The following is a 137,056-nucleotide window of genomic DNA, read 5'->3' as shown; positions in this document are numbered from 1 at the left end:
AACACCCCTGCTGGTCTCCACAGGCCCAGTGCCACTCCTCTGGCCAGGGCTGGGGCCTCTAACAAATGGAGTGATCTCTCCTCCCTTTGGACCTCACCTGGTTCCAGGCTGGACCAGCTCCTTGCCTCGGGGTGGGGTTGGTAGGTTGCAGCAGCCGGACTGAGTGTCAGGCTCCCATGATGGCAAGCCCTGGGCACGCCCCAGGCCACCACAACCTTTGCAGGCGGTGCTGGGGATGGGAGACAGGCCCGTTTCATGCTGCAGAGGCGGCTCCAAGGGAGCTGGGGGAATGACCAAGCTCTCTCCTCTCCCAGAACTCAGTGATGAGTCTCTGGTCCCCCTCTCCCCAGACCTCACAGACCTGCCTGCCAGTTCGCACCCTGCTGGGCGCTGCCCCTCATGGACACTGCCACCAAGGCTTCCAATCGGGGTTGGCCAGTGGCAGGTGCCAGCAGGGCACCGGTAGTGGGGCAGAGACAAAGCCGGGGCATCCCCCTCACCCCGCGGTTAGTCGGAGCCTTCTCTCAGGCACCCCCAGGCCCACAGCAGAGCTCTCACTGGCTGCGGAAAACCATGCCTCTCTCCCCGTTTCAGGTTAAGGGGTGAGGGGTCCCCACGGTTGGCAGCCTGGCGCTGCCCTGTCTCCGTCAGTTCCCTAAGGATCTCGCAGCTTCGGTGGGCGCATTTCAGACCCTGTGCAGTGGGCCCGCTCTTCCTGGCCGTGGAGTCTCCCCCTGAGCCAGGAGAAATCGGGTCCTCCCTTTTCTCCTCGGTTACAACAAGCTCGGCTGGCCTCCAGGTCTCTGCACTTCCAGTCTCCTCGCTTGTTTAAAAATCATTTCCTCATTAATAAAATAAACACATTTTATTATATTCAGCAGCGAGTGACTGAACAAACACTAGCTGACAGTGTTGCTCTTGCTGCTGTTGTGTTAAAACCGCATAAAATCCCCAGGTGCTGGCATGCAAGCAGGTGCCGTCTTGACTGCAAGGGTGTGACTTTAACTCTTTAAAGAGGACGCATCGCCCTGGCTGATATCGCCTGCGACTGACATACTGGACACATTTCTGGAGTCAATCTTGTCTTATGGGTGCCTACTGTTTTCAAAAGAAGCGTTCAATTTTGGAGGTTTCTTCATTCTAAGCTGAAATACATTCCGAGATCATGAAAGGGAGAAGAATAAGTAGGCGGCGTTCAGTACGTCAGTGGCTTTTCATCACAATGACATTGTAAGACAGTGGGTGGGTGTTTGGCTAGCGATGGGCCGGCAGCTTAGGGTCTCGGCATCCCAGATTCCCATGTTGGTGGAGCGCCTGCGTTTGAGCCCCACTCCACATCCTAAGCTAGGCTGTTGCTGGGGGCACCCTGGAAGGCAGCAGGTGGCGGGAGGCCCGGACTGAACAGACGTTTGGGGAGGGAACCAGCAGACAGGAGCTGCTGTCTGTTATCTGCCTCCCACCCTCACCCTGTGCCTCCCACAGCAGTCAGCAATTTCTAAGTCTGACCTTGCTTCCTAGTTTAAGGTCCAGCTCACTCCCTAAACTGGAGTGTGGCAAAGGCTCTCAGATGCCCCTAGCTGGGTCCCCAGGGCAGCATCTCTCGGCAGAGAAGGAAGAGGCCCCTGTACAACAGCCTGAACAGCACAGGTTATTTCTCCCACATACAGCAGCGTCGGCGGGAGGCCCAGGCTGGCATTGTGGGTGACGGTGTTCCCCAGCCCCTGGGGACTCCCCTGTCTCCATCCTCGGGCATCAAGACACAACCTAACACACCTCTTAACCAGACCCACATGGCTCCCAGGTCCAGCCTGCCCCAGACCGTCAACCCGTCAGCTACAGCCTCTGTGCGCTTTTCCAAAGCACAGAGCAAATGAAGAAAACCCCTCGTGGGTGTGACCCAGGGCCCTGGCACCCACGTTCCTGCCCGTGTCCTCATTACCGGGCTGTGCCTGACACCTGTCCATTTCACCCTCGTGGGTCACAGCGTCTTCCTCCCTAACGTGGAGACAGCCGCAGCTCGGCCCCTGGGGTTGCTGCCAGAATTCTCGGCGCATAAGGCGTTCAGAACAGGCGCTCTCTAATGAACAGCCGACCTTATTATCTCTCGATTCTCTCAGCCTCCCCAGGAGGCCCGGGCCAGTCCTCACCTCATTTCAGGTGCAGAGGCAGAGCCCAGAGAATGGAAGCAAGTTGCCAGGCAGCTGCACTGGCAGCCGGCCAAGCCCGGGGTTTAGCGCAGGCCTGAAACTCAACAGCTTCATGATAAAATTAGGATTAGGCTGCGAGACGCAAATGCCACCACGCAATCAAGTGACAGGCACGTGGAAGGCACTTTCAATGCCTGTGCCCCAGGGCCACCGTGTCACACCCACGCCTCCACGGGCCACCAGGGAGCCCAGCTGCCCTGCGCCTGGCAGCCCCTCCGGTCAGCTGCCTCTGCGTGGTCGGCGGGGACAGCTGGGCGCACAAGAGAGGCCCATTGTCTCGGTCCTGTGGTGCTGTATTGTTGGGGCCTCCTCCCCGGGCCCAGCCCCATGGACACCCCCAGCTGCCCCTGGGGCTCGGTGGGGAAGACTCCCGGCTGCACCGTGCGTGGACTGCACCACTGGGCCCGGAGACCGAGGCTTGGAGTGCCTGTCTCCTGTCGGGGTTGCACCCGGCACTCGGTCTCAGTTCCCTGGGAACCACGCTCGCCACTTTTTACTAGCGGAAACGACGGGCCAGGGAGCGCGGACGCTAACCCAGGGTCACACAGCGCGCCCAAGGCACGGAGTGCCGGCAAACCAAAGGTGCCCGGTGCTCAGGCTTACCGTGCTGGGCGGAGCTCGGGAAATAGGCGGCGCGGACGGGGCCGGGCCCGCGGAGGCCACGCCCCCGGGGCGGAGCGGCGCCGCACGTTCTGCTCCTCCGTGACGCGCCTCGGTGAGAGCCCGAGCGGCCCTCCCCCCGGGGGCGTGGCTTTCCGAGCCAGGCGGGATTCCACTGGGCCGTCGTCAGAGGCAGGCGGGACTGCGCTTGACGCGCGTTGGGGGCGTGGCCTTTTTTCTGCCGGCGCGCTTCCTACGGGATTCCATCGTTCTGTGACGCAGCGCGGCCGCGGAAGGGGCGGACCCGAATCTCCAGAGTCCCGCCCCCAATGGTGGGGGCCGAGGCCGGGGGCGTGTCCTGGGCGGGGCCCCGCCCCGCCCGGTCGCGGAGCGGCGGCCAGCGCAGGGAGGGCCTGGCCCCGGGATGTGAGTGCGGCGGAGCTGGGGGCGCGGGGTGGGCGCCGAGCCAAGCCCTGGAGGTTCCCAGGGGTCCCCATGGGCCTGGGCGCCAGTGCGCGGGCAGCCGGGGGAGACCGGCAGGTGCGGGCCAGGTATGGCGGGCGAAGGGACGCTTCGGCCCGGTGCTCGCAGGCCGGCGGGTGCTCCGGGCCAGTCCCGCGCCTCTTGTCACGGACGAGGGGCGGGTGACGTGCGCAGTTCTGACGGCCGCTCTGCCAGCTCTGCGACGCCCCCGCCGGGCCACAGCTGGAGCGGTTAACGGCCGCGGCGTGGCGGCTGCGGGTCTGCGATGCGGACGTCAGCCGCGCCGGGGTTCCCGACGCGAGCGCCCGCCCCCGCCTCCGTCCCGACTCGCGGATTCTGGGCGCGTTTTCCCCGTGTCTGAGGCCCAGGGCCGCACAGTTGTTAGGTAGTAGCTGTGGTGTAGACGGCAGGTGCACCTGCCCTGCGACCTTGGACACCTCCGGGGTCAGAGCAGAGCGCCCAGCCGGGGGCCCGGCCAGGGCTGCGTCCACTGGGGGCGCAGCCGCCACACTGAAGAGGTCCCGTCTGTGTGTCTGTCCTTGTGCACCCCGAAGGCCACACTCAACCCAGCTGTACCAGCATGTGCCAGAGTCGCGCTGGCCCATCGTGTACTCGCCTCGCTACAACATCACCTTCATGGGCCTGGAGAAGCTGCACCCCTTTGACGCCGGCAAATGGGGCAAAGTGATCAATTTCCTGAAAGGTATGGAGAGCCCCTGTGGGAGCCCAGGTCTCCCTCCTCCCACCTCTCTTCCTCCCTGCGTGTAACATCTCCAGCCTCCAGACCCCCTCCTCCCAGCACAGCTGTCTAGGCCTCAGACGCCCACTCCTCAGTGCCCTGGACCCAAGTCCTGCCCCTGCCCCCCAGGGGCCCAGTGGCAGGGGAGGGATGAGTGGACTCAGGGCCGCTGCAGTTTACCCATTGTCCATCCTCTGAAGTTCAAAGAGCTGAGGAGGTGGAGCGCCTTTGTTCCAGCTCTGTTGGTTACAGACAGGGGAAGCTGGGGCCCAGTAAGGTTGGACAGCTGCCCGCAGCACACGGCTGCCAAGTGGCAGGGGGGCACCCAGAGCTGAGCTCCAGGCTCCCCACCTGGGCGGGAGCTCTGGGGAGCGCATCGCGCTGTGTGAGACTTGTGACCTGCCGTCTGCCGTCTGCCGTAGCCGGGACACTCAGGCATCGCAGCAGCTCGTGCAGGAATGTTCTCCGTGCTCTGTCACTGAGGGAGGTGGAATGTTCTCTGGCGTAGGGAGAAGCAGTGGCTGTTTAAGATGCTTCCCTGCGCCGGCGCCGTGGCTCAATAGGCTAATCCTCTGCCTAGCGGCGCCAGCACACCAGGTTCTAGTCCTGGTTGCCCCTCTTCCAGTCCAGCTCTCTGCTGTGGCCCGGGAGTGCAGTGGAGGATGGCCCAAGTGCTTGGGCCCTGCATCCCATGGGAGACCAGGAGAAGCACCTGGCTCCTGCCATCGGAACAGCGCAGTGCGCCGGCCGCAGCGCGCCTACCGCGGCAGCCATTGGAGGGTGAACCAACGGCAAAAGGAAGACCTTTCTCTCTGTCTCTCTGTCACTGTCCACTCTGCCTGTCAAAAAAAAAAAAAAAGATGTTTCCCCCACCTCTGATCCCACCATGGCCCAAGTTTCACTTTGGAGCTGGCCAGTCAATCACGCCCAAGCCCACCTCCCCTCTTAACAGACAGATCTAGAACAAGCCTTGGGTTCTGCATTTTCCAAAAAACTGAGGCTCAAATTCGAGGTGAAGGGTGCTGCTCGTTTCCAGTGTGTTTGGTGCTGGTTTTTCTTGGGCAGCAATGACCAGAGCGGGTCTTCAAGACGAGGGGCAAGAGAGAGGTGCATGGCCATGGGATGGTGAGAGCCCTGGCCAGCGGGGCGGGGCCAGCCTGCCTCTCGTCCCGCAGGCTCTTGCCTTCCTGAATGTGGTCCTCTGCTCAGTCCAGCCGATCTGGCCAGAGCCACTCTCCCCACGGCCCCTTCCTGGGCTTCTGTACCAGTGCCTCGCTCCACGCAGGGGCTCCTGCCTGCTTCAACCCACAGCAGCAGTTGGCCTGAGTCCGCCCCGCCTCTCCCACCGAGGATGATGATGGAAGGGAGGCGGGGCCACAGGCGGAAGGGACTCAGCTGGTGTCCCGAGAAAGGAGCTAGCCCTCGGCCCCGAGGGCAGTGGAGGACGTGGACTGTCAGGGAGAGCGGGGCCTGCTGGAGTGGTATCTGACAGTATGTGCGACTAGCTTCCACCAGTGTTGGTTTCTGCGTGTGACTCAGAGGGACAGTCCCCTGGCTTCTCATTTCCCTGGAACCCACAGCACCGTGGTCCTGTGCCCTTGGGCCCTTGCTGCTCTCAGCCTCAGCTGCTTCCCCCCAGATGGAGGGAATCTTGTCTGAGTGTGCAATGGCTGAGGCAAGAATACAGTGTTTCCCAAGCATCAGTCACGGCGACCTTGCCACCTGGGCCTTTATTTACTGCTGATCTTTAATTTTAATAAAATCCCAAATCTGTTTTTTTAAAGAGGTAGCAATCTTCTTCTTCTTCTTTTTTTTTTTTTAAGATTTATTTATTTATTTGAAAGGCAGAGGCAGAGAGAGAAAGAGAGAGAGAGGTCTTCCATCTGCTGGTTCACTCCCCAAATTAGCCAGAGCTGGGCTGATCCAAAGCCAGGAGCCAGGAGCTTCTTCTGGGTCTCCCATATGGGTGCAGGGGCCCAAGGACTTGGGCCATCTTCTGCTGCTTTCCCAGGCACATTAGCAGGGAGTTGGATCAGACGTAAAGTAGCCGGGACTTGAATCGGTGTCCACATGGGACCTGGCACTGCAGGCAGGGGCTTTACCCAATAGGCCACAGTGCCGGCCCCCCAGATTGGTTTTAAAAGGAAACATCATATCGTCTAAGTGGGAAAAGACCCTTTCACTTGGCCTAAATAGAAGGTCATAGCAAAGAAGAAATGCAATGAAAACCAGCAGTGTGACTCCGTTCCCCCTGGTCACGGTTGCCTGCGGGCCCTGGGTCCCAGTGCTGCTCTCTTTGGGGTGCAGAGAGAGGGGCAAGAGTCGGGCAGGTGGCAGGTGTGACAGAGAGGCGCCTTCAGAAGGGGGCGGGGGAGGTGCCGAGAAGACTCCCCTGGACCGTGGTGCCGCTGCCTCTGAGAGTTGTCCCGGCGCACCTGAGCTCGCCTCACTGCTGCCAGTGACCGGGAACGCGAGGGTCCCTGTGTGCAGGGTGTTGAGTGCCCGCTCCTCCTGTGCTGGGGGGGGGGGGGAGTGGAGGGGGGGGGAGTGGAGGGCGGGGGTGGCCTTGGCCTTGAGCTCCGTGGGGAAGCAGGTGCTGGCCCTTGTGCTTACAGAGGAGAAGCTGCTGACCGACAGCATGCTGGTGGAGGCGCGGGAGGCCTCGGAGGAGGACCTGCTGGTGGTGCACACGAGGCGCTATCTCAACGAGCTGAAGGTACGGGAGGGAGGGCCTGGCCGCGCAGGGGCACGGTGTCTGTGGGCCCCGAGAGAGGGAGAGGGAGATCCTAAAGAGGTGAGTTCCAGGGAAGGATGAGGTGCCCCACGGGCGATGAGCCCCCTGTCGGCAGCGGGTACAAAAGCAGGGATGTCACAGGGGCTTTGGGCTTCTGCGTGAGTGGTTTTTGATCCTTGCTCTGGACAGGCCTCGGAGACTCCTGCTGAGACCCCTTGTCCCCAATCCCACCAGAACTCTTCTGCTTTGGCCCAGGGCCCAACAAGGAGGCAGAGCAAGTGGGCGGCGGGCAGGTGCTGTGGTGGGGGCGGGGTGCAGGGAAACACAGAAGTCTTGCCCCTTCTCAGGGAGTGCGGGCAGCCGTGGCTGCGCTCCACGTGGGCCCAGTATGGCCATGTCCTGAGGTTTCACAGAGAAGGCAGAGAGCCAGACTACGGAGTGGCATTTCCTGGTTTCTTAATGTGCCGGCTCCGTGTAAGATTTTCAAGTCCCCCCTGCAGACAGAACGAGGCCCACTGGCTGCCTGCACGCTCTTTCCAGAGGTGGCTGCAAACTTCTGGGGAGGGGGCACTTTGTCCTGTTTGTGGGAGGGGGCTGGGGCTGGGGGGTGTTGGAATCTGCCAGGCCGTCCCAGTGGGAGTGGGTCCACTTCCTCGCTGGGCCCCCCCATAGGCTCACTCACAACCCCAAGGGAAGCCAGAGGTCACCAGGCCCCTGAGCTCCGTGCACAGAGAAGCCAAGGCTCAAGGTCACCGGGGAAGTGGGTCAGGCCTGGGGGAGTCTTCCAGGTTCCCGGTCATGGCGGCTACCCTCCTCCTCCCCGCACCGCCCGCCCCGGCCTCAGCTGTGAGAATTCCATGCGGAGCTTCGAGGAGCATGGCTCCTGAGATTACCAGGCAGAGGCTGGACCGTGGCTCCCAGGAGAGAAAGTTGTGTGAGGCCTTGGCAGAAGCCCAGTGCTGGCCTGTGCTGGTTTGCTAGGGCCCAGGCATGCGTGGTCACAGTCCACAGCCAGGATGAGCGGCTGGCCAGAGTCCGGGGGGTGGGGGGGTGGGGCAATGGGCAGGGAGGAAACAGAAGGAAGTGGAGCCCGGAGAAGGCTGGGGGTGGGGGCGGGGCTCCAGGGCCCCACCCATCTGAGGTGCTTTCTGGAGAAGTGTTCCGGCAGGTGCGTGCCTGGCCTTAATAGCCTACTGTGTGAATGTGATCCATAGCAATAGTTTTGAAAAAAAGTACTAACAGGCAAAGCTCCAGGCAGAAAACGGAGGTCCAGGGTAGGAGGAGAATGTCGGTGAGTCAGCTGAAAGGGTTCATCCGGATGGCGACCCAGCTGCCCATTTGGCTTGGAGCTCCCTGGCAGCCAGAGCGAAAGGAGAAACTTGCACGTTGCCTTTTCCGCCACCAAGATGAAGGGGTCTGTGAACGCGTGTGAGCGCACAGGGAGACTCCGATGGGGGCTCCCTGCTCCCACAGGCCTGCATTTGAGTTGTGGAAGGTGGACAGTGCGTTCCAGGGGGCGCCCAGGGCGGCCAGGCGCAGGGGAATTAGCAAGTAGCTGGGTAGAAGTGGCGCATTCGGAAAAGAGCGGTGGGTGACGCTGTGAGGGCGCCTGCTCCAGGTGCTCACCCCCGGCAGGGGCTGGCAGGCCGTGGACAGTGGGTTTGTCCAGGGCAGAGGCCGGTGGCGTGGTGCTGTTCCTATCACGCCCACGCACACAGCTGGCATCTGGGCTGCAGCTCTCAGTCCCTCCCTCACACCGACGATGAGGGTGGGTTTCCTGGGGCTGCTGCGTGACCTGCACCCCTACCCCACCCCCACCCCCACCCCTGTCCTGGGGTTCATGCCTGGCCCTGCACGGGTGTGGCCTCCACGCCTGACTAGCAGGCCATGGAAGAAGCCCTAGCTGCACGTTTGCAGGGTGTTGCCAGGGCAGGGAAAGAGAGTTGAACACCTGCTGTGTGGGGCCCAAGAGTGAGTGCTCCGCACTGGCCAGAGACAGCCTGCCCCGGGGCGCGCCTGATGTCCTGCCCCTGTGCCAGCAGTCCAAGCCCTGTGCTCAGTCCACGTGCTACGAGGACAGGGTGGGACAACAGACCAAACCCCTTTCCTGCTGTCCACACTGGCGTAACCAGTACATAGAGGCCCAGGGGACTCGAAGGGGCTGAGGACCACGAGCACAGGAAGGGGCAGGGAAAGGGGGTGACAGAGCTGGCGGGGGTGGGGCAGATGGCAGTCTGAAATCCGAGTCCAGAAGGGGTGCCCTGGCGTGTGATCAGAGGTGATGTGGAAGGGGTGAGGGAGCGGGTGGCGTGGCTCTGGGGGAATGATGGTCCAAGCAGCAGGAGCAGCGAGTGCAAAGGCCCTGAGGCAGATGCATTTCCCAGGTGTTCCAGTGATAGAGGGAGGGAGGCTTCCCCGCTGCACCTGGGTGGTAGAAACCCCTCCCCCGAGAGTCTCTGGGGAGAATCAGATCCTGGGGTCCCTGACTCTCCTTCTCTGAGAGCCCCTCTCTCCTTTTCTTCTTTTATATTGTGTTACAGTTTACATAACATAAAACTAGCTGTTGGCTGCTTGAAAGTGTACAGTTCAGTGGTGTTCAGTCTGTTCACGACTGGTGCACCTGCTGCCTCTGGGCAGTGCCGGGACACTCCCTGCACCCTGGAAGGAAGCCCCGTTCCCAGGAAAGTCGCCCCCCAGCCTCCCCTGCCCCGCTCTGGGCATCACACAGCTCCCACCCCTAGGGATGCGCCTCCTCTGGGCGCTTCCTGTAAATGCAGTTGAATCTTCAAGATCCCTGGTGTCCAGCGGGTGTCGGCGCCTCATTCCTGCTCACGGCTGCACGGGGTCCCCTAGACGGAGTCTCCCGCGTTGTTTGCACCTGAATTGGTTCTGGGTGCCTGCGCTGTACGTGTGAGCGTGCATTTGTCTGCTTCCCTGTTTGCGCTTCTTGGTGACGTAGTTGGCCCTGTGCATGGGTGAGCCCTGCGGCATTTCAGCCAGCCGTGGGCTGAAAGTATGTGAGAAGCCACGAGGCTGTCCTGAGCATGCGTAGGCTTCCCTCCCCCGCCCCGTCACTCTCCCCTGGACAGTACAATAGAGCTACTGTCTCCCTAGCACTGGCCGTGCGTTAGGAAGCGCAGGCCATCTAGAGAGGCCTTAAAGTACGCAGGAGGATGTGCCTGGGAACTGCAGATCTTACATTTTATAGAGAGGACGTGAGCACCCCAGAGCTCTTGGACTAGGGTCGAACACACCTGCAGGTTTCCATGTCCAAGGCCACGCTCTACGATTGGAGGAACAGGCTGTACGCGGCTCTACACAGCCCGCGGCAGAGCCACAGAGGTGGTCCTGCCTGGCTCCCATGCGGCCCGTGCCCAGTGCCCCTGCCCACGAGAGGGGTTATCAGAGGGCCTCACCTGCCGGGCAGGTCCCATCTACAGACGGGGCAGTGCCGCCGCAGCCTGCTGCACGGCCCAGATAAAGTGTCCCCTGCCCAGCAGAGCCCTGCCCGGTGGCCGCTGGAAGCACCCTGTAGCAGCTGTTGCTGGTTTCTGTGGGTCACTGCTGGTGATCATCAGTGAGTGTCCGGATGTCGCCCGTGCCTCAGCCACGCCCATCGCCTCCCTGGGCCACACAGTCCGCCCTGGCCACATCCCCCACACTGTCGTCCTCCCCGGCCCGCGGTGGAGGTGGGTTTTCCTAGAACTGGTAGTTCCCACCTGCCCTGTCCAGGCGGATGGTGCGCAACCACCTGTGGCTTTTGAGCACTCGAAACGCAGCCCGTGGGACCGAAGAAGAGAATTCTAATTTTTAAAAATCATTGTTAGTTTAAAATTACATGAGGGAGTCTTCAAAAATGGATGAAAATGCATGTCATGAAAAGATGACGCATAGCTTTCTAAAGTTTCTGCACCAAAATAAACTTTGAAAAAAGATGTATTTGTTTGAAGGGCAGAGAGAGAGAGAGTGGGGGGGGGGGTCTTCCATCCACTGGTTCACTTCCCAGATGGCCGCAGTGGCCAGGGCTGGGCCAGGCTGAAGCCAGGAGCCAGGAGCCCCAGCTGGGTCTCCCACATGGGTGCAAGGGCCCAAGCACTCGGGCCATTCTCTGCTGCTTTCCCAGGCGCCTTAGCAGGGAGCTGGATCAGAAATGGAGCAGCTGGGACTTGAACCAGCGCTCTGATACAGGTGCCTGCATTGCAAGTGGTGGCTTAACCTACTATGCCACAGCACCGGCCCCTAGACTTACTTTCTCTTTCCTTTTCCACGAACTTTTTGAAGTGGACAGCACGGAAGGGTGGGGCTGGAGGAAGGCCCCAGTGCCTCCTCTTCCTCGTCCCCAGAAGCTGGGCCTGGCTGGCTGGTTGGCTGACTCCTGGTGCACTTGAGGGGGCCTTCCTGCCTGGCCCTGGGACCAGTGAAAGTCGCTAGCTGCGTCCCACGTGACCACAGCCCCGCAGAGCCAGGGGCCGGCCGAGGCCTGGGGTGGGAAAGTCTGGAAACAGCGTTGGGAAGGGGGCGGAGTTACAGGGCTTTTAGCGCGTGTGCCCGTGCTGTGCGTTCCGCTGAGCTGGACCGCTGGGGCCTCGGTGCCTGGGGACGCCAGCCGAGGGATGGGGCAGAGACTGAACGGCTTTCTTCCATGGCTCATTTGCTCATTCATTTGTTCATGGAAAACAGCCGTCCCATGGCTCCGGCGGCTCGCACGTGCCCGGAGCTGATGGCCTGGGCAGGGGCCTCTCCACCTGCGAGTCTGGCCCCACCACACACACCCATGTGGGCGTGTGGGAGCCCCGTGGGTGCCTGGCCTTTCAGAACCTAGCGGGGGGGGGGGTTTCCCTCGGGATCTGTGCACCCACTCCTCCAACCCCACCCCCCGCAGCCTGTGGCCTGGGAGGGTGGTCACACAGGCAGCCTGGTGTCCGGCACACACCTAGGACCCCTGCCATAGGTCGTGTCCCGCCTTCGTGTGCAGCCCGTGAGGGCCTCGCAGCCCATTTCCGCCTTCGCACCTGTGGTTGGCCTCCCCCTCCCCGCCTCCATCTCTGCTGGCTCCTTCCGCTGTTGAACTGGCTCGGCCGGCTTCCAGCAAAGCTGCTCTCCTGTGGATGGAGGCAGCGCCACCCTTCCTGGTCCTACCTCACAGCTGCCTGAGCCTCCGAGCCTCCCTCCACCTGACCCTTCCAGAAACCCTCTCTCACTCGGCCCCATGAGCACCTCCCCGCCTCCAGGCAGCCCTCCGCGATCACCCTGGGCTCTGCGTGTGGGCCCTGCCCTGCTGTGCCCACTGCCTGTCTGCCTCCCCAGCCTCTCCTGAACTCTGGCTTTCCTCCCACTCTGGCTGCAGCCTCAGCCTGGCTGCGCAGGGCACACAAGGCCCCTGAGAGCAAAGCCCGGCACCTGCCCTGCCCTGGCCTTCCGGCTGGGGTGGCGCCGTCACCTCACAGGCTGACCTGGGCCTCATCTGGGCCCCTCCCACCTGCTGCCCGTCAGTACCTCCGCTCTCATCGCCCAGAGCTTCAGCATCTGTCTCCTGCTTCCACCCCGGGACTGATGCTTCTCTTCTGGTCGGCTCTCCACGCTGCAGCTGGAGCACTTGGGCCGGCTCCACCTGTGGCTCCCTACTGCCCGGGCACAGTGTGCGCCTGTGCTGCCGCTGGCTCTGTGTGATGAACTCACCCCACCCATCCTGGCTGCTCTGACTTCTCTTGGTCACCGACTCTGTCTCCGCCAGCCGTTGCCTTTTTACCTCGACTCCTTGTCTGGGCGCCTCCTGCAGGCATCACCTCTTCCAGGAAGACACACACACACACACAGACTCGCAGATGCACACCGGCGTGCACCCCCGCCCCCGGCTCTCCTTCACAGTGCCGTCCTGCTGGTGGCCTGGGCGTTTCCCTAGGGAGCTCGGCTCACGGGGCCCACTCTGCCCCGTCCTGGTGCTCATGCCTTCTGTGTGCCCTGGATCCTCGCCTTTGTTGCCTGCTGGAGGGCGGGCCCTTTGCAGGGAGTTCTGCTTCCCAGTGGCGCAGGAGAGGAGGGGGACTGAAAATCCTCCCTGCCCAGGGCCTGCATTCCCCCTGGCCGGCGCCGCCACAGCTTCAGGGCCAGGCCTGCACAGCTGGGACTCTCAGCCCTATGCAGTTCTTGTTCTGGACACCAGAGGGCAGCACAGAGCTGCGGCGCCCTGAGGTCTCTGGGTAGACCTTGCTGTAGGCTGCGTGCCAACTGCTCTCTGCTGACCCTGAGGTTGGGAGGGGCCTGGAGGGTTGCCGATGGCGCCGCATTTCTCTCTCTCTGTCTCTGTTTCTGTCTCTCTGTCTCTCTGTCTCAGCTATATCTTTGGAGTGAGATAGAGCAAGAGATAAATATTTTTTTAAAGTTTTTTTTTAAACAGTTACAGGAGAGAAAGAGAAAGAGAGAGGTCTTCCATCTGCTGGTTCACTTCCCAAGTGGCCACAACAACTGGGGCTGCAGGAGCCAGGAGCTTCATCCGGGTCTCCCACGCGGGTGCAGGAGCCCAAGCACTAGGGCCATCTTTCATAGCTTTCCTAGGTGTATCAGCAGGGAGCGAGATAGCAAGTGGAGCAGCCGGGACTGGAACCGGCGTCCATATGGGATGGCATCTTTACCTGCCCCACCGTGGCAGTGGCCCCCCACTCTGGTCCGTGAGTGCGGGGCCTCGGCCCTCGGGGTGGGGGCGGCCTGACGTCCAGGGCCGTGGTCTCTCTCTGCAGTGGTCCTTCGCTGTCGCCACCATCACCGAAATCCCCCCTCTCATCTTCCTCCCCAACTTCCTGGTGCAGAGGAAGGTGCTCAGGCCGCTCCGGACCCAGACGGGAGGAACCATAATGGTAGGTGGGGAGGGGGCGGCTCGCCGGGGCCACGACTGGGGACGGTGTTGGCTCCTCCGGCCTCCTTTGTCCTGGCATGCCTGCCTCCAGAAGCCTTTTGTTAGAATTCGTTTGGAGCCGGGCACTGGCTGGCACGCAACACACGCCTCCACCCTGCCACAAACAGGACGAGCTCACCCTGTGGCTGGAAAACCCAGCCCCTGAGTTCAAGGGCGGGTAGTGGCAAAAGCCAACCCTCCCCGCAGCCAGCTTGGGTTTCCCGCCCACGTGCCTTGCCGGGAGCAGCGCTGCACCTGTTGCTCTGAGACTTCCGGTCCAGCCCAGGCTTGCTGCCTGCAGATCCTTCCCCCTTTCCTGTTTCGCTTTGCAAAGTTGCGCATTATTTCGTTATTTTTTTAGTTGAATGGATGTCACTGCCACCCCCAAACTGTGAGTCCCCCGCGCTTCCAGGAGCAGAGAACTGTCCCCCTGAGAGCCACCTGGGAATCACAGCTCTCGGGGCGGGGCTGGGCAGGAGGGTGATCGAGACTGAACTCCGATTCCTTCCACTTCTTCTGGTTCCCTGCAAGGGCTTTTTCTCGGTGCATCTCCTACGCCAGCCAGTCTGACACTTGCTCCCTGGCCCGACTGGGTTTGCTGGCAGGCTGGGGGCGTCTCCTGTGCCCCCAGCTCAGAGCCGGCAGGCGGCTGAGTATGGGATGGGTGAGGAGGAGTGTGGTGAGTGAGTGGGGACTTGGCTGGCTGTGCCCTCACCTCTGCCCATCCCCGCAGGCGGGTAAGCTGGCCGTGGAGCGAGGCTGGGCCATCAACATCGGTGAGTCCCCCGGCTTGGGGCAGGGAGGCAGGGCTGGAGGACCCTGGGGAGCCCCCTGAGCCTCGCTGTGGAGCGGTCTGCAGCCTCCTGGGGCCCAGAGGGTTGCCCAGTGCCCCCATCTGATGTGGCTCTTAAAGTGTTGCACACTTGGCACACTTCCTGCGGTGGGGAGCACCTGAACTCTAGCAGCTCACCGGAAACCTGCCCACCTCGGGGGCCCCACAGCGGGCAGGGGCTTACTCCCCAACAAGGCTGCCCACGGAGGACTGCACACCTCCGTCTTTCTTGTCCTTGTCCCCGTCCACCATGGAGACTCAGCCCAGGCAGCACAGCCTCTGCGCTTCGGCCTCCTTTTTGAGCGGGCTGTCATGGTCATCAGGCCCATTTCATCGAGGAGGGAGTGGCCGGCTCAGAGTGGATCTGCCATCCCTGCCATCCCTGCCCTCTGCAACCTTTAGCTGTGAGCTCTGCAAGGCCGGGGCTGGCTCGCCTGCACGCCGCCCTGCCAGGTGGGCAGGTGTAGCCATGCTGTTAGGATAAGCCCTGTACGCATCGAGGAGGCTCCTGCCCCAGGGGCTGGTGGGGGTGGAGAGCCTGGGGCCTTACCCAGTCTGCCTGGGAATGCTGGTTCAGCCATCACCTAGCCGTGTGACCTGGGAATGCTGACGGGCCTGCCTGCGCCTCAGTCTCTTCATCTGTAAATGGGGATGATGTTGAGCATTGCCTCCCAGGGCTGTAGGAGCTCAGCACCCGGCCAGGAGTTCAGTGGGGGCCGCTTGCCCCTCAGTGAGGGGCAGGGCCTTTGCTTCACCCTGGCTTCTGGAACCATGCTGGGCTCAGCTTCAGGGGCCTCCCAGGAGTAGCCAAGGAAAGGGACTCTGGGCACTGATGCCGGGAGTTAGGGCTGGGGGCTGGGGAACCCTGGTCTCCAGGGCCCTGCCCGCTGCACGGGCAGCTGTGACCAGCAGAGGGCGCCCTGGGCCTTCCCAGGTCTCTGTAGCCACACCGCTTTACAGGCCCCGAGTTTGAGCTGGGCTGGGGGCTGGCTTGCTGGGGACTCCGCCTGAGGTGTCGAGCTCCGGGCCGGGTGACTGACGGCAAAGCTGCCTCCCGACCTGGGGTGGCGACACCCTGGTCCCTCAGGGCTCGTTGAAGCCTAAGGGGATGCCTGGGGGGGATGAGGGGCTGGGGCCTGGCTCCAAGCGACCCCGCTGTCCTCCCTCCCGCAGGGGGTGGCTTCCACCACTGCTCCAGTGACCGGGGTGGAGGCTTCTGCGCCTATGCAGACATCACGCTGGCCATCAAGGTGCGTCCATGGCCCCCAGATCTCCCACCCCCTCACATCGGCTGTGTTCACCCCACATTCTAGAGCAGGGAACCAAGGCTCGGAGCAGGGCGGGGGCTGGCACCAGCTCTGACCCTTTCTCTCCTTCACTGTTGCTCAGAAGGGTTGCTTGTGGCCAGCGGGAGCAACGGCAGCCTCCACAGCGCCAGGAGGGCGCAGGGTGCAAAGCAACAGAAGTCACTTCTGGGAGGGAGGGCCTGGCTGCACAGGGTCGGGGGAGGCGATGATTGCGGCTGTGGCGTGCACACAAGCTTCTCTCGAGCCCTACATCCCCCTTTGGCTGTGTCCTGATGCTCCACAGGCGTGTGTGCCCTCAGCTGCACCCTCACTGTGAGACCGTGCAGGGCCAGCCCCTCTGGCCTGTCCAGGCCCTCACGTGTCCTTCCTCCCCGGCAGTTCCTGTTTGACAGAGTGGAGGGCATCTCCAGGGCCACCATCATTGACCTTGATGCCCACCAGGTGAGCGTCCGGCGGGGCGGGGCTGGCCCGGGCCCCAGGACCTCTCCCCATGTCCCCAGTGGCCTCTGTGTGCCACACCCCCCTGCACCGTGGGGCTCCCCTCCCTATAGGGGTCTCCCCGAGCCAGGCCTGTGCCTCCCCCACCCCCATCACGCCAGGCTCACAACTCCCCTGTGTCTCCAGCTGTAGACTTGTCCCCGTGCCCCTCTCAGCCCGGCCAGGGAGGTGGGTCCTCCCTCCCTCCTCCCACTTGCCCTTCCCGCAACCCCCTCCTGCCACTCGGCAGATGGCTGATCCTAAAACCCAGTCTGACAGTTCCACCCTCATGCCCCAGCCTTTGCCGTGGCTCCCCGTGGCTCCCCCGGTCAGTCTGAGGCGCAGCCAATGAGCGCTCACCATTCCAGGTTTCTCAGGGCCCCCGAGGCCACTGCCCACAGCTGGGCTCCCGGGACTGGTGGCTGTGATCAGAGGTGTGCGGAGGCCCCGCCCCACGGCTGTGTGGCCTCTTGCTAGTGGGGGTCCTGCTCCGGGTCCTGCTCTGGGTCCCACAGCACGGCCCCTCATGGGGGTCCCGGCCCCAACCCCGGTCCCACCTCACCCCGCCTGACACCTGCCGCACTCATGGACAAGGAAACGGGGCCGGGCCTTGCTCAGGGTCGTGGGGCCAAGTTTGAGGGTGAACCCAGGCCCCTGCGCCTCCACAGCTGGCACATGGGGCGTTTGCTGGGGGTGGGCTGGGGTAGTCCTGGCCTTCCCGGGGAGGTGGATGTGCGTGGCCGTGAGCAGCTCCTGTGTCCTCTCCACAGGGCAACGGCCACGAGCGAGACTTCATGGAGGACAAGCGTGTATACATCATGGACGTCTACAACCGCCACATCTACCCTGGGGACCGCTTTGCCAAGCGTGAGCCTCCTGTGCTTCCTGCCCCCCCGCCCCCCAGCCGTGCCCTCAAGCTGGGCCCAGCAGAGGCTTCCCCGCGTGCCCCACATCCCTCCAGGTGGAGGTGTTCCCATTTTACAGAGGATGAAACTGAGGCCCCGCCCCATGGCCACGCGTGTGGGTCCTTGTAGGAGGGGCAATCACGTAGAAATCGAATCTTTTCCCAGGCGTGCGCCCCTAGGGTAGAAAACAGGAAGGGACTTTGAAAGCAAGGCGGTAAATAGGACATGCGGAGTAAGGCGGCAGACAGAAGTTCAGCTGGCACGTGGTTAAAACCCACGCCCGTGGGCGGGACTTAAGCAGCCAAAGCAGAGCCGGGCTCAGCGGTTGGAAGGCGGGGACGCTGGGGCGGGAGGGGCCGGTGGCTGTGCGGTGGGTTAGGGACCGGCAGCGCAACGCGTCTGGGCGACTGTGGGGCCCCCAGGGGTCTCCACAGCCCGGCGCCAGCCCCCCCTTCCCCTCGGGCTCCCTTTCTGGGCTTCTCCGCGGCTCTTTGCAGCTGGGTCTTGGGTGGAAGGGTAGGCCTGGCTGGCGGCGTTGCCAAGGCCCCCGACAGGAGCTCCCTGTCGCCCCCTAGAGGCCATCAGGCGCAAGGTGGAGCTGGAGTGGGGCACAGAGGACGAGGAGTACCTGGGGAAGGTGGAGCAGCACGTGGAGAAGGCCCTGCGGGAGTACCTGCCCGACGTCGTGGTTTACAACGCCGGCACCGACGTCCTGGAGGGGGACCGCCTCGGGGGGCTGGCCATCAGCCCAGGGGTACGTGCTGGCCCGGGAGGCAGGGAGGAGGGGCCCTCCGAGGGGCCGGAGGCCGGAGCAGTGCAGAGCCGGGCTAAATCCGCAGCGGGACTCCCTGACAGCACGCGGCCTCCCCATCCCCACGCAGGGCATCGTGAAGCGAGACGAACTTGTGTTCCGGATGGTCCGCGGCCACCAGGTGCCCATCCTCATGGTGACCTCGGGCGGCTACCAGAAGCGCACGGCCCGGATCATCGCCGACTCCATCCTGAACCTGTACAACCTGGGGCTCATCGGGCCCCCGTCCCGCGACGTCTCCGCCCAGAGCTCAGACTCGCCGCTGCTGCCCCCCGTAGTGCCCTGACCCCTGCTCCCCCTCCAGCGGCTCGGGCCCACCTCCTGCGCCACTCCACTTCTGCTTTGTGTTGCCTAACCTGGGGGGTGCTGGGGGCCACTGCCAGTGAGCTCGGAAGAGCAGGTGAGGCAGGGACCATCCCTCGCTGGGCCACCTGAGGGGCCTTGCGCTGGCAGCCCTGGGGTCTCCCTGCCTCCCCGGGCATGGTGGAAGACAGAGCCCAGGCCCCAGCCTCTGGAAGGGTCCCCAGGGGGTCCTGGGTGTGGCTCGGCTTGGGGAGGCTGGCAGAGGGACTCATTAGTCCCTGTGAGCTGCCGGCGGAGCCCTGGGTCGGGCTGTCCTGGGTTTTGGAGGTGTGGCTCCCCCTCCTCCCTCTGGCCTCTTTCGTCCCTGGTGCCGGGGAGCCCTGGATGCTGTCGGAGCCAGGCCTCTGGCCTCTGATCACCGCCAAGGGTGGCTGTGAGCCTTAGAGAAGGGCTGCGAGGTGGGGGGCTTCTCCCATCTGGGATCCCCCTCAATAAAAGCAAGGTCTGGACCTGCTTTCCCGGAGCCCCTCTGTGGCCTGGGGCCCCCCAGCTCCCTCCTTGGGCAGTGGTCTCGCCGGCCCAGAGAAGGGCAGGTTTGGGGGCAGAGCTCCCAGCTCCAGCCATGGGTCGGGGCAGGAGCGACTCAGCAGGTGGAGATCAGGGGCAGGTAGCCAAGCTAGGTCCCTGCCCCAGCTCAGGGCCTCCTGGCGGGAGAGAGCAGAGGCACTGGAGAACAGGTGCCTGGCTGTAGCCTCCACTTGCCTCACCCAGGTACTCGGAGCCCATTTCTCTCCCTGTCCAGGGATGCCAAGGTGGGCCTGCCTTGCAGAGAGCTAGCCACGGAGCAGGGAGGAAAAGTGGCCCAGCAGAGATGGCCCCGGCCCCGCCCAGCCCCACCTATGCGGTTTCTTCCTGTCCGGGGGGGGGGGGTGCCCCACGGTCTCCCCCACTCTCCTCCTGCTGGGGGGCAGGGGTTCTGGGATCACCACAGGTCACAAGTGCTGCACTCGGACCAGACACCCAGGCACTAGCAATACACTTGCCCTTGGTCTCCGATCACCTGAGATCATCCCCACCGAGGCCTTGGCCTTGGGGTCCGCGACAGACGGGTTTGTCACTGCGGCTTCTGTTCCCCAGAATCATAAAGGCTCTGAAGGGACTTGCTGCTGTGTGTTCTTGAGTCCCTGCCACCCCCATGGGAGCGGTCACGGTCACCAGCAAATAGGAGCCCACCACCATCAACCCCTGGGGCCCAAGAGCAGCCCAAAGCACAAACATCCACGTTGGAGGTGGAGCCCGCCCCAGAGGGCAGGGGCATTGGGGACAAGTGACGTGGTCTCTGGAGCCTCCCTCTGCTCATCCCTCCTGGTGGGTCGCATTCCTGAGCTGGAGTGGAGCCTGGAGCAGGTGTGGGGGAGGTGGCTTGGGCAGCAGCTCAGAGCCCAGCACTAAGCAACCGCTGTGTGGGTGCAGCCACCTCCCAGGAGACTGGGAAAAGACTGGTGTCCCCAGGCAGCTGTGTTTCCAGGTGGGGCCGGCAGGGGACTACTCCTACCCCCCCATCAGCTAGGGCCCTGGTGGGCAACAGAGGCAGAGGCAGGAATGGGGGACCCCCTCTACCGCTTTGAGTACAAACAAAGGCGCTGCTGGCCGGGCCCCTCCCAGCGAAGGGGACTCCCGGGCAGCTCTGCCTCCGCTGCCCCTCAGCCACATGTTTGGGGATTAGGGCCAGGAACTCCTCTAGGGGACCCCGCCCTTGAGTTGGTTTCATTCAGCGCAGCCAGCACTGGCTGGGGACACCTGCTCCAGGCTCTGGGCCACCACGGGGAGGCTCCATGCCACCCTGGGAGTGAGGTGGTCATGTGATTCTTAGGGAGCTGGCAGGCTGCAGCGGTGGCCTCTGGGCTCCCGCCCTCTCCTGCAGGATTCAGGGTCCTGCCCCTCCCCCCACTAGCTGGGTGCCGTCACAGCTCCAGGCCTTAGTTTACCCACCTGGAGAATGGGGATAATGACACCTGCCCCATAGGTGTCCTGAAACTTCAGTGGGCTAATATTTATCAAGCACTTAAGGCACAGAGAAGGCAATCAAGCCAGCCACCGTGGCCTCTGAACAGGTGAGGAAGCAGAGGGGTGAAGGGCATGCCCAAGGCCACACAGCAGGCAACAGAACCCAGTCCCGGTGCCTCCTGCCCTAGACCCCAGTCCCCAGCCTCTGGCCTCCGTCCTTCCAGGGAGTGGAGGGAGGGAGGGCGATGGCAGCCTGCACACTGAGCGTCCCCAGAGCCCCCACCCCCGCATGCCTTGTTCATCCTGAAGGCCTCCCTGGGCAAGACCTGGAGCCCCATCGTACAGATCGGCAAGCTGAGGCTCAGAGGGATCCATAGGCACTCACTGAAGACCGCAAGTGAGAGTGGTGGGCATTTCTCTCTAAATTCCCTTGTCTTCACCAAGGCTGAACCACCGCGGGTAGGCTGAGCAGAACTATGAGCTCTGCAGGGGCCTAGCTTCAAATCCTGCCTCTGCCACAGGCCTGTGTGACCCCAGGCAGGAGCACCCCCTTTCTGGGCCTCCTCAACTTCTTCCTCTGGAGGACTTGTGAGATGGGAGAGAGGCTGGCATGCGGCAGGTGCACAGTGCACATGACCCTGGCCTTGGCTGTCCTTGTCTCTTCTACTCGGAAACAGGGCAGATCCCTAGTTCCCGGGGTGGGGTGGGGGGCTGCAGGGTGGGGCTTGCTAGGGAAATCCCCCAGACTGAGCCTTGCTCTGGCTCCTGGCACTCACTAAGCTGAGGCCTGAGCCCCGTGCCCGTAACCCCCTGGTTCCGAGGGGTTGGCTACTGGCCTAGGAGTCCCCTGGATCCACTCAGCTGAACCTTGGCGGCCCAGCAGGGCCTGGCGTCTGGGGTGCGGGGTCCTCCAGGGAAGGGCTGGATGGGGCGTGGGCTCAGGACAGCTGTTTCCCCCAGGGAGCACAGCCTTGGGAGAGGAACAGTCAGGTCTGCGTGTGCGTGTGTGTGTGTGTGTGTGTGTGTGAATCTAGGCTCCCGGGGACTGTGCACAAAAGACTTCACAGCTTTGTGCCTCAGTTTCTCCTCTGCAGATGGGGCGGAGTTAAGGAAGCCAGGGAGTTGACCGGCTGGAACTGCCCAGAGCCCACGGGCCCTGAGATGCTGACCCCCTCTGGGAAGCAGGCTAGTGGGACAGGTGTGTGTGCATGTGGGGTCGTGCCTGCTCCGGGCACCAGGCCGGAGCCACTGTGTGTCTTCTTCATATGAAGACTGGGCAATGGGAGGGGCTCCCTGAGGGTCTCCCAGGTGGCATGGCAGGACCCTGGGCCCCTCCCAGACCTGCTCTAGCTGGCCGAACGCACCTGACACCCAGAGGGTTTAGCCCAGGGGTTGACGCCTGCTTCCCATGGAGAGTCCGTCTAAGCCTCAGACCGGTCTCAGGACCCTGGGGAAGGGGTCATGTGCGAGGGGCTCCTGCAGGGACACAGGGCTGGGCAGGCCCCAGCCGGAGGCGCACTCCCTCCTCGGACCCCCCAGCGGTGCACTCAGCCCACGGTTGTCTTGGTAACCGATACCCAGGCGCAGACACAGTTCCCTGGGCGTGTGTCTGGAAGGCTATTTTGTCTAATGCGCCAAAGGCCTTTGGAGAGCCCTGCAGCCCATCTGGCCCTGGTTACGCCACAACGCTTGGATGTTAGTTTTGATGTCGGCTCGCAGACAACGGAGAACTTTTATTTCTCCTTTCGGAGCTCGGGAATGTGCTCCAACACCCGGCGCTGCTAGCACACGCCCCTCGGGTTCACTGGGTCTGGATCACATGTCGTGCCGTGGTCCCTGCAAAGGGGAGTCTCCCCCAGCCCCACACAGCCTGGCCCTCCTCCGGAGAGGGCTGGCGGGGCAGGGCAGTTTGGCTGGGAGGGGCCGCTGGCTCTGGGATGTGCCCTGTGCTTTCTCGCCTGTGTCTTGAGGACAGGAGCTCCTAAGTGGAACACAGCGTGGCACGTGGTTGAGGAGAGTGGGTTTCCCAAGTGGCTCTAGGAATTTGCTCTCTCCCTGGAGCCAAGCGCCCGCAGCCTGCTCTGTAATCTGTGGCATAGCAGGTAAAGCCACCACCTTTAAAGCCAGTGTCCCATATGGGTGCCAGTTCAAGTCCCAGCTGCTCCACTTCCAATCCAGCTCTCTGCTATGGCCTGGAGAAGCAGTGGAAGATGGCCCAAGTGCTTGGGCCTCTTCACCCACATGGGAGACCAGGAAGAGACTCCTGGCTCCTGACTTCAGTATGGCCCAGCCCTGGCCGTGATAACCATCCAGGGAGTGAACCAGCGGATGGAAGACCATTCTCTCTCTCTCTCTCTCTCTCTCTCTCTGTAACTATGCCTTTCAAATTAAAAAAAAAAATCTTAGAAAACAAAGTCAGTGCTTGTGGGGTAGGTGCAGTGCACATAGGGTGGGTGTGTGGCACAGCTGGTTACATGGCCACTCGGGACACTCACATCCCATCTCCGAGCGCCGGTTTGCGTCCCAGCGACTCTGAGCCTCCATCTTCCTGCTGTTGTGCATGGGAGGCAGTGAACTGTGGCCCAGGCACTCGAGTTCCCGCCGCCCAGGTATCGTCCTGAGGAAGTGGAGCCGGCCTCTAAGCTGCACGCATTCACATTGCAAGCCAGCAGCCAGGCCAGGTCAAAGCCCTGACCTTAATCTCTGAGTCCCTGGGGCCCTCTCCCTCCCCCCCATCCCCCCCCAACTCCCTCCCCCACCCCAGCTTGGCCGGGGCTCTGCATCACTTCCTCTCCTGGTGGCAAATCCCCTTGTCACCAAGCTCAGCTCACAGCACTCGGTCGCCCAGAAGTTGTATCAGGCGGGTTTTTCACTGGTCTGAGGAAGTCCCAGATGCTTCTAGAGGTAATAGCTCAGCAGTGGCAGTGGGAGTGGGAGTGGGAGTGGGAGTGGGAGAGGAGGCAGAGCCCCGCTGCAAGCGGACCCAAGAACAAGAGCAGCGAGAACGTATAGGTTTACAGGAGCAGCCCGAGTGTATCTGTGGCTCTCATTATTATTTTTTTAAATGTTTTAAAAATTTTTTTGAAAGGCAGAGTTAGAGAAAAAGGGAGAGACAGAGAAAGAGGTCTTCCATCTGCTGGTTCACTCCCCAGATGTCTGCAACAGTTAGGGCTAGGCCAGGCCGAAGCCAGGAGCTTCTTCTGGGTTTCCCACGTGGGTGCAGGGGCCCAAGCACTTGGGCCATCCTCCGATGCTTTCCCAGGCCATAGCAGGAAGCTAGATTAGAAGTGGAGCAGCCAGCACCCATATGGGATGCCAAAGCTGCAGATGATAGCTGGTTCCTATGGCTTTCCTTATAAAGCCACCGTGGGGCAGCCGGCCACAGACTCACCCTAACCACCTACTCCTACTCCAACCTCGTCGCTTCCCCAAGGCAATGCTTCAATACGGATCACATAAAATGCTGGGATCCAAACCTTTGCCACAGACTCTGGAGAACATCCAACATCAAAACTAACATCCAAGCCACAGCACAGCCTGGGCCCTGACCTCCAGGTGAGCTCGGCTCCTTGAGCAGCCCCCATTGCCACGATGCCATCCTCCCTGGGTTGCCCAGCCATGGCCTCGAACCTGCAGAACTGCGGCTTCACGGCAGCCAGAGACACGGGCTAACATGGGGACCATTTGTGTGCACGTGCTGTGGATTGTGGCAGTATGGGGCATCCCCCAGACTCACCCAGCAGCCTTGTGTTCATGACACAGAGAGAGGAGAAACTGAATCCAGCCGGGGCGAGCCCTTTGGGGTCTGCAACAGGATTGAGTCACGGGGGCTTCCTAAGGACAGAGATGGACAGACAGGTGCAAGCCCACCCTGCGCCCTCCAGGAGGCTCTGCCCGCAAGACCTTCTCCAGGGGACCAATCAGCGGGGCTTGGCTGCCATCCTGAACCTCCCGAACTGAGAGCCAAAGCAAACCTCTCTTCTTTATAAAGGTAGCGGCCTCAGGCATGTTGTCACAGGGACAGAAAGTTGAGCAACACGAGGGTGTTCTGGGAAGTCTGTGGAACGGTGGAATTTCAAACGTGAGTTCACCTGGATGCAGACTTCTTTTGGTGATACATGGCAAATGCACGTTATGAGAAACCTGTGCATGGATTTCAGAGAAGCTCGCAGCAAAATAAATTCGTGTCGGCAAGTCCACTTCTCCACGGACGTCACGGAGTGTGCTCGTGCTGGGCCGACCCCCTCTCCTGCCTCCCCGACCTCTGAGCCAGCGAGGTCCTGGCTCCGCTGTGCTGTGGTTTAAAAAGGGCTCAGCTCGGCGGCTTTTTTTTTTTTTTTTTTGAACACAGAAAAGACATTGTGTAGACTTCGTTTCCTTTTAAAATAGTTAAATTATAGGCCGGCGCTGCAGCTCAATAGGCTTAATCCTCCGCCTGCGGCGCCGGCACCCCGGGTTCTAGTCCCAGTCAGGGGGCGCCGGATTCTGTCCCGGTTGCCCCTCTTCCAGTTTGGCTCTCTGCTGTGGCCCAGGAGTGCAGTGGAGGATGGCCCAAGTGCTTGGGCCCTGCACCTGCATGGGAGACCAGGAGAAGCACCTGGCTCTTGGCTTCGGATCAGCGTGGTGGGCCGGCTGCAGCGGCCATTGGGGGGTGAATCAACGGAAAAGGAAGACCTTTCTCTCTGTCTCTCTCTCTCTCTCTCTCTCACTGTCCACTCTGCCTGTCCAAAAAAAAAAAAAAAAGTTAAATTATAACTGTGCTGCTGCTTACAAAGAAAGACACAAATTCTCCGGAGAGTTGGCATACTGTGTGGCTCAAGCTAGAGACATAAGGGATCATTGTAAGGGCAGGGATGGTGTCAGGTGAGCTCCAGCCCCCGGCCGTCCCCAGTGCAGGAGGGAGGTGGCACCACCGTCAGGACAAGCAAAGACCCCACCCTGCCCTGCCCAGAAGTTTCTAGAAAAAGTTTGGAGTAAGGCTATGAGGAGACAGTCCAGGCCAGGGCCTGGGCCTTTTCCAGCTAAGTGACCCTCGATGTGTGACTGCCCCTCAGAGCCTCAGTTATTGCGTCTCTAATATGGGAACGCTGAAGTTAGGCGGGTGCAGAAGCAACCTGGCGTGTAGTAGGTGCTCAATAAGGAGTGGCTGGTGCGGGGGTGGTGAGCGGGGGCTCTGCCTCTGGGCCCCTCCTTGAGCACTTGCAGCAGCTCACTCTGCCCCTTGGAAACTCTTCTCCCATCTGTCCCATGGAGACTCTTGGGGCACTAAGGGGGCAGGGACTGGGCCTGTACCCCCACCCCCCACACTGTCCCCAGAACAGGGCCTGTTGGCACTCAGCAGGTGCTTTGTGAATATCCCATCACACGAATGCAGGAAGCAGGCCAGGCCAGGTTAGAGGGCCCCAGTGTCCCCTCTAAACCCATGGGGACCCCATCCAGCTCCTGAGCACCCCCGCCCCACTGCACGTTTCGCAGTCGGGCTGCCTGGCACGGGGAAGGAGCTCCCAGGCTGCCCTGGCCGACCGGGGCCAAAACCACAATTGATTTTCCACCTGGAGCTTCCAAGGAGCAGCTGCGGCAGTCAGACTGGGGTCAGGGGCGAGGCCAGCGGGCGTGGGAGGGGCTAGCTCCAGCCTCTTCCTCCATGGGGGCCCAGCGCTCAGATGACTGGACATTGTGGCTCAGGGGGGCTCTGGGTGACCGATTCAACCTCCCTGGTCTCAACATCTTCATCAGTAGAACAGGCCGAGTGCTACCTCTGGGGGTCACTGCGGGAATAGAACAGGCAGCCCAGGTAGGGCACCAACGGTCAAGGCTGGTTTTCAGGAAACGCTGCCGACACGAGGGTCACGGTGGTCCCCAATAAATGCTGTCTTGGCCTCCATGCTGTCTCACCCTGGATACCTGCAGCTGTACCGCTCAGCTTGGCCACTGCCCGCCTCTGAGCCCCCCGCACCCGTGTCACCCTACCTGAAACCCCACCCAGAGGCCAACAGGAAGGACAGGTGGGGACAGGTGCATCACCCTCCCTCCCGTCTTCCAGCCCTAGAGGTCCCCCAGAGGCAGGGCTTGGGCCCCCTGGCCTCCTGGGAGACCACCCGGTTGCATCAGACGCAGACACGGTGACCCGTGGGCCCCGGGGTACTGCAACGCCCCGTTTCCAACGGCCCAGGCGGAAAACAAGCAGGGATGAGGCCAGCCTCGGTCACCCGATGCGGCTGGAGAGATGTCAGGCCCAGCTAGCCGAGGTGAGGTCAGGCCAGGCTCCCCTGGGCCCCGCCGAGGGAACAAGCTGTCCCGACACTCTGGCTGCTGGCCTTGGCCCTTGTGTGGGACAGAGAGCATCTGCCCCAGCCCCGGCAGCCCCACCCTCCCCTCAGTCTCCATAGCCCCCAGGCCTGGGATGGCCCTGGCTGACCAAGGTCATGTGCTGGGGGCCCCGGGGTCACCCTGGCCCTCTGTGGGCCTCCCTCCTTTATCTGCACAAGTGGAGGCAGCTACTGCTCAGGTACTCAGGTCCCAGGGTCATTGCAAATCCAGGGCCCACCTGTGGATGGAAGGGAAGCTGCTGCCTGATCGTGTGAGGCCCAAGCAGGGAGACCGGTCCTGGGTTCCAATCCTGCCTGTGCCATTGCCTGGCTGGGTGACCTTGGGTAAGTCCCTCCTCTTCTCTGCTTCTCCATCCACCATCAGCACAGAGCAGTAGTGGTGAAACCAGGCTGTCACACCAGTGCCTGTGCCTCTGGCTTCCTCCACTCGTCCTCTGCCCGGAGGCCCCGAGGAAACAGACACAGGCAGCATTTGCTGCGAGTCCTCGGAAACCTCCAGGCCGGCCCTCGGCACCTCTGCCGAGTGATGCCAGGCCAGCATACACTCTGCCCTGTGGACTGCAGCCCAGAGGCTGGGGAGGAGACAGGCAGCGTGCAGGCCCGGCCAGGGCTCTGCCAAGGCCTCTCTGGCACCACCTGCAGGGGTCAGTGCCAGGCCCAGAGTAAACAGGGCTCCTGCGCCCCGGGGCCTGGCTGTGGAGGCCTGGGGAAGCCGGCGGTTGTGAAGGAGCGAGCAGTTTCCCGAAGGATGCTTGGCGCAGTCAGCTCCGGCGGCCCCTGGTGGTGGCTGCATTTACGAGCAGTGCGTGTGCCGGGGAGGCTGGGGCAGAGGGGATGTGACCAGGGCGTCCATCCAGGTTGGCAGTCGGAGGCTGGAGCCAGGGAGCTGTGCCAGGCACCCGGGCCTGAGGCCGAGGCTGTAGGGGCCAGAGCTCCATCCGAGGAGGCTGACCCGGGTCATGAGTCATCCACGGGGCTGGTCCTGCCCCTCCCGAGGCCAGCCCTGGAGAGGCAGTCTCCCGGTGGGGAAGCTGGTCACAGTGCCTCAGCTGGCCTTGTCTCTGGTGACTTCAAGCCTCCCGGCATAGCCAGAGCTCCCATCAAGGACAGTGCAGGGGGCTCTTGGGTGCCAGCCCAGGAAGGCTTCCTGGAGGAAGAGACATTTGAGCTAAGCCTTGAAGAGATGATAATAATGCATCCCTGTTGGGAGAAGGGCATTCTAGACAGAAGGAGGAGCATGTGTGCAAAAGTCAAAGGCGTGGTACTGTGTGGAATCAGCAGGTGTGCGGTGCTGGGGCCGGGGGCCTGAGGACAGGGCGGGGCACCTTGGTTTTCTGAGGCCTTCTCCCTACTTTTTCTTGCCTTTTGCTCCTCCAGGCCTCAAGCCCCTGCCTCTGATGGGTAACAGAAAGGGCGTGGGCTTGGGTCAGGCTCCCGGGCCCCGCCCTGCGGCCCTGGGCTGTCCCTTCTGCTCTCTGCACTTGAGCCTGCCCCGCCCACGGCTGCTGGGAGGGAAGTGACAGCTGACGCTTGGCTAACATCTCTCAGGGTCTGGCACGGAGTCGGGGTTCAGACGGGGAAAAACAAAAATCAGACATCAAAACTGCGCGTTTCTTCGCCCCCTCCACTTCCCCTTGGAGCTTCCGTCCCCAGGAAACTGCACCCCAGGGCCAGGGATGAGCAAGGCCCCAGGGCCTCTCTGTGCGATCCCAAGAGAAACCAGCTTCCTGTCTCAGCCTCCGTGGCCTCATCTGTAACATGGGCATTGCCGGGACAGAACCGGAGAGCACCGTCCCGTCCTCTCTGCCCCTCCTTTCAGCTGTGACAGGGCGGCTCACAGGGGAGCGGGGAGGAGGTCCCAGCCACCCCCTTGCCGTGTGGTCCCGAACAAGTGCGCAGCTCCTGGGCCCACTGTCCCCAACCCTCGCTCACTCCAGGCGCTTCCTGGCACTGCTCACCGGAGCCAGAGGATCCCAAGGAGGGCGGGTGAGCAGAGGGAGGGCAGTGGGGCCAGGGCCGCTGCCTCTGGCAGAGACGGCCTCTCTGGCGCCTTGGGAAGGCATCCATCCAGAGATAACACTGCTTGGTCCGAGGCCGGCATCCTCTGGCAGCGTGCTCAGCACCATGTGGGCAGTTGCCCAGCTGGACAAGCACCCTAGCAGGGCTGGGTGCCAGCACCCCTTCAGGACAGCCCACGGGACGTGGGGCTCTCGGGCCGGAAGCCCCATCGTCTGGGGGCGCAGCCAGGGAGCTGCTGGGCCACGGCCGACCAGTCCCAGGCTGGGCACTGTGCAGGCCTTGTGCGGGCACAGGTGGCAGGGCGAGGAGGGGCACTGTGCCATGCCCTCCATTTGCGCTGGAAACGTTGCATCATAAGATCGTATCCGGAGACCGGCGCTGTGGTGCATTAGATAAAGCTGCTGCCTGCGGGCCGGCATCCTATATGGGTACCCGTTCGACTCCTGGCTGTTCCACTTCCTATCCAGCTCTCTGCTATGGCCTGGGAAAGCAGTGGAAGATGGCCCAAGTCCTTGGGCCCCTGCATCCATGTGGGAGTCCCAGAAGAAGCTCCTGGCTCCTGGCTTTGGATGGGAGCATCTCTGGCCGTTGAGGCCATCTGGGGAGTGAACCAACGGATGGAAGACCTCTCTCTGTCTCCCTGCCTCTCCTTCTCTATCTGTGTAACTATGACTTTAAAGGAAATAAATAAATCTTAAAAAAAAAATGTATCAGACGATTCAAGAACCCCAAGGCATTGCTGCTGCGGCATGAAACCTCCCGCCCGGGGGCTGCAGTTCCTGGCTATTTGATTGACAGCTGTCGCGAAGAAGTCATCTGCCCACCTGGGCATCGACATGGCTTGCAGGATCCAGGAAGTGGAGCAGCCCCGACACCCATCGTCTGCAGAGTGCACGGGCAGGTGTGCCACGTCTTGCAGCGCCGTAGTGCTCAGGGGTGGAGGGAAGCGGGGACACAGGCTGCTGAGCCTCCCAGGACCGGGCGGAGCTATGGGTCTTGTTGACCGCTGGGTCCCGGGACCTGGAGCAAGCCCGTGCAAATGAATGCTCTATTTCCTGGAGGGGCAGACACGTGCACTGACACCCACGGGGGAATCAGCTGGAAGCACACGCATGCCAGACCCCTTGCCCAGGCACTCTCGGAGCAGGTGTGAGATGTGGGGCTCTACAGGGCGGACTCTATGCCACACTCAGGTTCTCCGGGTATGGGCTGCAGTCTCCTGGCCATGGCAAGTCTCTCTCAGACAATTTGCAACTTCAAAGCTAGTGCCACGGCGAGCCCACTTGAGTCTTCACCCTTCCTCTCCTTGCTGTTTGCAGGGCACCAGAGCTGTCACTGGAGACTTCATTGCCAGGCACTGGCGACATGTCCTTGATAAATCCTGAAAATTAGGAGTTGTGTTGCTCCCGACCCTTGAACCACTCTCTTGAGTATTCCACGCACGTAAATCGTGCCTGAGTAGGATGGGCGTCCCAGGGAAAACACCTGTGTCGTTCAAGTCGCCAGCTCAACTAGCGAGGTGCGCCTCCTCGGCCTTGGTATTCACACACAGCAGCGAGGAAGGGAGGGAGGCATAGGATCCTGCAGTCACGTCCGTGCCGGCAAGGACACCGGCTTGGACACACTTGATGGCAGCTGTGTCGCACTCACCAGGAACACGATGGGGATTGCTGTCAGTGACTGAATTCCAGAGTTCAAGTGGAAATTTGACTGTTGCAAAGCTGGTATCAGCTCCGAGAGTCACTGTGTCACGGCTTTTCCGATGAGATCAGCAGTGGTGTCACACGTGTGGCGTTCAGTTATTGAATACTGAAATGTGTGTTACGGCCGGCGCCATGGCTTAACAGGCTAATCCTCCGCCTTGTGGCGCTGGCACACCGGGTTCTAGTCCCGGTCGGGGCACCGGATTCTATCCCGGTTGCCCCTCTTCCAGTTCGGCTCTCTGCTGTGGCCTGGGAAGGCAGTGGAGGATGGCCCAAGTCCTTGGGCCCTGCACCCGCATGGGAAACCAGGAGAAGCACCTGGCTCCTGGCTTCGGATCAGCGAGATGCGCCGGCCGTGGCGGCCATTGGAGGGTGAACTAACGACAAAAAGGAAGACCTTTCTCTCTGTCTCTCTCTCTCACTGTCCACTCTGCCTGTCAAAAAAAAAAAAAAAAAAAAAAAAAAAGAAATGTGTGTTACAATGTTCCCAAGTTGTATTTATGCAATGCATGCAAAGAAATTTTTAAAAATACAAAAATAAATGAAGTGTATCAACATTTGGAAGATCGGTGAACAAATATTCTCCACATGACCAGTGCATGTTGTCACGCAATCTTGCGTGCGTAGGTGAGCCAGTAAAGAACAGGACACCTAACTGTGAAGGAGAAGTTCATTCATATCTTTGCAGATGCCACCTAGCAACTGAAGTTTAAGAAATTAACCACTGGAGCCGCCGCTGTTGTGTAGCAGGTTAAGCCTCTGCCTTCGTTATTGGTATCCCATATGGGCACCAGTTCTAGTCCCAGCTGCTCCTCTTCCGATCCAACTCTCTGCTATGGCCTGGGGAAGCAGTAGAAGATGGCCCAAGTCCTTGGGCCCCTGCACCCACGTGGGAGACCCAGAAGAAGCTCCTGGCTCCTGGCTTCAGATCAGCACAGCTCCAGCTGTTGCAGCCATTTGAGGAGTGAACCAGTAGACGGAAGACCTCTCTCTCTGCCTCTCTCTCTCTAACTCTGCCTCTCAAATAAATAAATAAACCTTAAAAAAATAAATTAACCACTTGTTGGGGAGACGGTTGGCAGTGAAGCCACCTTGGGATGCCGGCATCACCTCTCAGAGGCCTGAGTTCGAGTCCTGATGCTGCTCTGCGGTCCAGCTTCCTGCTTATGCGGCTTGAGTACTTGGGTCCCCGCCCATGTGGGAGACATGGGTTGACTTCCCAATGTGGGAAATGAGGCAAGGAATAGAACTTCTCTGTCTCTGTCTTCTCTTAATTAATTAATTAATTAAGAAGGCAGAGAAGGATTGTTGGGTTTCAGTGTGATAGCAAAGGAAAACCTGAAAAGATTCCTAAAATGCTCCTCTTTTTTTTTTTTAATTTATTTGACAGATAGAGTTAGACAGTGAGAGAGAGAGACAGAGAGAATGGTCTTTCTTCTGTTGGTTCACCCCCCAAGTGGCCGCTATGGCCGGCGCTGCACTGATCTGAAGCCAGGAGCCAGGTGCCTCTCCTGGTCTCCCACGTGGGTGCAGGGCCCAAGCACTTGGGCCATCCTCCACTGCCCTCCTGGGCCACAGCAGAGAGCTGGCCTGGAAGAGGAGCAACCAGGACAGGATCCAGCGCCCCTACCGGGACTAGAACCCGGTGTGCCGGTGCCGCAGGTGGAGGATTAGCCTAGTGAGCCGCAGCACCGGCGGTCCCTTTTCTTTTTAAAAAAGATTTATTTATTTGAAAGTCAGAGTTACAGAGAGAGAAAGGAAGAGATCTTTCACTGGTTCACTTCCTAGATGGCCACGACAGCCGGGGCTGGGCCAGCTGAAGCCAGGAGCTTCTTCCAGGTCTCCTACATGGTGGCAGGAGCCCAGGCACTTGCACCATCCTCCACTGCCTTTCCAAGGTCATTGGCAGGGAGCTGGATCAGAAGTGGAGCAGCCAGGACGAAAATTGGCGTCCATACGGGATGTTGGGATACTGGCACTGCAGACGCCAGCTTAACCCGTTGCACTGCAGTGCCGGCCCCTCTCTCCCCTTCTCTACCTAGCTGTGTGCGGCCAGATTCCCTGTACACAAGTCAACGAAGACCACAGGTCTTTACAGAGCGACAAAGCGGTGGCGAGGAAAACCCAGCTGTTTCCAATTACGCCTGACACTAAAGAGATCTTCAAAGACGGAAAACAAAACCACTCTCCTCCCTGATTTTTTTTTTTTTTTTGTGGTTTTGAGAAAAAAGGAGCTGTTGTTTGTGAAAATGTGTTATCTATGTGATCACGTCATGTCTAATATTTTAAAAAATAAGCTGGTAAATATGCAGCACTTTAGTTTCTAGCACGGTAACTATCGGAATTTTAACCCCAGGGAGCAACGCTCAGTGAGGTTATCAACAGTGGGGGAGGCAGGCTGGCCGATGAAATACAAATGCATCCAGTGCAGTATTCGGGTGTACTTACACTGAGAACCGCCGGAGGGCGCTGTGGTGCGGTGGATTAACCGGCGGCTGTGATGCTGGCATCCACATTCGCTGGTGCTGGTTTGAGACCTCTGTGCTCCACTTTTTATTATTATTATTATTATTATTATTATTATTATTTTAATAGCAGGCAGAGTGGATAGTGAAACAGAGAGAGAGACAGAAAGAAAGGTCTTCCTTTTTGCCGTTGGTTCACCCTCCAATGGCTGCTGCGGCCGGCGCATCTCGCTGATCCGAAGCCAGGAGCCAGGTGCTTCTCCTGGTCTCCCATGGGGTGCAGGGCCCAAGGACTTGGGCCATCCTCCACTGCACTCCCGGGCCACAGCAGAGAGCTGGGCAGGAAAAGGGGCAATCGGGACAGAATCCAGCACCCCAACCGGGACTAGAACCCGGTGTGCCGGCGCCGCAAGGCAGAGGATTAGCCTGTTAAGCCATGGCGCCGGCCCCGTGCTCCACTTTTGATCCAGCTCCCTGCTAATGAACCGTGGGAAGGCAGCGGAGGACAGCCAGAGCACCTGTGTCCCTACTACCCATATGGGAGACCCAGATGGAGCTCCTGGCTCTTGGCTTCAGCCTCGCTCAGACCTGGCTGTTGTAGCCATTTGGCGAGTGAACCAGTGACTGCAAGAGCTCTCTCTTTCTCTCTCTCCTCTCCCCCCCGCCTCCCCCAGCATTTTGTATGTTTATCTATGTACCAAATCTGGCAATCTAGGGGAGAGACCCTGAGAGCAAAATATCTGAGAGGGACACATTTGTCTATGCTATCAGCTTGGGAGGAAAAACCGATCAAGGAGGAGTTAAAGGGCAAGGGGTGTGCTCCTTTGTTCTGCGCCCCCAGAGCCACGGTGGTGTCAGAGGGAGCCACGCTGCACAGGGGGGCTTGTGAGGCCCCTGGCGTCTGCAGTGGGCCTGAGGTATTGGAGAGATGGCAAGGACCACGCTAACATCTGTCTGGCATCTCCAGGTTTAGCAGGGGACTCCCAGAGGGATGGGCAGAAACCCAGAGGGCGGCAGTAGGTGCGTGGCAGCAGCAGCCACCCCTGAACTTGACCCCAAAGCCCCGCCGCTCTCTTCTCAGCTGCGGGAGGGACAAAGGCAGCCTGGCGCGGGCCTGGTAGGGTAGATGCTCAACAGGAAGCTTTCCTCCTCCTCCCTCCAGCGGGTGGCAGGGCAGAGAGCCGCAGAACAAAAGCCTTTTGTGGAGCCTTAGCTGCTGGGACACAGCTCTGGGAGGCTCCCAGCCACCGGGTCCCACTGGGTAAACACGGCGGAGCTAGAGAAGGCCTCCCCCTCCCCAGCTCCCTCCTGGGGCTGATCTGGTCTGGGGGACCAGGGCCGTGGGACAAAGTCTCCAGCCACAGCCGCTGTGTGGCCATCCAAGGGCTAGGCCTGGGGTGGCAGGAGGGTCCCTTCCTCCCCCGTGATGGGATGGCAGGGCTGTGGCAGTCTGAGGGTGGCAGGTGGCAAGGGTCAGTCCCCGAGGGGCTCACAGGCTGTACATGATTTTTGTCTGGGCTGGACCCCCAAGCCAGACCGCTTTATAGTAACACCATGCTTCCTAGAACACAGAAAAGGGGTCAAGGATACACTACCTCTCCCCCAGCCAAGCCAGCACCGTGGTCAAGTTTTGGTGACACATATGCACGCCTTGCGTTGGCGTCTTCTGAGGACGTACGCTTTTATAAGTGTTTAACTGGAGAACACCCAGTTACGTGGGAGGCACCTGACGAATGCGTATTCAACTATAGGCTTACGATAGAGGGGACAGAATGCTTAGAAAGTTCATGGACAGTAGGCAGTCAGCCCAGCAGCTAGGATCCCTGTGTCCCACAGTGGAAGGTCTGGGTTCGAGTCCCAGCTCCGGCTCCTGACTCCAGCTTCCTGGTAATGAAGACCCTGGGAGGCAGCGGTGATGGGAGCAGTCACCACATTTCTCTCTGAGCAAGCGGCCCCCAGGCACAGTCAAGTTTTCTTTTCTTTTTCAAGATTTATTTTTATTTGTTGAAAGGCAGAGTTAGAGAGAGAGAGAGAGAGAGAGACTGAGAGAGAGAGAGAGAGAGGGAGAGAGAGAGACTGACTTATCTTCCAATCGCAATGGTCAGGGCTGTGCTAGGCCAAAGCCAGGAGCCTGGAGCTTCTTCCTGGTCTCCCACGTGGGTGCAGGGGCCTAAGCACTTGACCCACCCCTTGCTGCTTTCCTGGGAGCGTCAGCAGGGAGCTGGATCAGAAGAGGAGACGCCAGATGTCGCACCTGCGCCCAGATGGCATGCTGGTGTCACAGGTGATAGCTTAACTTGGTATGCCACAGCACCAGCCCCCACAGTCAAGTTTTCACTCAGTCTGTTGTGTAGCCCAAGAGCCCTGGGTTCAAATCCTGGCAAAGCTGCTTCCTGACCTCTCTGCCTTAATATCCTTGGCAGGAGGAGGGGGCGCTTTTGCCGTCCCCAGCTGCTCCTAGGGGGCCAGGGAGGGAGGGAGCCTGAGCCTAGGGCACAGACGTCTGCAGAGAGCTGCAGACAACAGCAGACCCAGGCCCCGCGTCTCAATGACCCAGGCCAAGCCAGAGCCCTTGACTTTGCAAGCCAGAAAAACAAGCTCTTGAACTGTCCTGAATTTTAAAATATTCCGGGCAAGTAAAATGCGCCGAGGCCCGGATCTGGGTTGCTGCGAAGGTCACAAGGCCGTGTGTTAGCACAACGTCCCCTTCCTGTCCCCTCTGGGCTCGGCCAGCCCACTCAGCCACGCTCCTTGTCCCTAGAACAAGCCTTGGACTTTGGCTGCCACTCTCTCGCCCTGATCCCAGCCTGAGCCAGGCGGCCAGGGGCCAGCAGTCCTCCGGTTGGAGGCTGTGTCTCTGCCTGCCCCAAGGGACTGCAAGCAGTGACCGGAGCCTCGTTTCACCCTCCCGCGTTCACGGCGGCATCCCTCCCCACAGCCAGACAGCGGGGGCAGCCCAGGTCCCCCAGGTGAGCACCGATGGCTAAAGGGGCAAACAATAGAGCCTTACTCAGCCTTGAAAGGAAGGGAAGCCTGGCCCACGCGCCCACACGCATCGGCCTTGGGCACTCGGCGCTAATGGAACAAGCCCGTCACAAAGGCCACACGTGGTGAACGCCTCACCTGGGCGAGGGCCCCGGCGCAGTTAGATTCCCAGAGATGCAGAGGAGGGGGTGGCTGCCAGGCACTGGGGGAGGGGAGCTGGCGTTTGCATCTGGAAGTGGAGAAAGTTCTGGAGATGGATGTGGTGAGCCGAGCTGCATCCTTGCCAATGGCTGGCCTGGTTCGGGTGAGGTTAGGAACTTGCTCCCTGCTGACATGACTGCGTGGCTTTGGCCTTCTCTTTGCTGCTGGGAGGGGACAAACAGCTCGCCCTCTCAGGGCCAAGGCCAGCTCAGCACAAGCCAGTGACTCCTCCGAGGGGGCTGGGTTTGGTGCGTTCCTGTTTGTATAGTTTTCATCCGGGTCTCTGGTGACGCTGGTCGGCCCTTTGCTCAATCACTCCCCCTGGCCCAGGTGCGCTCACCAGCTCAGCCATCCAAGCTGGTCCGGGCTGGGCCGGGAGGCAGAGCACGCTGGGCCCTGGGCGAGCACGAGTTGGGGGGCTTTGAGGGAGGGAGAGTTGATGAGGCTCTTGGACACAGGCGATGTCCCTGAGGGGGTGGAGACTCCCACACATCTGGTTGGGCCGCCCTGGTTACATGGGCAGGGAGATGCCACAGCCTACAGCCCCGGCTCTGCTGACCACGCTGCTCCCCACCTTTGTATCCGGGAGGTCGCAGACCCTCAGCTATGAAGAGCCTGGTTCAGGCCACTGTCACCTGCCACCCCCTCCCCCCTTCAAGGGTTAGGATCAACCTGTGGTGCTGGGGACAGGGAGGGGAGGGGTGAGCTATCTTTCCTGGGGCAGGACGGCAGGGCCGAGGCAAGCTCACGCCGTGGGCTCCCTCTGTCTCTGCTGCCTGCCCTGCCCCACCTGCCTGCGAGGGGACACCTGCGAATTTCCCAAAAGCAGAGGGACCTGACTGGTGCGTTTGACTGCACTGAGACTGACCCCACCAGCTCAGTTGCTGTGCCCACAGGACCCCCCGCTGTGGCAGTGCCACCCCCTGGGGTCAGGTGTCCCTCCAGGGTGGGCAGCCCCCAAGGTAACCCAGGCCAAGCCCACGAGGCGACCACTCTTTCTTGCTCTGCTCTCCCCCCTGCGCAGACAGGGCCAGGGCTGCTGGGGTCTGAGTTGGGCTCTCAGCTGAGGGGTGCCCCTCCCCCTCCTTGCCGGCCCATTCCGTCTTCTGGACTTGGCTCGGGGGCTTTTCTCTGACCTTTGTTAGTGGGGGGAGGGGAGCGCAGACTCTTGGCCCATAAGCAAGGGTCCCAGCCCAGGAGGCACGCCAGCCCCCTCTTGCCCCCTACGATGATGTATCTAGCTGGTGCCGTGGGGCGAGGAGTAGTTCTCGGGGTGACCAGGGTTGCGGGCTGGGTGTGGCTCCCCATGCTTCTGGCTGTCTTTAGCATGTAGACTTTGGGACGCTTCTTTGTCCTAAGCTACGGGTCTTGGCCACAGATTCCTGCAGAAGAAACCATAGGAGCCAGGGGCTCCGATGAGGCCTATGACTTGCCCGTGGCCTCGGACACAGCCTGATGGCTATGGTCAGCATAGGACTGGCCCAGCCCGGCCTCCTGATCCCTCAGTCATTCCGCCTGTGCCAGCGTTCAGGGACCACAAGGGAGGGTAAGGATGTGGGAGAGGTCGCTGAGCTGGAGGGAGGGGTCCCAGAGGGCATAGAGAGGGTGTGGGACAGAGTAAGGGGGATGGCAGCAAAGGGGGCGTGCATGAGGTCCCCACCCAGGGCGCACCTCGTGGGAGCCAGCAGGGGGCCAGGGTGCAAGGGAGGGGTCCCCTGAGTCTCGTTGCCCAAGGGCTGCCCTCGGAGGTGTTAACTCCACACAAGCACAGGTGCCAGGTGAGCTCTTGCACCAGGGGTGTAGCTGAGACCCCGGCTGTGTGGGCCTGGGCTGGCCACTGGCTGGAGGGTGCCGGCAGGGGGGTTGTCTGCATTCTACTGCTTGCACCTTGCTTTGGAGGCAGACAATGAAAACAGACCTGGGAAGAGCATTCTGCAGCCCGGCTTTCACCATCGCCCTCACCTGTATCACAAACCCCATCCCCTCGGATCAGCACCACTGAAGCTCAGATCAAGGGACAGGATGCCACCAGCGCCCAGCCCCCGGCCCCCTTGTGCCTCCTTGCAAGCTCAGCACGGAGGGTGCCCACTCCTGACATCTAGTAGCATGGATGAGCTCTCAGAGGCGTTCACATCCGAGAGTGATGGCGAGCGACATCCGCGCCAGTGCCCGGTGGCTGCGGATATATTTCACTACCACAGACGGATCCACGGTGGGTACCGATCCATCACCCCCTGCCCGTGGGAGCTGGGGGGTTCCAAGTGGGGCAGCCCCTGGGCATCCTGGCGGCCACACGGAGATGTCTGGGGCGCCGCACACGCCGGCTGTCCTGTGACACTCCTGCCAGCCCCACAGCTGGCCCCAGGCCCTTTGCTTTCGGGATCCTCTCTCCCGTCGCCATCCTAGCCTTGAGGCTGCCGCGGCTCCACTTCCGCGGTTTGTTCTCTTCTCCCGCCTAGGCGAGCCGCAGAGGGGACCGCGGAGGCGCACAGAGGGAAGTCCCTTGACTCCTGTCCCTCAGCTGGTGGGCGGCAGGGCGGGGCCTTGAGCCAGGAGTCTCTCCAGGACGCCTGCTGCTGGCGGGGCGGCAGAGGGAGCTGCGGGGGTGCTGGGCAGACTCCGGATGTGAATCCCGGAGTGAAGCTGTGCTCCCCGGGGCCGTGTCTAGCGGGCAGGATAATGGCAGCAGCCCATGCCTGGTCTCTGACTCGCCCAGGGAAGCCACAGCCCCCAGTCTTCACAAGGGAAAGCTGGGGGCTGGGTGGGGCGCACCGTGGGCCGGAGCAGTGCAGTTGGGCTGCCCCTGTATGGCCCCTGCCCCGGAGACCTCCAAGCCTCCCTTTCTTCTCATCTGTAAAATGGGCCGGGGGGCAATGCCTGCGGGGAGGGCTGGTGTGAGCTCTGCAGGAGGCCGGAGAGGGCAATGCTGGGACTAAGCGAGGCCCTGGTGCCGGTTGGGCCCCGGGGGTGGGATGGGGAAGGGAAGCTGCCCTGGGAGGCACGTGGAATTCTGGGCGGGGGCCCAGACGCTGAGAGGGGCGCTGGGATGCTGCCCGCCACCCGCCTGCTCCTCCCCCACGTTGGCATCTGGTTTTGTTCAGCTGCAGCCAAGAGGCGGGGGGGAGACTCTGCCAAAGAGCTGGGGAACAAGGCCCCTTTTGTCTGGTCTGGGGTCTGCTGTTCCCTGGGCCTGGAACTGGGGGTCAGAGCTCAGGCCGGCCATGGCGGGGCACTCCCTGGGATGGGAAAGGGGCCCAGGGTGCTCTCTGATAGCTGAGGTGAGGCGGAGAGGACGCGAGACTTGGCAGGGAGCTCGAATGCCACCAGCAGAGCCAGGACGAGACCCCAGCTGCCTGCCTCCTCCACCCTGACGCCGGTCCCCGGGGGTCCTGGTGCTCTCCCTGGGGGGCCGAGTCCCTGTGGCCACTCTGACATCTCCACACTTCTCCCTCCTGCCTGCTCTTCCACGGACAGTCTTGGAGAGCTGGCTGCGTGTTGCCTGGCTCCCACAACCAGGAATACACACAAGAGCAAAACACCCACGCTCTGGCCCTTGGAAATTTGCTGCCCAGTGACACAGCCGGACGAGCCCACTGGCATTTAAGGCTCAGAAACGGTGCCAAGAGCCAGGCCTGTGGTTAGACCATCTGGGAGGTGGAAGTAGGCAGAAGCCAGGAGGGCTGCGTGGAGGAAGTGATGTTGTTGCTGAATCGGAAGGCTGAGAGAGAGGCAGCAAGGCAAGGGTGTGGGCCCCCGGGGGAGGGGAGGGGCTCCTGGCGGCTGGCACCACACCGGCAGGAGCTGGAGCTTGTAGATAGCAGGGTGTGGGCACGTGGAGGAAGCCCTGCAGGGGAGGGAAGAATGTGCGAGGAAAGAGGCAGGAAACAGCTCCTATCGAGAATGGAGTGGCAGGCGGGAGCCAAACCACCGCAGGGCCTTACCGGCCAGGCTGCTGGGCGGCGGCTTTCCTCTGAGGCCCACGGCGAGCCCCACGGCCAGACTGGGCTTGAGCAGCCAGCGGCTGCAAAAATGCAAACAATGTTTTCAGAAGCAAAGGACGTGAGCAGAAACTTCCCCGCAGAGGCCGTGCCGACGGCTGTCACACAGATGGCGGGATGCTGGAGCGTCATCGTGACAGGGGCCATGCAAATTGGAGGCACCCGAGACACCACTTCACACCTGCTCCACGGGCAAGTGCTGGCGAGTGTCGTGCCTCGGAGGTGGGGCGCTGGGCAACAGCCAGTGGGGTGCACGTGGGGCTGAATGCCCCGAACCGCCCATCTGGCGTGAGCTGGTCAGCCTTCCTCATGACCCAGCACTTGCTCTCCTGGCTACCCGACCTTGTGTCACAGAGACATGGGCACAGAGACAGCCGTGGTGATGTTATCTGGAGCAAGTGAAAAGAGCCCCAGGGAACAAGCCGAATGCCCAGAGACACAAGACTGCTTCGCTGGGTGGGAGCTGGTTCCGGGGAGTACTGGATAGCCCAGAGAGGAAAGCCAGCTGTGGGCACTAAGGGGCCGGCGTCGCCTGTCATCAACGCCCTGAGAAGCACTTGCGGTGTGAGTCTCTTCATACCAAGTTCAACGACTTGGCCCCGGGAGCCCCTGGACCCCTGTCGCGCTGTCTCCTGCCGGCTAACATTTTTGCAATGGGTGTAACCTGCTTATTGTGTTATTAGTCACCGACCGCAGACAACTTTTTTCCCATCAGATGCAGGATGCTTCCACTGTGGAGCGCCTGGCTTCTGGTACCCGGCCTAGTGTGAGCCAATGACTGAGAGAGCGAGGAATCCCTGGGCTCTGATTGGTTGGATTAGCTGGAGCAGTGGAAGGGGGAGACCTTCTACAACTGACAGCCAATCACCGATGAGCTTGCCGAAGCACCCTGTGCCTGCTGGGGATTGTCAGAGAACATAGTTAAGTGAGTATTTGACAGTGTCTGAGTTTAATGTAGAAGGATTGACCTCAAACCCAAGGTTGCCAGTTCACCCGCCCTACAGAGACCATTCATGGATCCTCCTCCCCTCCCTGTCCCCCTGCCCCCCCATCTGGCAACAGTCCAGTTTCTGCATAGAGCCTCCTCCCATCCCCCTCGTTTGGGGGTGAGAACATAACTCGGGCTGAACCAATCAGCACAGTCCACCCCTCTTCTGCCTGAAGTGATTGGCTCAGGCCCTGCCCCCTGACTTGAGGCCATCCAACTGGAGACAGCCTGAAGACCCATAGCCCATGGCTCTGATTCGCTGGACTTGAGGGTGTGGGCGGAGACTGCTGGACCATTTTGGTCACCAGCAGAGATGGCCCTGGTGGAAAATGGAGCAGAGGGGAGCGAGCCTGAGGGAGAAGGCGAGAGAAGCTCTCGCCCGGGTCCTGCAGTGTTTAAAGCCCACCCATCCACTTTCTTAGGACGGAAGTCTGCGTCTCCCTTCGTGGCTTCAGTCTGTTGGAGACAAAGATGTGGTAACTTGCAGTGGAAAGTGCAGGGGGCGCCTTTTCCCAGCTCCACAGCGATACCCCCTGATCTGGGAATGAGGGTGAGAGACGGGGGAGGATGTGCCATCCCTGCCCCCACCCCCCGGCTCTCCACACCAGCTTAGGGGGTGTAAAATCTCCCTCCTCCGCATGTCTCCAAGCCTACAGCTTCCCCAGGACCCCACGCCGTCCTAACACCACCGCCTCTCCCCAGAATTCTCCAATCGGCTTCCTCCTGTGGTTGCGCTGCTCTCAGAATCAACACCACGCTTCCGTGACAGTCTGGCCCCGCCACGGGCTCTCCTCCCACAGCCCTTCCTTGAGAGGGTGCCTCAGTTTCCTTCTCTCTTCCCGGAGTCCAACTCCACTTGCTGTGAGCCCCTCCTGTGCACCAAGCCCTGCTGTTAACTATGCAGCAGGAGATGAGGCTGTAGCTGCGCTGAGTGAGCCATATCCCACAGCGGGGAGATCTGGATCCAGCTGCCCTCCCACCCCAGTGCCTCTTCCTGTGTGTGCAAAGTGGTTGGATGGCTGTCTGTCTCCCCCTGCCCTCTGGGATGTGCAGGGCCCATACCTAGTGAGCGCTTATTGAGCACTTACTGCATGCAAGCTGCTTTCTGCGTGCTTTCTACGCACTGGCTTGCTTGGCCCTGAGGACGGCACTGGATAGGAAGTTCTTACGTAGCTGGAGACACGAGGCTGTTTCTGGGGGAGTGGATGGGTATGGACCTAAGACACCCGGAGGCCGGGGCTGGCTAGGCCCACCTCCATGGGGACTTCTCCGCTTCCAGGGGCCGCAGCCAGCATGGGCCAGAGGGTGTGGGTATCCCCTCGCCTAGTACCTTGTCACAGTCATGCTGGGGAGAGCAGAAAGAAGACGTGGCTGGAGCAGGGCTGCGAGGAGATGGGCGCAGAGGCCCAGGCCAGAGAGGCAGGCCCGCCGTGGGGTCCCAAGCTGTGCAGCATGGGCCAAGCGGCTCTGTGTGCTCAGCTGGGAGGCTAAAGGCACCTGCGTGTGGTTAATGCACGTTAGTGGTCATCCCAGCCACCTCTGAGCCTCATTTTCGTCACGTGTGAAGGGGAGACACAGCGGGGCTGAGAGGGGTACAGGGAGGGTGCTTGGGTCCCGGCCTGACTATCTGTGCAGTGCAGCCATGGGCTCGGCGGCCTCGCCTGCCATGGCCTTCGCCAAGTGAGCAGTAGCCGTGCTGGGACGACTGGGGGCAGCAGCAGGAGATGGATCAGGAGGGAGGTCTTGGAATGCGGGGCAGCTGCAAAGAGCCCCAGGGAGGCCTTGGCAACTTTTCCTCCAGGGACGGGAGTGCTCCTGGTTTTGGCGGGGGGAGGGTGCCCCTGCATGGGTGGCCACAGAGATCTGTTGCTGGCTAGGAGAGGCTCTCAGTGGGTGGCCTCAGCTCCAACCCCAGGGTGGGTGTAGAGGTGTGGCCAGTGACCTATGCAGCCCCAAGTGGGGAATCTGAGTGATGCCCTCTCGGGGTCCCTATAATCACCATTTCACTGTTCTCACCGTGTTCAGGGGTGGTCAGGTGCAGCCCTGTCATTTGCCTGTCAGGTAGATGGATGCCATCTGCAATCTCAGGGATCCAGGGTTGTTATGGAAACAGACCTGTGCTTTCCCTCCTGACAGTCCTAAAGACGGAAGCTTCTGGAAATTACTGGGAACGTATGAGAGGACCAGCCAGATCAGCTGTGTGGGATGGGGCAGCCAGGGGGCCTTCTGGGTAGGGCCTGGGAAAGGCAGTGAGTGGGGCCAGTGCTGTGGCATAGCATATGGGCACCGGTTCGAGTCCCGGCTGCTCCACTTCCAATCCAGCTCTCTGCTGGTGTGCCTGGGAAAGCAGCAGAGAAAGATCCTGGTCTTTGGGCCCCTAAACCCACATGGGGGACTGGAAGGAAGCCTCTGGCTCCTGGCTATGGATCGGCCCAGCTCCAGCCGTTTCGGCCATCTGGGGAGTGAACTAGCGGATTGAAGACCTCTCTCTCTCTGCCTCTGCATCTCTGTAACTCCGCCTTTCAAGTAAAAGAATGCATCTTTAAAAACAAAAAGGCATTGAGTTATGAAGCAGTGGCTGGCTGCATGGTGGATGGATGGACACATGGATGTATGGATAAAACAACTGTTTCATTTAGAATGGAGGAAGACTTTGGCCGGCGCCGTGGCTCAACAGGCTAATCCTCCGCCTTGCGGCGCCGGCACACCGGGTTCTAGTCCCGGTCGGGGCACCGATCCTGTCCCGGTTGCCCCTCTTCCAGGCCAGCTCTCTGCTGTGGCCCGGGAGTGCAGTGGAGGATGGCCCAAGTCCTTGGGCCCTGCACCCCATGGGAGACCGGGAGAAGCACCTGGCTCCTGCCATCGGAACAGCGCGGTGCGCCGGCCGCAGCGCGCCTACCGCGGCGGCCATTGGAGGGTGAACCAACGGCAAAAGGAAGACCTTTCTCTCTGTCTCTCTCTCACTGTCCACTCTGCCTGTCAAAAAAAAAAAAAAAAAAAAAAGAATGGAGGAAGACTTTCTTTTTTAAAATTTTTTATTTTTTTATTTTTGACAGGCAGAGTGGACAGTGAGAGAGAGACAGAGAGAAAGGTCTTCCTTTTGCCGTTGGTTCACCCTCCAATGGCCGCCGCGGTAGGCGCGCTGCGGCCGGCGCACCGTGCTGATCCCATGGCAGGAGCCAGGTGCTTCTCCTGGTCTCCCATGGGGTGCAGGGCCCAAGCACTTGGGCCATCCTCCACTGCACTCCCGGGCCACAGCAGAGAGCTGGCCTGGAAGAGGGGCAACCGGGACAGGATCGGTGCCCCGACTGGGACTAGAACCCGGTGTGCCGGCGCTGCAAGGCGGAGGATTAGCCTAGTGAGCCACGGCGCCGGCCGAGGAAGACTTTCTAAGCACAACTTCAAAACCAGAGACCAGCACCGAAACATGCTGGTAAGGCTGCCTCCATCACCATCCAACAGCTCCATAGGTGGAAAAGTTCTCCTCCAGGGATCTGTAGCATGTGCGTGGCAGACAGAGAGCCAGCACTGCTGCCACGCAGAGAGACCCCCAAGCACGGGGTGAGCACCCCAACCGTGAAAATGAATGGGGGCTGAGTGAGGTCTTCCAGGTCATGGAAAACGCGTGCTTATGAGAAACTGTGTGGTTTCACCATGTTTGTACCCAAAGAAACTGATGTTTTAATTACATTTTCCCACAAGCTTTTTGAAATACCCTTGTGGTATGGTTTGTATAATTGTCTGGCTGTACCCTAAAAGCCTATATAGGAGGACTTGGTCCCCAAAGTCTTATGCCAGTGGTGAATAGATGAATGCTAATGGTTGATGGTTGAAGGGAGGAGAGTTGATCTAGTTCTGGCCTCCAGGAGGAGGGCCCAGTGGGCGGGGTCTTTGCATTGGGTGTGTTCCCCAGAGGATTGGATGCCGGAGCTGGGTGTGGCCCAGCTTCTCCCTCTGCTGCCTGCCTGCCCTCGCATCCCTCCACCCACATCCGACTGTGGACTGTGAACCTCCAAAACTGTGAACCAAAGTAAGCCTTCTTCCTTCCACCATCGTTTTAGGGATCAGACATAGGCCAAGCACCTGCGGTTCTCAGAATAAATTCAAATGGCCGCCAGCTTCCTCCGTGAGGCCTCGCCTGCCCCTCACGGACCGACTGAAAGCCAGGGAGACGGATGAAAGCCAGCGGGGTGAGTCTGCGAGGAACAGGCCTCCTCAGTTACCTGTGGGAGGACACGTGGACACCTTTCTGGGGGACCTTTGGCAACAGGTACCAAAAGTGTCTAAAAACCCACACGCAACTTCTCGGAGGTGGGCATGTGCCCCAAAATAGAGACTCAGGGTGCTTCTTCGAATCACTTTTTATAATAAAAAAAATTTGGTGATGATCATGGAGGAAGAGATCGTAAACTGTGCTTCCAAGATGGTGGAATAAGATGTGGGTTGTTGATGCAGAAAAATGGCCACAGCGCATCACGTGGGAAAGTGGAGCAGGAGGAAGGGTTCCTTGCAAGGTGACTGGGGATAGTCGTGCCGACATACGTTGAGACACACGTGCGTGCACACGCTCACACGTATGTGTAAGACATGGGGTTGGAAGAGACTCTCTTGGAAGACAGACTGGCTGGTGTTGAAGGCTGTTATTTCTTTTAATGGTGGAAAAAGCACGCTATTATAAGTAGGCAGCGGGACTCGGCGTAGAGGAGCCCAGTTTTGTTGGCAACATCCGGAGCGTGGTGCTCAGGAGCCAGCTGAACACCGCCTGCCTCTCTCCTTCGGGCCTGCTCGGGCTGTGTGCCTCTGCCGTGTGCGTGTCCCAGAGCCTCTCTGCAGCCTGCCGGGTCCCGAGCTGGTATCGTCTTCCGTTCTCTGCACAGCGGCTCTGGGGTTCTGGGAGGTGAGCACGGTGCCAAGATCACGCTTGTCCCCGCTCGGGGGCGCTCTTCTGAGGGGGCTGAGCTGCCTCTGGAGCCGCAGTGTCTAGAGCCGCCAGCAGGTGGCTGCAGACGCCTCTCCCCGCTGCCTTCTCTGCCTTCAGGGCCCTTGCTCCGGTTTGGGCTTTGGAAGGTACCATCTTGGTGCACCTTAAGTGCTTTATTTGTGTCTTCTAACTCATCTCTCGAAGTCAGAGCCAGTCCTTTCCATTTCACAGGTGGGAAAACCAAGGCTCAGAACGGGCAACAGACTCGCCAGGACCAGGCCTGCCCCTGGGTGGCCTCTTTTGGGTCCCTTGGGTTTTTACTGTGTGGCCTTAGGCAAGTCCCTTCCCTCTCCGGACTGCGTCCATGGAGAGGCGGCTCTGAGATCCTACTGCAGAACCTCCCAGCTCATAGAGGGAGGTCCCAGCCTCTGAGCTCAGCACTCCTGCCCCTGCCAGGAGAGCTGGCCCGAACAGCCAGGCTGGGCCAAGTCCCGTCCAGGGTGACCAGAACCTCTGAGAAGTGCCAGAAGTTTCATCACGGCAGGCAGAAGGCCGGCCGGAGTGAGTCACAAGTGAGCTGGCCCCGGGAGGTAGGGGCTGGCCATTCCCAGAGGGGAGGCGGCAGGCTGGGCAGTTTTCCTGGAATAAGCAGGGAGCTTGGGAAATTGTGGAGAAACCCAGAGTACAAGAGCAACTGGGCTGGCTCCCTCCGCTCCTGGTCACCCTGGCTAGGGGTCCCGTGCTCTCATACCCCTGGTGATGGGGAGCCCACTGTCTCCCTGCAGTATTCACAGGCAAAAGGGTGCTGGCTCTGGAGTTGAGCTGCTCTGGGCGGGAGCCCTAGCTTTGCCACAAGCCTCAGTTTATTCGCCTGTAAAATGGGGTAATAACATCTAGCACCTCCGGGACTGCTGAGAGCATTGGGTGAAGCCCTTCATGGGAAGCACCTTTCGTGTGGTTCACCGGATAGGAGTGTATTTTTCATCCCGAACATTGTCCCCTGGTTCGAGGCCAACCACCCGGAGAGAGCCTGGACTTTGTAAAGTATGAGCCCCAAAATACAGGTGCTGAACTTGGTAGGTACCGCGGCCTCAGTGACACCAATTCTGATAGCCTCGGGTCTCGGGTAAAAGAATTTTAGTGCAAGAAACTCCGGCTGCAGTGGGTTGAAGCTTCAAAGCACATTTATTGCCCAAGCAGCTGCAGCACACAGGGGTGTGGTGGTTACAGGCTGAGCCGTGGTCAGATGCTCTGATGTTCTGCGCTCAGAATTCTCCCCTCCCATCCAAGCTGCTCCCCGCAGCAAGTGGTCCCCTGGCTTCAGGCTCCCCGCCAGGGCTGAGCGACTTGACTGCAGTGGCCCCTCGCCTGCTGAGCCTCCGCCAGGGCTGGGGGCGGCGGGGTGGGGGGAGGGGAGCTACTCCAGTGGCCACCCCAGGGCCAGGTGCCCACCCAGGAATGGAGGCTGGGCTCCATCTGAGTGAGAAGGGACTGGCAGCTGGAGCTGTGGACGGGGCTGGACTGCAGGCTCTGAGCTGTCGTGGGACACGGAGCTCGCTCAGTGGAGCACTTGTGCCTGCTGTTGGAGTGGGGGGGGTGGCTTGTGAGGCAGAGGTTAGGCCCCCGGCCCCCTGGTGACGGGAGGTGGCTGCTCCTCCTCCTCTCCCCAGCAGGAAGCGACAGGCAGGGGAGGGCTCGCTCATTCCTTTAGGGTGGCGCTGGGCGTTGGGCACATCCCTTCTGCTCCCACCTACTGGGCCATAGTCAGGGTCCTCGCTGGGGGCCGGGGAGCTGGCAAGGTGGCCTTTAGCCAGTCAGCCCCATGTCTGGTACAGTTCCCACTGCTGTGATCCACCCGGCTTCTCCCTGGCTGCAATGCGGTCTGGGATGTGAGGGCGGGGTGGAGGCCTGGGAGGCAGCTGGGGTCCAGACCAGGGAGGGCCTGAACTTGGCCTCCAGGATGGACCATGTGACCCGCTGCCCATGCTCCATTCATGCCCCCTGCCAGCAGCAGTGGCCCTAGGCCTCCCTTGGGCCTGCAGTATGGAGACTGGTGGTGCAGCCCAGTCCAGGGACAAGGACAAAGGGAAGGGACTTGCTGAAGCCTTGGGGCTTGGGGCACGGCATGTAGGGTGTCCCGGGCAATGGTCTGGAAGGGCCTGGGGGAGGCCCCAGCGGCTCCTGATGAGGCATCCCTTTGTTCTCATGCACTCCTCACCCCCCCCCCCCCACCAAAGCTCAAAGACAGAGGCCAGAGCGAGGCCCCCAAACTGTGTTTTTGAAGTTTGGCAGCCCGGCCCCGTCTCTGGCGCCTGGGGTCTGATTATTCTGGAACCGGGTTGTCACACTTGGTGTTCAAACAAGGGACGCTCCAGGTGGTTCTAGCTCCCTGGGAGGTTCCGGAAGCCCCACTGTGCAGTGTGGGTCTGGAGTCTGGCTGCCATGGGGCTTGCTGGGAGACAGGACAGCAGGCGGTGCCAGCCCCTGGGCAAGGTGGCCTGTGTCTGAAAGCCACTGGCTGTCCCCTCTGTTGTTCTTGGGCCCATGGGATTCCCCGCTGGTTGTCTTGGTGCCTAGCTGTTGACTTTGCCCGTCTGCTTTGCAGCCAGGGACAGGTGTTGGAAGGGTTTCAAGAGAGATGACGGAGTGGGCCCAGCCCAGAAACCCACTGTTGGGGCAGGGGGCGACACACCAGCCTCGAGAGGTGACAGCAGCAGTTCGGTGGGGAGCCCCAGCGCCCTCCACTACAGCACTCATGTGGTTGCCCTGTAAGTTTGATTCCTGGAGACCCTGCCATCATTAGTCCCTTTCCCTCTCCAAGTAGCTCAAGGTGGCTGAGTTTGTTTGCAACTAGCGATGGCACATGGTGAATGTAAAACTTATCACTGGCTGGGCGCTGCTGCCGCCCCGGGCATCTTAACTTCAAGGCAACCCTAGGAGACAGGTGCGACTTTGTAGACAGGGCCACCGAGGCCACGGGTCAAAGCCACCTGCTGAATGTCACGTGCTGGGGACACTCAGACCCAGGCTCCTAAGCCTGTGTGCTTGGGTGGGGTCGTTATGATTGTTACTTTCATTTTGCCCACGGTGCCAGGACTGAGGCCGGGAGAAGAGCAGTGGCCTTCCCAAGGCTCCCCAGGGAGGCCGCAGCCCCGCGAGGCCCAGCAGGCCTTCTCTTCCTGTCTACCGGCCTGGTGGGGCAGGTGAGCCCGCGCTGCAAGCCCTGGCGCCTTGGTGCCCGAGGAGCTGGCGAGATGGTTGCTGATACACACAGCACCGCTGCCCACTGTGGCCATTCTTCCCTGGCCTTATCAGCCTGGAACTTCCTCCAACTGTGTCTGGGCCAGGGCCTGGGCCCGAAATTCCTGGTGGGTGATGCGCGCTCTGTGTGCGATAACAGCTTTGGCGGCGCTCCAGGGGGGAACTGCCGGCCGCCTTGGCTGCACCTCCGGCTCAGATAACGGTGGGGCGGGAGACACGTCTCCTCCGTATCTTGGGCTGTGGGCTGCAGGGTGAGCTTGAATCTCGGCTCACTGCCCCTGGCCCGGGAAGCAGCCTGGGTGGAGAATAGGCACTTGCGGGCATCTGGCACCTGCCAGGACCCCAGGCCACCTCCCTCAGACAGAAGGAAGGATTCAGTCCGTTCTCACTCCTCAGACACACCGAGCGCTCCCTTTGGGTCAGGCTTCATTCAGAGGACTTTTACGTTTGAATTCATTTGATCTTGCCAACCTGAGACCCTGATCTCATTATGCACGTTTTACGGTGGAGGAAATAAGGCCCAGAGAGGGACAGTGACTTGCTTGGGGTCACACAGCTGGTGCATGTGCCAGGCTCTCCTCCCCAGAGTCCGCTGTCAGTGAATTAAAAAGAGCCTGGGCTGGTGACCAGCACTCTAAGGAGAGGGCAGGGGAGTAGCAGGGAGGATAGGGAGGGGCCGCCTCTGCTGGGGTCTCACGGAGAGGCTTCCTGGGGTGCGGCCATTCCAGCCACATCTCAAGGCAGGGAGACAGAGAAGAGAGGAGATGCAGAGACCGAGAGACAGAGTGAGACAGAGACCGATTGACGTTAAAGCAGAGATGAAGGGGCTGACGTAGCGGCGCACTGGGTTCAGCTGCTGCTTGCGACACTGGCATCCCATATTGGGGCGCCAGTTCGAGTCCCAAGTGCTCCACTTCTGGTGCGGTTTCCTACTAGTGCACTCGGGAAGGCAGCAGATGATGGCCCGAGTGCTTGGGCTCCTCCACCCACGTAGGAGACGCAGGTGGAGTTTCAGGCTCCTGGCTTCAGCTTGGCTCAGATCTGGGTGTTGTGGCATTCTGGGGAGTAAATCAGCAGATGGAAGATCTCTCTTTCTCTCTTGCTCTGCCTTTCAAATAAACAGATAACTCTTAAAAAAGAGTATTGGAGAACATTATTTAAAAAAAAATTGAGATGGAAAGGCAGGGTGAGGGGAGAAAGAGAGACACCTTGAGAGAGAAGGAGAGAGAGAGGCAGGCATGGGTCATCTGAGACGTCAAAGGCTAGCGAGGTTGAGTGACAGACAGAAATCTGGAGTGACCAACGCTAAGAGAGCATCATGGACATTGTAAATCCCACTGCATCACACCCTTCCAGATGGTTAAAGCTCTGAATGTTATGCTATGTGGGTTTTACGAGAGAGGGGGAGAGAGAGAGAGAGAGAGAGAGAGAGAGAGAGAGAGAGAGAGAGAGAAGAAGCAGAGAGACAGACGGGCATGGAAAGCGGAATTCTGGGAACTTTCTGAGCCTGGCTGCACTTTGGGACACTAAGTGGGTACTGGGAAAGGACTGGGCCTGCTACTTCCTGGGCTGGAGTCCAGGCTGCAGCCTGGGGGGCTCTGGGTCAGCCCTCTGGAATTCAGGCTGCAGCCCGGGGGCTCTGGGACAGCCCTCTGGAGTCCAGGCTGCAGCCCGGGGGCTCTGGGTCAGCCCCCTGGAGTCCAGGCTGCAGCCCAAGGGCTCTGGGTCAGCCCCCTGGAGTCCAGGCTGCAGCCCAGGGGCTCTGGGTCAGCCCCCCTGCCACCTGGCTGCTCTCCCCTGGCACTGCCTGGAGTTTGCTTGTGTGGGTTTTGGGGGTAGGGTTTGGAGCCCTGGACTAGGAGGGAGGACCTGGGAGGTAGCTCCGTTTCTTAGGGGCCTCTCACCATACTCAGGCTGGGGGGGGTCTGCAGATGGTGGCAGCAGGGGGGTGGGGGTGGGGGTGCTGACAGCCGATGGTGGGGGCCAGGCCCCGTGATCAGCTTCTGAGTCTACAGCTTGCAGAGTGCTCAGGGCCTGTTGGTGCTGTGCTGGCCGCAGGACTGGGCTCCGGGCGTCTGCCCATCAATGGGTTAACCCATCCCAGAGAGGAAGGCTGGCCTCAGAGAGAGGTCCCGGGCCAGGCGGATGCCACACGGGGCCATAGGCAGCAGAGCTGGGCGGAGAAAAGGCCGAGCCTAGGCTGCCCCAAAGCTGGGTCCTAGGACCATCTACCCAAGGCATGGCAGTGAACGGGTCTGGAGGCAGCCGGGGTGGGGGCCGCTGGGGCTGAGCCTCCAGCTGGCCCAAGGCTTCTAGGTCCATCTTCCGGGTGGGGACACTGAGGCTCAGGCCGGCTGAGGGCCAGATCCGGGCCTCCGAGCGCAGCGCGCCTGCGGGCAGGGGCTGCGGGGAGGAGCCGTGGAGCACCGGGGCTCAGCAGAGAACTCGGGGCGCTGCCTGGGGGTCCCAGGTGCAGGGAGGGAGCAGCGCGCGCGCGCGGGGTCCCCTCCCAGGCAGGCGGGCGAGACCCCGCCCCGGAGGCGGAGGCAGGGGAGGGGGCCCGGGCGGCTCGTCCCGCCCCCGCGCCTGCGCCCCGCCCCGCCCCGCGCCGCACACAGCCGAGGGGCGCCAGCACTCTCGACGCGCCGACGGCGGGGTGAGCGCACGGACGGACGGGCGGACGGACGGCGGGCACGGCTCCCCGCGGTGAGTGCGCGCGGGCCCCTCGCGCGGGGACTCCACCTCCCCGGCCTGCGCGGCTCAGGCGCGGGGCCTCTCGGATGCCCGACGGCTCCGCGGGCTGCGCACGCCACCCGCAGGGCCGCCAGCCGGCCCGCGCCTCACGCTTGGCGTCAGAGCGCGGCGAATGGGCCCCCATTGTACAGATGTACGCACTGAGGCCAGGGCGGGATGGGGGCCCCGGGGTTAGTGGCGACGCTGCTCGGCCTTGGTCGGCAGGTCTCGCTGAGGCACCCTCCCCCGGAGCCGGAATGGCGGGCTCCGGCGTCAGACGCCGCTCCTGGCCCCCTCCCCCCAGGCACACCGACCCTTGGAAGTTCCTGAACAGTGAGTTGGCGCGGCCATGCCCCTCACCCCATCCGCAGCCTGCAGTCCAGCCCCAGGCAGCTTCCCCCCCGTATCTTCCACAGGCTGGGGGCTCCCCATCCTTGTCCCTGTCTGCACGCGCAGGCTGCGTGTGCACGTGCCGGGCACACGGGTGTCGCTCAAACGCGCCTGCTGCACCAGCAGGCAGCGCTGTCTAATGCATGTGCAGCGTACACGCCTGTGCACGAGGGTATGTGTCCCACGCGTGTCCATCACGTGTGCCACACAAGACTCTCACATACTCCAAGTGGCAGGCTCCAGGTGCCTCCCACACACGCCCACCGCCACACCTGGGAAGAGCTCCCCAGGGGACAGAGCCCTCACCACCCTGGTGCAGTGAGAGCCCAGCCCTGGGTGACAGAGGCAGCCAGTGAGGGGACCTGGTGGTGGGGTTTGGGAGGCTTAGCTTGCCGGGGGTGGGGGGGTGGGGGGGTGGTCCTGACTCCTCCCCAGCCACTGTGCTTCCCCCCCACCCTGGCCCAGTCTCCTAGGTAGGGGTGCTCCCTCTCTGCTTTGCCATCACAGGTCTTGCCCCAACTCAGCCTTGTGGGAGCCTCTGGGGTTTTCTGGGATGGACTGGGTCAGCACGTGTCCCGTGGCAGGCCGGAGAAGAAGGGAAGGAGGGCACTGTGGGGGTTCCTGGTGGCCAGGGCCCCCGAGGAAGGGTGCGGGGTTGGGGACCCTGCCAGAGGGAGCCCCAGTGAGTCTGGTGGTAGCCAGGGAAGTGGTTCCTCGCCCTGACACCGAGTGGGATCCCGGTGTGTTTGCAGCTGAACTGTTGGGGGCTCTGAGTGTCACTTTCCCCATGTGCAAAGTGGGCTTGAGATCCCCCCCAGGAGGGAGGGGTAGCTGGGGGGCCCTTGCCCTCGGGTGCTCCCTTGATCTCTTGCATCCAGCGCTGTGCCACGGGGAGGGGTGGGCTGGGATGAAGTCAGAGAATCTTACCCGGAGGCACAAAGCTGCCAGCCCCGGCTGCGGCCGGCCCTGCGTGTTTGGTTTGGCTCTCACTGTGTTATTATTATTTTTAAAAATTTAATTAGCTGCCAGCATTTACAAATTGGCGGGTTTCGCGTTCAAGTCTGGATTTCCGTCTTTTCTGGAAGAGTCACTGGGTCTGGCGGTGCAGGGTCTGTTGGGGCATCCGCTGGGTGGTGCTGTCTGCCTGCCGCCCCTGGGGATGGGGCGGGACAGCTGTGCGGCCGCAGTCCCCGCTTGGCCCTCTTGCTCTTTCTGGACTCCTGCCTGGCCCTGCATGCTGGGCCCGGTGCTGGCCGTGGCTGCCGCTGATTTTGCAGTGTCGTGCGGTTCACAGGCAGTACCGACAGCCGTGCTGTCGGGAGCCTCACGCCAGTGGTTGGGGCGGCGAGGGCTGTCCAGGGCTGGACCCCGGGCCACTCTGCCAGGCCGTGCGGGCGGTGGCCTGGGGTCCGCGTGGGGAGGCGGCAGGGACTCGTGCCAGGCATGCCTGAGCTCTGCTTTCCTTCCACATCCTGTTCTGCTCACCCTGTGACAGCTGGGGAAAGGTGCGAGAGCAGGAAGTCAGCCCAGGCCTCTGGGACCCTGCCCCGCGAGGGCCCACTTGTCCCTGCTGCCGTGGCACATGTCCTGGGCCTGGGTCACACCCGACACACAGTAGGTGCTTAATAGCTGCTGCTGGCAGAACTGAGGTAACTCGGTACAGAGCCAGTGTGGAGGGACGTTGAGGGCCCGCGGTGAGGACAGCGAGGCTCGCTGGGTGTGTCGCGTGCGTTTTCTGCCGCACCGGCTGTGGTGCTGCGTGGCGTTTAGGGGCCATGGGGCACATGCATGCGGTCTCCCTGGACCCTGTGTTGGCCTTGACCTGGAGGTGGCTGCTTCCGGGTGCTGCCCCGGTGCCGGTGACCTGCTCTGTGGTTTGCCGGCTGTGAGTGGCGGAGTTCTACTTGTCCTGGGGTGTGTGGCGTGACTGGGGAGCAGGCCTGCGCACAGGACGTAGGTCGCCCAGTGGTGGCCAGCCCTGACCTCTTCCTGGTGCCTCCTGCAGGGGGCAGTGCTAGCCGCTCTGCTTGCTTTCCGGCAGGGGACGGAGCCGCGTGGCCTGGGCCTGGGCTGCCGTGGGCTGCGCGCCCCTGGGCCTGCACCTCCCTCTCTAGCCTCAGCTTTCTGTGATGCTGTGCCTCTCGTGGCTTCCCGGTGCCTGAGGTCCTGCTGTGGAATTTGGCGGGGAGCAGCGGGTCCAGTGTGCCTCGCTGGCTTCCTGAACGCCAAGGGCCTTTCCCAGCGTGGGACAGGATCACCGGGCACGTGCTCTGTGAGAGACTCCTGGTGGCTCTGCTGGGCTGCAGTGGGGAGCGGGGGGAGTCGCTTGCCTGTCCTGGACCAGCCACGGTGCAGGTGGGTAGCTCGTGGAGTCCCACACGGATGCCGTGTTTGCTCCCACGCGGGTTCTGTTCTGTGAGTGAGGGAGACAACGGATAATGGAGGGCTGATGCTACAGGAGAGAGAGGGTGGGCCGGGCGGCTGCGGCCCTCGGGCCGGGCAGGCCCCTTTGAAGAGCAGATTTCTGAGCTGAGCTGGGAGTGGTCCGGGGCCACAGCTAGTGCAGAGGACCTGGGCGGGGCCCCACTTGGCATGGGTGAGGGACAGGCGAGCAAGGGAGGGGACGAGCAGGGCTGGAGGCAGAGAGGGTGGGGCAGGGAGTTTAAAATTTACTGAGAAGCTTAGAGCCAGGGAGCGAGGAGATCCAATTTCCGTTTCCAGACACCCCTGCTCGCTGCAGGAGCAGGAGGCTCTGTGGCTCTGGGAGAGGATGTTGGGAGATGCCAAAAAGCGTGACAAAGACGCCGTGCTGGGGGACCCCCGGGCAGGTGGGCGTGGGGCGCAGGGCCACGCCTGCTGGTTACAGGACCCGGAGGAAGCTCCCCACAGACAGAGGGGCATTGCGGGGGGTTGCGCAAGCTATGCGCCCCCGTGTGAAATAAGAACACGAACTCACCTTGGCTCGCAGGCGCACGGAGTAAGCTGAGCGCGAGCAGCAGGAGCTGGTTTCTTTGGTCACCTGGCAGCGGGCCGAGGGGCCAAGAGGGCCGGAGACCTGCCGCTGTGCGTCTTGCTGCGTGTCCCGGGTCTTGAACCCTGCCACTCTGGGCTGTGTTCAGAACACCGAGTGAAGCCGTTGGTGGGTGGGTGGGTGTTCACGTGCGAGGCTGCCGTGGCAGTCTTCAGGGTGAGTCTTTGAAGTCGCTGTGTGACCCCCGCTGTGGGGCGAGCCGGCGTGCCGTGTGGAACCTTCCCCTGTGATGGTCACGGGCTCCACACAGCCTGGCTAATGGACAGGTGCAGGCTCCCTCCCCCGTTTCCTGCGGGTGTTCTTCCTCCGGGGGATTTGACTGCAACCTCTCCCTGGGTGTCCTTGCTCTGCCCCACTGCCCCCAGCTTGGAGACAGGGCCAGGCCAGGAGCAGCCAGACGCAGGGGAGGCCCCACCTGGGCGTCCTGTGGGGCTCACAGCCCAGCCCTGCCGCTCCTTGGGGACCCTCAGTTTCCGTCCTGTAGAATGGGTGTGTGCAGCTCTCAGGGCTGTTGGAAGCGGGAGATGAGGGTGTTCGTTCCTTCACGCGGCAGGTGTCTATCGCGTACCTCTGGGGGTACAGCAGTGACTGAGAAGTCACCCCCTTGGCCCCCAGAGCGCACTCCTGGTAGGAGACACAGAGAGACATCCGTGCACACGGTGGGGGTTCTGGGCTGGCCATGAGCAGGAGGAAGGAAGGGGAGGCTGAGCCGGGACAGGGACTGGGGCTGAGGCTGTTTTTGGTGGAACACCTGTGGACGTAGGGACTCGGCCTTGGGCGTGGCAGGGGAAGGACCATTGGGACAGAAGGCTCAGCAGGGGCAGCTGTGACAGCGAGCAGCTGGAGGCCAGGACCCACCAGGAGCGAGGCTGGGAGGCGGAGCGTGGGACAAGGGGCTGTCCGAGGACCCCGGCCCTGGGAGGGGGAGAGCTGGTGGAGATCTTCAGAAGCCGCCCTGGCTGCTGAGGGGCGGGGGGAGGGTGGCCGCAGGCGCCCCGGCCGCTGCTGCAGTGGGTGTTTGCATGGTGGGGGTGGTCGTGCTGCAGGCAGCAAGGTCAGGTTCTGGTTTGTTTTAACGGATCTGTTTATCTGAAAGGCGGAGAGACTGAGAGAGAAGGAGACATGGTGGACGGTGGGTTCACTCCCCAAAGGACTGCCGCAGTCAGGGCTGAAGCCAGCAGCCTGGCGCTCCACCCTGGTTTCCTGCATGGGTGCAGGGCCCAAGCACTTGGGTGTCTTCTGCTGCTCTCCCGGGCGCATCAGCAGGGAGCTGGCTGGGAAGCTGAGCAGCCAGGGCTGCAGCCTGTGCTCCAGTCGGGGATGTGGGTGTTCCAGGCTGCAGCTCCACCCCTGCCTGCGTTTCTTGGTGGATTGGAAGTGGAGGGAGAGAAAGCAAGGTAGGGGGGGTGGGGTGGCCACGTGTCGTGGCGCTGACACCTCATGTCATTTCTGGCCCCCGCAGCCCTCCACAATCCCTTTCCTCCTCCCCAGAGGCTGGGGACGAGTGGCTGCGGGCAGCTCCGCCTCTCCAGGCTCATCTGTCCCCTGGTAAACCCGTTAGATCGGCTGATCTGACCCTGGCAGGGGCAGATTCGGGCACTGCAGGCGGGGTGAGGATGGGGGTAGGGGATCTGTGGCTTCATTCTGGAGAGCAGGGAGCCTGGGCTTGGTGTTTTGTGGGAGCAGCCAGGAGTTGGGGTTCCTGGGTTGGCAGCACCCTGACCTTCTGTGCCAGGAAGCGTGCCCAGGGCCTTCCTTTACCACAAAGCCTGCAGTAGCCTCTGGTGTGGACCCAGGAGCTGTCCTGAGGGCCCGCGGTGTCTCCATAGGCACTTCTGCCTGTGCTGTGGTTGAGACATCCAGCTAAGCCTGGTGTAGCCAGGGAGGGCTTCCTGGCAGAGGTGATGCTGGCTCTGTGATGGGGGCAGGGGGGAGCCTGACTGGACTTGGTAGGAGGCCTGTAGGAGAGGTGAGAGGTGACACTGGGCGGTGGACAGGACCCTGAAGACGGAGGACGCCCATCCTGGCCTAGGTGCAGCCCAGGTGTGGGCGAGGGGCAAGGAGCAGGTGGCAGGGCAGGGAACGGGAGGGCCGGAGAAGTGCCTGCCTGCAGTCTGCCAGCGAGCGAGGGCTGAGAGCTGAGCTGGGGCCAGCCCCAGCCACCTCCAGGGCCTGCCCCAGCTGGGACTTGCCCGTGCCACCATTCACCTCCTCCGGGCGCGTCCTTCCCCGGGCCCCTTGGGGGGTCAAGCCGTGCGTCACGTTGTACCATTGTCCTTAGTGTTAGTGGAATTTGGAAACGTTGCAAAAATGCCTCTCTGTTCTCATATATGGAGATTGTTGGGAAGAAAGGGCCGCCTTGGGAAAGGTTATTTCCTTCCTCAGGGTGGGGAGCAGGCTGTTGTGAGAGGGGCTGTATCGTTGGCAGACGCAGCGTCCTGCCCGGGGCTCCGTGCTGGCAAGGAAGTGGCTGGGTCGGGGGAGGCGGGAACCTCAGCCAGGCTGAGCCGGACGGTGGCCAGCAAGCACCTGGGTGCTACAGCCGCTCCATGCCTGTGCCTGAGGTCATCTCATCAGGCCTCAGTTTCCCCATCTGTGAATCAGATCGGCCCTCCTGGTTCTGCTGGCCTCAGTGCCCAGGGATGGCCACGCAGCTTCTGCGGCGTGGTAAGGCCATCCAGGTGTGGGAGGCACCCACCGGGCACATGGAGCAGAGCCACGGGACCCTGGAGAGCAGGGGTTTTAGCTTCTGCACAATGGGCCCGGGTGGCGTGCAGCCTGAGGATGGAGGGTGAGCAGGCAGCACAGCTGGTTCTGTGAACGGGTGTCCCTTTCTCTTCTCGCTCCCCTACCATCTGATCCTGAGACACCACCATCTTGGGGCTGTGGTCGCCAGTGCTGGGGTTTCATAAGCCCCCCGGAATTCTTCCCTCCTCAGCCCGAGTCCTCAGCCCTGTCCTTGGGCTCTGGTGAGCTGGCTTCTAGGCCATCCAGAAAGTTCTGTTCTTAGAGTCTGCAGCAGAGAACTCGGGGGACCTGGGAGCAACTGCCAGCCCCTGGGGGCGTGGCCTGTGCCTGAGCGGTGGGGGTGGAGGGTGTGAGCCTGGGGCCCTGCAGCCTGGAGGGGAGGCTGTGCTGGGCCTCCCCAGGATGGGGCCTCCAGGATGGGGGTCTGGACGGTGCTGACCCCTCAGAGGCACAGCCTCGGCGCTCTCATTGGCTTGTGACTCCCTCCACCCCAACTTGACAAACACATAGAGAGACAGAGACACAGACACAGAAAGATACACACACAGTCACACACATATAGAAACACTCAGACACAGACACAGAGACAGAGACACAGGTACACAGACACGTAGACACAGAGATTTAGACACACACATACAGAGACACACACAGGGGTACATGCAAACACAGACGCACACACACACAGGCAAACACAGAGACACACATGGAGATGCAGACACACACAGACGTGGAGACACACAGATAGACACACACACAGTCACGGGGATACAGTGACACACAGACACACACAGATGCACAGGGAGACAGATACACAGACATGGAGACACACAGATACAGACACACACAGAGACACAGGGATACAGAGACATACAGACACAGATACACATGGAGACACAGACACACAGAGATACACAGATACACACACAGATACACATGGAGACACAGACACACACACTCATGGAGACACACAGATACAGACACACACACAGACACAGGGATACAGAGACATACAGACACAGATACACATGGAGACACAGACACACAGAGATACACAGATACACACACACAGATACACATGGAGACGCAGACACACAAAGACATGGAGACACACAGATACAGACACACACAGACATGAAGACACACAGATACAGACACACACACAGTCATGGGGATACAGTGACACACAGACACACACAGATACACATGGAGACGCAGACACACATAGAGATACACAGATACAGAGATACACAGACACACACACAGATACACATGGAGACACAGACACACACACAGACATGGAGACACACAGATACAGACACACACACAGACATGGAGACACACACACAGACATGGAGACACACAGACACACACACAGACACAGGGATACAGAGATGCACAGACACACACACAGATGCACAGGGAGACAGATACACAGACATGGAGACACACAGATACAGACACACACACAGACACAAGGATACAGAGACACACAGACACACACAGATGCACAGGGAGACAGACACACAGACATGGAGACACACACAGATACAGAGACACACACTGGAGACCCCTGTCGTCACTGCGTGTCCTAGTCCATGACCCTGGTCACTGCGGGAGAGATGGGGGCTGCCCTCGGGATGGGTGGGGAGCCGGCATCTCGGGGTGTTCCCTGTGTGTCACTCCACGCCCGTGTCTTGACCTGCATCCCTCCTGGCGAGGAAATCGTGGGTGTGGGCTTCCTCCTCCTTTGATGGCCTCACCATCACGTTTCGGGCCGTGTCCCTCCTAGCTCTGCCTTAACCTTACACTTCATATATTTAAAAAGTCCTTCCTCTGTTTCGGGTACGCCTACTTGGAAAGGAAACCTTTGATCACGACTGCGGATAGGAGTCGGGTTGCTTGCCCGAGACGCACATTGCTCTTGAAGACTAAGGCCCCGGAGCAAGGCGGGACCTGCTGTCCCCGCCGCATCCCTCCCCGGGCGTGCGAGCCCTGCTCTGTCTGTGCTCGCAGGGCTGCTGGCCGGCTCTGCAGGGCTGCGTGGAGATGCCCACTGGTGTTCCCGTGAGTCAGATGAACTTGGAGAGGGAGATCACTGCTCACTGCAGGAGCGCCGCTGTGCCTGGAGCCCGGCCTCGAGGTCAGACGGACATCGCGTACCTGGTCACCTCGGTCCTGGCTGTTTCCTGGGGTCTCCTGGGGTGCGCAGGAGTGCCTCCAGCAGGGATGTGTCCTCTCCCAGGCCGAGCCCCTGAGCCAGGCAGGTGCTGGAGCTTTGGCGTGGGTCTGTGAGCTGGGTGATGTGGTTGTCCCTAGCACTTACCTTGGTGGGGAGGGAGACCTGTCACGGCTGTCCAGCGGCCCAGGGATACTGAGGGTTGGAGACGAGGGTGGAGACCAGGTGCTTTTAGCAAGTTGAGGGGCGGGGCTCCCTGAGGATCTGGCATCAGAAGCCAGCACATTTGTTTTGTGTCCCATAGGGGATGGGATATTGAGCTGGATTTTCAGGGATGCATAGGAGTTTGCTAAGGGAAGAGGAAAGATGTGCAGGCTGCGGAGCTGGGAGAGGTGTCAGCACAGGCACAGCCATGCAGTTTTTATATCGAGCATTTAATGAGTGTTTGCTGTTTGCGAGGCACGGTGCTAGGATCTGGACGTGGTCTCTGCGTGCAGCAGAGGCCCTGTTTGCAGATGGAAGCCCAGGGGTCACGTGTTTCGAGCAGGGATTGAGTGCGGGTGGGTTGCAGCCTCACCTGGGGGAGTACAGGGCATGGTCGCGCTCACTCCCCCCCCCCCTTTTATGTTGCTGTCTCGGGGCGGGGGGAGCTTCCTGGGCCTGACGGTCCCACTACAGCCTGGCCAGCCCCAGCCGTGTGCTGCACACCAGCTGCCCGCCTGGAAGCCCTGAGAAATTCCACATGAATCGGGGCGCCGGCACAGCCACGGCCCCAGGGAGTCGAGGGGAGGCCGGGCCGCCCGCTCCCCTGCTGGCTCCTCCTCCCAGAGGCTGCGGCGGCAGCCCAGGGGCCCCGTGCACTGTGGGCCAGCGCCGCCTGTGTGTCTCCAGCTCTGTCTGTCTGTCTGTCTGCTGGGCTTCTGGTGCGGCCTCTGTGTCTCTCTTACTGTCTTCTGTCTGTCCTTGTCGGTGTCAGACTCTGTGTCTCTGTCTCCGTCTGTCCTTGTCTGTCTGTCCCTGGGCCCGCATCCCTCAGCCTTCCAGGCTAAAAGGAAGACACAGGGCGCTCCTGGATAGAGGGTGGCCATGCACCTGTCGCACGGCGTAAGGCTCCCTGCCGAGCCAGCGGCCTGCCAGGTGGCCTGCCTGAGTCCTCCTGGGGCGTGTAACTCAGCACGTGCCCTGGGCCAGCCCTGGTCATCAGCTCCTCTGTCTCCACTCACCCACTCACCAGCCCACCCACACTCACCATCCACCCGTCCAAAAATCCATCCACCCCTCTGCCTACCCACCCCTGCATCCCCACCTACAAGCTCATCACCCACCTGCCTACCCGTCCATCTGTCCATCCATCCACCTGTCCACCCATCAGTTCGTCCGTCCATCCTTCCATCCACCTGCACTCATCATGCATCCGTCCACCAGTCCATCCACCTGTCGTCCGTCCATTCACCCCTGTATCCCCCACTGACCTACGTTATCCACCCACCCACCCACCGGAGCGACAGAAGCATCCTGGGTGTGCAGTGGGAGCCAGCCCCTGGGATTCAGGCTGAGCTGGAGCCTTAGAAGGTCACGGTCCCTTGTGGAGACAGAAAAGCAGGAGATGTGTCAGCGTCAGATGCTGGCCCCCGGGGTGGGGAAGCAGCCTGTGGCCTGGCCTCCAATGAGCACCTGCTCTGGGGAGAGGAGAAGGCAGGTCCCCTGAGACCAGCCTTCCAGCATGCTGCCTGGGCAGGCACCGAGTGTGGGGACAGCAGAGCTGTGGACTGGACCCTGGGGCCAGCTCAGAGAGCAGAGTCACGTGGAGCAGGCTGGTGGGCTCTGACGGAGGTGGGCGCAGGAAGTGGCTGGGAGCAGGGAGCGAGTGCTTGAAGGGCAGAGGGCGCAAGAGGTAGCAGGGCAGAGGCAGGAGGGGGGTTTGGTGGGGTGTTGCGAGCAGTCACGCACTACTGGGGCTGGAGAGAAGGTGGGGACCACGGGAGGGAGCAGGCACGCGGTAGGTGCAGGCGGCCCTGCACCCCTGTGTGCAGCACAGACTCCCACATGGCTCATGGGAGGGAATCCTGGTCTTTAGGCTTCTCTTTTGTATTTGAAGAAGAGAGGAAAAAGAAAGCAGGAGAGCGTGATTGTGCCCAGAGAGCACGTGACAGCCTGGTCCAGGCCCCTCAAGGGGGACTCAGGAGAGCGGGCGGCCTTTGCTCAGTGGCTTGGTGGAGGTGGACCGTGTCCCGGAGCCCTGCACTTCTGCGGGGGCCAAGCCAGGCTGCCACCTTCCAGGAGGGTGAGAATCGGTGGGGAGGGGTTCCCCACTGGCCGGCTGTGGCACCCTAGCCCCACCTGGGTGGGAGGGTTGGGGTGGTGGTAAGAACCCGGCTGAGGACTTCGGAATGGATAGTCTTCCATTCTGGCAGGAACTGGCATGGGGAGGGCCCAAGAGGGAGGTGCGGCGGGGAAGCTCCCGGGGCTGGGCCTGAATCCCACTCTCAGCGGTATTCACTCTACCCAGGGGTCCAGGAGTGAGTTCCGGGAGACCCCCCACAGCACGGTTTTATCGTGTGCAGACTCTTGGTTACAGGTGACAGGAAACCCGGCTCAAGTTAGGTTCAGCCGCAGAGTCCAGCTTTGTCGTCAGCTTCAGGTGTGGCTGCCTCCAGGTGCTCATCACCACCCCTGATTCTCTTCCTTCCATTTCTTGGCCTTCATGTTATTTATGTATTTATTTTTTGGGCCATCTCCAGCTGCAGTGTCCATCTGAGGATAGGAGGGCCTCAAGGCCCTGACGTTCAGTCTCCTTGTTTGCCATCGTGGGGAACAGAGGCCGTGCACCCGGGATCTCAAAGGAGTGGGGTTTTGTGGGCTCCAGCTGGCCTGGCGGCCGTCCCCGAGTCAAGCATGGCTGCGAGGGGCGTGGAGGCGCTGACTGGAGTGGGGAATGCAGGCCGCGGACTCTTGTGTGCAGAGTGGGTGACTGTGACCCGGGAGGCGGGCAACCGCCTACCTCGCCCGGAGCTGGGCTGCCGGTCTCTGTATTTTGGTGGTGGTGGGGATGAAATGTTTGTTGCTTTCCTCCGATCCACAAAAGAGTGTCCAGGGCGGGGAGGGAAGGCTCCAGGCTTCAGAGCAGGCGGGGAGGGGGCATTAGGCAGAGCCATAGGTAGGGTGTGGGGCAGCTGATGGGATCGGGAGGTGGGGGCATGCGGGGCCAGGTGAGGAGGGGGGAGCGTGGTGGGAGGGTTTCCTCTTGCCGGAGGGGTGACTCGCGGGAAGGAAAATACCAGCTCCCTCCAGTGCCAAGAGCAACATTTTCTTTTCCTAGAGGTTGATTGAGAGGCACGGACATTAATCTTTGTAATTTCTCACCTGCTGATGTGGGTAATGAGATCAGCGGGCACAGAGTTGGGGTCAGCGCTCGCCCGAGAGGAGAGGAGCTTCCTGTTCTTGACTTTTTCAGGGGATGAGGGGTTATTTTCCCATGAGCGTGCCCCACTGAAGGAAGGCCACGGGGCTCCCCACACCCTGAGTCTCACCTGGGGCTGCTCCTTGGTCCCCACCTTGAACCCAGGACCTGCTCGGGCCCGATGCTGCCCTTCTTCTCCATGGGGATCTCAGCGACCCACCTGTGCCTGCAGCCTGGCCCGCCCCGGCCTGTGCCAGCAGCCCTGCCCTCGCTGGCTTTGGCAGCGCGAGTCGTCCGCCCACAGGGGATGTAGGGTTTGGGGGCCGCACCTGGTCTATCGCACGCCCTCCTCACCGGCTTCCGTTCACCTATGGATTCCTGCAGTCAGCCCTTGTTGCTTCTCTGTGAAACGTCTCTTCTATGGTGGAAAAGCACCGGTGCAAAAACGTCCCTACACGTGCACGTGCAGAGGCAGACCCCGCCCTGGGACCCCCGCTACCCTGCTGGTGCCCCCCACCAGGCCCCTCGCCCCAGGGCTCCGGCCCTGCTCCTGTCCTGGGCCCCTCAGCCTCGGCCTGGGCATCCTGCTTCTGCCCGGAGTGATGCTTTCTAGCTCGAGGGGCTGGAGCCTGACTTCCCGAGAGGGCATCTGTGGGAATTCCCAGCATGCTCTGGTCCCGCCGCGGCCCCTGGAACCACACTGGTGGAGCAGCGCCTGTGGAATGTACCTGCGGTTTCCCAGGGTTCCCTGGGCCCCTGGGCTCTCTCCTTCCGGGATGTTCTCCCGCTCCCCAGCCAGCGCGCTGCTCGCTGCTCACTGCCCCGCCATCCCTGTCTGCCTCGCACCCTGCATGGCCACCGCCACCTGCCGGGCTAGCTCAGGTCCTCGCACGTCTGGGTGCCCTGCCTGGGATGCCATTCCCCTGGCATGTGTTTAACCGCCTCCTAGGCCTGCCCTGACCACCTCTGCCAAGGGGTGTCCCGCCCATCTCTGTCGCAGCACCCGCCCTGCCCGTCCCTTCCGCCACGGGGGAGGGCTTTGGTTGGTCTTGTTAGGTGGAGATCCCAGCCCCTGTAAGGGCCTGGCAGGCTGCTGGTGCTGAAGGACCCTGGCTGTCCTGTGTGGCTCAGACAGACCTGGGTTCAAATCCTGCTGCCACCTTTTACTGGCGATGTGAGGTTGGCTGGGCCTCAGTTTCCCCTGTAGGGCATTGGTTGGGTAAAGTAAACATCGCTGGAAGCTCGCAGTCCAGGGTTTGACGCGGTGTCGGTGTGAGGAAGTGATAGTCAGACACAAGCCTGCATGGCTCAGACCCCTGCTCGTGCTGGTGCCAAGAGCACGTTTATTTTTCCTGGTGAACTAGATGACTTCCTCTTATCAGGCGAGGAGCACCGGGTCACCCTCTAATTTCCCTTTTGGCGTCGGCTGCCGGGGAAGCTTACTACTGAGGGGTGGCTCAGGAGCAACCCTCACTTCCTGACTTCCTGTCAGCTCTTCAGTGCCGCTCTTCCTTCCCCCTCCTCTCTCTGAGTTTGATGTTCACTTTTGAAATGGAGAGAGAGAGAGAGAGAGAGAGAGAGACAGAGTCGGAGAGACAGATGGAGAGAGATCTTCCATCCACTGGTTCACTCCCCAGGTCCAGCCATCCAGGGCCAAGGGCCAGGCCAGGCTGAAGCCAGGAGCCAGGAAGTCAGCCCGGGTCTCCCATGTGGGTAGCAGGGATCCACATAATTGAGCCATCACTGGCTGTACATTAGCAGGAAGTGGAATCAGAAGCAGCGTAGCCAGAATTCGAACCAGGCACTCTGACAAGGGATATGGGTGTGTTTGGTAAGTTAAACCCAACACGCAACCCCCACCCCGCCTCTAGCCCCTGGTAGCCACCATTCCACTTCTTGTCTCTATGGATTAGATTATTCTGGGTATCACTTGTAAGTGGCAGGTAGAGTTACAGGCAGTTAGAGTTACAGACAGTGAGAGGGCGAGACAGAGAGAGAGGTCTTCCATCAGTGGTTCACTCCCCAAACGGCGGCAACGGCTAGAGCTGCGCCAATCCGAAGCCAGGAGCCAGGAGCTTCCTCCAGGTCTCCCACACGGGTACAGGGGCCTAAGGACTTGGGCCATCTTCTACTGCTTTTCCAGGCCATCAGCAGAGAGCTGGATCAGAAGAGGAGCAGCCGGGACTAGAACCGGTGCCCATATGGGATGCTGGTGCCGCAGGTGGAGGATTAACCTCCTGTGCCACAGCGCTGGCCCCTGACATTCGCCCCTTTGTGCCTGGCTGATTTTACTTAGCTTGGTGTCCTTGAGGCTCATCATCTGTAGCATGTGTCAGGGGTCCCTGCCTGGCCCAGGTTGATGACATTTCCTGGAGTGGAGGGGTCACATCTTATTTGGCCACCTGTGCGCCGATGTCCATCTGTGTGCCTTCCCCTTTGTTGTGAACGTGGGTGCCTGAATCCGGCTTGTATGTGGCTTTGTTCCCTTTCAGAGCCTTGGGTGGTCCCAGGCCGGGTGATAAATGAAAGGTAGCGTTTCAGACGGTCTCTAGGGCCAAGGCGTTGTGCCTGCTCTTGCCTGGGTCTGTGCCTGTGAGTCTGTGTGGTCCCCTCAGTGCCCCGTCCAGTTCCCTCTCACCTGGAGCTCCACATGTCTCACAGCTGCTGTAGGTGTGCACTGCCAATGACTCACACCTGGGGCTTCTCCGACTCTGCCCCAGGCTGCAGGTGTGCGCCCCGTGCTGTCTGGAGGTGGCCCACCTGGTCCTTGGCCACTGTCTGACTAAGGAGCCTGGGGGTGGGCTGCGTCCTGGGTTGGCCCTCCGCCTGCAGGGCCCCTGGGGGCCAGACCGAGGCTGGACTGAAGCCAAGAGCCCGGCTTTCCCCAGCTCGGCCCTTCCTCTGCTTGCTGCCTTTCCCCCTGCTCCTAGGAGCCCCTGTACCTCAATAAACCACCTGTACCCCAGCCCTGTGGCAGGCTCTGCTCCTGGGGAGGCCTGTCAGAGGTGTCGTGAACTTGCCTACAAGGGGACATTGGCAGGTTCATGGGAAAATGGGATTAAAAAGTAAGTTTATTTCAGTGCCATGAACTTTGTGAAGGCTCATCTTTGCGTGGATGTGGTCTCAGATAAAATTGTCTTTTGTTCCCTTTTTTGCGATTTGAGAGGCAGAGAGAGAGAAAGACAGAGACAGACAGACAGAGCTTCTATCTGTTAGTTCATTTCTCAAATGCTGGCAGCGGCTGGGGCTGGGCTGGGCCAAAGCTAGGAGCCAAGAACGCAATCCAAGTCTCCCATGCAGGTGGCAGGAAACAGTCGCTGGAGCCACCCCTGTTGCCTCCCCGGGCCTGTATGAGCAGGAAGCAGGAGACAGGGGCTGGAGCCAGGAATCACAGCCAGCCGCTCCGCCATGGGATGCAGGCATCTGAGCTGGCATCGTACCCGCTCAGCCTCATGTTCTCTTTCCATGAACTTGATCGAGTACTCTAGAGTCCTCCTGCCATGGTGGGTCTTGCTAAGTCGGGGTGTTGGGTTGAGTTCTGATGTGGTGGCGTCCCGAGGCTGCAAGGGGTCTCCTGGGAAGGGGGTGGGCGTCCCCAGGGTGTGCCACGGGCAGACACGGCAGGCGCTAACCTGGGACACCAGGCTAGGGTGGGGGAGCTGTACCTTCCCCCTCAACCGGGCCTCTGTCCCCTGGGTATGCATGAGGGATGCACCGCTGACGGACGGAGTATGGAGCTGCGTGGAACACGCGTCCTGGGTGTGGGTGGGCTTGGTGGCTGCCCCCTGGCTGGGCCCGGCAGACCAGGTGGAAGCGACTCCTTGAGGCATGGCTGGCAGGTCTGCGAGTCTCTTGTGTGTCTTGTGTGTTCATTTCCTTGCTGGCATTCCCAGCTGTTTGCAAGTCCTAGTGTTTGGCGGCAGCTGCCAGTTGTTTAAAAGACTGAACCCCTGTAAGTCTTTGGAACGTTCGGAGGCCAGCCCAGCGTCAGCCTGAGGCTTCCTTCTCGTATCAGCTTGCCTGGTCAGGATGCCCAGTGCAGCCGGGGTTCCAGGTACGCCACCAATAGGTGTGTCCCAGACCCCCGCGTCTTGTGACAGCGCGTGGGCTCGCGTCCTGGCCCGGCATTCGCTTCCAGCTTCCTGCTAACGCACACGCTGAGAGGCAGCAGGCATCCACTCGAGTAGCTGGGCGGCTGTCACACAGCTGGGAGACCTGAACGGAGCTCTGGGCGACTGGCTCAGCCTGACAAGGCCCCGGCCGTTGCGGCCATTTGGGGAATAAACCAGTCGATGGAAGATCTCTGTCTGTCTGTCCTAAAAATAAATTTTGGAAAATTATTGAAAAATCACAAGGTCACCCTGTAGCTCATAGATATGTCCAGCTGTTATTTGTCAATATACAATAATAACAGCTCCCAGGGAGGAGCCAGGCTACTGGGCCTGAAGGGGCAGGAGCAGGAGCACACCCCCCACTGTGCTCACATCCGCACGGCTGCTCCAGATGTGGCGTGTGTGTGTGTGGGGAGGGGGGGGGGCAGGGGAGGGCAGTGGTCTCAGCTCCACCAGGGAAGCCTTCCTCCAAGTCTTGGAAAGAGAGAGCAAGCTCTTGTACCTGGAGAGACCGAAGCGGGCCTGGGGACGCTTGTGCAGGCCAGAAGTGGGGCGCTGGCTTTGCATCCCTGGGTCGCAGATTCATACGGGCCCCTCTGGGGGCTCCAGCTGCATTTTCCCATGGCCCCTGTGGCAGGTACCTCCTGCATGTCCTCTTCTGCAGACAACAGCCCCCCCCCCCCATCACCTGGGCGGAAAACAGGAAGGGGGCCTGCCCCGTGGGCTGGGGGAGCCGCAGCAGCCTGGACCCATACACTAAGCACTGACGGCAGTGACCGGCTTGAGGGCGGGAGCGCGAGCTGCTGGGCTGCAGCGCACTGCGCCGAGTGAGACCCCTGCTCCTCCAGGGAGGGACCGGAACCAGGAAAACGCAGAGTCAAGCACCCCAGGTCCCCCTGTTGCACCCCTTGGAAAGGAGGCTGTCTGGGGCTAATGTTCGGGTCAGGTTAAGCCAGCGGCATCGGCGTCAGTCCCAGCTGCTCTGCTTCCCATCCAGCTCCCCGCTAAGGCGCCTGGGAAAGCAGTGGAGGATGGGCCAAGTGTTTGAGCCCCTGCATCCACGTGGGAGACCCAGAGGAAGCTCCTGGCTTTGGCCCGGCCCGGCCCTGGCCATTGTGGCTGTTTGGGGAGTGAACCAGCAGATGAGGACCTCCCTCTCCTTCTCTCTCTCCCTCACTCCTCCCTCTCTGTAACTCTGCCTTTCAAATAAATCTCAAAAAGGAAGGCAGTACGGACAGCAGGCAGGCGGACGTCTGAGTGACAGGAGGACGTGGTGGGACAAGCTCAGGGTCACCGAATCACTGCCCCCGGGATCAGGCCGTGCACGGGGTTCCAGGTGGGCGGCCTACGGCAGCTGGCTCTGCGTCATGTCTTCCTTTTGGCAGACGCTTCTGAAAAATGTCTCTTTTTTTAAGCTTGACACACCCAGCACTTAAAGTACTGGAGATGTCACTTCATTGTCCCTTTTTAATGACAGTTTAGCAAGGTCACTGCCAGCATTAGTCGGGTGGTTGAGTGCGTGCAGGTGTGGACGTGGGTCTGGGGGAGACTGTGTGTATGTGTATGGGGGGGCTGTGCACAGAGGACTGTGGGACATCATGTGAGATGCCAAGCACCCGCTCACTGGACGCGGGCTCCTGTGAGTGACAGAGTCAGGATACAGTGGTGTGTCTGTGGGTACCAGGGCCCCGCCCAGAGGGCCTGTGTCAGGAGACAGATGGGGCATCTGGTGGCCTTGAGGGAGCAAACATGAGGCTGTGTTGGTGACCACAGCACCCCGCCTTGGGCACCTGAGCGACTGCACTCCCCGTCTGGATCTTGCCCAGGTGTGCAGAGCCTGTGTGTGTGGTAGCGTGTGTGCGAGGCAGAGTGCTCGTGTGAGTGCAGGTGGCTGGGCCTGGGTCCCGTGGGCGTGCCTGGCACTGACGCACCTCTTCTCTCGTTCCCAGGACCTCGCAGGACCATGGCGCTGCTCTGGGAGCCCGCAGGAGCCTGGTTGGCTCTGGCCCTGACGCTGGCCCTGGGCCCAGGCCGAGGCGGGGCGGTCCCGTGGCAGGACTGCACGGGGGTCGAGTGCCCACCGCTGGAGAACTGCATCCAGGAGGCGCTGGAGCCGGGCGCCTGCTGTGCCACGTGTGTACAGCAGGGCTGTGCCTGCGAGGGCTACCAGTACTACGACTGTGTGCAGGGCGGCTTCGTGGACGGCCGGGTACCCGCCGGCCGGTCCTACTTCGTGGACTTCGGCAGCACTGAGTGCTCCTGCCCGCCGGGGGGTGGCAAAATCAGCTGCCAGTTCATGCTGTGCCCTGAGCTGCCGCCCAACTGCATCGAGGCTGTGGTGGCGGCTGACAGCTGCCCGCAGTGCGGCCAGGTGGGCTGCGTGCACGCGGGCCGCAAGTACACCGCCGGCCACACCGTGCACTTGCCGCCCTGCGGGGCCTGCCACTGCCCGGATGCTGGCGGTGAGCTCATCTGCTACCAGCTCCCGGGTTGCCAGGGCAATGTGTCCGATGCGGAGGAGGGTGACCCCGAGCGGCACTATGAAGACCCCTACAGCTACGATCAGGAGGTGGCTGAGGCAGAAGCAGCAGTGGCCCTGGGCAGTGAGGTCCAGGCAGGGCCAGGGGGCCCCCCGGCTGCTCTGGGAGGCGGGAGTCAACCGCTGTCCACCATGCAGGCCCCGCCTTGGCCAGCTGCCCTCCCCAGGCCCACAGCAGCCGCTGCCCTGGGGCCCCCGGCCCCTGTGCAGGCCAAAGCCAGGAGAGTGACAGAGGACAGCAAGGAAGACGAGGAGGAACTGGCCGTCACGGAGGAGCAGCCGGCGGCAGGTGGTCCCCAGGAACTGGATGCGCTGCCCACCATGGCCCCAGCAGAACCCCGTCTCCCGGGCCAGGAGGAGGCGGCAGAAGCCAGGGCGGGGCCTGAAGAGAACCTCATCCCGGAGGCTGAGGCCACCCCGCGCAGCGCCAGGCCCCAGGGTGCCGCGACCCTGCCCGCGTCCGGCACGGCCGAACGCGTCCCCTCACAGGCCGAGCCCAGCTCTCCCGGGGACCCAGTGCAGCCCAGCAGCCACCCTGTGCCGTCCACGACACCAGCTGGTGCAGCCCAGGTGCCTCCCACCCAGGAGGTGCGCAGGCCCGTGCAGGGTCTGCCCCGTTCCCGGGCCGTGGAGGACACAGACCCCAACTCCGTGCACTCTGTCCCAAGAGGCGGCCCTGAAGGTAAGCCTTGTCCCCTGGCTCGGTCACCAGGGCTGCAGACCCGGGCTGGGGGCCAGCAGGGGAGGCTCCTGTGGTGGGAGGGCAGGGTGCTCTTCCTCGGAGCTCGCGAGGTTGCAGACCTGGTGCCTCCAGGCAGACGGAGATGCATTCCCTCCCGAGAGCCTCGTGCCAGCTCTGCCACTTCCTGCAGCCAGAGATCTGTTAACACACCCGTCAGTCCTTGCCAGCCGCCACTCAGCACCCTCCTGTGGCTGCCAGCTCCCAGCAGAGGCCCGAGACCACCTGGTGGCCGTGGGCCCTGCACAGCCTGTCCTGTGACTTCCTGCAGCGCTCCTCCTGCCGCGCACCCGCTCCTTCCTGCCCAGGGCTTTTGCACTTGCTTAGGTGCCCCTATGGCTCATTCTTCCCCTCCACTCAGCTCTCTGCTCAAGCCACCTCCCCGTGGTCCCTAAATCCCACCCCTTTTTCTCTGCTGCTTTAGTTTCTCTTAGCTGTACGTGACCGTGTAGTACGTAGTCGCCGTGTCCTCGTCACCGTCCTCTCCAGTGGGAATCCGTGCTGTGCAGGCAGTGACTCCGCCTGGCAGTCTTGGCTGAGTCCGAGGGCATCGTGCAAGGCCTGCACACAGAACCCTGTGCACACTGGCTGACTCTGCGCGCTCTCTGCTCTCCAGAACACTGCATATTGGGTGACTCAGTGCGGTCTCTTACGCACCCCCCCCACCATTGTCCCTTCTGCCCCTCATTTCCTGTCTTCCTCTGAGCACCCCACACCATCTCCTCTGTGTTCCAAGTGTTCGGTCACACTGCTCGGTGCACCTCCTCCGGGAGCTCCACCCTGAATCCTTTGTGTCTTGTCACAGTCGCCCCCCCCCACCCGTTTTCTTCCTGCCTCCCCTCTGGAGGTGCCCTGGGGCCCGGAGCTGACCCCACACAGCCTGGAGCCTGCGTCTTGTCCGGTACCACGTCACTTAGCCTGCTGACCTTTGTCAGGTGTCCAGGGACGGGCTAGTGGGTCTGCACCCGGTCCTCAGGCCAGGGGCCATGAGAGGGGCTATCTGGGAAGGCTTCCTGGAAGTGAGGCCTTCCACGTTGTGCCCGGCTTCCCATCCTGCTGCCTGTGGCTTAGTGGCCCGGGCAGCTCCCGTAACCAGGCCCGGCTCCCACAGCACTTGCTGGGCGTGGCCTGTGTGTGCATCCTGTAGACGTGCAATGAGGGTGAACCCTGGGGGCTGGGTGGCTCCCTCAGACCCGCAGGCCCCACCCGCTGCCCACTTCGCCCAGCAGCCCAGGGTCTGAGGGGCGTGACCGCTGGCTTGGGGGCACGTGGCGAGAGGCGGCTGCCCCGCCCCTCCTGCCCTGTGTAATGAGAAGCACGTGTGCAGGGGTGGGGGCGGGGGGCTGCAGCCTGGCTGGGGAGCGCGTGCCTGCTGGTGGTTTCCAAAACAGGCGCAGCCCCTACCCTCGCCCCCGCCCCTTGCTGCCAGAGGCCACGCTGGGGTTCGGGGCCTTGGAATCCTGGGGAACTGCTTTGTTCTTGGGGACTCTGGTCTCTCATTTTCTCTGCTCTGGGCTTTCTCAGATTTCGGGGTGTGGCTTTGGGGGAAGGCTGCTGGGGGCTGGTGCCACCCCTCTCCCCATCAAGTGCCTCCTGACTCACCCCATCCAAGGGCTGTCCTGTCCAGGGTACGGCACAGGCAAAGGCTCAGAGACCCGAATTCACAGGGCGCGGCCAGACAGTTGTAGCTTTTGGTGTGCTGAGAATGGAGGGTAGGGGTGGGCTCAAAGGGGGACCCTGAGTAGGGTCTGGCTAGGTAAATACCCACTGCTCAGAGGCTGCCGTCACCTACCACTGCATGGGCTCTGGGCTCATGACTCACGCGCCTGGGGCCGTTACTGTTTTGTGCCTCAGTTTCTCCATCTGTCAACAGCAGGAAGTTGCTGCTCCCTGGGGCTGTGGTGGGGATTCCGTGAGCCCCTCTGTGTCGGATGCTGGGCCTGAGCCGGGCGCTTGCTCGGTGGTGCCGAGGGTCAGTGGTGACTGTCCCCGTGCCCTGCAGCCTGACGTTGTCTTCTTCACCAGTTCGCAAGGGGCCCGTCTGTGCCCGTGAACGTGGCGGCACGGCGCTGCCCTGCTGGGGTCTGCGGGGAGAGGGGCACTAACCGGGGGATGCACGCAGGGATCTGGGCCCTCATGGCCGAGGGCTGGTGAGCGAGGTGTTAGGGTGAAGGGTTGCATGTCCCGGAGGAAGTGGGATTTGGGCCCTGAGCCACTTGGCTGCTGTTCTTGGGGGAGGCCTGGGGAGACCCTAGTGATGCAGGGGCCTTTGGTGGGGAGAAACCGGAGAGGCCACTTTGCCCAGCTCAGCCCCTGTATCCTGCCGAGACACAGGCGATGGGCCTGGAGATGCCCCCCTCCCCACCCCCGGCCCCACGGTGCTGTGACAACCTGGAGCCTGGACCAGGAGGATTGCAGCGCCATCGCCCCGGTCTCGGCCGAGGCGGGGGTCCTGTCTTGGAGCCGGAGCTGTGCCAGGGATCCAGGCTGCCTCGGCTGGCCCTCCCTGCCTCTGAGCACGTCCAGATGTGGCCTAATGGAAGCCACATGCCCAGCTCCCTGGGCGGGGGGGAGGGGGCTGGGCGTCTGTTGTGGCTCAGGGGCTCTGCAGGGGCGGCTTTTCCCCTGGGCTGGCGCTGGAGCGGAGGGGACGCTGGGGCGGGGCGGCTCCTGGGGGCTCGGGGGTTCCTGGAGAAGCTGGAGGCAGGTCCTGACCAGGAGGAGGCCCCGCCACAACCCCTGTGGGCCCCAGGAATGCGTGGAGGAAAGGGCCCCATGCTCGGGACGTCACGTGGCAGACCCCATGGGGCAGGGGTCTCTGACGCCGAGGCGTTCAGCTAATGGGGGAGCTCATTAAAACTGAATGTCCCTTGCCAATCCCGCACTTGTGACTCGCGCTGGGCGCTGCTGTAAGTGTGCTTCCGTCTGAACAAAGCCCCCAGTGGCCAGTGTGTGCCTGGCTGGGGCAGATGATGGGCGAACTGGAGCAAAACCCTGCCCAGACCCCGCCCTGGGGGACTGGGAGCTTGGTGGGACAGGTAAGCCGGTCGGTCGTTGCACAGGCGTGAACTGCCTAGCTATGGACTGAGAAGTGCACGATCCCTAGGGATCAGGGAGGGCTTCCTGGAGGAGGTGATGTGGAGCTACAGTGTGAAGGATGAGACAGTGGGTGGGAGTGGTGAGAAGAGGGTGCTGCAGGCCAGGGCACTGGCAGGTACAAAGGTCCTGCAGCCAGAGGGGATTGGATTGGACTGAAAGGAGGGGTGTAGGGGCAGGGCCCAGACCCAGGGTGATGATATGAGCCTTTGTGCTAGGGGCAGTGGGGAGCCAGTGAAAGTCCCAGGCAGGGGGTGGCACAACGTGGTTTGTTCTGGAGGTGCAAGAGCAGGGCCCTGCCCCCTCACCGGTGGTCCCAGGAGCCAGCACTAGAGACAGGGGCCCTCAAGGCTCTGTCTCCAGGGAGCAGCAGTGAGTGACAGACGCAGACCCGCCCTGCTTCCCAGAAGCCTCCTGGCCACCGTCCTCTCTGGTCTGGGCCACCTCGTGAGAGGGTCCTAGGAGTCCTCCAGGCCAGCCCAGGATCCTGGACACCTGTGGGCTGTGTTACAGCATCGCCTTGGGCAGGTGCTCCAGGCCGCTGGAGTGAGCCAGGGAGGGCTCCCTGGGGGGCTTCACCCCCAGCCCGCGGGGCCTGCGGAGGGGCCGTCTGCCTGCCGGGACAGAGCGTCTGTGGGCGGTCGCCACCTCTGCGCATCTCTGGGCGGGTCAGGTGGCTCTGAGGACACTGCTGACCCTCGCTGGCCCAGGGCTTCCCTTGCGTGGATGCTGCCAGCCGTTGATTGACAGGAGCCAGGGAAGGCGGTTGTGTCTGTTCAGAGTCTGCGTCGCTTTTCCCTGAGTCACCGCCTGGCAGCCACTTCCCAGGCGCGGTGCGGGCTTGCGGGCGCCGGGGACGAGTAGCTCCCACACTGGTCCATAGCAGGGCCTTGAGCATCCCTGGACGTGGGCTCCTGCGGAGGGCAGGGCTGCTGTGAATACAGGGGACAGCCGTGTGACCTGGGCCTGCAGTGCCACCCCGTGCCTCCCGGGGGACACGGCGTGGTCGGAGCGCAGGGGCTGCGGTGAGCACTGCTGGGTGCCGCCCACCCAGGCCGGGGCAGGCCTCGCGCTGGGAGGCGTGGGTTGTGCCACAGGCGCTGGGAGGTGGGGCGGCCTCCCGAGGAGTGCCCCCGGGGCTGGCATTGGGTGAGGGGTGGGCAGATGTGGCCACCCCGGGAGCTCGGAGCTGCCCTCAGGCTGATGGGCGCGGTGTGCCTGCAGCCTGGGTCAGCGCCCCTGGGTTTCACCGCTGGCCTGGCTCCGCTTGGCAGCCAGGCACAGGTCCTGGAACCCCGAGGGAGGCTTGAGTTGTGCAAACATCAAACCCTCGTTTAGGAAAGCTCCATCATGCCAAAAAGAAACCTCGTGCCTCTGTGGCAGCCGTCTACTGCCCCCTCCTCTCCAGCAGCCGGGAATCTGCTGAGTCTGGACTGAGTCTGCACTGGGGGGCCCGGCTGCTCCTGGGACAGCCGGGAGCCGCACCGGGGGCCCCTGTACGTGACTGCCTTCTCTCATCCCGCGTGGCTTTCTCCAGGCTCGGCCGTGCCGCGGTGTGTGTCTGCACTCGGTGACACCCTTCCCGTGGCTGTGTACTATTTCTGTGTGCCCGCGCCATGCCCTTCAATCTACGCGTCCGCAGCTGGACGCTGGGTTGGAGCTCCTCTGAGTGACATTGGCATCACGTGCACTTTGTGCTATGGACGGTGGGACCCCCGTTTTCAGTTCCGGAGCGGAATCGTGGGGTGCTGTGGGGACTCAGTGTAGCTGTCAGCTGACCTGCCACGCTGCCCTGCAGGTGCGACACGGTTGGGCTAAGTCCCTGCCAGCCGTGCACGTGGGCTCCGCCGCCTCCACTTCCCGGCCAGCACCCGTATCACGGCCCCGCCCGTGGGGGTGAGTAGGGGCTCATTGTGGTTTTGGTGCGCGTTTCCCTGACAGCTGACCCCGCCAAGCATGTTTTTGGGAGATCACTTTAGAAAATTCTAGAAAACACAACATCCAGCATGTGTTCCCATCCAAGTGGTGACGCCATCACAGTGTCACATAGTCCCGGAGAACTGGGAGGAAGCCAGGGTCTCCGTGTCTCTGCGAGCATCGTTTAGACCTCGTGGGCTCCTCAGAGGGTCTCGGGGACCTGCTAGGGCAGGAGCACGCCTGAGGGCCGCCGGCCGCCACCGCTGCAGGCGCGCACCTAGGTGCACCCTGTTCTGTTCTGGGATTTTGTCGGTTACCTGTCACGACGTGCATCAGGCCTGTTGTCCTGCCCACTTCCTGTTGCTCGTAACACAGGAGCAGGTTCTAGGTTGGAGGTGTGTTTCGGTTCAGGGTTCTTGCTGCAGAGTCCCAGGTGCTGCAGGGCCGCCTTCATGCGCTGCTCCTGTGTGGGGTCGTGGGCTCATGGTTTGCGTGCAGCACCCGCCCACCCACCGGCACCTCCTCCAGGCTGGACCCAGCTTGCATAGCCTCCGAGTGCTCTGTCCGGCAGCATCTGGGCTTCCAGGGAGGCTTCTGGCTGGCTGGGGTCAGCGCCACCCAGGCTGGGCTCTGCTGGGCCCTCCTCCCCCTGGTTGGCCCCCAGGGCTCCATGATGGGAAGCCGGGCTCAGCCCAGTCCTCTGAGGTTGCAGTCTTAACCTCTGCTGCCCCCGCTGTGTGACCTCAGGCGAGTGACTCGCCCTCTCTGAGCCTCTATCTCTGCCTCTGTGTGGTGGGGGTGGGGGGCGGCCCTCTCAGACTTGCTGAGAGAGCAGGTGAGGGCGACAGATGGCTGCCCCGGGCTGAGTCCCCTTCCTTCCCCTGCTCCGGGGATGGGGCGGGGAGTGGACTTGGATCGTTTGTTTAGGTGAACAGATCGGCATCTTGGTTGGCCAGAAGCTGTCCCCTCTGTGGAATGAGCCAAGGGCCAGGCCTGCTGGGGCTGGGTGGGGGTGTTCAGCTGCTCACTTCCTGCCCCCCACCCACATGTTCGTCATCCAGCTGCCTCCAGATGTGCAGCCCAGCGCTCCTTGCTGCCTGTTCCCGCCCCCGGCTGCACTGAGTCGGCACAGCCTGGCCGTGAGGCCCACACCCTAGAAACAAGCCCAGGGCCCACTCGGCCACCGAGGCTGCAGGCCGGCCCTGCCTGTCCATCACCTGTGTGAGGTTAGCTGGTGTGTGTGGAGAGCGTGCTTGTCCTGGGCGTGCACCAGCCCACTAAGCTTCATCACACCCCGGGGAGGGTGCGTGCTGTGCTGTCATTATGTCCATTTAACAGATGAGGCTGCCGAGGCCCGGCCAAGTTAAGCGCATTGTCCAAGCACCCCGAAGCCGATGAAGCAGAGGTTTGCAAACCACTGCCTGGGCCCTTTGCTGCAGGCATCTCCCAGGCCCTGCCTGCCGCCTCCCTGAGTTTGCCCCGCTGCCCTGTGCAGGCAGATGCGTCCCTGTTGCACAGACCGAGGCTCCGGGACTCTTCTGATTGCTGGCCCTTGAAGGTCAGAGCAGGGCCTGGGACCAACAGGTCCTGCACCTGTCCCTACCCCAGGCCTCCTGCCTGCAGTGTGGGGGCGGCTGGGCAGGCTCTGGCCCCAGGGAGCAGGAGGGGTCGGAGTGCCCTGCTTGCCTCCAGCTCCAGCCCCTTTGAGGGCAGCACACTCCAACCAGGCTCTGCTGGCAACCAGAGAGGCCACGCCTCCTGGCTGGGGATGCACACGGCCAGGGGAGTGAATGTGACTGAGTACACGGCCTGGGCCGCTGGAAGCGGTGGGAGCCGGAGGCCGGTGCCTGAAACCCAGGGGCAGCTGCTGCCCAGCCCAGGTGCCACGGACGCCCCGCGTGGCCCACGGCTTCAGGTCTTCTAACAGGAGCCTGGAACATGGGGAAGCCCATGCTTAGCAACTATTGGCAATTCATTCAAATATTTTAAAGCACCAGTGAAGTGTGTTGTGCCTTTACACCACACCCTGGGCTCACAGATTGGCGACTCCTGCCTCTGGGGATGCGATCAGTAACCCCACAGAGGCCTGGGACTGGGAGAGGAGCTCAGAGGCTTGGTGCACTCAGAGATGGGGCCCAGAAGCCCTGATGCTCAGGCTGGCACTCTCCACGCTGACCTCCTGTTTTGGCTAGGGTGGTGTCTCGAAGGGCTCCGTGCACTGGGACGGGCACAGTGTGGTGCGTGGGCCAGCGGTGTCTGAGCCTGGGGAAAGCTTGGTGAAGTGTGGGGAGGTGTGGCAGGTACATCCTGAGACGGCAACCTCAGGCCTGGGGCGGGACCCTGGCAGCTCTCACACTGGAGATGTCAGAGCGAGCTGCTTGTGCCACATCAGCCCTGGGAGAATGAGCCTGGGGTTCAGGGCACGGGCCAGGGCCAGTGGTGGAAACCGATCAGAGGTCCACTATGTGGCTGCCCCTTCCTCACCAAGCTGGCAACTTCCCGTTTGCAAGGGAAAGGTGTTGGGAGTTTGGTTTGGGAAGAATGTGCTGCGACCGCAGCCCGAGCCCCCAGAATCACCCCCGAGACCCCTCGCTGGTGTGGTCCTGGCCTTTGGGTCTGGACAGGGGTCTGAGTCAACACCTCCCTGGCCAGCGCACTCACCTGGCACTTTATAGGACGCTGTGCTGGTCAGTGCGGGTGCCCACTTCCTGTCTGCCCAAGAGGAGAAAGCTCTTTTTTCCATGTGCCATCTGAAGTCCCCTCGCGTTAAGGCTGTCTGCAGGCAGGATGAATTAGGAATTGCGTTACACCAGAAAAAGTAATGAATAGAATTAAGTCATTCATAAGATTCATCTGTAAATAGCTCTTCCACTCTCTCAAGATCCGGGGTCCAGCAGGCTTCCGTGTGAGCAGGACCGCAGGCGGCAGGGAGCAGTGGCTCCGAGTAACGCGGGAGAGAGCGTTCGTAGTCCTCCTGGGAGAGGGAGTCTGGCTGCCCTGCGCGGCTGCCCGCACGGCTGGCCGGCCCTGTGCAATCCTTTGAGGTGGGGCCCAGCTCACAATTTCTGACCTCCTCCTAGTCGCGACTTCTAGAACTTCCTGTTTGGTGTACTGTGTGGCCAGGAAGACAGGTGCCTTAGAGCAGCTCCGTGAGTCTGTGCTCGCAACACCAAGCTGTCTACCCCAACACCAGGCGCTCACCACCAAGATAGAAGGCATTCCCAGCTCTCCAGAATGTGCTTGGTGCCTCTTCCCAGATTTTTTTTTAAAGGTTTATTTATTTATTTGAGAGGCCAAGTTACAGACATAGAGAGGGAGAGACAGAAAGAGAGAGACAGAGAGGTCTTCCATCCTCTGGTTCATTCACCAAATGGCTGCAATGGCCAGAGCTGCACCAATCCAAAGCCAGGAGCCAGGAGCCTCTTCCGGTTTCCCACATGGGTGCAGGGGCCCAAGCACTTGGGCCAACATCCACTGCTTTCCCAGGACATCAGCAGAGGGCTGGATTGGAAGAGAAGCAGCTGGGACTTGAACCTGTGTCCCTATGGGGTGCCGGCGCCGCAGGTGGAGGTTTAGCTGGCTGTCCCACAGCTCCGGCCCCTCTTGGCCTGTTCTGGAGGTTGTCTTGGGTCACGGGGACCGTACATCCTGATCTTGCTTGTGCTTGGCTTCTGTAGCACAGGATAAGCGCTGGGGACTCAGCCTGTCGACTTGTGCCTGTGGTCCATCCAGAACCGTCGCTCTGTTTTTTATTCCATTGACAGAAGCAGTCATGGTTCGCTCCACTCTTCTGGAGTTGACGGACATCCGGTGGTTCTGGGGCGTGATGCGTGCAGTGGCTGTGAGCGGTGTTCATGTCTGTGGGGACAGGATCACCGTAAGGTGGGGGTGGGCATTGTGGTGCAGTGGGTTGAGCTACTGCCTGTGACACCCGCATCCCCGGCTGCTCCACTTCCGATCCAGCTCCCTGCTAATGCGCCGGGGCAGTCTTCAGAGGATGGCCAGAGTGCCTGGGCCCCTGCACCCACGTGGGAGACCTGGATAAAGCTCCTGGCTCCTACCTTTGCTACGGCCCAGCCCGGACTCTTTCTCCATCTGTTACTCTGCCTTTCAGGTAAGTAAATAAACTTTTTTTTTTTTTTTAACAGGCGGCGGTGTTGGCTGATGCCCGCTCATGGTTTTCCAGAGCACGTGGCCAGGTCAGCTGCCCCCCGCTGTCCTCGCCAGCGCTGGCTGTCGCCCTCTGGGCTTGTGGTTTTGTGTGCTGCGTGGGTCCCGGTGTCTTGAGATGGCTTGCACTCCTGTTCCCTCCGCAGCTGTCATGGTGGGCAGCTTTAGATCTCTATGGGCTGTCTTGTTGCTGTCTGCCTGGGTCTGAAGTGCCTTTCTTTGTCCTGATTGGTCCCTTACACGTCTTGTCCCACCCCATGACCTGCCCCTTCCGCTCCCTAGTTTTCTGTGTCGAGGGGCGTGGGTTCTGTCCCTGGGATGCTCCTTGCTTTTGTGTCCTGAGCAATCTGTGACTTAAAGACCCTGTGCCCTGTCACATCCTAGATGTCTCATTGTCTCGGCATTTCACATTCAGGTCCCCCCGGGATCTGTTTCTGCCTGCGATGCAGGCACTGGTGGTCCACTCAGGCGTTCGGTGGCCGACCCAGCGCGGGGGCCCGGGAGCGCTCCCTGCCCATCTGTGGCCCCTCACTGGCTGTCTCAGGGACACGCTGAGCGCCTCTGCCTGGCTCTGCTCTGTCCCACCGCCTCCTGTCTTCACATCAGTGCCACTCTCTTGCTTCCTGCAGCCCTAGAGGGATTCTGAAGATCTGCTAATGGGAGTTCGCCAGCTTTCTTCTTTCCCCAAGTTTATTTTGTCTACCCCAAGTCTTTTGCATTTCCAAATAAATCTATAATCAGCTTGCTAATTTCCTTTCCTTTTTTTTTTTTAAATTTTAAAATGTTTATTTTTTCTTATTTGAAGGGCCAGGATATGGGGTGGGGGGAGGGATATTTTTCATATCTTTCCATTGGTTCACACTCACAATGCCAAGACTGGACCAGGCTGAAATGAGGAGCCTGGAACGCCATCTGGTCTCCCATGTGGGTGGCAGGGACCCAAGTCCTTGAGCCCTCACTGCTGCCTTCCAGTGCATCAGCAGGGAGCTGGAATGGGGAGTGGAGCTCCAGCACGGGACCACTGCACCAGACGCCTTCCCCCAGCCCATCAGTTTCTATTCTTAAAAAGCTGCTAGCAGGGCTAGCCTCGTGGGGTGGCAGGGAAAGCCGCCGCTGGTTCATGTCCCAGCAGCTCTACTGATCCAGCTCCGTGTCGGTGGCCTCGGGAAACAGCAGAAGGCAAGCACGTGGGTCCCTGCATGTGCTTGGAAGACCTGGCGTAAACTGGCTTTTTCACGCAATCTGGGGAGTGAACCAGCAGATGGAAGACCTCTTTCTCTGTCTCTCCCTCTCTCTCTGTATAACTCCTGCAAATGAAGAAAGAAATCTTTAAAAAAAAAAATACCTGTGGGGATTTTGATTGTTGGTGCGTAGAATCCAGAGCTCAGTTGTGAGGGCACTGACAGGTGAACAGCACTGTTTTGATCTCAATGTGATCCATTCCTCCGCTTATTTACGTCGCTCTTGTTTATTTCCTAAAAAGATGTATTTATTTATCTTGAAAGGCAGTTACAGAGAGAAGAGAGAGAGAAATCTCCCATCTACTTGTTCATTTCCCAAATGGCTGCAGCAGCCAGGCCGAAGCCAGGAGCCAGGACCTTCATCCCGGTCTCCCACGAGGGTGGCAGGGTACTAAATACTCGGGTCATCTTCTGCTGCTTTCCCAGGGACGGTATCAGGGAGCTGGATCGGAAGTGGAGCAGCCAGGACTCGAACCTGCGCCCCTATGGGATGTCGGTGTCACAGGCAGCGGCTTAACCCATTACACCACAGTGCTGGCTCGGGCTCTCTTCTCTCACAGCATTGTTTTGTGGTTTTTCTGTAGAGTTTTAGACGTCTTTACTTAGGTCCATTCCTAACTAGCTGATGGTTTATACTGTTGTCAATTGTGTTGCTCTTAACCTTTTGAGGGCCACGATTTGTGGCAAGTGTTAGTTACTTTTTCCATCCCCATATTTGGGTCATGATCCTGTGGACTCTGCTGACGCGGGCCCGGCGTGGCTGATGTCTGTGGTCGGCCAGTGGCCAGCCTGGCATCTGGCTGGTCTAATAGGGCCTCTGCTGGGGTGGTGGTCTCTCGTCCATGGGCCCAACTCATTCACATGGCGCGTGGCAGGGCTCCACGAGAGAGGGCAGATGCTCTGTGGCCTCTCCAGGTTGTATGTGTACCACGTCGTGATGTCCACAGTAGCAAGGTGGGAGAACAGACGCCCCCTCTCCAAGAATGGGGCAGGGTGGGGAGGGGCTGCACAGAATTCTGACCATTCTGCGGATGTCACTGATGGAATAGAAGAATTCAAATTGAATTCAGCAGCTGCTGGGCCGTGTTGGATTCTCCTTAAAGTCCTGCCGATGTTAAGGGTCCATGGGTTAGAATCAGCCTGCACGCTCACCGTGGGATCCAGAACACGAGTCAGCGTCTTCGGGCCTTGGGGCCAGGCAGAGCAGCCTTCTGATCTTGGTTCCGAGCCGAACTCACCTTCCAGAACAAGATCATTCTCCCTGACATCAGACTTGTCGGGAGCATCACTCAGAAGTCCCAGGGAGGGCTGGCTGGTGTGGCCCTTCCCCTCTCGCCATCCCCCCCCCCCCCACTACGCAAGCAGCCCCAGCTTCAAAGCAGCTCCCCCAGGACCTGTGCTGTGGCACACGAGGTTACGTAAAGCCGTGCGATGCCGGCTCCAGTCCCGGCTGCTCCACTTCCCATCCAGCTCTCTGCTCCTGTGCCCGGGGACCTGGGCCCCTGCCACCCATGTGGGAGACCCAGGTGGAGTTCCAGGCTCCTGGTCTTGGCCTGGCCCAGCCCTGGCTGTTGTAGCAGTTTGGGGAGTGACCCAGCGGATGGAAGATCTTTGTCTCTCCCTCTCTGTCACTCTGCCTTTCAGATCAATTGGTCACTCAATCATTTTCTGAAGCAACTCTGCCCCCACCTCTCATCATTGCCAAGTTCTTGGTGTCCAGGTTCCTCTGGTGCTGAACTGGGCTGCACTGGACCGGGGAGGTGGGGCTGGGGAGTCTCTTGTGACATCTGTAGATCTTAAGTGAACGTCTTTGTGTTTCTATTTGGTGGCTTCTTTTTGGTGTTTGGAGCTGTGCTGTTTTCCCCCTGAGACCGCCACAAACATGTTTGGAGACCCTTGGGAAAGTCTTGGGCCCCGGGTGGGTGTGTGACAGGCTGGAGACGGCCGTTAGCCACGCCCCGTAGGTGTTCAGATGCTGTGGTTGGAGGCCTCTGCTGCCCAGGGCTCCACCCTGTGGTGTGCTCAGAACCTTTGCTCACCGCTCCTGGGTGCAGCAGCAGCCCTGCCACCCAGAGGCCCCTGGGGTGAGGGCCGCCTCACAAATGACCATGGCCACCCCATAGCCTTGGGCGTGGCTCTCTGCTCCTCTGGGCCCGGGTTCTGCTGGCTGGGGTGGTGGCTCTGCAGGGTCTTTGGGAGGAGCGGTCCACAGCTGGGCCAGGAAACAGCTGGGCAGCTCCATCTGGCAGAGCTGGGTGGGCAGGTTTGGCTCCAGGCGGCCTTCGTGGAGGAGGCAGGGGGGCCCAGAGCTTGGCCCCCGACTCCCAGCCCCGTGCAGATGGAGTGATGGCTGAGAGCCCGTGCTGAGGGTGGGCCTGGCCAGGATGGCTGTGACCTCCCCTGACCTCCATCCTGCCTTCCTCTCTCCTCATTTCATTCCTTCAAGCTCTGCCCAAGAGCTGCTGGCTGGAGCCACAGCCTGAGTTCGGATCCCGTGGCTGCCCTCTGCTTGGGTGTGTGGTCTGGGGCAAGCTGTGTCTCCTTTCTCAGCTATGGAATGGGCGTGGGGTACAGTCAGGGCCCCGCAGGAGCATCCCTGCTGCTCCCCGGGCTGGGCTGCAGTGGACGGCAGGTGCAGTGGGCGAGGTGGCAGCTGTGTATGGGGTGCAGGCTGTCCATGCCCTGCCCAAGAGCATGGTGTTTGGGGGGTGCCAGCAGGAGCTGTGGGCACGTGGGAGCAGGTGAGGGAGTGTGGGTGCAGCTGCCCGGCCAGTGTGGTCCAGGACGCATCTCTCAGGCCAGATTCACGGGGTACAGGCGGAGCCCTCTGCCCAGCGGCTCCTGTTGGCTTTAGCCTTGCCCTGCCCATTTCTGTGGTCTCGGGCACTGGAAGACAGAGATAAGCTTGCGAACCCTTTTTGCTTGTCCACTTTGCAGACCTCATAAAAAGACTCAAGGCACCGAGGGTGGTCAGGAAAGACCTTCCCAGGGCCCACAAGGGTAGCCCCTGCCCCCACCCACAGAGCAGCCAGGCTGCTGAGAGCATGGGGCGGCCCGGTCCGCCCTGCGCTGTTTGCACAGGCCCCGCAAACATCCTGTCCACACAGGTGGCCCCCGTACCCCCCCGCCAGGTGAAGACCTTTCTCTGCAGCATTTCCCAAGCCAGAATTCCTGAGGGCTTTAAAGGCGGGGAGAGGGACCTGTCCAGAGGGGTCATGACCTCTGCACTGGGTTGTTCTGGGCACCCATTGTGCTTGCGATCAAAGGAAGTGCAGGAAGTGTGAGTCCCCACAATCTCAATCCTTTTCTCACAGAAGTTTCTGGAACGTGTGGGACCTGGCTAGGATCACAATCAAATGCCGCATAGTAGATAGCGACACATCCGTTTCTTTCCTCTCCGGGCTGGGGTCTCCCCAGGACCGCCCCTGCTCTTGCCAGCCAGTGTCTTGGGCTTCTTTCAAAAAGACTCCCTGTAAAACGGCAAATGGTGGCATAGTCAGCTTTGACTCTTTTTTTTTTTTTTGACAGGCAGAGTGGACAGTGAGAGAGAGAGAGAGAAAGGTCTTCCTTTTGCCGTTCGTTCACCCTCCAATGGCCGCCGCGGTAGCGCGCTGCGGCCCGCGCACTGCGCTGATCCGATGGCAGGAGCCAGGTGCTTCTCCTGGTCTCCCATGGGGTGCAGGGCCCAAGGACTTGGGCCATCCTCCACTGCACTCCCGGGCCACAGCAGAGAGCTGGCCTGGAAGAGGGGCAACCGGGATAGAATCCGGTGCCCCGACCGGGACTAGAACCCGGTGTGCTGGCGCCGCAAGGCGGACGATTAGCCAGTGAGCCGCGGCGCCGGCCAGCTTTGACTCTTGACACTGCTATTCAGAGACATTCAGAGATTGTTCTGGACCCCTGCGAGCAGATCTGAGCCTGGTTAACACCTGCAGAGGGATGTGTGGATGGGGCATCAGCTCTTCATCATGGGGACGAGCATTGTTTCCGGAAGGTTTGTTGCCGCCGTGCACCTGCGGCGAGCATCTCCCCCCACCCCCCGTGTTCAAGGGGGCGTCTGGCTGCAGGTGAGATTCCCAGAGGGCAGGTGCTGGGGCCCGTGTTCTCGCACTGCAGTGCGTTGATCACAGAGCAGGACTTCCCCAGTTTCTGAGCGTGCAGCTTGGTGGCATTAAGCTGTCTGTCTCTAGAACACTCTCATCTTCCTAAACTGAAACTCTGTCCCCAGGAAACAGCAGCTCCCCCACCCCCCTTCCCAGCCCCCAGCGCCCGCCCTCCTGCCTTCTGTCCCTGGGAATCTGAGCTCCCTGGGGCTCTCACGCCAGTGGGATCACAGTGTTTGTCCTCGTGGGTCTGGCGCAGGGCACTGAGCTGGCTCCTGTGTTTCAGGCTCGAGTCTTTAGCTTATCTTAGTCTCAGAATCCTCCTGCCTTCCCCAGCCAGGCTTCTCGTGGGGGGCTGGGCGAGCCAGTGCCACGGTGCCACAGCAGGCCGAGGGCTGGGAATCGCACCCCCCCCCCCCCCCCCGTCACCAGTTTCCTCTGACTTTTGCCACCAGAACAGCCTTGCCTGGCTTTGTCCAACCTTGGCCCTCAGGTGCACAGTCGTGTGCTGGTGTGTGGGCGCGGCAAGTCCTTGGATCCTGCGGCCCCGCCCCCATGTACAGGACCCCTGTGTCTCAGCAGGAAGTCGCAGGACTGGGGTCTGCACATCTTCCGTGACTGGGAGCAGGTGGTGGCTTCCTGGGAGGGGCTGCTGCCTGGGTCTTCGTCACGCTGTCCTGGCTGTCCTTGTCCCTGGAGCCCCAATGCTGGGCACTGAGCGTGGCCGGGCACTGGCCACACTGCTGGGAATCCTGAGTGGCTGGGGCTGTGCTGTCACATCAAGACATCGCCCACATGCCTCCCCAGGCTGCTTGGGGACCACATCCTGCAGGGCAGCCCAGTGGTGGCAGCTGTGGCTGGGGGTGGGGGCACTGAGCAAAGTCCAGGAAGGCAGAAAAGGCAGGGTGGGCGCTGCTGCTGTTGTCCACGTTTGTGGCGCTTTTGTGAGTGAGCTGATCCATCCAGAAAAGAGTCACAGGCACCCTGTGTCGGGGGCCTGGGCGGCTGCCTTTCCTGAGGCCCGGCTTTGTGGAGGGCTGGGGGGGAGGGGCAGTCTGCCCATTTCACAGGTGGGGAAGTGGCGGCTCAGTGGACAGAAGAGTAGTGGGCCCGGCTGGACACCTGTGCGTGTAGGACGGCAGCGGCGCACCTGTCCTCAGCTTGGTGACCTGAGATGGAAACTCCTGTGTGGAGGCGAGGCGGCGGGTGAAGCCTGGAATTCTTGCTGGTTACTTCCGAAGCCACGGGCTGTGTGCCGTAAACCCGCGGGGTGTGGGGAAGGGAGAAGCCCGCTGACGTCGTGTTGTTGGCGGGTTGATGCACACACAGTGCGCAGCGGCCTGCACCGCTCCATCCAGCCCACATCTGCCCCGGCCCGCACCTCTGCCACACCCCCAGCGGGCGCTTGGAACCCTGCGGTGTCTCAGCCTGATACTTGGCCTGTTAGCCCTCCCTCTGGTGGCTGGGGCAAGCGGGCCCCTGGCGGCGACATCTGGTGTGAGTGTGAGGGGACCAGGAGGGGGCTGCTGTATGCAGCCGTGCTGCTGGCTGGAGCCCAGCAGACGGGGAGGCGGGGTCAGCCTGGCACTGTGGCCCAGGGGTTAAGCTGCTGCTTGCCACATGGTTCCAGCGCCGGCTGCTTCCCATCCAGCTCCCTGCTAAGACACTGGGAAATCAGTGGCAAGTGGCCCGAGTGCTTGGATCCCTGCACCCATGTGGGAGCCCCAGATGGAGTTCCAGGCTCCTGGCTTCAGCTTGGCCCAGCCCTGGCTGTTGTGGGCATTTGGGGAATGAACCAGTGTATGGGAGAGCCCTATCTCTGCCTCTCTCTATCATTCTGCCTTTCAAATAAGTGGATCATAAAAAGGGCAGGGACCACTCTTTGTGGGTTCTTGAGGGACGTGTAGTTGGACAGGGTAGAGGGAGGGTGGCCCCAATGTGGCACAGCCTGTCTGTGTAGCAGGGAAATGTGTGTGTGGCCGGGTGCAGGAGGAGAGCGCGGGCGTGCTGCGTGGACCCTGGCCGTCACGCCAGGGAGACGCGCTTTGTCCTGAGGGCAGCAGCTCCCCAGCAGATGGCATAGCAAGTGAAAAGGTCCCGGGGCGAGCATGAGCCTGAGACCGAGTGAGAAGGGTCAGAGAAGGGGGCTCAGGAATCTGTGAGCCATCAATCAGTGGGGCGCCATCTGCAAGATGAGGCAGAGGTGGGTGCAGGGAGGAGGCGGGGTGGAGCCAGGGGAGGGGTGGTCCTTGGGTGATGGGTTGGAGGAGGGAGGTGAGGAAAGGGAACGCCCAGTCTTCATTGATAAGGGAAGACCTGGGGAGTGTGGGGCCCCCAGGAAGAGGGCCAGCTGCACACCCATGTGGGAGGGAACAAGGTGGGGGTGGAGGGGGTGGAGCTGACCTTGAGGCTGGACCTCAGGAGCTTGCAAAACAGCAAGGGTGGACTCTGGGGACAGGGAGGGGTCTTGGAGGAGATGACCCGGGGACTGGGGTGGGGCAGGGGCCCTGGGGCTTGACCCCTGCTCCAAGTGGGTGGCCCTCCCAGTGTGGAGCTCACAGCCTCAAGTTCCTATGTTTGTGAGGGAGGGAAGCCAGGGGAGGAAGGCCAGCAGAGAAGGGCAGAGGGCCAGGCACAGGCTGAACCTGGCCACGGCCACGGAGCGGCAGGGGACAGCACTCCGTCCCCAGGAAGGCCAGGCTGCCCCTCGGGCTGCTGCAGGTTGGAGGCAGAGGGGGCCTGCAGGGTGGGCTGTATCCAGTCGCATATGGGTGCACATGGGGCGGCCAAGTGTTCACAAGCAGGGGCTGGGCCTGGCTGGTGGCCGCGCTCATCTGTCGGAGCTGTCACTGTTCTCCCCGGTGCACGCCCATCTCCAGTCCTCTGGCCAAGACCCAGGATCTGTTGCAATCTCCTAATCCCTGTAAGGCCATCTTGGAAAAGGCCTAAGGAGGAAGGAGTCCGTCCCATAACAGAAGGAATGTTGTGAGTTTGAGCTGTGCAGACAAGGGACAGGCTGTGGGGAGAGTGAGCTCCCTGTTGCCGGAAGTATTCAAGCAATGGGAGACTCCTGCATGGGCGGACTGTAACAAGAGGGGCTGAAGCAGTGGGCGGTGCTGCACGGTCTTGACCCTGTCTGTGGCCTTGGAGCAGGTGGCCCCCAGGCTGCCTGAATCCTGGGCCTGGGCTGTGCTTCGTGCACACGGTCAGCGCCGCCCCTGCCCTGCGACGCAGTGGCTCCCGTCTGCTCGGGGGTCTGATCCCTTCCACCAGGTGCCATGCCCTGGACAGACTGATAAGAGCCACCTTGGAGCCGGCACTGCCGCAGCGGGGGGATGGCGGGGAAAGGAAACTCGAGGGTCCCCGGGAGGCAGAGCGGTAAAGGTGGAGGGCAGAGCGCCCAGTGGGTGAGGGCGGGGCAGGGGCATCCAGGCACCCGCGCTGTTGCGGCTCCCTGTGTCCTCTTGGGTTTTATTTCTGAAGAAGGCGCTCTTGACCCTGACATGGTTTTCTAACCCTGTCTTGTTAGATTGGGAGCAGGAGCCTCTCCCCCAAGGCGTGTGTGAGATGTGCTGAGTTTGGATCCCGCCTTCGTGGGAGCCCAAATTCCCGCAGGCCCGCCCTCCTTCCCGCACTGGGCTCTGTCCTCCTCTCCTCACCTGTCTGTTTTGCATTTTGGAAATTTAAAGTGAATTCTGACACTGGCCGAGTGAAGCCTTCTTTTTTATTTTTTCTTCCTTTTTTTGCCTTCTTTTTCAGAGAAATCCTTGGATATCTCTAAGCATTTCTTTTTATTTATTTATTTTTTAAAATATTTTTACAGGCAGAGTGGACAGTGAGAGAGAGAGACAGAGAGAAAGGTCTTCCTTTGCCGTTGGTTCACCCTCCAATGGCCGCCGCGGCCGGCTGCGCTGATCCAAAGGCAGGAGCCAGGTGCTTCTCCTGGTCTCCCATGGGGTGCAGGGCCCAAGGACTTGGGCCATCCTCCACTGCACTCCCGGGCCACAGCAGAGAGCTGGCCTGGAAGAGGGGCAACTGGGACAAAATCCGGCACCCCGACTGGGACTAGAACCCGGTGTGCTGGCGCCACAAGGTGGAGGATTAGCTTGTTGAGCCATGGCGCCAGCTCAGCATTTCTTTTTAGATAAGTTTTCACGTCAGCTTGACAGATTTGGTGCCAGTTGGGGTGGGACGTCGGGCTTCCATTGAGGGAGATTGTATCTTTTTTTTTTTTTTTAAAGGATTTTATTTATTTATTTGAGAGGTAGAGTTACAGACAGTGAGAGGGAGAGACACAGAGAGAGGTCTTCCAACCACTGGTTCACTCCCCAAATGGCCGCAACGGCTAGAGCTGAGCTGATCTGAAGCCAGGAGCCAGGAGCTTCCTCCTGGTCTTCCATGCGGGTGCAGGGGCCCAAGGACTTGGCCATCTCCTACTGCTTTCCCAGGCCACAGCAGAGAGATGGACTGGAAGAGGAGCAGCCGGGGCTAGAACCAGCGCCCATATGGGATGCTGGCGCCGCAGGCGGAGGATTAACCTACTGTGCCATGACGCTGGCCCCAGGAGATTGTATCTTAAAAAAAAGATTTATTATATGTAATTGGAAAGCAGAGTGAGAGAGAAAGGGGGACAAAGAAAGAGATCTTCCATTGGCTGGTTCACTCCCCAGGTGTTCTCAATGCCTGGAGCTGGGCTGATCTGAAGCCAGGGGCCGGGAGCTCCTTCCAGGTCTCCCACGTGGGTGGCAGGAGTCTGAGGAATGGGGCCATCCTCTGCTGCTTTCCCAAGTGCATTAGCAGGGAGCTGGATCAGAAGAAGAGCAGCTGGACTGGAAGGGGCGCTCACAGGGGATGCTGGCGCCACAGGCGGTGGCTTATCCTGACATCCTAAGGTACTGACTGAGTAGAGCCCTGTGCTACCTCCACCTGCACACACTTTCTCGCTTCATTAGCGTGTGCCCACTGCCGAGTCATTGCTAGTTTGTTTCTCTTTTCTGTGTCCTGGTGCTAACACAGTCATTAATGGGAGTATATGGATTTTGTGTTTGGCCACCATATCATAAAAATCAGTGTTGATTAGTGTTTTTCCTTTTCCTTTTTTTTTTTTTTAACAATTTATGTATTTATTTGAGAGGCAGAGTTACAGACAAGAGAGGGAGAGACAGACAGTGAGGTCCTCCATCCGCTGGTTCACCTGCAAATGGCTGCAACAGCTGGAGCTGGGCTGATCTGAAGCCAGAGCTGGTTTCCTCCGTGGCTGCAGGGGCCCAAGCACTTGGGCCATCTTCCACTGCTTTCCCAGGCCACAGCAGAGAGCTGAGAGAGCTGGATCAGAGAGGGGCACCCGGGACCTGAACTGGAGCCCCTACGGGATTCTGTTGCTGCAGGTGGATGCTAAAGTCTACGCCACAGCGCAGTTTGTCTACTGCTTTGCGAGTTGTGTTTGCTCTGGATTTTCTGGGAAGACAAAACAGCATCTGCAAGTGCTGACGCGGTCCCCGATGTGATTCCTGTGCCCTTTTCACCTTTCCGTGTTATTTCAGACCTTTGCTACTTAAGACCTTCATTAACAGGTGCGGGCAGTTCACTTTTTTGGGGGGAAAAATTAAGTTGTAACATTTTCTTACAAATTAGAAGTGACATGCTTGAACATGTCCACTTGGTCAGTGTGGAGCGGTTCTCAGTACCAAGGAAAACCAGGCTTTGAAGCAGAGCGGGTGTCCTGACCGAGAAGACACAAGCACTCGGAACAGGTGCAGCGGCCGCCGCTGGCTCTGCCCAAGCACTCGGAGCAGGTGCAGCGGCCGCCGCTGGCTCTGCCCAAGCACTCGGAGCAGGTGCAGCGGCCGCCGCTGGCTCTGCCTCTGTGGTCTGGGGGCTTCTGGGCATCCGTGGGGGATTGACGTTGCCTTCGGCTCTCGTCTCCTGGGCTTGCCTCCTCTCTTCCTCGCCTCGTTCTTGGCTGTCTCTGGCGAGGAGGGGCTGTGGAGTCACGATCTGGACCCTGGGCTCTCTGTATCTTGCGTCTGGCTGGTTCTCCTGCAACCTGGCTGTCAGTGTCCCCGTCACTTCGCCCACCCCGGAGGGCTGGAGCGCTGGGCTGGGCACCCTGGGATCCCTCCCCGGCCGTGGGGCTGGCGTGGTCGGGCCTGGCCTATAGGAGCACTCGCCGTCCCTCGTCCCCACCCTCTGACTGTCCTGGGGTCTCTGGTCACTGCGTGGAGGACCCTGAAATGTGGAGACACGTCTGCTGTGTCTTCTGCTGGAACGGGAGCCCCAGCAGGGCCTGTGATGTCGGGGGCCCCTGCGCGTTTTCTCCCTGGGGGTCTTCTTGGGGGCTGCCCGGCCCACATCTGTCTGCCTCAGTGTCCTTCCTGCGGGTAAAACCATCTCCCTTCCTCACGCCGAGCCACTTGACTGTCCCCAAACCCTCCACACGATGGCTTTCTTGTCCCTGCTGGCAGGTACCTCCCCGGCCACCGCTCCCTGCCGCTGCCCGTGGAGCTGAGCTTGGTGTCGCTGGCACTGAGGGCGGGGCAGTGAGCTGGGGTGGGCAGCTGCTGGGTCTCAGCCTTGCTGAGACGGTGACTGGTGACGGTGGCGGTGACTGGGGCCGGCTGGGGCAGCTGGAGCTCCTCCTGATGGCTGCAGCGGGCCTTTGCGGACACGCCGAGCTCTGCTGTCTGCTCCTAGGACTGATTCCTTCTTTCCTGCTTTACCGCGTTGCGTTGCTAGTATCGCCGTCGGTGGCAGTTCCGTCACAGCACCGACTTCGGTGGGGGTGCTCGGTGTGCTCCCCCAGCAGGTGTGGCATTTGCGGCTCGTGTCAGACGGACTTCGGTGATGAGGGGCTCTGTTCACCCTAGCGGCAGTCGCGGTTGCCGGCGAGGCTCATCGTCCCCGTGTTACTGAGGGCACCATCCCCGTGTTACTGAGGGCACCGTCCCCGTGTTACTGAGGGGGCTGGAACCTCGGGGAGGCGCAGACTCGCTGCGTGGCCCAGCGGACAGGCGGACAGTGCAGGGCAGGCCCTCACTCTCGCCGCTGCCTTCCCCTGGGCACCTGTCCTCCGCCTCTCGGACTGTGTGGAGCCTCCGCACCCGTGTGGCCGTGCCGTCCCCACACGCGGAAGGACTCCGAGTCCTCAGGGGGAACGGTGCCCGCGAGCAGTGCTGGAATGGACCCTGCCCATCCAGCTCGGAGGGACTGGGTGCATTCCTGTTGCCCCTCCCGTGTGTTCCACCTGAGCCTGGCCCACGTGTCACTGCGGTTGGCCCCCAGGGCCGGCTGCCGTGTCCTCCTTTCCCAACAACCCCTCCTCGTCTTATCCGTGTGTGTGTGATTCCCTTTGATCCAGCTCCCTCCATCCGCCCCCACCGCCCCGCCATGGGTGACAGCACCTGTGTGTTGTTCTCACGACTTCGGCATAGTGTGCGTGGTTGGTTTGGGCTCGGTGTTTTTAATCTGTCTTCTGGTGCGTCTCCTCCAGTTTCTCCCCTGCGGTGTGGTGTTCTGTGTCCCATGTCCTTGCTGGGTGCCCCTTGGGTCTGTTGCTCGTGGCTACAGGGTCCTCCACGTGCGACCTCCCCGAGTTTGACTCTTGCACTCTGCCCCTGTGAGGGACAGCCAGGCTGCTCCGACCCCTCCCTCAAATAGCGTGGTGTGGGCGTCCTTTCGTGGGCAGCGTTGTGGCCTGGAGGAGGACTTCCCAGGAGCGCCTGCCCAGAGCAGACTCTGCTCTGAGACGACATGAATGTACCTGCCAGGGTGGGCCGCGCCTGTCACCCCTCCCACCTCAGGCACCAGCATCCCCGCTGCATGGGCCCTGGCAGCACCTGCCACACCTGGTGGCCCCCACCGCCTCCCTGTGTCACACCCGCAGGCTCCACCAAGGACCTGATTGAGACGTGCTGCGCGGCCGGGCAGCAGTGGGCCATCGACAATGACGAGTGCCTAGACATCCCTGAGGGCGGCCTGGAGGGTGACGTCTGCAGGTAGGGAGCCTGCGCCCGGTCACCTGCTCGCGTCCCTGCCTGCCTTGGACCCCCCCCCCCCCGCTTCCAGGTGTGCAAGGGTGGGGGTGGGGGCGGTGCAGCCGCGGTGGGCCGCCCGGCCAGGTGCTCAGCAGGCACGGAGAGCCAAGACTGGCCCCAGCAGTCGGGGGCCCCAGGTGTTTGGTCGCTGGAGGAGAGTGCCGTTGGAGCGGGCAGTGGAGGGCTGCTGGCACGGGGGGCTGCCCCCACCCTGCGCTGCCGGCGGCCCCTTTCCCTTCCCCTCTTTGCCACCTGGGATCTGCAGGAGGTTGCCCCCCCCCAGCCCGTCTGCTGCCTGTGCCCTCCTCTGCACCACGGCTGCCCTCTGCCGGGCCCTGGGGGGCTCCCGGCAGCTGTTGCTGTGACACAGCCTCTGCCAGATGAGAGGGGCGAGGGTCCGAATGAGGGCAGGATTCACCCACGGGCTCGCAGCTCGCTGGCACGTGGCCTCTGGAGGGCCTCATGGTGTCATATCCGGCCTCCGCTGTCTCCTTTGGAACACGGCGCTCCAACCGTGTCCCTCTCCATTCCCCACTGCCGTCCCCATGTGCACCGTGCGGGGCCCTGGAGCGCACTTGTCTACCTCTCGGGATGGGGAACTCACCCCTTCCTGCGGGCTGCTCTCCCCAGGGTGCCCCTCCCCCCAGCCTTCCTCTCCTTGTCCTTCTTGGTGGGGGTCTCTCAGTGCTGACGCCTCTTCCTCGGTGGTCAGGGAGCCACAGCCATGAGGGCCCCGGGACTGGGGCTGGCCCCGGCTTCCTGCGGGCTTGGCCGGGTGCCCATCCTCTCTGGGCGTGGCTCAGCATCCCCTGTGTTGCAGGACAGCCCAGAAGCACTGCTGCGTCTCCTACCTCAAGGAGAAGAGCTGCGTGGCCGGCGTCATGGCGGCCAAGGAAGGCGCAGCATGCGGGGCCGAGGACAGCGACACCTGCGGCGTGGTCCTCTACAAGGCAAGCCGGGCCCGGGGTCCACTGGGTGGCACAGGGACCTCACGCCTGGGGTGGGGGCTCTTTGTGTACACAGGAAACAGAGTGATGATTCTAACAGTTAATGGCCATGGCCACCCACGTGGGCTGGGCCTGTTGCAGGCCAAGGGCGCAGCCATGAGTAACAGTGGCAGTCGCTCCCCCCTTGCTTTCCGGTCAGACGGATGGAGATAGAGATGGGCACATTCCTGCGTGGTGTGTTAGGAGGTGCAGGGACAAGCGCGAGGCTGGGGACGGCCCCATTGGGAGGGGGCCATTTGCAGAAACCCTGGAGGAGGAGCAGAGTGAGCCATGGGGGTATCTGCAGGTTTTTTTCCACACAGCAGGAAGCACAAGTGCAAACGTCCTGGGGTAGGAGCCTGGCTAGCCAGTCCCTGGAGGGTGCGTCGGCCTGCACGGCTGGAGCAGAGCCAGTGGGGAGGTCACAGGACAGGTCGCAGCCTGTCTGTCACCCAAAAGCCTCCGGTTTTACCTGAGTGAGCTGAGTGCCATGGGTGGATTTGAAGGCCAGAGCCTGGGTGCTCTCTGGCAGTTGTGGGGACTGGGCATGGAGGGAGGGTGTCACGTGGACAGTGGTGTTGCAGTGGGCAGTGGGGCAGAGAGAAGGGACGGGCACCTTGGCCAGAGGGAACAGCGTGAGCCGATGCCTGGAGGCAGGAAGGTGCAGGAGGCGGTGGCCCAGCGGCTCTGGCTGCAGGAGAGACAGGCTGCTTGGAGCTCTCGGGCTGGGGCCTCAAGGGGATGGTCCCGGGGCTCCAGGAAGGTTTGTAGGAGGAGCTCATCGTGTCTCGGAGCCCACGCTAGCTCTGGGCGGCAGGGCCCGCGCATCTGTTTGGCTCCAAGTAATGGAGACCTCCTGACAGCACTGGTTTCTGTCGCACATGCTGGGAGCTGGAGCCAGAGCTGAGCGGAGGAGCAAGTGGCTCTGGTCATCAGGGACAGGAACGCAGGTGCCTGCTGTCCATGGCTCTGCCAGCGTCACCCTCCGGCCTTGTGGTCTGGGGTGGCCGCTCAGACTCCAGACAGAGGGGGAGAAGGGGGCAAGTGGCCTGCTTCTTTCAGTTCATTGATATTATTACTATTTTTAAAAAAAGACTTTATTAATTTAAGAGGCAGGGTTACAGAGAGAGAGAGAGGGAGAGACAGAAAGAGAGGTCTTCCATCCGCTGGTTCACTCCCCAAATGGCCATAACGGCCAGAGCTGGGATGATCTGAAGCCAGGAGCCAGGAGCTTCCTCCAGGTCTCCCTTGTGGGTGCAGGGGCCCAAGGACTTGGGTCATCCTCTGCTGCTCTCCCAGGAGCATTAGCAGAGAGCTGGGTTGGAAGAGGAGCCTCTGGGACACGAACCGGCGCCCATATGGGATGCCGGTGGTGCAGGCAGAGGCTTAGCCTACTATGCCACAGCACTGGCCCCTATTATTACTATTTTAAATGTTATTTATTTATTTATTATGTATTTGAAAGGCAGAGTGACAGAGAGAGGAATAAAGAGAGCGACAGAAAGAGTGAGAGATCTTCCATCCACTGTTTACTCCTCTGAATAGCTTTGGCTGGGCCAGGCTGAAGCCAGGAGTCAGGAGCTCCATCCAAGTCTCCCACATGGGTGGCAGGGGCCCAAGCACTGAGGTTGTCTTGTGCAGCCTTTCCCAAGTGCGTTAACAGGGAGCTGGATCGTAAGTGGCACAGCCAGGACTCGAACCGGCGCTCCCACGTGGGATGCTGGCGTAAGGAGCGGAGGCTCAACCTGCTGTGCTGCCGGTCAGCCCCCAGGTTGTTTTGGATCGTGATGAGCTATGGGTAAAGTGGACCACGTCGGCCACCTCAATGCCTGCAGTGCCACGGCATCCAGCGCGCTCACTGTGTCGGCAGCCACGCCGCGCCCTCTCAGCCTTTGTCACCCTCCCCCACTGCCCCACCCAGCCCCTGGCACCTGCCCCTCTCCCTGTCTGTGACGCTGCCCCTCTGGGGGCCTCGTCGAGGTGGAGCCAGGCAGCCTTTGTCTTTTTGTGCCTGGTTTACTTGATTTCACCTAACGTCCTGGGGTTCCTCCACGTAGTAGCTGGCGTCGGGATTTCCCTGTTCAGGCCGATCCTGTTTTTCCGCACGCGTTCGCCCATGCGTCGAAGGAAGTTCGAGTGGCTCCTGCCGCTGGGTGTTATGAGTGAGGCTGCCCGGGCCCTGCATGGAAGAGGACTCCTTACTGTGGGCAGGCATCCCGCGGGTTAGAACTCAGTCCCCGGGCCACACCCAGCTGCAAGGGAGGCTGGGAAATGTAGTCTGTACTCCGAGGCGGTTGGGTGCTGCGCTAAAGATGAGCAAGAAGGGAAGACAGACGCTGAGGCGGGAGAGCCGGCCGACCGCCGCCGAAGGCGAGGGCGAATCGGGCAGTAGGGCGGTCCTGGGAAGCATCACGGACGGGGCCCCGTGCTGAACGGGGGAGGAGGGGACGGGTTACAAAGACTTGGTATCAGAGTCTTGTGGTGAGAGAGGCCTCTGGGGGAGGGCGGCACTCCAGAGAGTGTTCGGTCGTCCTTGGCTTGTCGCCTCCATCTTCAAGGTCATTGCATGTTCCAACGTGGCTGCCTGATCTCCAGCCATCTTGTATTTGTCCTGTAAAAGAGGACAGGGGAGAGCAAGAAGGGTGCACTTTCAAGTGGAGTCAGCCTCTGTTAAAAGCATGCTCGAGAGCTCCACCTTGTGGAGATGTCTCTCCATGCACGAGCCCCTGGGAGGCACTGTCTTAGAGCTGGCCTGGGTAGACCTGGGGTCTGTTGGTCAAGGTGGGGGGACTGAGAGTGGATCTCCAGTTCTTCTCACAAAAGGATGTTTTTGTTTATTTATTTACACAAGCTCGCACCAGCCCTGTCCTGTGGCAGACCTGGGCAGTGGAGGCAGGGGCACCTCTATCCTGCAAGACGGCTGGGGGTGCCGAGGACAGGCGCTCGTCCGTTCCCCGGCACCTGGCTCTGAGCTGTGTCCTGGGGCCCTGTGTGGATAGTCCGGGCTGCTGGGCGACGAGGGCCAGGGCCAGGCAGTGAGGGCTGTGCCTCCCCCTGCAGCAATGCTGCGACTGCTGTGGCCTGGGACTGCGCCTGCGGGCCGAGGGCGAGGCTTGCGAGTCCAACCCCAACCTGGGCTACCCCTGCAACCACGTCATGCTGTCCTGCTGCGAGGGCGAGGACCCGCTCATGGTGCCTGAGGTCCGCCGGCCTCCGGAGCCCGCAGTGGCACCACGGAGAGGTGGGTGCCGCCCCGCCCTGGCTGGGGCGTGGGGGCATTTGGGCGAGGGTGGGGAGAGAACTGTGGGGCCTTCGGTGGGGATGCATGGTCCCTCATGAGCTGGGACAGGAGGCACACCTCACTGCTCTGCACAGGTCGTTGGTCCTGCACCTGCTGCCCTTTTGTTTCTCTGACAGCTCTCAATCCGTTCTGTGTGCTGCCCACTGCCCTGGCTATCGCCAGCTTCCACCAGTGCCTTCCACTGTCCACTCCCCACCTTCCCAGCTCTCTGCCCACCTGCATGTCTGTCCATCTGCCTCCCCATGCAGTCAGCAGCCCGCTGTTACCCATCCACCCACCTGCACACCTGCCCATCCTCTCACCCAGCCCCCACCAACCCCCCATTCTCATCCCCCACCCCTCCCTCCACCTGTTGCCCGTCTGTCCATCCGGTCATCCATGCACTCCCTCATTCGTCCCGCCCGCTGGCACACGCAGGTCCTCCTGAGGACCGGTACCCGGTTCCCGGGGCCCGTGTTCTCAGCCGCGCGCAGGCCAGGCTGCCTGAGTGCTGCCTCCCGCTGCAGTGTCGGAGGCGGAGGTGGCAAGCCGGGAGGCCCTTTCGCTGGGCACAGAGGCTGAGCTGCCCAACAGCCTGCCGGGCGATGACCAGGACGAGTGCCTGCTGCTCCCTGGGGAGCTGTGCCAGCACCTGTGCATCAACACTGTGGGCTCCTACCGCTGCGCCTGCTTTCCCGGCTTCTCGCTGCAGGATGACGGCCGCACCTGCCGCCCAGGTGAGAGGCTGGGCAGGGGCCCTGGGGTACCTCGTTCCCCCCACCGCGCACGTTGGCTCAGCAGGAGCAGTGGGGGAAGACAGAGACTTCCCTGCAGGGCTGGGCCCAGAGCTGCGACCCGGATTCAAGCTCAGGAGCCAACTCAGGTGGGCTCTCAGCAAACCCCACTGTGTCCCCAGCACTGGGCCTGGTGCACAGCTGGGTGCAGATGGCTCTCTGCCCACCAGCCGCCCAGGGCTGGACTGGGTTCCTGTCCTGGTGCCTGTTCCCTCCCCCCGAGCTGGCCCGAGGTGCACCTGCACCCAGAGCAACCCCAGTTTCCTCTCCTGTGAGACAGGGACGCGAGATAAAGATAAGAGGTGGTCGGTCGGGGTCCATGTGGTGCCCGGACAGAGGGGCTGGTGCCTGCTGGTCCTTGAGACCTGGGGAAGACCTGAGCCCCCTGCTTCCTCCTGCTCTCCTGTCCCGGGACAGATGGTGACGCCCTGCGGCCGGAGTCTGCGCTGAGGACAGAGTCTGCCCAAGAGGCCCCTAACACCATCCCGCTGCCCCTGCCGCAGCCCAATACCTGCAAAGGTGAGCACAGGGGCCATGGGGGCCCACGGCCACATGCTGGGAGTGGGTGCATGGCCACAGGGGGCGCACGGCCACGTGTTAGGAGTGGGTGCATGGCTACAGGGGGTGCATGGCCACAGGGGGTGCATGGCCACGTGCCAGGGGTGGGTGCATGGCCACAGGGGGCGCACGACCATGTGCCGGGGGTGGGTGCATGGCCACAGGGGGCCATGGCCATGTGCTGGGAGTGGGTGCATGGCCACAGGGGACGCACGACCATGTGCTGGGAGTGGGTGCATGGCCACAGGGGGCGCATGGCCACGTGCCGGGGGTGGGTGCATGGCCACAGGGGGCCATGGCCATGTGCTGGGAGTGGGTGCATGGCCACAGGGGACGCACGACCATGTGCTGGGAGTGGGTGCATGGCCACAGGGGGCGCATGGCCACGTGCCGGGGGTGGGTGCATGGCCACAGGGGGCCATGGCCATGTGCTGGGAGTGGGTGCATGGCTACAGGGGGTGCACGGCCACGTGCTGGGGTGGGTGCATGGCTACAGGGGGCACACGGCTACATACTGGGAGTGGGTGCATGACCACAGGGGGCACATGGCTATGTACTTGGAGTGGGTGCATGGCCACAGGGGGCTCATGGCCACGTGCCAGGGGTGGGTTCATGGCCACAGGGGGCCACGGCCACGTGCTGGGAGTGGGTGCATGGCCAGAGGGGATGCACAGCCACGTGCTGGGAGTGGATGCATGGCCACAGGAGGTGCACGGCCACGTGCTGGGGGTGGGTGCATGGCCACAGGGGGCCATGGCCATGTGCTGGGAGTGGGTGCATGGCCACAGGGTGCACGGCCACATGCTGGGGTGGGTGCATGGCCACAGGGGGCGCATGGCCACGGTCTGGGGTTGGGTGCATGGCCGCAGGGGGCCATGGCCATGTGCTGGGAGTGGGTGCATGGCCACAGGGGCGCATGGCCACGTGCTAGGGGTGGGTGCGTAGCCACAGGGGGCGCATAGCCACGTGCTAGGAGTGGGTGCATGGCCACAGGAGGTGCACGGCCACGTGCTGGGAGTGGGTGCATGGCCACAGGGGACACATGGCCATGTGCTGGGGGTGGGTGCATGGCCACAGGGGACACATGGCCATGTGCTGGGGGTGGGTGCATGGCCACAGGGGACACATGGCCACGTGCTAGGAGTGGGTGCATGGCCACAGGGGGCACATGGCTACGTGCTGGGAGTGGGTGCATGGCCACAGGGGGTGCATGACCATGTGCTGGGAGTGGGTGCATTGCCACAGGGGGTGCACGGCCACATGCTGGGGGTGGGTGCATGGCCATAGGGGGTGCACGGCCACATGCTGGGAGTGGGTGCATGGCCACAGCGGGTGCACGGCCACATGCTGGGAGTGGGTGCATGGCCACAGGGGACGCACAGCCACGTGCTGGGGGTGGGTGCATGGCCATAGGGGATGCACGGCCACGTGCTGTGTTGGGGGTGGGTGTCTGGCCACAGGGGGCCACTGATTTCTGTTCCGTTTGCTGCAGACAACGGGCCCTGCAGGCAGGTGTGCCGCGTCGTCGGGGGCTCAGCCATGTGCTCCTGCTTCCCTGGCTATGCCATCATGGCGGACGGCGTCTCTTGCGAGGGTGAGTAGCCGAGCCACCCCTGCTGGTGCACACCCAATGGGTGTGATGGGGTGGGGCCTCGCCGTGCTCCTGAGGACACAGGTTTGGCTGCTGGGACAGAGTCCCCCTAGAGCAGCCACGCCAGCCCCGTCCCGTCTGCTGTCGCTGAGCAGAGCCTAGTGCACTCCAGGCGGCACAGATCTGTGTCCTCTGCGGCGCCTGTGGCCTCCAAGCTCACATGCATGGTTTGCATCCTGGCTGCCCTGCCCCTGGGGTTTCTGGATCTGGCTGGATTGAGCCAGCCCCCTGCTCCCTCCCCCCGGGGAGGCTGAGAACCAGCCACAGTGCTCCAAGGCCAGGTGCCTCGCTCCGTCCTCCCGCGGCTCTGCCATCTCCGGGAGCAGTGCTCTCTCCAGGGATCCTGATGAGCCGGTCCGGGGCGGGGCCTGAGGATTTGTGTTTCTAACTGGGGTCTGGGGAAGCGGATGCCACAGGTCTAGAGGCCCCGTGTCCACCTGCCCCGGGCTTGTGAGTGGGCCTTGTGTGCATGGCTGATGTCGGTCTGTGGTCCCCATGTCCTAGTGATGCCGTTGTTTTAAGGGTGGTCCGAAGAAGCAGCTTCCACACACCTCCCCAACATTCCTCCAGTGGGGCGGGGCGGGGGTGGGAGTCCTTGGCCAGGCTCCATAGCTGCAGCCGAGGAGGGGGAAGTGGGCGTGGGTGACGGGCTCTGCCATTCTCAGTGGGGCTGGGAGTGCCCTGGGGCTCATTGCTTTCCCCCAGCAGTGCCACTGGGCTCCGTGGTGGGCTCCATTTGGCTCCGTGTGCCTCTGGGCCAGGACCTCCCAGTTGGAAGGTGGGGGCACGGGACCCAACGCCTGCTCCTTCAGTCTCCACAGTCCCCGTGTCCAGACTGAGAGGTTTTTTTTTTTTTTTTTTTTTAAGATTTATTTATTTATTTGAAAGTCAAAGTTACAGAGAGAAGGAGAGGCAGAGAGATAAAGAGAGAGAGACAGAGACAGAGATCTTCCATCCACTGATTCACTCTCCAAATGGCTGCAATGGCCAGAGCTGCGCCGATCCAAAGCCAGGAGCCAGGAGCTTCTTCCAGGTCTTCCCTTGTGGGTGCAGGGGCCCAAGGACTTGGGCCATCTTCTACTGCTTTCCCGGGACATAGCAGAGAGTTGGCTCGGAAGTGGAGCAGCCGGGACTCGAACCAGCACCTCTATGGGATGCAGGCATTGCAGGCGGCTTTACCTGCTACTCCACAGTGCCGGCCCCAGCCTGAGAGGTCTTGAGGGCCCAGCAGGGCAGATGTGGAGCCGCAGCCCAGGGAATGTGTTGGTTCAGGTTCAGGAGATACAGCCAGTGGGCGTCCGGGCATAGCAGAGTCAAGTCAGTCCCGGAAGACACCTGCTCCCTTTCCTGTGGTGCAAGTCCCACACCCAGCCCCTGAGCCGAGACATTCTGATGGGGACAGCAGTGGTCCTGGGGGCCCAGCCAGGGCAGCAGACTCGCTCTGCAGCCCCCGCTCCAACCCCATCCCCTGCAGGGTCTGTGGCAGTACAAGCCACGGGGTCCAGGCCAGAGGCTGCAGCATGCACTTTGTGGGTGCGCACAGCCTGCGCTGGGGAGTGGTCCCACTCAGCTCCCCTGCCATGGAACACATGCACTGAGTAACCAGCCGGGGCCCACACGCCGCAGCTCCAGAACCACTTCCAGGTTTGGGGCTGCTCTTGGAAGTTGCTGAACTCTGCCCAGAAGGGGTCCACGGAGCTGCCCCCGGCCTCCCCAATCCTCGAGTCTGCAGCCCTTCTGCTGGGTGCTCCTTGTGGACGTGGGGTGGGTCCAGAGCATGGGTGGGAGGCAGCGTGGGGCACCGGCCTGCTGTGTGCCGGTGGGCAGGCTGCTCACCCTCTCTGAGTCTCATCTCCCTCTGCTCTCCCTGGACCAGACTGAGCCGTGGACCCAAAGCCCAGCCGGACCACAGGCAGCTGGGGAGGCCCTGGCAGCTCCCCGCGTATCTTGGGGTCTTGGTTTCCCCGGCTGCCGCTGGAGGCACTGGGCCGGGCCAGGCCCCTCTAACAGCCCCTTCTGTTTTCCTCCCGCGGCGGCCACCAGACCAAGATGAGTGCTTGCTGGGTGCTCATGATTGTAGCCGGCGACAGTTCTGTGTGAACACCCTGGGATCCTTCTACTGTGTCAACCACACAGTGCTCTGTGCCGAGGGCTTTATCCTCAACGCGCACAGGAAGTGTGTGGGTAAGCGAGGGCCCCGCCCGCCGCTCACCGCCATGGCCTCTGCTCCACGCCAGCCCGCGCCACTGTGGCCACGTGCAAAGGGTCTGCCCTTTGCATGGCAGCTTCCACACGGCTGGCTCCCCGTGCTGCCTCCGTGTCACGCCCTGTCGTCCTGGTGTCCTGTCCCGCTTGTCCGCCCGCTCCAGTGGGGGCTGCTTCCCCCAGGGACGGGCGTGCGAGTCACATGTGTGTCCTGCAGGGCAGTGTGCTGGGGTCTGGGGTCTACAGGCAGGGAGGCCTGGGTTCCCACCAGGATGACGGTAGCCCTGCGGCCTTGACAAACAAGTCACCTTGCGCTGGCCATGGTGTCTGCACCTGTCAGTCTCCCGTGACGGTTATGGGGCTCGTGCAGAGGGTGGCACAGACCCGGGGCCTGGTGAGCATGCTATAGCACAGCAGCCGCCTGCATAGGTTCTCCTTAGATGGGTCCGGAGTTGAAGCGACAGTTGCTGGGGGCCAGTGGACCTGGCACTGCTCCCTGGGGGCCTGGCGTTCCTCTGCCGCATGCCCCCAAAAGCAGAGCTATCCTCTTGAGCCCCCCGTTTCCTCCCCTCTAATCATGGGGCTGGGGGACTGAGCGAGCCTTCGTGCCCAGCACCCAGTCTGCACGTGGTTGGGGTCAGGACTGGTTAACGGCTCTTCCCTCCAGGGACCGGGGCAGCCGGGAGGGTGTCTGGGCCATCTCCTGTTTGCAGAGAGGAGACGTCGGCCCTTGCCCTTGTTTCAAGGTCATGAGCAGAGATAGACCCAAGGTCTCTGGCACTGGGGCAGACGGTGGTGGATGTAGGAACAGAGCCGGGCCCGGGAGAGGTCTTCCCCGCTGGGGGCACTTGGGCGCACTTGGTGGAGAAGGTGCAGCTCGCACCAGTTTCTGAGTCAGGGAGGGCACGTGGTGGGTGCAGCACCAGGAATAGCACAGCGGGTGCCCAGGGCGTGTTTGTCATCTCTGTGCTCGAGTATTATGTCCAGCCTGGCCACGTGCCCTCCTTCACACTCCCCTGGCTGGGTGGATGGGCCCGTGGCATTGGGCCGCGCAGCCCCCACTCACCTGTTGCACCAGGTGCAGCACGTGGTGCCTCCCACACCTGCTTGCCCATGTCTGGGCGGTGCACGCTGTCTGGGTTGGGTCAGGTGCAGGCCCCCTGGTGTCTTGGAGGGAAGCCCACATGCGGAAGGAAGCGGGAGGCTGGTTCTGGGAAGGAAAAAGCCAGGGTCTGTTGCATTCAGCGAGATGTAGGCGCCCACACCCACAGTCTGCCCGCCCCCTGCCCCTGCCTGCACCACCCCCTGGCGCCTCCCCTTGGTCCTGCTCCGTGTCTTCCATGTCCCTTCCTGCCTCTGCTCCTCCTCCTGCCTCTCCTCCTGCCCCTCCCATCCCAAGGGCGTCTGGCCATTCTGCCGGCCTCTCCACACATGTTTATGCACCCGTGCAAGTGAAAGGGGAGGTTTGGGCCGGGGTGAAGCATGTGATGTCACAGCCACGTGGTGGCTGTGCCACGTGCTAGTCCCCAGGACTCGGCTGGGTCAGACGGCTCCCTGGGGTCCCCTTTGCTCGTCTGTGGGTGAGGAGGTAGCAGGCAGCTCAGGGGGTCGCTGTGTGGGTGGGGTGAGTGGCTGCCTGGGAAGGACTTGCTTACGTGGTTCCCATTCCATGAGTATGTTTTACTGATGCAGCATGCAGAGGGAGTGAGCTCCCCGTGACTGGGGGTATGTAAACCTAAGTGGGGCAGCATGGGGAGCCTGACCTCTGCCAGGGACTCCCATGTGCTTTACCATTTGCAGGGAAAGTTCCCCAGGTGGACTGGGCTGTGGGGGGATGGGAGGGGAGCCGCTGCTCCCCAGGGCCGACCCTGCAGCAGGGATTGTATGGTGGGTCAAGGGCATGGCTTGGGGCCCAGCGCTCTGCCTTCTGTTCTTGCTGTTGCCACGTGCAGGCCACGGGGCTGTGGTCCCGTCACCTCACTTCCAGGAGACCTGCTTTCTCATCTGGCTCCTAGGGAGCCTCAGTGAGGGTGGCGCTGAGTATTCCCACAATTCCTGCAGGCTGTGGGAGGCGTCGGGCATGGGGGGTGGTTTCTGGGAGCGAGTCTCCCTCTGCCCACCCAGCCGATGAGCCAGACACCTAATCTTGCCCTGCCAAGTCTGCCTTGGCAGCCACTGGCCTGGAACTCTCCATTTCCCGCCCCACCTGAACTCCACCTGCTGGGCCTGTGCACCGTTAGGTCCTCCTGCGTAGGACCACAGGCCTCAGCCGTGCCCCTGACTGCTCCACAGGGCCCCCTAGCCGTCCCAGGAGCTGTCTTCACCGCTGAGAAGCAACTGGGGTTCAGGACGAGAGTGGGCCGTGCCCTGGGACCCAGGGTCTCCGCTGCCCATCCTGTCTACTGCTGGACTGGCCAGGCTTTGAGGGTTGGGGCCGACACACCTGGCTGGCTGCAGAGGACAGGTGCAGCATGTGTCCAGGGACTGGATGAGCGAGCGGATGGGGCTGCTCCCCTGCCAGGTGCAGCGAGCCGGAGGCGGGAAGCGGGACCTTCCTGTGGCACCCTTGGTCCCACCCGGCCCCGCGGGTGGCCTCTGTGGTTCACTTTGGTCTCCCTGGCGCTTTCTGTCTCCTTTGCCGGCCTGCCCCCTCCCCAGGTGCTTATCCTTGGAGCATCCCAAGAGTCGGTCCCTGGCCTCTTCTCTCTCTCTGACCTCAGCCACGTGGTCCCCCGCTGGACCCCGCCCGTGAGCTTGGATGTGTGTCTTGGCTGCTTCTAGGCTCAGACTCTGCCCAATGTTTCCTGTGCTCAGCTGAGGACCGTGTCACCTCTCGGCTCCTGCTTTCTCCCTTCATCTCATCCACCGGTGGCTCCCCTGGGTTCTGCTTCCCTGTGTTTCCAGAATCCCACTGCCTCTGTCTGCTTCCACGCAGGGCCCGCCTGGACCCTTCTAACAGCCTCTGTCTCACCCCAGCCGGGGTGCTGGAGCCCTCTGGCCCACCTTCTTCCATCTGCCCGCCTGCAGCCGCACCGGCCCCCTGGCTGTCCCTCTGGTGGCTGTTTCTGTGTCAGAGCCACTCTTAGCCTTCCTCCTCGCAACACAGCCCCGCCCCGCCCCCATCACGGTGTCTGTCTCGTGTCTCTGCTCCTGAGTGTGGCTCTGCAGGGCCAGCCGCTCCTGTTCTGGGCACCGATGCACAGTGTGCTCAGCCTTTGTTGAACAGGGGATGCATGGGTAAGGGGACCTGACTCGCTTGCAGTCCCCGGATGGTGAGTTCTTGGAGGGCAGGGCCCGGCTCTCCCTCCTTCCTACTGGCCGGAGGTCCCTGGCCGCCCTCCACCACCATCCTGGAGCACCCGGCAGCCTCTGACGGCCTTGTTCTCCCTGCAGACATCAACGAGTGCGTGACAGAGCTGCACACGTGCAGCCGGGGCGAGCACTGCGTGAACACGGTGGGCTCCTTCCGCTGCTACAAGGCGCTCACCTGTGAGCCAGGCTACGTGCTGGAGGACGGCGAGTGTGCGGGTGAGAGGGGCAGCCGGAGGCCCTACCGCCACCCCCACCCCTGCTCCGGGCATGGCCCTGCCCATCACTGTGCCTGGTCCCACCCTGCCCCTGGCCTGGCCCCGCCCCTCACCTGCCTTCTTGCCAGCATCCAGCCCCTGTGTTTGCTGTCTCTGGGGAGACCCCACTCATGGTGTTTGTGGTAGAGGGAGCGGGCTGAGGCTGGGGTGGGGCTGGGGGTGGCAGAAACAGGTTCCGCTGCTGGCGTTGCTGCTGCTCGCCGCTGTGAGGTGCCCGTTACTCCCCCGATGCCTCCCCTGGCTGTATCTTGTGCTGGAGCCCTGTGGAAGGATCATGTCTGTCCCATGTACTGGGAAGTTCTAGCTTTCTAAGATGGGGAGAAACTTTGTCCAGTCTTCTTTTTAACAACCACAAATAATTCCCTTATGCAGCCCTTACATTCTGGGTGCCGGGGTACAGGTGAGGTTCAGAGATACAGGTGGAGATATAGGGGTCCAGGGGAGGTTCAGGGGTCCAGGGGAGGTACAGGAGTACAGGTGAGGCGCTGGGTGCCAGGGGTCCAGGTGGAGATGCTGACTGGGTGACGGTGGAGGGGACAGGGTGCACGCGAGCTCCTGGGGAGATGGCACAGTGGCTATGGGCAGGTGCTGCTTCACGCAGAATCCAGGGAGGCCCCAGCGGCACTGATGCTGTAGCCGAGGCTGGAGTGTTCCCGGGAAGGAGCAGCCAGTGCTGCCGCCCCCTGGGTGTGGGGAGGAGGGAAGCGGTGTGTTCAGCAAACAGCCTCAGGGTCTGGAGCCTTTGTGCCATCACCGCACCTCTCAAAGTGTGGACCCCCGACCCGTGCCCCTGGTGCCTCCTCCCACAAAGTGTGGACCCCCAGCCCGTGCCCCTGGTCCTCCTCCCACAAAGTGTGGACCCCCGACCCGTGCCCCTGGTCCTCCTCCCACAAAGTGTGGACCCCCAGCCCGTGCCCCTGGTCCTCCTCCCACAAAGTGTGGACCCCCGACCCGTGCCCCGGGTGCCACCTCCCACAAGGTATGGATCCTAGACCCATGCCCCAGGTGCCTCCCACAAAGTGTGGACCCCCGACCTGGGCCCCTGGTGCCAGCTCCTACAAAGTGCAGCCACCGGGCTTAGGATGCAGCGTTTGTCCCCACTCCTGTCACCCCCAGCAGGTGTGGGGCAGTGGCTAAGGGCACAGGCTGGGAACCAGCTCCCAGGGTCCTGGTCCCACCCGAGACTCCCTCGCTGTGGAACCTCATCCCTCTTTGGGAGATGGGGCTGATCTCAGCGCCCGGTTCCTGGAGTCGTCATGAGGATGACGGGCGGAAGTGTGTCTCTGTGGGCTGGGAACAGTGCCTGGGGCCCGGGGGGCTCAGCAGGTGCACGTGCGTTGTTACCGCTTCACAAGTTCCCGAAGCTGGCATGTGCTTGGACATCCATGTGTGTTTTTTTTATTTCACAACATGCGGTTTCCAGGAACTTCTTGAAGACCTCGTGTGCTACATGGTGGGGGTGGGGTGGGGAGGGACAGGCCTCTCTGGCTTCCGGGGGATGCAGACGGGCCTCGCGACGCCCTGAGACTGAGGGTGTGTGGGCAGGCGGCCGGGTGTGAGGGCTCGGCTGGCCCTGACGCCCGGCCTCTGTGTGGTAGACGTGGACGAGTGTGCGAGGGGCACACACACGTGCCAGGCGGGCTTCTCGTGCCAGAACACCAAGGGCTCCTTCTACTGCCAGGCCCGGCAGCGCTGCATGCAGGGCTTCCTGCAGGACCCCGAGGGCAACTGTGTGGGTGAGCAGGGGCTGGGGGGCGGGGCGGGGTGCCCCACCCACGGGCTCCCCGGAGACGTCCTGGCAGCTTCCCGGGCCCCGCCGTGCTGCCCTTTCCTTCTCCCAGCCTCAGTGTCCCTGCCTGCGAGTGGGCGGGGTCGCGTGCCCGGCCCCAGAAGGCCCTTGCAAGATGGTGGCCTCTGTCTTCTCCCTGAGCTGTGTCCCGTGGCCTCAGTTTGCACCTGCGTGTGTGGTGGGGTGGGCGGGGCTGAATGGATGTGCACAAAACACATGCAACCCAGCCAAGAGCAAGAGCTGTGTGTTAGTTACAGCCGGAGCTGGGACCCACAAGGGCCCTTCAGGAAGATCATGGGAAATGCAATTCAATGATAAGTTTATTTTGGTGCGGAAAATGTTGAAAACCACACATGCATATCCAGAGACAACTGGGGCACGCGTTTCCCAAAACAGTTTGCCGAGGCGTGGAAAATTCATGCCAGTTTCCTTTTTGAGAGGCTGCTATTGAGGCCTTCTAGAATGATCCATGCTGCGCCTCCGGGCAGAGGCCTGCACATTGACTGAGGTGGGCCTGGTGGTTGTCTCCGAGGGTCCCCTCCAGCGGGCACAGCTGAAAAGCGAGGAGAACACCCCCTCTTCAGAGGCTCGAATCCCAACCCACCCCAAGGCAGGGCCCTGGCAGCCCCGGCAGGGGTTGGGGCACGGATGCATGAGGTTGTTGGGGATGGACCATGCAGAGGGAGAGGCGGAAGGGCCGGTCTGTGTGAGGCCAGGCAGTAGGGGTGGACAGGACGAGGGATGCTGGGGCACAATACCGCCTTCTGGGGGGGGGGGGCGGGTACAGGAGGGGACAGGTCTGGCCCTGACACCCTTCCCGGGGCTTGCCTGAGGCTAGCACTGGCCACCTACCAGTCTGGCCTGGGCACAGGGAGGGGCTGTCACTCACACCCACCTTTGCAGACATCAACGAGTGCACCTCGCTCCCGGAGCCCTGCCGGCCCGGCTTCAGCTGCATCAACACCGTGGGCTCCTACACGTGCCAGAGGAATCCGCTGGTGTGCGGCCGTGGCTACCACGCCAGCGAGGATGGGACCAAGTGTGTGGGTAAGGCTGGCTGTCTCCTGGCCCGTCTGCTCGCCGGCTGCGGTCGGCCTGCGTGCCCGTGCCCGAGGCTGGGAGGGCCCTGTGGAGCAAGTTCCCCAGGCCTCAGGGTGCCCTGCTCCCCCACCCCAAACCACACAGACGTGAACGAGTGTGAGACGGGCGTGCACCGCTGTGGCGAGGGCCAGGTGTGCCACAACCTCCCAGGCTCCTACCGCTGTGACTGCAAAGCCGGCTTCCAGCGCGACGCCTTCGGCCGGGCCTGCATTGGTGGGTGGGGCTGGGGCCTGGACCCACAGTGAGGCCTGGTTCCAGCATCCACACTGTGTGGGCGGTGCCTACCTGCCCCACGCCCCCTCCCCTCCCTGCCCAGGCCGTTGCCCTCCCTCCTGCCTCTCTCCCTCTCTGTCTCTGCCCCCCCGCATTTCTTGCCTTTCTGTCCCCCATCCTCCGGGCCTGCCTCTCGCCTCCCTCCCACTCTTGCTGTCTCTGCCACTCCCCCCCATCTTCCCTTCTGGGCCCCCCTCCTACCCAGCCCTCTCTTCCACCCTGGGTGGTCCCCTGGGTTGGGGGGCGGGGGCTGGCTCCCCTGTGCGCCACCCACCCTGTGCCTGCCACCCATGCGCCCACAGACGTGAACGAGTGCTGGGCCTCCCCTGGCCGCCTGTGCCAGCACACGTGCGAGAACACGGCCGGCTCCTACCGCTGCTCCTGTGCCTCCGGCTTCCGGCTGGCGGCCGACGGCAAGCATTGCGAAGGTACCGCTGGCCCCGACACTGGCCCCAGTGTGGGTACCGCTGGCCCCGACCCTGGCCTTGAGTGCCCGCAGCCTGGCCCCCACCGCAGGCAGCCAGCAGAGGACGCATCCACAGGGATGGGGACCACATGGTCCCCGTGGGCAGCTCCCTCCACACGCAGGGTGGCCCATCTTGGCTTTCCCAAAGCCAGAAATCTTTGGTGCAAAATCTGCTGGCTTCCACCCGCTTCTGGTGTGTTTGCATTCTGAACGAGCACAGGTTCTATTGGGTGAGGCCGGCGTGCAGGCTGCGTGGGAGGTCTGTGCCCAGCTGTGTGGGGCGCAGGTCTTCCCAGAGCTGATGGAGGGGCCATCACGCTGTCCCCACTCGTTTTGGTCACGTGGTCAGGCCAGGTCGGCAAGGACCAATGTGGAGGGAGGCCACAGGAGTGCCCAGTGAGGGGCGAGGGCCAAACCAGGGGACCTGGGGGTCTTTGGCCCCGTTTATCAGGCACTGTGCCCCTGCGCCCCTCCCCAGCCAGGAGGCCCTTTCTCACTGCCTGCTGGTGAGGTGGGCTCTGTTCAGCCCGTTGGGGAGGCCGGGGGCTCTGTCTGGTCACCTGAGGCCCCCTGGGGCAGGGCCAGTCCAGACCCGGCTGTGACATCATCAGTGCCACCTGCTCTGGGCCAGGCTGTGTGCAGACGGCTGTGTGGCTGCGGCTCCGCCCTTGGGCCTCGTGTAGTCAGAGGTCACTCTCACCTGCCGGCCTTTAGCTGGCTGTGTGTCAGGGGCTCTGGAGCCGCCCAAAAGCACAGCCATGTACACATGCGTGCGTTCAGTGCGGCATCTCATGTGGATGCATGCCCTGTGGGGTGCGAGGCCCTGCGGGTCAGACGGGGTCCCCCCACGAGATGTGAGCTCACCTCTTCTCACCCTCGCCACACTCCGTCTGCCTTGGGTCACACCGGGGACCTCCTTGCTGGCCTTTGAGTGCCCCGAGCACACTCTGACCTCAGGGCCTTAGCACGTGCTGTGCCTTCCACTTTGCACACCCTTCCCCCCAGCTGCTCACCTGGCCCCAGCCCGCTTAGCAGTTTGTTCCCTGGTAATTGTCTTTAGAGCTGCAGCTTGCACTCACACCTTCCCCATGCTGTTCTCTGCGTGCTTTTCCTTCGGAGCACGTGCGCCCTTTGGATGTCCTTGTGTCTCGGTCCCTGCCTCTCCACGTGCATGTCAGCCCCCTCCCCCCGCCCCGAGGAGTTCCGTCATGTTCACAGCCATGTCCCCGGGCCTGGCCTAGGGGATGAGAGGCGAGCCCTGCCCCTGCCCGTTTCTGGGCCCCCAAGGGTGGCTGGAATGAGTGGTCTCTCAGGACAGGGCTCCAGGGAGTCGGAGGCCCTGCCGTGACCCCCGGCCACTGTCCCTGCAGATGTGAACGAATGTGAGTCCCAGCGCTGCAGCCAGGAGTGTGCCAACATCTACGGCTCCTACCAGTGCTACTGTCGCCAGGGCTACCAGCTGGCCGAGGACGGGCACACCTGCATAGGTGAGGCACCTGTGCCCTGCTCAGGGCACCCTCCGGAGAAGCATCCTCCTTTGTCAAGAGGGCCCCGAAGCTGGCCGAGCTGCCCCCGCGGCTGGGCCCTGCAGGTGGCCGGGGGCTCACAGGGACCCACCCTGTCTCTCGTAGACATTGACGAATGTGCTCAGGGCGCCAGCATCCTCTGCACCTTCCGCTGCCTCAACGTGCCGGGAAGCTACCAGTGCGCGTGCCCGGAGCGCGGCTACACCATGACCGCCAACGGGAGGTCCTGCAAGGGTGAGTGCAGGGGCCCCACCCCGCTGGCGCCTCGGAAGGGCCTCCCACTGCCTGTACGTGGCACGCTCTGACAGCCGGTGTGCCAGTGGCTGAATTGACTGAGGCCCGTGTCTGGGGTGAGGAAGGTGATGGTCTTTCCTTGGCCCGCTCCCACTTAGACTCTTGCAGGCCTGGGCTCAGCTCTGACCCTGCTCCAGGAACGCAGTAGGGAAGCGGGGGGTGGGGTGGCGGGGAGACTCCTAAGGCGGTGGGAGATCTGCCCAGTGGGGACACGGGCGGAGCAGCCATGGGGGCCCCAGTGGCTGTGCCTCCTCTCTGCAGTGCTCTCCAGGGACCTGGGGGCAGGAAGTCGGGGTGTGGACCGGAGGGCAGGGTGGGACCCAGGAGCAGGGATGGGGGTCACGGGGGGCTGAGCCCAAGGCAGTGCAGAAGGACGTGCTGTCCATCAGAGCCGTGCAGCATGGATAGGGCAGCCCGGGCTGGGGAGGAGGGCTCACTGCTGGGACATGCAAGCCAGGGCGGGCCAGTCACCTGTCCAGTTTGCAGTAGGGGGGACCCCACCCCGGCTGGGACCAGGTTCTGTGACGTTCAGCGTCCCTTCCAAGGTCCGTGTCATTGACTGCCACATTGTGGGCCTGGTTAGCACAGGGTGTGTGCCTTCGGCAATGTCATCATTTGTCGGGAGCGTCCTCTGGGTTCTTCAGGAACCCTCAGAAGCTCTCTTCTGGGGACTGCCCTAGATAGTATTCCTCTCTGTGTGTTTTATTCACTTTGAGAGACGAGAGAGAGTGCCCACATGAGGGTTTACTCCCCAAAGGCCCACCAGCAGCCAAAAGCCAGGAGCTGGGAGCTCCATCAGGGTCCCTGCCTGGGTGGCAGGAGCCCAACTGCCTGAGCCATCCCTGCCTCCCAGCGCGAAGCTGGATTGGGAGCAGAGCTGCGATGGGGCACGCGGGTGCCCCACCTGGGCTTGGCCACCGCAGCCAGTGCCCACGCCCACTCACCGCAGCCAGTGCCCACGCCCACCTGGGCTTGGCCACCGCAGCCAGTGCCCACGCCCACTCACCCACCGCAGCCAGTGCCCACGCCCACCTGGGCTTGGCCACCGCAGCCAGTGCCCACGCCCACTCACCGCAGCCGGTGCCCACCCTGCCTCTGCCGGTTGCTTCACCCTCTACCCCTGCACAGCCGAGCGGCGGCTCACGCCTCTGTCGCTGATGCGGTTCTGGTGACCACTCGGGTCCTGCCCCTCTCACTGGCCTGGGCTCCCCAGGAGAGGCTGCTGCACCACCAGGGCCCAGTGTGCCCCTGGCCCTTGTAGAATTTCCTGGGAGCTCAGTGAGGCCAGGCTGCAGCAGTGGGGGGCCTCCCGGCCTCCCTCACCCACTGCTGGGCAACCTCCGTTCCCTGCTGCCCTGCCCCGCACTTTGAGGCCAGCAGCATGGGGGCCCGGGGCACGGATCACATCACGAGTGGTCAGCAGAGCCCAGCCTGGCCCCACCCTGTCCTGGTGCGGGTCATGTTTTCCCTAGTCTGCCTCTGTCCCAACCCCACCCCCCCACCCAGGGAAGGTGCCGCCCTGCCCCATTTTATAGATGAGGAAAGTGAGGGCTGGAGAGTGAACGGCTGTGACCTGGTCCCTGTGCAAGAGCCTGGCGGCCACGTGCCCAGAGGCTGAAACAGGCCCTGGGTGGGGGTGTGGTACCAAGCCCTGGCCCTGTCCTGTTGTGGCTGTGGGGCCACGGGCACATCGGTGGATTTTGGGGGACATCAGTGCCAGCGTCTAGGGGTATTGTGAGTGTAGATACCTGAGCAGTGTCGGGATGTCAGCTGGCAAACTTGGCGTGCAGGTTGGTTATATGATTGCTATTATTACTAATATTACTGTTTCATTGTTGTGAGGGGCCAGCTTGGTGGCCAATTGGGTCCTGAATTTTTTTTTTAAAGATTTATTTATTTATTAGAAAGGCAGAGTTAGAGACAGAGAGAGGTCTTTCATCTGTTGGTTCACTCCCCAAATGGCAGCAACAGCCAGAGCTGGGCCAGTCCAAAGCTAGGACCCAGCAGCTTCTTCCAGGTCTCCTACATGGGTGCAGGGGCCCAAGCACTTGGGCCATCTTCCACTGCTTTCTCAGGCACATTAGCAGAGAGCTGGATCAGAAGTGGAGCAGCCAGGACTTGAACCAGTGCCCATAGGTGATGCTGGCACCACAGTGCTGGACCCTGGGTCCCCAGTTTCTTAAAAATGTATTTGTTCATTTTATCTGAATGGCAAAGATGGAAGGGGGGGATCTTCATCTACTGGTTCACTCCCAGATGTCCCTAACAGCAAGGGTTGGGCCAGGCTGGAGTCAGGAACTAGAACTGCATGGAGGTCTCCCACGGGAGTGGCAGGAACCCAAGTGCTCGGGCCGTCACCTCTGCCTCCCACAGTGTGCGTCAGCAGGGAGCTGGGCTGCCAGTGTGGGATCCAGGCACTCTGATACGGGGTGCAGTGTCCCAGGTGGCCACGGAACAATCCCAGGTCCCAAATTCTGGCCTCGAGCAGACCTGGCTTCCCTGCTGAGCGCTGTGTGACCTGGAGCGAGGCTGGGCCCTTCTGTGAGTCTCCGTTCTCTCATCGCGGGCGGTCAGGGGCGCTCACGGCCCAGGGCGCAGGATGCAGTGAGGAGAAGCCCCTCGCTGTGGAGGATGGGAAAGCAAAAGCAAGCCCTCCAGGAGGGTCCCCCAAAGACCCCCAGCACAGCCCCCGAGGCCTCTGAGGCTGCCTTCTCTGAGCAGAGAGCTGCTCCCTCAACAAAGGGTCCCTGGACCCATTCATTTCCCGTTTGTCCTACAGGTCCCGTGGGTCTCTCTCTCTCTCTCTCTCTCTCTCTCTCTCTCTCTCACAGGTCCCGTGCTTGCTCTCTCTCTCTCTCTCTCTCTCACACACACACACACACACCCCTGGACCTACAGGCCTACTTCTCTGAGCTTTTGTCAAGGGTGTCTGTCCATGTGTCTCTCCACACGTGTGTGTGTGTGTGTGTGTCTGTGTCTCCTGGCTCTGAGCAGGTCCTGTGTGTGTTTCTGTGCTTGTGTGTGCGGCCTGCGTGCCTGCGGGAGGTTGCACCCACGTTTCCGTGATGGAGTGTGCTGGAAGTGTGAACTCGTCCTTGTAGCTCTCAGGGGGCCTGTGCGCTGCGCACCTGGGCGGGAAGAGGTTTGCGAGCGCTGGCTCTTGCACTGCCATGCATAATAGAGCACATTGACACCTGCTGTGGGCAGATGCCCTGCTGGGTGCCGGGCGCCCTAAGGGAGAGAGACCAGCAAACCCCTGTGCTGAGGAGCAGGGCATGGGAATGGAACAGTGGCACCAAAGCAGCGGAGGATGCTAACAGGGGCTGGGATGGAGGGTAAGGAGGGAGAGGGACCCCTGTGGTGGTCAGAGAGGCCATCCTGGAGGAGGTGACCCAGGCAGGACCTGAGAAGCTGCAAGAGGAGAGAAAGCTGGCCGCGGAAAGGTTTGGGGCAAGTGTTCCTGTGTGACAGTGGGCCTGGGGTGGGCTGGGGTCTGGCTGTTGGGGCAGCCCACGTGGAAGGGGCGGGGCTCAGGGAGGGACTTGGCTTTTTATCCTGAGAGTGGGAGAAGCTCTCAGAGGACGGGAGGTTTTAAAGCAAGGCCCCCGCTGCTGGGCAGAGCAGGCAGGTGGGGCCTGTGGAGCGGGGGTGGCCCGGGGGCTGTGTTCTCGCGGGCAGGCCCAGGCCTCCAGTGCAGGCTCCCACTGCCCTCTCCCCACCCCACCCCCCCAGACCTGGACGAGTGTGCGCTGGGCACGCACAACTGCTCCGAGAGCGAGACCTGTCACAACATCCAGGGCAGCTTCCGTTGCCTGCGCTTCCAGTGCCCTCCCAACTACGTCCGCGTCTCCGAAACGTGAGTGCCCGCCAGCCGTGGCCCCCGACTGCTGGATCTGGGGGCGCACGCACTGAAGGCTGTCAAAGCACCGTACTGAAAGCTCAGTGTGGAGAATGAAGCAGGAAGACAGGCAGGCTCCCCCTCCCCGCCCTATTCCCCACTGCCTGCAGAGATGGGATCCGAGTCTCCCGCTGGGTGACCAGTTGCCCCAGCATTTGCCACCCTGGCCCAGTGAGCTGTGAATCTCACACCCTGTCCTGGGGCTCGGGAGCCCGGGTGCAACTTAGCTGGGTGTTCCTGGCCCAGGGTCTCTGCAGGCGGCCTGGGCTGTGTCACCTAGGGGCTCAACTGGGCCTACAGGGTCCACCTGCTCTTTTCCCCACGGGGCCTCTCCTTGGGGCTGCTTGTGGTCAGCAGGAGCGAGTGACAGTCCTTTAGCTCAACCTGGGATGGGACAGCCCAGCACCACAGCTGGCGGGAGCCGGTGCCCCAGGAGGGGAGTGGGCAAGGTGTGGCTGCACAGAGAGAGGGAGGAAGGACTGAGGGGGGAGGGAGGAGACAGGGAGGGAGGGGTGTGTAGGTGAGTAGGAGCCCAGCCAGGCTCTGCGAACCACAGCCTGGTTCATAAACTCACCCCGTGCCCCACCTCCCACGAAGCCATGAGGCTGTTACCAGCCCCATTGCACAGATAAGCAAACAGAGACCTGGAGATGAATGGGAGCTCCCCACTGGGGCTGCTCGGCTCCTCTGGGTCAGCCGCCTGCCGCTGGGAGGCATGGGTGGGAGTGAGCCCCGGCCCCGCTGACCGTGTGCCCCCGCTGCCCGGCAGGAAATGTGAGCGCACCACGTGCCACGACTTCATGGAGTGCCAGAACTCGCCGGCGCGCATCACGCACTACCGGCTCAACTTCCAGACGGGGCTGCTGGTGCCCGCCCACATCTTCCGCATCGGCCCGGCACCGGCCTTCCCGGGGGACACCATCTCCCTGACCATCGTCAAGGGCAACGAGGAGGGCTTCTTCAGTACGGGCAGGCTGAACGCCTACACGGGCATGGTGTCCCTGCAGCGCGCCGTGCTGGAGCCCCGGGACTTCGCTCTGGACGTGGAGATGAAGCTGTGGCGGCAGGGCTCGGTCACCACCTTCCTGGCCAAGATGCACATCTTCTTCACCGCCTTCGCCCTCTGAGCCTGCCCCGCCCGCCCGGCAGGTGCACCTCGTGTGCGTGGGGCCGGCTTTCTCACTCTCGCTCTGTAAATTAACTTAATTTCCCTGACTTGACTCTCCTGGACCCTGGGGGAGGGAGGCTGGCGGCAGGGGGTGGGGGTCTGTTCTTCCGCGGGCACCGGGTGAAGCTTCCGGGCGCCTTGAGGTGGCTGTGGGTGCCTGCAGGGGAGGAACCAGGGCTGGAGACATGGCGCCCACGTTGCTTGGGGCTTTTGGACTCTCCTGATGACCCGTCCCTGAAGCCAACGTTCCGTTTCCTGTTCCACTGTGATCAGTTCTTCACTTTTTTTTTTTAAATCATTTTACATTTTTTTTAATTAAAAGTAGTCCATGTATGTAAAAAAAAATTTCAAGTCGTCCAGGAAGGGCTATGAAAGTAAAAATGTAAAACACAGCCTGGTCCCTTCCATTTTGTGGCGTGTCTGAGTTTGGCAGTCGCGTCTGCATGTCTCAGGCAGGCTGGGGGCTGTCACTGGTCCCTGGCTCTTCTAAGCTGGGGCACAGGTCAGGGCCTGAGGGCCGGGGAGACTGAGGCCCTGAGAGGCGGGGTGAGGCTGAGGTCCGCTGTGGGGGATCGGCAGGCCACATGCACGTGCACCCATCTGCCATGGCCTCCTTGAGCTGCCACGTTCCTTCGGCGCTCGGTGACTGTGGGTTGGGGGCTCAGTGTGGGAGATGACACAGGACAGAAGGACAGAGTCCACGGCTGAGCCACCAGCAGCAGCAGTGTGTGTGTGTACACATACGTGTGTTCATGTGTCTGTGTGTGTGTTCACATGTGTGTGTGTCCCCACTCGTGGGCTCACCAGTCCAGCCACCACCATGGAGGTCGGTGGCCTGTTGGGGCCTGTGGCCGGGGTGCGCAGTGCGTGGAGCAGTTTGCTTCTTCAGAGGTCACAACCTTAGAAATATGTATTATTTATTTGAAAAGCAAAGCAACAAAGAGAGAGCTTCTATTGTTCATTCTTCAGAGGGCCACATCAGCTTGGCCTGAGCCAGGGCCAAGCCAGGAGCTTCATCCGGGCCTCCCATGTGGGTGGCAGGGGCCCAAGCACTTGGGCCATCCTCCACTGCTTTCCCAGGCGCGGTAGCAGGGAGCTGGGTCAGAAGTGGAGCAGCCGGGACTCTAAGCACACTCTGGCATGTGACACCTGCACGGCAAACAGGGGCTGAATCTGCTGCACCCCGGTGCCAGCTCCCATCAGAGCTTTTTTTATTTAATTTTTATTTTTAAATTTTCCAAATAAATTTATTAATTACTAATATCCTGACAGCTGGCATCATTAATACTTTTAACAAAACCACTTAAAATTAGCCAAATATCTATGATAGCTACATGTACAAAAGATATACAAATTAAAACCATTTAAAAAGTAAGAGATACCATAATTTGTTCTTGTCTATAACTTCTGTATTCAGAAATGATTGTAACATTCAACACCCAAGATAAAAACTGTACACAATATACTTTGAGTGATTTACATCTTAGAAAACAAGGACAGTCTTTCACTGTTAGACACTGAGTGTCCCTGGTGGGTTGAGGAGGGAAACCCCATGATGCTTTGGATTTTTGTACTTTTATTGATTGTTGTGCGTGCTGTGGTGCTTTGAGGTGGGTCTGGTGAAGGTCCATGAGAAGAGGCTTAAGAGCCTGCAGTGTATCCAGTCTCTCGTATAATGATTCAGGCCAGCTTTGTCCCGTGACTGTGTAGTGCTAAATGAAATGCTGCTCCAGCTATAACTGACGGCAGATACTTTAGATATGGGTCAGCAACTGTCAGACTTAATTCTCCCAAAGACATTGCTACACTTTCGACTTTGCAGTTTGCAGGCTGCTGGTGTGGAAAGCACTGGGTAAGGAACTGATTTACCGTTGGTGCAGCTAGGCCAACAGCAAGGACTCTCACAACTAGAGCTCCATTCTCAGAACTTGTTTCTTTGTGTAGGTATCATCTGGAATGTTTGCAAACTCTGCTGCTTCTGGTGGGTACATTTCTTCAGGTTTTGAGGCCAGCGGCATAGCAGCCGTGCCCACAAGCTGAAGCTTTCCTCTCAACACAGACATCGAAGGAACCTATTGATGTAGTTCACTGCCAAGTGCAGAGGCTCATGCTGTCGTTCATACTCCTCTCCTACTTCAAGTAAGCAGTCCACGAGGACGGCCCTCATACCGTTAGTGATGTCAGGCAGGCTTCCTGTAACCCATTTCCCTGAGATGCGTGTGAATATCCTCATGGTAGTCTGGGACTTCATTAACACTCACCGGCTTTTCATCTTCTAATACAGTTGACATGTCCATAGAATGTGGTGACTCGAAGCTACCATCCATTGGATAATCAAGAGGTACCGGTGGTTTTCTTTGTCCAGGTCAAGTGATAGCTGAACTAACAGCCAGGACATCTTCAGGCTCATCTCTTTTAGATTCAGTGGGCTTCTTGGGAGGCTCTTCGGCTTCATCCACATGAATGGTGAGTGCAGGCTGTTTACTGTTTGCTTTCCAAGGAGGAACAGAGACCTGCTCATCATTTATAGGGAGATCTTTTTCCTTTTTTTTTTTTTTTTTGACAGAGTTATAGACAGACAGACAGACAGAGAGAAAGGTCTTCCTTCCATTGGTTCACTCCCCAAATGGCAGCTATGGCCGGTGCTGCGCTGATCCAAAGCCAGGAGCCAGGCGCTTCCTCCTGGTCTCCCATGCGGGTGCAGGGCCCAAGCACCTGGGCCATCCTCCACTGCCCTCCCGGACCACAGCAGAGAGCTGGACTGGAAGAGGAGCAACCGGGACTAGAACCCGGTGTCCATATGGGATGCTGGCGCTGCAGGTGGAGGATTAACCAAGTGAGCCACGGCGCCGGGCCCTATAGGAAGATCCTTAAGAGGTGCAACCTGTCGCGTCTTGGGCCTCTGTTGTGGAACTGGACCCTGGGAGTTCCCAGCCTTCAGTACCGCCAGAGCGGCCTGGGCCCGCCGCTGCTGGGCGTGCACCGCCTTCTCTGGGTTGATGTTCTGGTCCTCTAGGAGCACCGTGGGCTGCAGTGTTAGCAGCACCGAGCCCACTGCCCCAGCCGCAGGCTTCTGCACACTGTTGCCCAACATCATTGCTCCAGGGGGCGGGCGGCGGGATCAGTCTGCAGAGCCAAGCAGTGTGCACACTCCGCCCAGTCGACCAGCGACCAGTGGCGCTGATCCCGCAGGGGAATGCTGCAGCCCTAGTCCCCGCCGCAGCCCGGGCAAGTCTGCCAGCCCCTCCCACTCGCTACCCTGTCTCTGGACCTGGTAGGATCCAGGAGGTTGCGAGAGGTGGAGGCAAACACCATCAGAGCTTTTTAAAAGCACACACAAGCCTGTTGTCAGCTGCGGTGGGCGGCCGCTGTCTGGGGCGTTTATCCACTCCCCACGCGTCACACTGTTTTGTCCCCAAGAGCGTGTGGCAGGGGCCAGGACGTGTGGCAGGAGCCCAGCGCTCCCCAGTCCTGCTTCTCTGCTTTTCAGGAAAACTGGGGCTGGTGACCGGTGTGCAGGCCGCTGCCAGCCGCCATGGGACAGCGAGGGACCTTCCTGCGGAGTGGACGCTGCGGGAGGGGACACGCAGCTCCCGTCCCTGCTCCTGCAAAGTCCAGGGCCTCCCTCAGTTCCTGTGTCACTGGGCAGGTGACTTCTTCCCGGCCTTCATTCGCGTCCCTCCTGTCCAGGGCTGCACACAGACCGCCAGCGGGTGCCCGGCACACCCCATGTTCTTGGCCAACGACCGTTCTCCCCTGACCTTGGACTGCCCAAGGCCCTGTGGGTCTGATTCCATGCCTGCAAGGTGTACGACTTCCCCGAACCTGCCCTCCTGTCTGACCACCTGGCTGTAAATTTGGGGGCTCCTGTCTGCCTGATGACAGGAAGTCACCGTCCTTCACAGCTTCATTGTGGCGACAGCAGTGATAGGACATAAATCAAAATCAAGGGCAATGATGCACTGGGCAGAGCCCTGGAGGGTCCAAAGGCAGAGCTTCCAGGTCCTGGGGATGCGGGAGCCCATGGTGTGAATGTGGCCTGGATGGGTGACCTTCCAGACAGAGTGCCACCAGCCAGGGGGCCTTCCAGTCAAGCGTCTCTGTTGGAGCCTGACCTTGGTGTGCAGCCCCTGCTGGAGGTTGGAGCCCATGGGATGCATCCCCATGCCCCCAGAGATGCCGCTCTATTTTGTACAGTGTTGTGAGCATTTGCACGTACTGCCTGCTCCACCAAGCCCGGTCCAGAGCCAGGGTGTGCCCCTGCCAGGGCTTGCTTTGGCATCCTGGGACCCACGTCCAGTGCCTGTCGCCAACCAAGGGCAGGGCCTTCCCCGGTCGGGGAGGAGGGCGAGTCCAGCTCCAGTCATGCGCAGATCATCTCTCGCTAGCAGCCGCAACAGCTCTGGTTGAACGTGCTCCCCAGGGTGCAGGAGGAGGACGAGGTGCAGCTGTGTCTTTGCCTTACTGAGCCCCACGCGCTGCATGGCCCCAGGTGGGCATCTCAGGCGAGCACACCAGGGTCCCCACTTGCAGGTCCCAGTCTTCTGATGAGGACTCCCAGCTGACTTCACGCAGCTCTTGCCCTCCCAGGGTGACTTCCACAGGCTGTGTTCATCCCTGTAATAAACCTGGAGTCCATCGTCTGTCTGCCCCACCAGTGCGGAGTGTTCATGGTACAGGGCGCTGGGCTCTGGCTGCTCCTCGGGTGGGTGGCAGGTGGGCCCAGGGCGCAGTTACCCAGCTGGTGAGTGCTCTGAGCACCATGGCGCGTTCCCGGGAAGCGTGTTCCTGCACGGCCACCCCCGCTGGAGTGTCGCTCCCATGTCGCCCGCAACGCTCTTTCACGTTTGCACTGTTGTGCAGCCTGCGGTCACCAAGGTGCTCTCAGCCGAAGTCCAAAGATGGTTTCTGGGCCTAGATCCTGGGGGTCACCCCTCGGTGATACCAACAGGCTTTTGAGAGGAAGGTGGGGCTCCCCGGGAGTAGCCGTGTGGGCAGGAGCTGGCGGTGTGCCCAGCCGTGCAAGAGGGGCCCCCCAGAATCTAAGCTGAGCAGGGGTGGGCGTCGGTAAGCACCGCCCACAGGACAGATGCTGTGTCATCTGTGTGCCAAAATTCCATCGGAGGAAAGGCGACGAGACCGCTTCAGGGGAGCGCTTTGGGAAGTTAGTGGGCACTGGAATTAAAAAGTGTTCGTTTTAATGCTGGCACTGTGGCGTAGCAGGTTAAGCCACCACCTGCAGCGCCAGCATCCCATATGGGCTCTGGTTCGAGTCCCGGCTGCTCCCATTTCCAATCTAGCTCTCTGCTCAAGTGCCTGGGAGAGGAATAGAAGATGGCCCAAGAAGCTCCTGGCTCCTGGCTTCGGCCTGGCATAGTCCCTGTAGTTTGAGGCCATTTGGGGAGAGAACCAGTGGATGGAAGACCTCTCTCTCTCCCTCTCTGTCTCCTCTCTCTAACTCTGACCTTCAAATAATTAAATACATCTTTTTAAAAAGGGGTTTATTTTGGTGCCAAACTAAAAGGAAATCCACACAATTTTTTTCACAATACGCATTTTCTGTAAATTTTTTAAAGACTGAAGATTTTCTGTTTTTCTAGTTCCTTTGCGTTTCCTGGTATCCCAGGGAGCAGCCCCTAGGAGCCCGAGATGTCCTTTCTAAATCCTGTTGTTGACGTTCACCTCCAGAGTCCCACTGCAGCACCTGCCCGGGGCTGCCCCCAGCCAGCGGGACTCAGACACCCCTCCCCTCCCTCCCCTCTCCTTCCTCCCCTCCCAGTCCGTGTGCTCGGGGCCTCAGGGTTGGTGCCTTGGGGCACACAGAGGGCTGTCCAGAGGCGCTCTGTTGGGTTGGTCTGGGGGGCATTGGGCCTGCCCTCCTCCACACCCTGTCCCTGGGGGCTCCCCCAGGCCCCATGCTAGCTTCTGTATTTGTCTCTGCACGCAGAGGGGCTTCAGGAAGCTGGGGACTGTGGTTGGTGTGTGTGTGTTTACTTTTATTTATTTGAAGGGCAGAAAGAGAAATAGGAGAGACCACAACACAGACAGGCACACACAATCTTCCGTCCTCTGGTTCGATTTCCACATGCCCACAAATGGGGCTGGGCCAGGCTGAAGCCGGGATCCCAGAACTCTATCCAGGTCTCCCCAGGGTGGCAGGGCCCCAAGTGCTCCAGCCATTACCACTGCTTCCAAGGCTGTGCGTTAGCAGGAGGCTGGGCTGGCAGCGCGGCCAGGACCTGAACCCATGCACTGCCATGTGGTTACAGGCGTCTGAACCGCCGCACCAGAACCCACCGCACGGGGGACCTCGCGGCGGCCGAGCTCTGCCTGGTCAGGCCTCTTTCCGGACTGCACGCTCTTGTGCATGTATGTGCGGTCATGTTCGTGGCTGTCGTGCCTGTGCTGCTCTGTGGTGTGTGTGTGCGCATGCGTGTGTATGCGCGTGTGTGGTGGGTGCACGTGTGTGTACGTGCATGTGCGTGTTTATGTGCGTGTGTGGTATGGTGTGTGTGTGGTATGTGTGTGTGGTGTGTGTGTCCGTGTGTGGTGTGTGTGTGTGGTATGTGTGTGTGGTGTGTGTGTGTCCGTGTGTGGTGTGTGTGTGTGGGGTATGTGTGTGTGTGTCCGTGTGTGGTGTGTGGTGCGTGTCCGTGTGGGGTGTGTGTGTCTGTGTGTGGTGTGTATATATGTGGTGTGTGTGTCCGTGTGTGGTGTGTGCATGTGTGGGGTGTGTGTGTCCATGTGTGGTGTGTGTGTGTGTGTGGTGTGTCCGTGTGTGGTGTGCGTGTCCGTGTGTGGTGTGTGTCCGTGTGGTGTGTGTGTGTGGTGTGTGCATGTGTGTGATGTGTGTCCGTGTGTGGTGTGTATATGTGGTGTGTTTGTGTGTGTGTCCGTGTGGTGTGTGTGTGTGTGGGGGGTGTCCATGTGGGGTGTGTGTGGTGTGTGTGATGTGTGTCCGTGTGTGGTGTGTATATGTGGTGTGTTTGTGTGTGTGTGTCCGTGTGTGGTGTGTGCATGTGTGGGGTGTGTGTCCGTGTAGGGTGTGTGTTTGTGGGGGGTGTCCATGTGGGGTGTGTGTGTGTGTGTGGTGTGTGTGGTGTGTGTCCATGTGGTGTGTGTGGGTGGTGTGTGCATGTGTGTGATGTGTGTCTGTGTGTGGTGTGTATATGTGGTGTGTTTGTGTGTGTGTGTCCGTGTGTGTGGGGTGTCCATGTGGGGTGTGTGTGCATGTGTGTGTGTGGTGTGTGTGGTGTGTGTCCATGTGGTGTGTGTGGGTGGTGTGTGCATGTGTGTGATGTGTGTCCGTGTGTGGTGTGTATATGTGGTGTGTTTGTGTGATGTGTGTCCGTGTGTGGTGTGTTTGTGTGTGTGTCTGTGTGGGGTGTGTGTGTCCGTGTGGGGTGTGTGTCCGTGTGGGGTGTGTGTGTCCATGTGGGGTGTGTGTGGTGTGTGTGTGGGGTGTCCATGTGTGTGTGTGTGTGTCCGTGTGTGGTGTGTATATGTGGTGTGTTTGTGTGATGTGTGTCCGTGTGTGGTGTGTTTGTGTGTGTGTGTCTGTGTGGGTGTGTGTGTCCGTGTGGGGTGTGTGTGTCCATGTGGGGTGTGTGTGGTGTGTGTCCGTGTGTGGTGTGTTTGTGTGTGTGTGTCTGTGTGGGGTGTGTGTGTCCGTGTGGGGTGTGTGTGTCCATGTGGGGTGTGTGTGGTGTGTGTGTGGGGTGTCCATGTGTGTGTGTGTGTCCGTGTGTGGTGTGTATATGTGGTGTGTTTGTGTGTGTGTGTCCGTGTGGTGTGTGTGTGGTGTGTGTGGTGTGTGTCCGTGTGGTGTGTGCATGTGTGTGGTGTGTGTCCATGTGGTGTGTGTGGGTGGTGTGTCCATGTGTGTGATGTGTGTCCGTGTGTGGTGTGTATATGTGGTGTGTTTGTGTGATGTGTGTCCGTGTGTGGTGTGTATATGTGGTGTGTCTGTGTGGGGTGTGTGTGTCCGTGTGGGGTGTGTGTGTCCATGTGGGGTGTGTGTGGTGTGTGTGTGGGGTGTCCATGTGTGTGTGTGTCCGTGTGTGGTGTGTATATGTGGTGTGTTTGTGTGTGTGTGTCCGTGTGGGGTGTGTGTGGTGTGTGGTGTGTGTCCGTGTGGGGTGTGCGTGTGGTGTGTGCATGTGTGTGGTGTGTGTGTGTGGGGGGTGTCCATGTGGGGTGTGTGTGTATGTGTGTGTGTGGTGTGTGTCCATGTGGTGTGTGTGGGTGGTGTGTGCATGTGTGTGATGTGTGTCCGTGTGTGGTGTGTATATGTGGTGTGTTTGTGTGTGTCCGTGTGGGGTGTGTGTGTCCGTGTGGTGTGTGTGTGTGTGTGTGGGGTGTCCATGTGGGGTGTGTGTGGTGTGTGTGGTGTGTGTCCGTGTGGGGTGTGTATATGTGGTGTGTTTGTGTGTGTGTGTCCGTGTGGGGTGTGTATATGTGGTGTGTTTGTGTGTGTGTGTCCGTGTGGGGTGTGTGTGTCCATGTGGGGTGTGTGTGGTGTCCATGTGTGTGTGTGTGTCCGTGTGTGGTGTGTATATGTGGTGTGTTTGTGTGTGTGTGTCCGTGTGTGGTGTGTGTCCGTGTGGGGTGTGTGTCCGTGTGTGGTGTGTATATGTGGTGTGTTTGTGTGTGTGTGTCCGTGTGGGGTGTGTATATGTGGTGTGTTTGTGTGTGTGTGTCCGTGTGGGGTGTGTGTGTCCATGTGGGGTGTGTGTGGTGTCCATGTGTGTGTGTGTGTCCGTGTGTGGTGTGTATATGTGGTGTGTTTGTGTGTGTGTGTCCGTGTGGGGTGTGTGTGTCCGTGTGGTGTGTGTGTGTGTGGGGGGTGTCCATGTGGGGTGTGTGTTTGTGTGTGTGTGTCCGTGTGGGGTGTGTGTGTCCGTGTGGGGTGTGTGTGTCCATGTGGGGTGTGTGTGGTGTGTGTGTGGGGTGTCCATGTGTGTGTGTGTGTCCGTGTGTGGTGTGTATATGTGGTGTGTTTGTGTGTGTGTGTCCGTGTGTGGTGTGTATATGTGGTGTGTTTGTGTGTGTGTGTCCGTGTGGGGTGTGTGTGTCCATGTGGGGTGTGTGTGGGGTGTCCGTGTGTGTGATGTGTGTCCGTGTGTGGTGTAGGCTGCTGCTGTTGCGGCTGCGGCGTCTGCCCGGCACCCCCACTCTTGATCTCCGCCGCGTCCCTCAGGCCCCCACAGACTGGGCTGCGGGGAGCGGCTTGCGGGCGGCTCTGTCCGGACACGCGTGCGGGGACTGCGGCCACGGGCGTGCGCACCCCTGTTCTGACCACACTTCCCAGGCTGTGGTCCGGGGCAGTGATTGCCCTGCGTGACCTCACTCCACGTGCGTGCTAGGTTGAGGGGCAGCGCTCGCTCGCCGCGGGCCGTGTGCAGGGGGCGGTGCCTGGCCCACGGGCGTGACCAGCGGCTCCGAAGGTAGGCCCGTGGGCACTCTGGTTCCCGGCCAAGGGGGTGCTGTCTCTTCAACTGCCCCCGCCCACCTTCCCAGGATGCACCTGGGACATCCGGGGCCATGGCGGCGCATGCTCAGACCGCGCTCTGGCTGTGTAGCCATTGGGGCTTCTACGTACCCCTTTCCTTATAAGCTCAGGTGGCGGCCGGGAGGGCGCGTGCTTTCTCTCCGCCGTGGGCCGTGCTGGCGGGTGTGACTGGTGCACTCTGCCCTGGAGCGGACTCGCTCCGAGGTAACGTTTTCCGTCCTCTCCCTCAGTTACGGCCGCCATTTGGCCGACCGACGCCGGCCGTGCGGGGCGGCCCGCCTCCCCCTGCGTGTTTATCGCTCACTGCTAAGTTCGGTTCTTTTTTGTTTTTTTAAGCTATGTTTATTTGAAAGGCAGAGTTAGAGGTGGGGGGGGGTCCTCCGTCTGCTGGGTCACTCCCCGACGGCCACAAGGCCCAGGGCGGGCACCCGGCCGCTGTCCGCGGGGAGCTGGGCCCAGGCACTGGAGCGGTCTCTCCCTCCCAGGTGCGCAGGCGGGGAGCAGCGGGGGCGCAGACTGGTGCTCGCTGGGCGTGCGGGTGTGGGAGCCTGCCCTGCCCCGCCGCCCCGTGCAGCGGCCCGAGGGCCCGGGGCCCCGGGGCTTGCCCGGCACAGTGTCTGGGATGTCTTGAGCCGGCGTGTGAGCATCGGGAAACGTCACACTGGGTTTTCCTAGACCGCCCCCCCCCCCCCCCCCAGGCACTGTCTGTCTTGGGTTCCCACGGTGACGCTGAGCCGCGGCAGTGGGGAAGCTCCCGGGCCCCTCAGGCCGTGGCGTCCATAAGACAGGCTCAGACCTTTGCAATAACTCTACTGCAGGCAGAGCTGCCGGGTCGTGAGGGTGGGCGGCCCGGCCGGAGGCGGTGTCGAGCTGGGAGGTGGCCCCGGGCCGCCTGGCCAGGTCCTGGGACTGGGAGACGGGAGGGTGTCATACAAGCCCCGGGGATGGCCGTGCCGGGGAGCTCTGGCGCACCTGTGGGCAGTGCCGCCCCCTGGTGGCCGCAGTACCCGCCTGCAGCTCTGCCTGGGACGGATGGAGAAGGGGGCGGTCAAGGACAGGTGGGCACGGGGAGGGGGAGGAATCTGAGGGCAGGGGGCCGTGTCAGGGTCTCACAGGGCGGAGCAGAGACCCTGCGCATGGCCCTGTGATGGGGGAAGGGGCATGGAGGCAGCAGAGGCCCTGGGTGAGTGGGTAGGGGCGCTTGGACCTGGGGGACAACTGATTTTGGCAGTGGCCAACCCTCCCTTGACCATCAAGTGTGGCCTTGGCGCCAGCTCCTCGGACCCACCCGGGGACCCAGGAATCTCCCTGGCAGATTTGCTTACCTGCGGTGGGCGGGCCCCCGGTGGGCGGGACCCCTGGTGACGGCCAGGTGTGCTCACTGCTCACCACCAACAGACACGCGGGCCCCAGCACCGCGTTCGAGGCTCGCTGCCGAGGGCCCCCGTGTGGCTGAGATTTCGCTTCGTCCACGCAGGGAGGGCTTCCGGGCCTGCTTTGCGGCGGTGGACGCGAGCTCAGCGTGGGCAGGCGACGCGGCTCGGGTCACGCGGGCATTCAGACTCCACGCGGGACTGCGAGCGTTCCTGCCCGGAGAACGAGAAAGGCCCATCTGCAGACACGGCTGAGGGTGGAACTTTGAACAGGGAAGTGAGCAGCCCCGTAACAGTGCGGCGGTGACCTGAACAGACCCAGAGGCGCACAGAGGGCTGCAAAGCGGGGTGCTAGCCCACCCACACCTGCCGGGGCGGCCGCCCGCGGAACTCCTGTGAGAGGCCATGCGGCCGGGTCTGGCTACACCGAGCCCAGCGCTCTCATTCATGCAAATGCGTGGAAAGCTCGCGTGCACCTAGGAACTGGGGCAGCTTCGTCCACGATGTTCATCGCGTGGAAGCAGCCAAGCCGCCCTCCAGCAGGTGAGTGCCCAGAGGATCTGTGGCCCAGGTGTGCTCCCTGCTGAGAAGATGGGGGCTGGGGGAGGGGCCTGGAGTGCATCCGGGCGTGGGAAAGGTGTGCGCCTTGCCTTCGCTGCACACCCGAAAAGGCCCAATTAGGGAGCCCGAGGCGGGGGCGGCGCCGCCCACTGTGGCCCTGGACTCAGAGCCCAACGTAGTGCAGCACCAAGGGTGACCCCGGGGTGCGCTGTGGCCTTGGCCGCCGACGCAAGCGAGGTGCCCTGGTCGTCACAGGCGTCCCCCTCTGGCAGGTGCGCGTGTGGGGAGGAGGGGCACAGTCGTGAGTGGGTAGGCAGAAACGGCCAGCAGCAGGGGCTCTCTGGAACTGGGGGTGCTGCGTGACTGGCCACCGGGGCGTTGGGGTGGGCGTGCGTCCTAGGCCAGTGCAGACCGCGCACGCGGGTTTCAGGATCTGGGCTCTGGCCGACGGCCCCTGGGCACGAGTGTGCGCAGCGACGCCTGGTGGTGGCGCGCGGGACTGCCTGGGGCCGCGCAGGCGCAGACCGCGGGTACAGGGCCTTGGCGGGGGTGGGACTCCGGCTGCGTCAGGTGCCGGTGGGGCTTGTAGGAGCTGGAGTGCAGGCTGGGTCGGGGCTGTGGCGGCTCGGAGTGGCCTCTCTTCCCGGCCTGTAGTGCTGGACGCAGCGGTGACCCACGGCAGCTTTGGCCCCCGGAGCTCGCTGTGATTCCTCAATGCTGGGAGATTCCCGTGGGTGTCACACCCGCCGCTCGGCCGTGTTACTTCTTGCGCTGAGAGGCCCACATAATGCCACGTCCCCTGCTCGCTGAGGCTTTGATAACTGTAATTTCAGCCTCACTGCAGTTTAAGAACCTCGACCTGCCCGGACTGCCACAGGCATCTCTGCCACCCACCTGGGCACACACACACGGGAACACACATGCAGGAGACACACTTGTGCACCAGCCTATGCACGAGGCACTCACACACGAACACGTGCACACGGCGGTGCAGCAGGAATGTGCCTGACCCCGCGCGCGGGTCATGCATCATGGCGATCTGGACGCGCCGCTGAGAACAGGACACTGGTTCGAGTTAGGCTGGGCCCACGGTTCTGCCCAAGCACACGAGGACCAGGCTGCCCCCGCCCGAGGCCTGCAGGACGGCGTTGTGGGCAAGTGGATGTGAGTGTGGGGGAGGCTGGTGGGCTGCTGGTGTGTGTGTGTGGGTGCCCTCCACATTCAGCCTGCTCCTTCTGGCCCGCAGAGGAGGCCTTGGCCAGCTTGGGGACAGGTACAGGAGACAGGTGCATGCCCCGTGTAGCCTTCTCGCCTCCCAAACCCTCCCTCCCACTGTCCCACAATCATCCCCACTTCACAGATGCAGGAACTAAGGCCCAGAGAGAGTGAATGGCTTGCCCGGGGCCCTGCAGGGGCTGAGCCTTGGGTGCGACAGGGCACCTGGCCTTTCTGAGCCTCATGGCTTCGTGTGTTGTGTCAGGAGGTGAGAGGAGGGGTCTGGGGCTGAGCTAGCAGAGGAGGTCCTCAGCTTCGGCCCCTCCCCTGGGGAAACCCCAGCCTGACTACATTGCCCAGGCTAGCATTCTGGCCTCTCTCCCTTCCAGCCTCCTGCCTGGATCCTTTTCCGGCACTCCGTCACCCTGGCCACTGTCCTCTCCCACCAAGGCTCTCTGCGTACTCACCGACCTTTCTCTTGGGCTGCCTGGCCCATTCCCCCTCCTCTCGCAGTCACTAGCTCTGCCAGCCTGCTCCTGGCCCCTCCTGGCCCCTCCTGCCCCTGCAGGGCTGCCCTTCCCGGAAGGTGTGCAGATGAGCAGGGTGCAGGGTCCAGGCGCTGCACAGAACAGGCACCAGGGCACAGAGAGGCCTCTGAACAACCCCCTGCCCCCTGCCTGGGCTCAGCCCTCTGGCTCCCCGCCTCCTGGCCCTAAAGTTCCGGGCGGGGCCAGGCCGCATCCTCCTCTCTGTCCATTTATCAGGTCGGAAGCTCAAGGCTGGTCCTGCCGGGCTGGCCAAGGTCTATGTGCGTGTCCTCTCTGCCCCAGCCGCGCTGACCCTGTGGAATGCCAGGAAGGGTGGGGACAGGAAGGGGACAGTGGGGCCTCTGTGCCGGCCCCGGGCACTGTCAGCTGCGTCAGGATCTATGCCTCGGTGCTCCCACCCCGAGACCTGGTCACCAGGCTGCCAACGCCCTTTGGCCTGGCTGAGCCAGCCCTGTAGGGGCCCCCGGCAGGCCTGACACCAGGAGCTGGCCACAGGGTGGGGGACAGGCAGGAGAGGGGTGATGGCATTCAGAGACCCCAGCATCGCCGCAGGTTCAAAGGGAACATAGTCACCCGCCACTTCTGGGGGACAGGAGCTCCCCCAGGGCCTCCGCCATCACCCGTGGGGAGGCGGAAGGTGCTGTGCCAAGCTCCTCCCCGGTGTGCATGGTCTGTGCTGGACGCTCCCTCACACACAGGCATGCGGGTCCCCCCGGCACAGGATGGAGAGGCGGCCTCCCCAGCAGGGCACCTGAGGAGTGAGCTGGGCTCAGGTGGGCAAGGGAAGGGCAGTGGGGGGTTAGGGGCTTGGCTGGCAGCAAACTGAGTCTAGGAGCAGGGGTGAGGGGGCAAGCCCTAGCTGGGTGGGGTCAGGTTGCGGGGCTGATGGCACTGGCATCCCCCCTACTCTGTTAGGAACCTAGAGCAGCCTGATCCCTCCCTCTCACTGCCCACATCCACCCCACCCACCTGGGGAGGCCTGCATTGCCCACAGGGCCCAGAGCAAACCCTTCCCTGGTTTTGCTGCTGCTAGCTGGTGCCTGCTGCCCACCTACTTCACTGGTATTGCTGCTGTTGGCCTGCAGTGGCCCCTGGACTCTCAGCCCCCGTGACCACCACTGGCCTTGCAAGAGCTCATCTCATTGCCCCCTGGGGTGGCCCATCATGCCCAGGTCACATCTGAGCCCCAGTCCCTGCCTGCCTCCCTGACCACGTCTCCTTCCTTTTTTCCTTAACTGCATTTACGGCAGTGCCCCCCTCCGCGTGCCCCAGGGCCTTTGGACATGCCACCCCCTCTGCCCAGAGCGACATCCCTCCCTCCCTTGCTGCATTCGGGTCTTCTCTCAGATGTCGCCACCTCAGAGGGTTCTTCCAGGCCACCCGCCCCACTCCCCAGGTGTCTCTAGAGCCTGTTCACTTGAGGATGTGGCTTGGTTGTGCCGTTGTCATCTGGGATCCCGATGGAGCCAGTCTTATCGGTGGTGAGTGCTGTGATGGGGAAGCCGAGTGCCCATGGTCTGTCCCCCTAATGCCTGGGCTGTCCCTGCCCTGCGCCAGTGGAGCCAGTGATGCTGAGGCTGCTTGGTGCTGGCGGGGGGGTTGTTGCTGAGACGAGGGCAGCACCCGCCTGCTTTGAGTTGCAGGACCTCCTGCACCTCTGCCTGGGTCCCTGCATGGTTGGGGGCCCACTCCCCTGGGGCCCTACAGTTGGTGAGGCAGGAGATGAAGGGGTTTACCGGGCAGGGTGCGGTCAAGGGCATCTGGACCCAGGGGACCTGGCCTTAGGCTTCTCTGCAGCCCCTCCCAGCCACGGTAAATGCTGTCCCCCCACTTCCCAGGCCCTCAGAAGCCAGGCTGGGGTCCAGCCTCGTCCCCACGTGCCCCCTGGGGTAAGGTGAGGCAGGCCACCCGGGGAGCTAAGCTTGTTGCCTTGCCCTGGAGCCCAGGCACGAAGGTGATGTGGCCCAGCCCATCGGGGCGCCGCCGCCGCCCCGCTGCCTTCCGCTTGGCTGGAAACCGCTTCTGGCCTGGCCTTGGGTGCCTCTGGCTCTTCCTGGGGCGCGCCCCTGCACGCTGGCCGCTTGGGGCCTGGCTCGCGTGCAAGGCTGAAGCCACCAGGGGGCGCCGCTGCTCCGGGGGTCTCCCAGCTGCCAGGGAGGTGGCTCCTGGGAAATGGTGACTTCGGGGTAGTGGTGCCTGGAGAGCCGTGCTCCTGGATGTGGCCGGAGGGAGGGGGATCACCGTCTCCAGGAGTTTGGGGCGGCCTGTGCCCCGATTCCCACGCAGCTGGGCGATCCTGGCCAGCGTTCTGACTTCTCCGCCTGGGCTTCCGCCGCTGGAATACCTCGCTGAACCAGAGCCAGGGTGAGCGCCTGGGCAGCAGGCACTGTGGGCTGGCGCAGGAGGCTCCGTGGGCCGCGTGGGGGCAGCAGAGGACGTGGCCTGGGCGCGGGAACCCTTCCCTCCCTCCCTCCCTCCCCGGGTGCTGTACCCACCCTGCTGCTTCTCTTCCCCCTTGGCCAGTGGGAACAGCGCCTGCCAACATTTCTTCCTCTCTTTTTTGCAAGGGTGGGGTGTCTGAACCGCGATGTTCGCATATGTGCAGGGCCCCCATGGCAGGTGCTCTGGAGCATCCCTTGCTGTGGGCCTGGGGTGGGCTGTGTGGCTTTGGGCAGCTCGCTTAGGGTCTCTGAGCCTCAGTTTCCCCATCTGGAGAGTGGGGGTGTTGCTGGGACAGTGTCCCTTAGTGAGGGCTTGGTGCTAACTGCTAACGGCAGCAGTCTGCTTCTGACTTGGTGTGGGAGGAGCTGGCCCGGCATGTGACTGCCAGGGCTCTCTGTGCAGGTCCCAGCTGGGGCCTGAGGCCCAGTGGCCGATGACAGGCCAGGGAGCAGCACGTGCTGGCCTGCGTCCTGGGGCCTTCCTTTCTGGGACAGGTGGCTTTTCTGCCCCCTGCACCCCTGTGCCAGCCGCGTTCCTGGACGCCTGATCTCTTCCGGTCCTTGGCGGGCTGGTACTTCCCCTCGGAGCTGGGCTTGGCTTCCGGTGGTATCTGAGGGGAGCCCTTGGCCTTTGGCATCCCTCTAGGGGTGCGGGCAGACGGGAGCTAGAGGCAGAGAGGGAGGGAGCGGGATTCAAAGTCAGCCTCGGCTCCCCGGGCCGTGCCCTCTGCCCCCAGCTCCTGGGGAGACTCCTGCAGCCTTCCTGGAAACATTGGCCAGAAAACCCTCAAGTACCTGCCCTCTCTCTTGCGGTGAAGGTGGTATTTACAGTGCAAACAGCCGCGGGAGCGCATCGCGGGGCTCATGCCGGCGTTTCTACTTGTGACACACACGGGAAGGCAGGCGGTTTCATGCTTTTGCAGTAATTACTATTTGAGATAATTACGAAGAAGAATTTAAATACTCGAGGCATGCACGGGGGGCCGCGACAACTTTCTTTCACCTTCTTAATTCCTCCTGCAAGTTGGAGTCTTGTCTCCTCCGGGATGCGACCCCATTGAGGCATGTGGGGGGCCGCGGGGGACGGCTCGGGGGTCAGGGCTCAGGGTGGGGTCCAGCAGGATGGCACAGCTTTTGCCTGGCTGAATCTTCATCTGTTAGGCGAACAACCCTGGATGCCTATCTCTGCACCTCAGTTTCCTTGTCTGTGAAACGGGCTCAGTGCTGGGCGGACCTGGCATTGTCGTCATGGAAACGAAAGCAGATGATGTAGGCGGGGCCCTGGGCACTGGCTGCACACGCAGGGTCCCTTCTTATATAAAGCTCCGAGCTCAGAGTGGCTCAGAGTGGCTCCTCCTCCCCGGGCTGCAGCACGCACGGGCGGCCTCGGGCAGTCCTGGTCTCTGCCTGGGTGAGCTTGGGCTGAGGCGGCAGGCTGATCCCAGCTCCCGGTGCAGCAGCTGGGGACCCGGGCTGGGCCGGGCTGTCGTTGAGGAGGAAGTGTTGTTGCTGTTGTGTGCAGTGCTGCACCTGGGGACTGCGCCAGGGAGAGGGCTGGTGACCCCTGAGAGCCCAGGAAGCCTGCGTCCCAGGGGATGCTTCTGAAGGGAGACTGGTGTCTGGGCCGATGGGCCCTGCCAGGCTCATGCGGGAGGCCCGGATGCTTCCATCCAGGGCTACCGGTAGGGCCATCAGAGGTGGGACTGAGACAGGGGCTGGCCAGGGTGGCCGTGGGGGAAGGGGGCCTTGTGACCCATTAGAACAAGACAGGGTGGGGGCCTCGGTTCTGCTCTGGCTCTACCCCAACTCATCATGTAGCCTCACACAGGTGAGGGCTGGCCCTGGCCTCTTGAGCACCATGTGTGTAATGGGGGTGAGGGTGGAAAAGTGCACAGGCTCCAAGGAGAGAGAGAAAAGACTTGTGTCTCTCGTCTTCAGGTGGGTGGTGCAAGTCTGTCATGGTGGCCGGTCTCCTTCCTGCTCTCAGCTCTGCCACACCAAGGCAGACAGCTGGACTGTGTGGTGCAGACTAACTGCCAGAGTTCCAGCCATCACATCTGGGTTCTAAGCATTGGGACAGAGGGTGGACATCAGTTGTCTTTTAAGAAAAGCTCCTGGGAGCTAGCGTGGGACACTTTGCTTGTATTTCAGGGGTTATGACTTAGTCACACGGTCACGTTTGTGTGCAAGCAAGTGTGGGAGGGAGCTCTTCATACTGGGAGTCCAGCTGAAAACCAGGGACAGGGGCGGCTGGTTCTGTGGTCTCCCAGCCGCCTATACTTCAGACCATCTCCTGGACCCTTTTGGCTTGGACGCTTCAGGGGCTGTGGTCCAGGCTCTTTTGAACAGGGTGTGGGCTGCATTGAAATCAGCAAGTTTTCACCATTCTGAGGTTCTGAGAGTGTGCATGTGTGCACACACGTGTGTGCCTGCGGCGTGCATGTGCCGAGGAGCAGGACCCGGCGCAGCTACAGGCCTGGGGCTTCCCCTGCACGGGCTGGCGGTGCCCCTTGGTGGGCAGCATCTCCGTGCCCGCAGGCTGCTCCTCAGCTCCTGGAATCCACTCGTGCCGGCCTGTCTGCACACGTGCCTGCCTGTGTGCCCCGTGGCCCAGGGCGGGGGCGGGGCCTGGGCCCGGGAATGCCTGCTCCTTTCTCAGCCGAGCTGTCTGTGTAGACTCCAGAGGTCTGACTGGGATGGTGGGGGGCGCCCCAGAGCCAGGCCCCAGGTTGGGGAAGTGGGGAAGCAGTGGCGACCAGACGGGGAGCTCAGCTTCCACCTGGGGGCCTCCTGGTGCCGACTCGGGTGTGCGATTTGTAGCCATTGTGTGGAAGACGCTGTGTCCTCAGCTGGCCTGGGAGCCCCCGGATGAATGAGACCAGTGGGTATGCACATGGCCTGAGATACGCGCTGGGGAGCACAACCACGCAGGAGAGGCCGTGGCGGTGGTGGCAGGTGCTCACTCCGTCACGAGGGGGGCCAAGGACTCCCTGGAAAGGGGACAGGTAGGGCACAGGCTTGCGAGGGAGGGAGGAGTGAAGCAAGAGGGGGTGCCTGGCAGAGGGCACAGCCCGAGCAACGGCCCTGGGACAGGCGTGTGAGTTACAGGGCTGGCTCGCTGAGGGGGAGGTGCTGTGAGGTTCCGGGCCGGACGGTTCAGGGCTGGAACCCCAGCCAGGATGCTGCTACTTTGGCTTGTGCTGAGGCGGGGCGGGGCAGTGGGTGGTATGGAGATTCTGAACAGTGGAGAGGAACCATCTGCCCTAGGTTTTTACGGGTACACCTGCTGCTGTGGGGAGATGGGGATGAGGCAGGCAAGGGTTGGTGGCGGCTGAGTTTTCTCATGGGGGCATGAAAGTCTCCATTTCCCAGCACCCTGGAGCCCCAGGTCCCTGTTCCCTCTTCTGAGTCTCCCTCCTTCGGGCCTCTCTGTTTTCTCTACAGCCCTGTTCCAGCCCAGTCCTCACCCTCTCTCCCTGAGGATCCCCGTGCTTCTGTTTCCTTTTTTTTGGGGGGGGGGAGGGGTAGCTTCCTTAAGATCACAAAGTGGCTGCAGCGCTCAGTTGCAGGTTTTCCAGCAAAGCCTACGGAGGTTCTGGCCTTTGCCACAGATGTGGCCGTTTCTGTGCCATTTCCTGGGAGAGTGCCACACTCTGCACGGCCTTGTGCTTTATAGGAAACAGTCGTTGAGGTCACATGCCAGCTTTGGGGAGTCAGGGCACTGAGGGTGCGCAGTGCCTCCCAGCCAGCATGCTTGTCCCTCACGCCAAGAGTGCGGCGTGGCCATCGCCGTGCTCCTGCGGCTGGAGCGGTGTCCTCGGGAGGCTGCCTGCAGCTCCCCGACTGTCTGCTGTCACTCAGCCCCGGCTCCAGCTGCTCCTGTCCCACAGCCCCTCAGAGCTGCATGCCATCGGGATTGCTTCCTGTTGAGGCTGTAACAGATGGCCACAAACAGCGCACACCCTATGCTCAAGTCCACAGTGGGTCCTCCAGGGCCAGCGTCATGGTGTCAGCTGGGGGCTCCACCTTCCGGCCAGGCCAGCTGCTGGGTGCCCGCGTTCCCCATCCAAAGTTGGTAGCACAGCCAGCGCACCTGTCTTCGATGCTGATCCTCCCACTTCCCTCCTCTGCCTGGGGGGACCCCTGCAGTGGCCCTGGGCCCAGCTGAACAGTCCAGGGTGCTCTCTCCACCTCAAAGCCCTCAATTGGAGCACACCTGCAAGGCTGCTTTCG

At 61.6% G+C, this 137,056-nt stretch overlaps 2 protein-coding genes and 1 pseudogene across 6 annotated transcripts; 2 read left to right on the top strand and 1 right to left on the bottom strand.

Moving 5' to 3' along the window:
• The first annotated feature begins 3,179 nt into the window (after nucleotides 1-3,179).
• Nucleotides 3,180-19,442, top strand: HDAC11 (histone deacetylase 11). Of its 4 annotated transcripts, none has more exons than XM_062200599.1 (10): nucleotides 3,180-3,233; nucleotides 3,845-3,993; nucleotides 6,645-6,745; nucleotides 13,501-13,617; nucleotides 14,389-14,431; nucleotides 15,661-15,737; nucleotides 16,173-16,235; nucleotides 17,042-17,138; nucleotides 17,752-17,930; nucleotides 18,058-19,442. In XM_062200599.1, coding segments are annotated over exons 1-10 (1,044 nt in total). In that variant the 5' UTR covers nucleotides 3,180-3,231; the 3' UTR covers nucleotides 18,274-19,442. The 4 variants fall into 4 exon arrangements, with proteins under 4 accessions (XP_062056583.1, XP_062056584.1, XP_062056586.1 ...); XM_062200602.1 differs by lacking the exon at nucleotides 3,180-3,233 and adding an exon at nucleotides 3,312-3,358 and having other exon boundaries at nucleotides 13,570-13,617; XM_062200598.1 differs by lacking the exon at nucleotides 3,180-3,233 and adding an exon at nucleotides 3,317-3,358.
• A 32,374-nt stretch (nucleotides 19,443-51,816) lies between these two features.
• Nucleotides 51,817-117,581, top strand: FBLN2 (fibulin 2). 2 transcript variants are annotated; one of them, XM_062200596.1, is made up of 18 exons: nucleotides 51,817-51,873; nucleotides 69,710-70,981; nucleotides 93,448-93,559; nucleotides 94,419-94,548; nucleotides 97,645-97,825; nucleotides 98,392-98,601; nucleotides 99,076-99,177; nucleotides 100,709-100,810; nucleotides 102,911-103,051; nucleotides 106,466-106,600; nucleotides 108,258-108,395; nucleotides 109,352-109,495; nucleotides 109,634-109,762; nucleotides 110,125-110,250; nucleotides 111,659-111,775; nucleotides 111,920-112,048; nucleotides 115,841-115,964; nucleotides 116,776-117,581. In XM_062200596.1, exons 2-18 carry the CDS (start codon nucleotides 69,724-69,726, stop codon nucleotides 117,131-117,133), a joined length of 3,636 nt encoding a protein of 1,211 aa, XP_062056580.1. In that variant the 5' UTR covers nucleotides 51,817-51,873; nucleotides 69,710-69,723; the 3' UTR covers nucleotides 117,134-117,581. The 2 variants fall into 2 exon arrangements, with proteins under 2 accessions (XP_062056580.1, XP_062056581.1); XM_062200597.1 differs by lacking the exon at nucleotides 102,911-103,051.
• Nucleotides 117,582-118,684: 1,103 nt separating this feature from the next.
• On the bottom strand, nucleotides 118,685-120,268 carry LOC133766438 (cyclin-A2-like; annotated as a pseudogene).
• Nucleotides 120,269-137,056: the final 16,788 nt, after the last annotated feature.

The sequence above is a fragment of the Lepus europaeus genome, chromosome 9 (genome assembly GCF_033115175.1).
Source record: "Lepus europaeus isolate LE1 chromosome 9, mLepTim1.pri, whole genome shotgun sequence".
Classification (NCBI taxonomy): Eukaryota; Metazoa; Chordata; class Mammalia; order Lagomorpha; family Leporidae; genus Lepus; species Lepus europaeus.
Note: the sequence above shows the minus strand (reverse complement) of the source record. Positions and strands in the feature narration are given on the sequence as shown.

Bases quoted from the DNA above. Each gene is read 5' to 3' on its own strand.
- HDAC11 (XM_062200599.1), top strand. The intron at 6,746-13,500 runs GTACGGGAGGGA...CTCTCTCTGCAG, and splicing joins GCTATCTCAACGAGCTGAAG to TGGTCCTTCGCTGTCGCCAC. The intron at 14,432-15,660 runs GTGAGTCCCCCG...TCCCTCCCGCAG, and splicing joins AGGCTGGGCCATCAACATCG to GGGGTGGCTTCCACCACTGC.
- FBLN2 (XM_062200596.1), top strand. From the start codon at position 69,724: ATGGCGCTGCTCTGGGAGCCCGCAGGAGCCTGGTTGGCTCTGGCCCTG. The intron at 108,396-109,351 runs GTGAGCAGGGGC...CCACCTTTGCAG, and splicing joins CCCCGAGGGCAACTGTGTGG to ACATCAACGAGTGCACCTCG. The intron at 111,776-111,919 runs GTGAGGCACCTG...TGTCTCTCGTAG, and splicing joins GGACGGGCACACCTGCATAG to ACATTGACGAATGTGCTCAG.